We start from the raw sequence: 119,268 nt of genomic DNA on the forward strand, positions 1-119,268 counted from the left end.
TTGTTCCTAGGAGGCTGGGCTACACCAAAGATTAGAAACACATTTCTTACAAGTGGAGTAGAAGCTAGTTTTAATTTCTCCTTCCTTTCAGTTCACTTAAGATAATACTTGGGGCCCGTTTAGGTCCCGATATCTATCTCCAGCCCTCTAGGTAAAACAGGAGGGAAGCTGGACTACATTGTCAGGCACTTCAAATGCACCAAAGTTCTGAAAAGGGGAAGTCCTGACCCTAACTACCAGTTTCCCACTTTTCGATCAATGACATGTTGCTCTCTCACACATAATTCTGTGGGAGCCTTTAAACCATATCAGTAAATTGAAAAAGTACATAGCATCAATCCAACCAAAAGATATTTGTCTGGTAAATGTGATGCGCTGATATAGACTCTAAAATAACGCTAACATGTGGAGAAAAAAGGGCACAGAATAGTGTTGATAGTATTCCTTTTGTGTAATTTTAAAGGATATGTATGCTATTGTGCGCATAGAAACTCCTGAGAAGATACATAGGAAACTTAACAGTAATCACCCATTTTTTGCAGGTTAGTGTATAGCTTTTCTTTCTCATTATATAATTTCCTGACAATTTGTATTTTCTAACCCTTAGGTATATTGCATTCATTCATTTATTTTTATGTCAAGGATTATCAGGATGGTAAGATCCTGGACCATTTGTGTTTTCTTCTTTATACTTCTCAGGATAAAATAACCTAAATGTTACTTACCACTACCAGAAAGATTTATGTGACTACATTAAAACTTTATTCAACAAAATGCCATAAAGTAAAAAGAAGAGTCACAAGATAGACTAGAAGATATTTGCAACATATAAAACTGACAAATGATTGATGTCTAGAATAAAGAACTCCTAAAAATTATTCAAAGAAAGAGAAATAATTCAGTAGAAAGTTGGGCACAGGATATATAGGAACAGGTTCTTCACAGTAAAATAAAGTGTCCATTAGAATGAAGGATTTAACGAGTAATTGAGGAAAATGCAAACTAAAGTCATAATAAAACACCATTCCACACTCATGTAATTCACAACAATTCACATCTACTTTGAAGAGCAATTTGGCAATGTCTAGTAAGGCTGAATGTGTTTATTCTGTGATATACGTCTTAAGTAACTAATGCAGTGAGCCCAATACAGAAGAATGTTCCACTACAGTGTTGTAATACAGAAACCGGCAGCAACTTCATGCCTTCAATTGGAGAACAGATAAATTACGGTAGTTCCCATAATTGAATACTGCTACATAGTACTAAGATTAATGAATGAGAGCTTCACATATAATATAGATTGAGTGAAAAAAGAAAAGCTGTAGAATGAGCCAGTATAAGGCTTAAAAACATATAAAACAGTACTAAAGAGTAGATGGTTTAGGTTATATACAGTGAAAGTACAACAACATATACAGGAATGATAAGCATTAAGTTTTGGATAATTGTTACCTCTGGAGGGGAGGAACGGCAGTGTGATCTGGAAGTGGCAAAATGTTAAGATTTGACAAAAGTAGGTGTTGAGAACTTTGATATTCAGTATGTAATTCACTATACTAGAAATAGTACAGCCACAACCAACACACACATATACCTATTTAAGCCCAGAATGCTGTTTCAATAATACATTTTAGTGCCCTGTGAGGGGCAGATGCCATACTAGGAATTTGGGGTACAGGTATGAACAAGGCACAGTACCTGCCTTCAAGATAATATCACAGAAGCAGACTTGGGTCCTGATTAACTCTGTCACTGATGGCTAGGATCTGTTCTTTAATCAACAGGCCTGAGACCCTTCAAAGTTCAATGAATGTTTCTGAGGTTTCAGACACCCACCACTGCCCTGCTTCCTTTATCTTTCCTTTACAGAATGAAGATAATGGGCAAACCACGACAATGATTACAGCATAAAACAAAGACGACAACTTCCACACAAACGCAGAAATTACTTTTATTATGTTAAAATATTCCTTAATGAGCTAGCAATTATTTATGTGGAGGAGAGTCCGGAAAACAGGTTCATGACTGAATTATCCTTGTCCTTGATTATATTCATGAATTACAAATATCACACTATTCTCTGGAGTAGCTGTGAAGCTCTACGAGGCTGTGAGATTAGAGGCGCTTCTCCCTGCCTGTTAAGCTGCTCCCATCGCATCACAACAGGATGGACATTATTTCTCTCTTTTGAATTAAATCTTTACAACAGTTCGAATGCTGTAAAAGGAAGCAACATACTAAGTTTTAAATGATACCTTTAAGACCACTAAAATTGTTTTTCGACTCTCCATTGCCTCAAACTCTGTGTCATTATTACATTCTATGATATACAGTTAAAGAGAAAGCTTACCTCTTTCCAGAATGCATCAGTTCAAAGGCTTTGTTAATTTCATCAAAAGACAGATTGTGAGTCACAAATTCATCAACTTTTATCTTTTTGGACATATATTCAGACACCAACTTTGGGACACTTTCAACACTCTTCCATCCTAAAAGAAATCACACATTAATTTATTCAACAAATTCCTGCAATATGCTTGTTACTTAGTGGAGGACACAAACGCATTTAAAAGAATGAATTTTGCCGGGCGCGGCGGCTCAAGCCTGTAATCCCAGCACTTTGGGAGGCCGCGATGGGCGGATCACGAGGTCAGGAGATCGAGACCATCCTGGCTAACCCGGTGAAACCCCGTCTCTACTAAAAAATACAAAAAACTAGCCGGGCGAGGTGGCGGGCGCCTGTAGTCCCAGCTACTCGGGAGGCTGAGGCAGGAGAATGGCATAAACCCGGGAGGCGGAGCTTGCAGTGAGCTGAGATCCGGCCACTGCACTCCAGCCTGGGCGACAGAAGGAGACTCCGTCTCAAAAAAAAAAAAAATGAATTTTTTGATGAGCTAAAGGGTAATGAAAAATCCAAAATAGCATGGAAATGATTTGACAAACACCTTTCAGTTAAGAAGTAAATACTTGAAGATGGCCGAATAGGAAGAGCTCCAGTCTACAGCTCCCAGCGTGAGTGACGCAGAAGACGGGTGATTTCTGCATTTCCAACAGAGGTACCGGGTTCATCTCACTGGGGCTTGTTGGACAGTGGGTGCAGCCCACGGAGTGTAAGCCAAAGCAGGGCAGGGCATCATTTCACCCGGGAAGCACAAGTGTTGGGGAATTCCCTTTCCTAGCCAAAGGAAGCCGTGATAGACGGTACCTGGAAAATTGGGACACTCTCACCCTAATACTGCGCTTTACCAATGGTCTTAGCAAACAGCACACCAGGAGATTATATCCCGTGCCTGGCTTGGAGGTTCCCATACCCACGGAGCCTCGCTCACTGCTAGCATAACAGTCTGAGATTGAGCTGCAAGGTGGCAACAAGGCTGGGTGAGGGGCATCCACCATTGCTGAGGCTTGAGTAGGTAAACAAAGTGGCCCAGGAAGCTCAAACTGGATGGAGCCCACTGCAGCTCAAGGAGGCCTGCCTGCATCTGTAGACTCCACCTCTAGGGACAGGGCATAGCTGAACAAAAGGCAGTAGAAACTTCTGCAGACTTAAAAGTCCCTGTCTGACAGCTTTGAAGAGAGTAGTAGTACTCACAGCATGGAGTTTGAGATCTGAGAACGGACAGACTGCCTCCTCAAGTGGGTCCCTGACCCCCAAGTAGCCTAACTGGGAGGCACCTCCCAGTAGGGGCCTACTGGCACGTCATACGGCCAGATGCCCCTCTGAGATGAAGCTTCCAGAGGAAGGATCAGGCAGCAGCATTTCCCGTTCTGCATTATTTGCTGTTCTGCAGCCTCCACTGGTGATACCCAGGCAAACAGTGTCTGGAGTGGACCTCCAGCAAACTCCAACAGACCTGCAGCTGAGGGTCCTGACTCTTAGAAGGAAAACTAACAAAGGACATCCACACCAAAACCATATCTGTACGTCACCATCATCAAAGACCAAAGGTAGATAAAACCACAAAGATGGGGAGAAACCAGAGCAGAAAAGCTGAAAATTCTAAAAATCAGAGTGCCTCTTCTCCTCCAAAAGAACGCAGCTCTTCGCCAGCAACAGAACAAAGCTGGATGGAGAATGACTTTGATGAGCTGAGAGAAGGCGGCTTCAGACGATCAGTAATAACAAACTTCTCCAAGCTAAAGGAGGATGTTCGAACCCACTGCCAAGAAGCTAAAAACCTTGAAAAAAGATTAGACGAATGGCTAACTAGAATAAACAGCGTAGAGAAGACCTCACCTGATGTAGCTGAAAACCATGGCACGAGAACTACATGACACATGCCCAAGCTTCAGTAGCCTATTCGATCAACTGGAAGAAAGGGTATCAGTGATTGAATATCAAATGAATGAAATGAAGTGAGAAGAGAAGTTTAGAGGAAAAAAGAGTAAAAAGAAACGAACAAAGCCTCTAAGAAATATGGGACCATGTGAAAAGACCAAATCTACGTCTGATTGGTGTACCTGAAAGTGACGGGGAGAATGGAACCAAGCTGGAAAACACTCTGCAGGATATTATCCAGGAGAACTTCCCCAACCTAGCAAGGCAGGCCAACATTCAAATTCAGGAAATACGGAGAACGCCACAAAAATACTCCTTGAGAGGAGCAACTCCAAGACACATAATTGTCAGATTCACCAAAGTTGAAATGAAGGAAAAAATGCGAAGGGCAGCCAGAGAGAAAGGTTGGGTTACCCACAAAGGGAAGCCCATCAGACTAACAGTGGATCTCTCAGCAGAAACTCTAAAAGCCAGAAGAGAGTGGAGGCCAATATTCAACATTCTTAAAGAATTTTCAACCCAGAATTTCATATCCAGCCATAAGTGAAGGAGAAATAAAATCCTTTACAGACAAACAAATGCTGAGAGATTTTGTCACCACTAGGCCTGCCTTACAAGAGCTCCTGAAGGAAGCACTAAGCATGGAAAGGAACAACTGGTACCAGCCACTGCAAAAACACGCCAAATTGTAAAGACCATTGATGCTAGGAAGAAACTGCATCAATTAATAAGCAAAATAACCAGCTAACATCATAATGACAGGATCAAATTCACACATAACAATTTTAACCTTAAATGTAAATAGGCTAAATGTACCAATTAAAAGACACAGACTTGCAAATTGAATAAAGAGTCAAGACCCATCAGTGTGCTATATTCAGGAGAACCATCTCATGTGCAGAGACACAGAAAGGCTCAAAATAAAGGGATGGAGGAAGATCTGCCAAGCAAATGGAAAGCCAAAAAAAGCAGGGGTTGCAATCCTAGTCTCTGATAAAACAGACTTTAAACCAGCAAAGATCAAAAGAGACAAGGCCATTACATAATGGTAAAAGGATCAATTCAACAAGAAGAGCTAACTATCCTAAATATATATGCACCCAATAAGGAGCACCCAGATTCATAAAGCAAGTCCTTAGAGACCTACAAAGAGACTTAGACTCCCACACAATAATAATAGGAGTCTTTAACACCCTACTGCCAACATTAGACAGATCCACGAGACAGAAAGTTAACAAGGATATCCAGGAATTGAACTCAGCTCTGCACCCAAGTGGACCTAATAGTTATCTACAGAACTGTCCACCCAAAATCAACAGATTATACATTTTTCTCAGCACCACATCACACTTATTCCAAAATTGACCACATAGTTGGAAGTAGAGCACTCTTCAGCAAATGTAAAGGAACAGAAATTATAACAAACTCTCTCAGAACACAGTTCAATCAAACTAGAACTCAGGATTAAGAAACTCACTCAAAACCACCTAACTACATGGAAACTGAACAACCTGCTCCTGAATGACTACTGGGTACATAACGAAATGAAGGCAGAAATAAAGATGTTCTTTGAAACCAATGAGAACAAAGACACAACATACCAGAATCTCCGGGACACATTTAAAGCAGTGTGTAGAGGGAAATTTATAGCACTAAATGCCCACAAGAGAAAGCAGGAAAGATCTAAAATTGACACCCTAACATCACAATTAAAAGAACTAGAGAAGCAAGAGCAAACACATTCAAAAGCTAGCAGAAGGCAAGAAATAACTAAGATCAGAGCAGAACTGAAGGAGATAGAGAAGCAAAAATCCCTTCAAAAAAATCAATGAATCCAGAAGCTGGTTTTTTGAAAAGATCAACAAAATTGACAGACCACTAGGAAGACTAATAAAGAAGAAAAGAGAGAAGAATCAAATAGATGAATAAAAAATGATAAAGGGCATATCACCACTGACCCCACAGAAATACAAACTACCATGAGAGAATACTATAAACACCTCTACACAAATGAACTAGAAAATCTAGAAGAAATGGATAAATTCCTGGAATGCACCCTCTGAAGACTAAACCAGGAAGAAGGTGAATCCCTGAATACACCAATAACAGGTTCTGAAATTGAGGCAATAATTAATAGTCTACCAACCAAAAAAAGTCCAGGGCCAGACGGATTCACAGTCGAATTATACCAGAGGTACAAAGAGGAGCCAGTACTATTCCTTCTGAAACTATTCCAATCAATAGGAAAAGAGGAAATCCTCCCTAACTCATTTTATGAGGCCAGCGTCATCCTGATACCAAAGCCTGGCAGAGACACAACAAAAAAAGAATTTTAGACCAATATCACTGATGAACATCAGTGCAGAAATCCTCAATAAAATACTGGCAAACCGAATCCAGCAGCACATCAAAAAGCTTATCCACCATGATCAAGTTGGCTTCATCCCTGGGACACAAGGCTGGTTCAACATATGCAAATCAATAAACGTAATCCATCATATAAACAGAACCAAAGACAAAAACCACATGATTATCTCAATAGATGCAGAAAAGGCCTTTGACAAAATTCAACCGCGCTTCATGCTAAAAACTCTCAATAAACTAGGTATTGATGGGATGTATCTCAAAATAATAAGAGCTATTTATGACAAACCCATAGCCAATCTCATACTGAATGGGCAAAAACTGGAAGCATTCCCTTTGAAAACTGGCACAAGGCAGGGATGCCCTCTCTCACCACTCCTATTCAACATAGTGTTGGAAGTTCTGGCCAGGAAATCAGGCAGGAGAAAGAAAGAAAGGGTATCCAGTTAGGAAAACAGGAAGTCGAATTGTCCCTGTTTGCAGATGACATCACTGTATATTTAGAATACCCCATAGTTTCAGCCCTAAATCTCCTTAAGCTGATAAGCAACTTCAGCAAAGTCTCAGGATACAAAATCAATGTGCAAAAATCACAAGCATTCCTATACACCAGTAACAGACAAACAGAGCCAAATCATGAGTGAATTCCCATTCACAAGTGCTACAAAGAGAATAAAATGCGTAGGAATACAGCTTACAAGGGATGTGAAGGACCGCTTCAAGAACTGCAAATCACTGCTCAACAAAACAAAAGAGGACACAAACAAATGGAAGAACATTCTATGCTCATGGATTGGAAGACTCAATATGGTGAAAATGGCCATACTGCCCAAGGTAAGTTACAGATTCAATGCCATCCCCATCAAGCTACCAATGACTTTCTTCACAGAATTGGAAAAACACTAAAGTTCATATGAAACCAAAAAAGAGCCTGCACTGCCAAGGAAATCCTAAGCAAAAAGAACAAAGCTGGAGGCGTCACACTACCTGACTTACAAACTATACTACAAGGCGACAGTAACCAAAACAGCATGATACTGGTACCAAAACAGATATATAGACCAATGGAACAGAATAGAGCCCTCGGAAATAATACCACACATCTACAACAATCTGATCTTTGACAAATCTGACAAAAACAATAAATGGGGAAAGGATTCCCTATTTAATAAATGGTGCTGGGAAAACTGGCTAGCCGCAAGTAGAAAGCTCAAACTGGATCCCTTCCTTACATGTTATACAAAAATTAATTCAAGAGGGATTAAAGACTTAAATGTTAGACCTAAAACCATAAAAACCCTAGAAGAAAACCTAGGCAACACCATTCAGGACATAGGCATGGGCAAGGACTTCATGACTGAAACACCAAAAGCAATGGCAACAAAAGCCAAAATTGACAAATGGGATCTAATTAAACTAAAGAGCTTCTGCACAGCAATAGAAACTACCATCAGAGTGAACAGGCAACCTACAGAATGGGAGAAAATTTTTACAATCTACCCATCTGACAAAGGGCTAATATCCAGAATCTACAAAGAACTTAAACAAATTTACAGGAAAAAATCAAACAACCCCATCAAAAAGTGGGCAAAGGATATGAACAGACACTTGTCAAAAGAAGACATTTATGCAGCCAACAGATACACAAAAAAATGCTCATCATCACTGGTCATCAGATAAATGCAAATCCAAACCACAATGAGATACCATCTCACACCAGTTAGAATATCGATTATTAAAAATTCAGGAAACAACAGGTGCTGGAGAGGATGTGGAGAAATAGGAACACTTTTACACTGTTGGTGGGACTGTAAACTAGTTCAACCATTGTGGAAGACAGTGTGGCGATTCCTCAAGGATCTAGAACTAGAAATACCATTTGACCCAGCAATTCCATTACTGGGTATATACCCAAAGGATTATAAATCATGCTACTATGAAGACACATGCACATGTATGCTTATTGTGGCACTATTCACAATAGCAAAGACTTGGAACCAACCCAAATGTCCATTAATGATAGACTGGATTAAGAAAATGTGGCACATATACATCATGGAATACTATGCAGCCATACAAAAAGGTGAGCTCATGTCCTTTGTAGGGACATGGATGAAGCTGGAAACCATCATTCTGAGCAAACTATTGCCTACGACAGAAAACTAAACACCGCATGTTCTCACTCATAGGTGGGAATTGAACAATGAGAACACTTGGACACAGGGTGGGGAACATCACACAACGGGGCCTGTCATGGGGTGGGGGAGGTGGCAGGGATAATATTAGGGTATATACCTAATGTAAATGATGAGTTAATGGGTGCAGCACACCAACATGGCACATGTATACATATGTAACAAATGTGCACCTTGTGCACATGTACCCTGGAACTTAAAGTATAATTAAAAAAAAACCAATAAAACTATGGATATAAAAATAGCTATGGATATTAAAAAAAAAGAAGTAAATACTTTTGAGAATTTTCCTTTCTCTGTATTAAGATTTACTAAAACCTCATTAAAGTTTTGGCCTATTGAGACTTTTAAAACTGCCCACGACAGAACTCTGGAAGTCTCAACAACAAGCTTATTTAGGCCCACATCAGCAAAGATTTCTATAATCATGATATTCAAGGAAGGAAAAAAAACTCATATAGTACAGGATTTTATTTCCTTGGTTTTAAATTTAACAATGAAATAGGGATAGCATCTCAGAACAGAAAACTATGAAACTAAAAAATGAAATAGAACTCTTAGCTAAATGGTAAGATTTTAAAGAAAATCAGGTGCTTCAATTTCTCACTGTATCTAAAGAAGCAACACAATCAACAAGAAGCCTTCTACCTTCTAAGGATGCTTTCAACCATATTTCAAACCTCTTTTGAGCCTTTTCCAAACCTCCTCCCTTATATTCTCCACTAATTATTCTTTCCCCACAAATTGTGGGGATTTTTTCTTAAACCTGGTAACTGAGATGACCACAGCCACTCCTGTTCTCTAGACAAAAACTTCTATTATCTTTGGATCATATTTTAGCAATGCAAGGGGCCTCAATGATACAGTGAATTACCCAACCAGCATGTGCCAGAATGAGGCTTCAGTTAGAGGTTACTACCAAGACCCCCTGGATCAGCCAGGCTTGGAATGCCCTTTCAAATACAGCCATGGACAAAGTGATGCCCCCAAATAGCATACACAGCTTACAAAGTTTCTTCTATGATACTCTGCTGTGGCATATATCTAGAGCTTTGAAGAGGAGGGCAAGTCAGATTGACATTTTCTAAGGCAAATTCTGTAGTTATAAAGAAGGAAGACTTTGGCCAAACCCCCCATTTTAGCATACTTTCCAAATCTTTTCTTCTGGCCTTCAAAAAAGCTGGCATAATATGAGGTAGAGGACCTTAAAAGACAACTCGTTAAACACAGATCATTCAAAACACACGCAATGTGATTTTTTTTCTTTAGGAGGATGAAGAAATATAAATATATATATTTTAAAACCCTTTAAAAACTTTAGACTCAATGCAAATAACAAAAGAGAAAATGCAGTAATCTCATCCATTGAATTACCTCCAAAGGCAGTGCCTTTCCATGTGCGACCTGTTACCAGCTGGAATGGACGAGTGGCAATTTCTTCACCTGAAGCAGCTACTCCAACCACCACGCTGACGCCCCAGCCCTTGTGACACGCCTCAAGCGCTGCTCTCTGCAGGCACAGATATGACCAAATCACAGAAGTCAGTGCATTTTCCTGAGAATAACTGCTTCCCAGAAACTTCTAGAGATGCCATTGTTTTTAAAGAAAATGGCAACAAAAGGCCAAACTTAACATTTAGTGAGCTCAATTTCATTGAACAATTTATATTTTCATTTACTACTTTTGTTTTTTTTTGAGATAGTCTCCCTCTGGCACCCAGGCTGGAGTGCAGTGGCATGATCTCGGCTCATGGCAACCTCTGCCTCCCGGGTCCAAGCGATTCTCGTGCCTCAGCCTCCCTAGTAGCTGGGATTACAGGCATGCACCATTGACACCCAGCTAATTTTTGTATTTCTAGTAGAGATGGGGTTTCGTCATGTCCTGGCTGGTCTCGAACTCCTGGCCTCAAGTGATCCACCCACCTTGGCCTCTCAAAGTGTTGGGATTACAGGCGTGAGCCACCATGCCCGGCCTGAACAATTTATTTTAACAAATTAACCTGGTTAAATATTAACATAAATTAAAATAAAGTGTTCATTTGCTTTCTATTTTGAAAAGTAAACTGTAGTTAAACTCTAAAGGATTTAATTTTAAAAAGCAGGCAGCAGAATTAATAGTAATACTTTTACTGAGTGTCTATGTACGTTTCAGTAGATATTGTTACTACAGGTTGATTATCTTTTATCTGAGATACTTGGGACCAGAGCGTTTTGAATTTTGGATTTTTTCGGATTTGGAATATTTGCATCGTATTTATTGGCTGAGCATTCCTAATCTGAAAAGCTCCAATGAGCATTTCCTTTGAGCATCATGTTGGTGCTCAAAGTTTCAGATTTTGGAGCATTTTGGATTTTTGGATTAGGGATAGATGTTCAACCTGTACCTGCATTTTATAGATGAAGAAACTGAGGTTAGAGAAGCTGTTTGTTCAGGGTCACTGGGTTAGTAAGTGGATGTGTATTTGATTCCAAAGCCCATGCTCTGCACAACTGCTTTATTCTGTCTTTTCATTTCATGAGACATGCACTTAGCAGGCACTGAAAGGCAAAGAAACATCTCTTCTCATCCTTCCCTGAGCTGTTCTTGTATCATTTCCCACTGTAGTTCAAATAGATATTTTCCCCTTCTTTCACTAGAATAATTCTTATCAAGAAACTTTCCTTTGCCAAAACAATTTTTAATCTAAAACTGCATTTCAAAAAAAGCAGTTCCATAAATTAAAAAGGAATGAAGCTCATACTCACCATGACCTTCACATTACCAATACATTCAAAGGAATAGTCCACTCCTCCATCAGTCATCTCAATGAGCACTTCCTGGATGGGTTTACTAAAATCCTGAGGGTTAATACATTCAGTGGCTCCAAACTCTTTGGCCCTTGCAAATTTATCTTTATTGATGTCCACGCCAATGATCCGGGATGCACCAGCCACTTTACAGCCCATGATAACTGCCAATCCAACTCCTCCCAGGCCAAAGACCGCACAAACAGAGCCAGGCTCCACCTAGGAGTAAAGACAGTTTATAAAGTACGCATTCTACCAGCGTCAAGAGAATCGCTGGGTTTCATACAGATGGGCCAATTTCACTATTCTAGGACAGTTTCACTGAATTAAATTAGAAGGCAGAAGCAAAATCCCAAGTCAGTCTCTTACCTTGGCAGTGTTCACAGCAGCACCATAACCAGTTGAAATGCCACAACCTAGAAGGCAGACTTTATCCAAAGGTGCTAAAGGATCTATTTTAGCAACAGAGATATCAGCCACAACTGTGTATTCAGAAAATGTGCTGGTTCCCATGTAATGCAAAATTGTCTTTCCTTTGCAAGTAAATCTGCTGGTACCATCTGGCATTAATCCTTTCCCTTGAGTGACTCTAAAGAAAATAAAGAAAAAGGCAAGTTGGAATTAGGTTTCTAAAAACCCACAAGAAAAAGAAATCAGTTTTAAAAATAATGACAATATTCAGAAAGTGTTGTAAACTAAAATTTTGAATGTATTTATTAATTTAGCACCTTGCAGCAATGCCTGATAAACGAAATTTATAAGAGATTTATAATCTTATCCATCTTTTCCAATATTCACTAGCCTTCTAGATCATACTGTTAGAATATTGAACTCATTTTAAGAGGTACAACTTATGGATCAGTTGGAATTATTTTAAAATTCCATCATTAAAACGGTCGGCCGGGTGCAGTGGCTCACTCCTATAATCCCAGTACTTTGGGAAGTTCAGACAGGAGGACAACTTGAATCCAGGAGTTCGAGAGTAGCCTGGGCAACATAGCAACACCCTATCTCTACAAAAAATAAAATTAGCCAGGTGTAGTGGGGCATGCAGGAGTCTGCAGGAGGTTCTGCAGGAGGTTCACTTCAGTCCAGGAGTTTGAGGCTGCAGTGAGCCGTGACTGTGCCACTACATTCCAGCCTGGGTGACAGAATGAGACCCTGTCTCAAAAATAAAAAAAATGAAAAAACCTCTGTGAGCAAATATAAATTCTTAAAGGATAAAGCCAAAACCAGTACCTATGCAAGCAGAAATTACAAACCATTAACCAGATCAGCTGACAAAAACAGATGGCCAAACTGGCTAATTTATATCTTTCAGGAAGCATTTTTCTGAAATGTAACTAACAGTCCTCAATAATGCAAGTTAAATTACCTCTTCACTTTGTTTTGCCTGTGACTTGGTTACACCAATAGGAAAGAAAACCCAAAAAGCTTACAAAGGCCATTGATGCAATAAATGGTAACAAAAATTACTTTTGCTATTCTAAACAGAGGTGATATAACATCTTGCTTAGGAGTACCCACCCTAACGTCAGAGTACTTGGGTTCAAATCCTGTGTCATCTGAGCAAGTTAATTAATCTTTATGCCTTCATTTTCTCACTAGAAAATGCTGAGAAACATAGGTAACTTCCTTTACAGATTGCTATAAAAATCTAATGAGATGTTATATGAGGCTTCAGCATTGTGTCTGGCACAGAATTGATGTTTAGTAATTATGTTATTTTAAATAAAATAAATACTAAAATTGCTTTTTTTTTTTGAGACAGCACAGGCTGGAATGCATAGCTCACCACAGCCTTGAACACTGAGGCAGGAGGATCGCCTGAGCTCAAGTGATCCTCCTGCATCTGAGTACCAAGTAGCTGGTACTACAGGGGCATAGAGACGGGGTCTTGCTATGTTGCCCAGGCTGAACACCGTAATTTGATGTATACTCTTAGCTAAACTCTTTGGAACATACATATGAATAAATACACAGATGAGAAAACAGACTGCCTCTAGATTCAAGAGCAAATACATTTCCTTTGAGAAAAAAACAAATATGACCAGAAACAAAGAACAGGTGACAAAGCTCCATCAAAAAAAATTTTTTTTTTGAGAAAGGTTTTTACTCTGTCATCCAGGTTGGAATGCAGTGGCACATCACTGCTCACTGGAACCTCAACCTCCAGGGCTTGTGATCCTCCCACTACAGCCACTGAGCAGCTGGGACCACAGGCACGTGCTACCAAGTTCGGCTAATTTTTAGAATTTTTTATAGAGAGGGGATTTCACCAAGGTGTGCACGTTGTTCCCTAACCGCTGGACTCAAGTGAACCGCCTGCCTCAGCCTCCCAAAGGGTTGGGATTATAGGTGTGATCCACTGCACCCGACTAAAAGTAACTATTATATCTTAATGAGAACAATTTAAGTTTGGTTAGCCCTCCTTCATGTGAGAAGTCACTGTATTCTAGAGGAGTTTCTTGAACAAAAGGTGATGTGGAATACATTTTATGCTTTGAAAGAATTTCTCAAAATGGTAACAATCACAAAGAACCCATCACCATTACTGTATTTCATGTGTTGCAAAATTTTTCAGACTGTGTTTAAAATTCCCTTTCAAAGCGATTAGTTTTTTTTTTTTTTTTTTTTTGGTTCTGGTTTTACCAAAGTAACAGGATTTGCTTTATAAAATAAATGGAATTTTGTTTTCCAAAAATATAAACTAATTTTGTCAATAACAAACAAATGGATCTCCCATACAATGCTGGTGCAAGTGTAAACTGGTACAAGTATACCAGAGAGCTGTAGATGCATATCCTATGACTCAGCAATTATAATCTCAAGAAAATGCTCAAGAGAAAGCAATGCTTATATCCATCAAAAGACATGTATAAGGAAGAATGTTCCTAGCAGCATTAACTGTAACCACCCAAAACTGGAGTAACCTAAATGTCCATCAACAGGAGAACAGATCAATACTGGTATTTTGAATGCAATAAGACAGAGTAACAAAAAAGAACTACTGACGCATATGCAGCTTGATATATCTCACAGACATTATAAAAGAAAGAAACCTGACAAAACAGCATGCACTGCATGACTCTATTTATACAAAGGTCACAGTGAAAGGAATCAGGACCGTGGTAACCTAGGAGGGAGGTAGGTTCTGACTTGGAAGGGACATGAGGGGCCTTGTCAGGTGCTGGCAGGGTTCTCTATCTTGATCTGGGTGATGTTCAAACCAACAGGTGTTTACATACATAATTATTCATTGAGCTGTACACTTAAGATCTATACACCTTAAGTGCTTAATAATATGCATGCTCTATCTCAATTTAAAAGAAAATGGAACACACACAAGGGGATCTTAAATTTCCTCAAAGAGGTAGTTCTTTCAGTGTTGTTACCTACTACAATAAAAACAACTACCTTTTCTGTGTCAAGGAGTTAGGTTATCTCCTGCAGTCTTCCTAATAGCCTTAGTGGGTAAGTTTTATTACTCTCACTTACTGGACAGTAAAATGGTTCATAAAAATGATTTTGTTTAATCTCGCAAGCATGTTTTTCCTTACTACATAGTTTGGCAAATTTAGCCTACTGTTTTGTGAAGAGAATGGGTACCGAAAATTCTGTTTTATATCTTAATGGCTGGTGATACTGGACAAACCCCTTAGTTCCTCTTTTTTTTCTGTAAGAAAAGTCAGTATATTTATGGTTTGTTTTATAAAAGTTACTATAATACAATGGTACATAGTATTGAATTCACAAAAATATGAACAAATTTTTATAGCAAGACACACTCACAATGAAAACACTGCTTCAAAGCAAGTTACATCCAGATGACAGTGTCTATACACACAAACATCCTAAAATTTAATGGTTCTTTTCTTTGCAGCAGGAGGGAGGGAGAGAAAAGAAAAAAGATAGCAGATACCCTCAACTCTTCAAAAGCAGAGATTTGTTCAATGAAAAATAAAGGAGTTGAAAGAAAAATGAGCCAACAAATTTCCAGATTATGACAAACCATTCCAGGGCAGGGTTGGCGGTGGTGGTGGGGGGGGGCGGGGTGGCACGGTAGGGGATCCTGGGGAGAGGGAGGGCCCAGCTGCCTTTGTGAAGACCAGCCAAGGTTAACATGCAGCACCATAGCTGGCAAGGTGAGGCCAGGGTGAGGCATAAGGTGGAGTCACTCCCCTGGTCTCTTCACATCCCCACTACTTCTTTCTTTCATGGGGCAGAGAGGAAACAGAATGCAGACACCCCTTGGGGGCTGTACAAGTTACTTAAATCAGCCACCTCTATAAGCTACACATTTCCTCATGTGAAAAATAAATGTTTCTTCAGTTGCACAATTAGGCAGAAAACTACAAATGGTAGAGAAGGTTGCTGCTGTGCCCAGGTACCCTCTCTGTGTCAAAACTTCTTAATTTCTGAGTCTTCTCTCATCTGTGAAAACGGGGATAGTAGTGAGGTTGCTATAAAGATGGAATGAAACCACGGATACACAATGCACTATATAAACTGCCACATAATTATTTATTCTTATCATTGTTAATATGACCTTGTGGAACAGGAATTAAAAGAAATTAAAGAATGTGTAAGCAAAAACTCAGTTATATGTAAGAAAACCCAATTTCCCCTGAGGAAGAGAAAGAGCTGGAGTCCTTTAAAATTAACTGCCTGTTTTTCTATGGCTAGTGAGCCTTATCTCTCCCTTTCCCAGGCACTGTGAAGACTCTGTTTCTCTAGCTGTGCAGCTGCAAGGTCACAGACAAATAATCTCAAGTCGTAAAACATGTTGTTCCTTGAAAAGTAAGAAATGATGTAATGCATGTCTCAACTGAATAACTGTCTTTGTTTCTCGCTTCTGTAATATGCTCCCCCCTGCAGAGATCTCTCCCCGCCCCACGAAATGCTTAAAAGGTGTCTTGACTCTTTGTTTGGGGCTCAGTCCTTTGGATGTTAATCCAACTGGGTTGGCGCACCTAAATAATTAAATAATTCCTCCTCAACCCCTCAGTCTCTCTGATTCCTTAATTTTCCCGTAGCACTTGTGTTTTAAGAAGAATATAAAAAGATACTAACCTTATCTTCTGGCAAAGGTTAGTTTTAGGATTCAGACAAAATTTGCATTCTCCACACTGTGGGATGTAAAGTGGGATGACAGTGTCACCTGGAAACAAATGCAAAGACATCCTGAACAGGTAGTATCTATTTCTAAATGAAAACATCAGCCTTTGCAAATTCCTGTCAACTGATGTGGCTTTGCAAAGTTAACAACTTCAACTCTTAGAACTTTACCTAGGTAACATCATTCAGATACCGTCTGACCATGCAAAGAGTATGTTTCAATATTTTTATCTAAATGAAACTCTTTAAACAATAACTGAAAAACAATGAAGTTATACGCTTCAAAATCCTGCTTCATTGATGCATCTCTAAAAATTCTTCCAAAATTGGTTTTGGAAATGTACTTAAAAAGTTTCACACAAACGGTAGTCTGCAAAATCAGAGAGAAAAAAAAATCCAAATATTTGTGCTTCCCAGATGAGGAATAAACTCTCTTGACAATCTACTTAGATGATACCTATTAATATGTAGTGGGTAGTTTTATCAGAAAAACAATTTCCCCATAGGAATAAGCCAAAATCATCAAACAAGTGGTTCAAATCTCTCCTCACCCGCCTTCAGTTTAGTAACTCCCTCGCCAACACTTTCCACAATTCCAGCACCTTCATGTCCCAAGATCACTGGAAAACAACCCTCAGGATCAGCTCCACTCAGGGTATAGGCATCGGTGTGGCAAACTGCAGTGGCAATGATCTATTAGGACATTAAAACAATGAATGTTTAAGTGTGTGTGCATGCAATTCAGAGGTACGGATACAAGAAAAGTCATTTTATTATAATACTGTATTTCACTGACTCTAAGACACATTTCTTTCATATTTTAACCTCTCTGAATTCAGCATGTGCTTATAATCCATGGCATCTTAACAATTAGAATTGGCAGCAATTTTTTAGTGGTACTTAAAAGCAATGGTGCATTTGTATGCAATGAAATAGGGAACATCCAGTCCCCCTTTCAGTGCATGTTAGCAAGAGAAGGTGAACAAGGTCATTTTATGGGCACCATGCCTTCAAGCATGGAGAGAAACATCACCTGTGTGCAAAACAGGTGGACTCCATCTCACTGCTAGTTTTCTCATGACAGCTGGGAAATATGATTTTTAAAGAGGTAATGACTACTTCAGAAATATGCCAGTCTGTTTGAGTCTGGGCCAAAATTCAGAACTTTGAGAGGAACCAACTCCCTTTTTACAAACCAGACACAAGTTCTATTTAAATGAGCCTGTTATCTCTCTCTGGCTATATTATATAATAATAATAATAATATTATTATTATTTTTATTATTATTTGAGAAAGAGTCTCGCTCTGTCACCCAGGCTGGAGTGCAGTGGCATGATCTTGGCTCACCGCAACCTCCGCCTCCTGGGTTCAAGTGATTCTCCTGCTTCAGCCTCCTGAGTAGCTGGGATTGCAGGCGCGTACCACCAGGCCCGGCTAATTTTTTGTATTTTTAATAAACATGGGGTTTCACCATGCTGGCCAGGCTGGTCTTGAACTCCTGACCTTGTGATCTGCCCACCTTGGCCTCCCAAAGTGCTGGCATTATAGGCGTGAGCCACCATGCCCGGCTGTAACTTATCTTTTAAAGCCACCAAAAGCACAGAAAGGCAAAATCTTGGAGTAGTTCTATTTATGTGTCTCTGCTCCTGGCTTATATATCCATTTACAATGTAACAATCTTTGCTACCTGTCTGCAGTTTTGCAGGGAAGATGACTGTACTCATTGTGTCCATACTGCTCAATGAGTACAATGAATACCCACTGATTGTGAGCTGTATGGGCCCTTAATATATCCAGGACAAACATCTTCTTCAGTGGCAAAATCACAATCAGCTTAATTTCTGAATTTGAAGAAAAAAAAGCACTATTAATTAAAAGATTTCAAATTCCTGGGTATGGGTTGGAAAGGACCTTAAGATGTTATTTGGGCCAGTTGCGGTGGCTCATACCTGTAATCCCAGCTCCTTGGGGGGCCGAGGTGTATGGATCACTTGAGGTCAGGAGTTGGAGATCAGCCTGACCAACAGGGTGAAACTCCGTCTCTACTAACAATACAAAAATTAGCCAGGCATAGTGGCGCATGTCTGTAATCTGAGCTACTAGGGAGGCTGAGGCAGGAGAATTGCTTGAACCTGGGAGGCAGGGGTTGCAGTGAGCCGAGATCGCACCACTGCATTCCAGCCTGGGCAACAGAGTGAAACTCTGTCTCAAAAAAAAAAGAAAAAAGATGTTATTTGGTCCTGGTCTGCTCCACCTGGTATGTGGGATCTTTGGGGGCATGAGCCAGTATGTGTGGTGTGTTTTCAAAGTGAGATGGTGGGGGAAGTATATTCCAAGTCACAGGTCTTATTTGCTGTGACTCTTTTCCTAGAATGTTAATGATCACTACTCTAAAGCACTAATTTTATATCAAAACAAGTAGAGAGTAGTAGAATGCTAAACACATGAAGTTTTCTACATGCCAAAGTTTCAAAGATCTCTCCAACTGGCTGCCTTGTACAATATGCCTCTCTCCAGGGGTAACATCATTTCTCTGCCACCAGAGGTTGAGAAGCACTAGAATAATGAATTCCCTGAATCCTACCCTTGTCCGCCAGGGTGGGTGCATTTTAAAGCTCTCTAAGCAAGCTGACTTCACTTGCTTGTTGCTCTATTCAATCAGGAGCCTCTTCTCAAATCTTGTTTAGTTGCTGTAGCAAAAGTGAAGAGGCATTTTAACCAGAGCGACTCCATCTTGAATAGGCACTGGGTAAAATAAGGCTGAGACCTACCGGGCTGCATTCCCTGGATGCTAGGCATTCTTAATCACAGCATTCTTAATCACAGAATGAAGTAGGAGGTTGGCACAAGATACATGTCAGAAAGACCCTGCTGATAAGACAGGCTGGGATAGAGAAGCCGGCAAAAACCCATCAAAACCAAGACGGCAATGAAAGTGACCTCTGGTCATCCTCAAGGCTCATTATAGGCTAATTATAGTGCATCTGTATACCAAAACGGAGTCTCACCAGTGCCATGAGTTTACAAATGCCACGGCAATGTCATGAAGTTACCCTATATGGTCTAAAAGGGGGAGGAATCCTTAGTTCTGGGAATTGCCCACCCCTTTCTTGGAAAACTCATGAATAACCCTTTGTTTAGCATATAATCAAGAAATAACTATAGGTATACTCGGTTGAACAGCCCATATTGCTGCTCTGTCTATGGCGTAGCTATTCTTTTATTTCTTTGCTTCTCTAATAAACTTGCTTTTACTTTACTCTATGAACTCACTCCAAATTCTTCCTTGCGTGAGGTACAAGAACCCACTCTGGGTGTCAGAATAAGGAACCCTTTCTGGTAACATTTCTTCTTTTGTTTCTAATGTGTCAGCATATATTTAAAGTTATGTAATCAGCAGAAAAATGAGTATCCTACAGAGTTACCTTAAACCCAAACTGCAGAAGATAAATTGCAATAATCCAATGACCCATGGGGATAGCTGTTCAGCCCAAGATCAAAGCTAAAAAAGATGGAGAAGCATGCTGCAAAGGTGAGTGATAAGAGAAGGATGTTATGATTGTAAGGCTGGATGACTTTTCAATATCTTTCCTTTGACACTGTCCTTTGGGATTTATCCTCTGCAGATCTCAGATCTACTCATCTATCCAGAGACCTCCTTGTGTCTTTTCTTTTTTTTCCCAGTGCCTTAAATATATCATTACCTTGATTCGAACTTCATGAGCCTTTGGGGGTGCCACCTCTATCTCCTCTATGGAGAGAGGCTTTCCAGCCTCCCAAGCAACTGCAGCCTTGCACTTGATAACCTGAAGTGGGGAAAAAAGGGAGTAAGCTGTTTATCCTTCTAAACAAATAACTACTTAATAGCCAATTTAGATACAGATTAATGCTAACCTTAAAAAGTATATCACAGATTCACAAAGAAACATATGTTTCCAAGTGACATGTTTTTAGATTTCATACAAATAGTATACATCAAAAATGATTTAATTGAGATGATTACCTGGTCAGATAGAAAAGCATCTTTTGGTTAAAAAGTTGTACTCATCAAATATTTAATGGCCCTCTACAATGCATAAGCAAGAGCAGGTTAAGAACACAAGTTCCGAGAGAATCTGATTCAGCAGGTCTGGCATGGTGTCCGAGAAATCTGCATGCTTAACATGTGCCGCAAGAAATTCTTTTGATCAGGCTGTTCTGAATACCACTGGTTTGGTGCAAAATTGCAAGGTGGGAAGGAGGATTAGGAATGTAACAATGAGGAGCTATATCCCTTGTAACCGCACCGGCCAATACAGCAGCCACCTGCACTTAGAAAATGACCACAGGCCGGGCATGGTAGCTCACGCCTGTAATCTCAGCACTGTGGGAGGCTGAGGCAGGCAGATCATGAGGTCAGGAGTTCAAGACCAACCTGGCCAGCATGGTGAAACCTCGTCTCTACAAAAATACAAAAATTAGCTGGGCATGGTGGTGCACATCTGTGTGGTCCTAGCTACTCAGGAGGCTGAGGCAGGAGAACGGCTTGAACCTGGGAGGTGGAGACTGCAGTGAGCCAAGATTGTCCCACTGCACTCCAGCCTGGGCAACAGAGCGAGACATCATCTCAAACAAAACAAACAAAAAAACAAACAAAAAAAGAAAACAGAGATATGCTATAAATATAGCTGGACTTTGAACACTTAGTTCAAAGAAAAGTAAAAATACTCATTAACAGTATTTTAAAAAATACTGCTTACATGTTGAAATGGTATTTTGATTATGTTAAGTAACATTATTTATGTTATAAATAAACTATTAAAACTTCACTTTTTCCTTTTCAATGTGGCTACTGAAAAATTTTAAATTACACAAGTGACTAATGTATCTATAGCACACAGAGCTGCTTTAGAGATTATAGTCAGTATACCCTCCACAACCAGAGAACCATACGTAATGAGAAAGGTCCTGATTAGTTTACATTACACTTGAGAAATGCATTGACAGACTAAAGGTTGTAAACCACTGGGTTTACAGGAGACAGATTTTAAAGTTAATAATTACAAAGAGTGTGATTTAAAGAGACAGGCACAAAGTAATACAGAAAGCAAAAAAAGTAGATTAAGAGCGTAACTTTGCTTGGTTTGGGAGAGCTTCACTTCTAACCCGGATACTGAAGGATGAGGAAAAAGTAATTATAAATGGTGATAAAACACCTATATATAGGGTGATTGTGAGGACTGAGTAAGAATGAATACGAAGTCCCTGGCCGGGTGTGGTGGCTCAAGTCGCCTGTAATCCCAGTACTTTGGGAGGCTGAGGTGGGTGGATCATGAGGTCAGGAGATCGAGACCATCCTGGCTAGGTGAAACCCAGTCTCTACTAAAAATACAAAAAATTAGCCGGGCGAGGTGGCGGGTGCCTGTAGTCCCAGCTACTGGGGAGGCTGAGGCCTAGATCGCACCACTGCACTCCAGCCTGGGCGACAGAGCTAAAAAAAAAAAAAAAAAAAAAAGGAATGAATATGAATATGAAGTCCCTAACACAATTCTTGGAGCAGCATAGCTTTGCAAAGTAAGTTAGTAGTTATTGACAGCAATAGAACAAACGGTTGAGGAAAAGGAGAGGTGAACTAGATAGAGATAAAAAGAATGGCCTCTGTAGGCCGGGCGCGGTGGCTCACACCTGTAATCCCAACACTCTGGGAGGCCGAGATGGGTGGATCACCTGAGGTGAGGAGTTCGAGACCAGCCTGGCCAACACGGCGAAACTCCCGTCTCTACTAAAAATACAAAACTTAGCCGGGCATGGTGGCGGGCGCCTGTAATCCCAGCTACTCGGGAAGCTGAGACAGGAGAATTGCTTGAACCCGGGAGGCGGAGGTTGCAGTGAGCCAAGATCGAGCCACTGCACTCCAGCCTGGGCAACAAAGAGTGAAACTCCATCTGAACTGGAAAAAAAAAAAAAAAAAAAAAGGAAAAAAGAATGGCCTCTGTAAATTGGTGAGGCTGGAAATGATCGTTTTTTAAAAGTAAATTGCAGATATTAAATCTTATAGTACAAAGAATCAGACAATGCATTAGAATCTTTTTCACTTCAATGTGCCATAAATTTCAACTCCACAAGTCAGATTCAGAATACTAACAATTAAGTTATGCAACCTAAAAATCCAAAGAGACAAGAATACTAAATTTGATGGCCTGCTCCCCTTTAAAAAATGTCTTACAGGAGCCTAACCTTTCCTTTTTACTGACAATTCTAAGCAAAACAAAGTCCCACTCTAAATCCGCGGGAAATGGCACTACTTCAACATTTGAACTATAGTAACAATTACAATCTTTCACATTCTGTGAACAAAGACACTCAGCAATAAGGAAGAGCAACTACCAGTTTAAGTCTGAAAGACTGTTTAGAGTTTCTTTCAAACTCCAATATGTTAAGGCCATATGTCTTACTAGAAAATGTCCAAATTTGCAAAGCATTAAAATAATCAGCAATTTTAGACTATTTATTCGTAATTTCTGCCTTTCTTTACTGTCTAATGTGTATTTTATGAACTAGTCAGAGAGGAGCAGACCTGGGTCGGAATCCCAGTCCGCCATCACAACCGACCTCAAATCACAGTTTTTGATAAGATGTCCCCATCTCGCGGAGGTGTTTGTTATGTGAGGACTAGAGGGAAGATAAATCTCTTGGTGTTCAAGCGCTCGAAAACGTTTCTGAAAGGGACGTAGGGGTCTTTCCAAAATACACTCCTTGGAGGCACAATAATTAAGGCGTAGGCTCAATTATGAAACACAAGCAACCTAGGAGTTAGGAGCACGGGCTCTGGCTGCAGCTCTGCCAAGTATGCAAGCTGCAAGAATGACTCAGAGTGAGTTACTTAACTTCGTGTTAAGAAGCAATGCGTGGCCGCTCCTAAGCCATTTCCACTGGGATACCGTCCTGACCAGCCCCTGCCCCCCACTCTCCGGCTCTCCCACCCCCACCCCGTTCCGGTTGTCCCAGAAGCAGCAAAGAAAGCTGCTTCCCAACTGAAGAGCCGAGACAAAGCTTCCTTCTCTTTCTGCCCTGCTGAGCCGCTCGCCGGGGCCCAGTTTCAGAACCAGGAGCCAGATCCCGTCCTGGGCCGAGCCTCGCGCATCCCCGAGGACAGCAGCCTGGTCCCATGCCATGCAGTCCCTCCCTAGTACTCAGGGCCCTCCGCTCAGCGGGCGCTACCTGGTTCGCCATGTCCACGGGTTTTGGTCAGCATGGGGTGCGGATGTTCCGACTGGGCTGCGCGGCGACCGCGGCGTGGGCGTGGCGAGCGCCTAGCGAGGGGGCGGAGCGTGGGGGCGAGCTTGCAATGGCGTCGACCGGAAGGGCGGTGCTCGAGCTGTGGTGCGTGCCCCTAGTTTGTAGATTCCCGGGTGCACTCGCTGGCGAGGCTGTGCGGCGCCGGTTTCGTGGCTAAAATCCGACAGCCTTATTGCAGAACTTGTTTCTTTGTCCGGGAAGGGCTCCCCTGTGTAACTTTACACCAGTTATCGTAGATGAGGCTTGCAAATTACAGATGTGGACGGTGAGGGAACGGGAATTTCACTGATAGCGCCTGAGAACCAGTAAGAGACCTGCAACAGCTTTGTGCTCCACTGGCAAATGCTTCCTCCTCTAATACGCATTATGTGTGCTTGCAGACACAAGGAGTAAGATACAGCCCCTCAAGGGACTCGCCATAGGGAGAGGACACAGAGCTGTGGGAATAAAGGGGCCACAAAGAAAGACAGAGGCGTTTGCTGAAAACTTCCCAAGCTCCCATTCCAGCAGTTCCTGAAGGGTAGGTAGGATTTTGGGGAGACAGTAGAACGTGGGCAGAGTTGGAAGGAGGAGATGAGGGGAACAAAACGTCTCCTGATCCTGGACAGTTTGATGTGTTAAGAGTGGGCCAGAGTGTAGAGAGAGAGAATGGAGTATTTTTGCCGGTTTACACTTTGTTTGAGACAGAGTCTCGCTCTGTCGCCCAGGCCGGAGTGCAGTGGTGCGATCTCGGGTCACTGCAACCTCCGCCTCCTAGATTCAAGCGATTCTCGTGCCTCAGCGACCTGAGTAGCTGGGATTACAGGCAGACGCCACCACGCTGGCTCAATTTTGTATTTTTAGTAGAAATGGGGAGTGGGGTCCGGGGGGCGGGGGGTGGTCTCACCATGTTGGCCAGGCTGATCTCGAACTCCTAACCTCAAGTGATTCGCCCACCTCAGCCTCCCAAAGTGCTGGTATTACAGGCATGAGCCACTGCACCTGGCCTGCTGGTTTACTCTTAAACTCTGTTGTAAATGCTGGATTTTGTTAAAATAGCTCTATCAGACACACTGCTCTTCTCTGTTTTTCAGTCTTTTTCATGGCTTTTTTCCTGGGTACATATGGTAAGATTATGTCCAAAGTCTTTCCATTCCTTCACTCCACTCTCTCACTCACACTATGGCTTTTAACTTCTATTTATGGAAAGATGACTACCAGATTATTATCTCCAGCCAGGATGGCCCCCCTAAACTCCAGACGTGGACTGGATTTCTGTCTGCATTAGGATATCTCACAATCGAATGCAACTCCTAAAACTCATATTAATATTTTCTCCTTAAAGGGACTCTTCCCTCTGTGTGTTGACACTCTTCACGTACTTGCCCCAGCCAGAAACATGAGAGTCAACTTCTCCCTCTCCCTCAGTCCCTGCATTCAGTTTGTCACCAAACCCTAAATATCTATCTGGTCTTGTGCCCCTCTCTCCCCACTGCTGCTGCGTTAGTTCAGGCTTTCATAATTTCTTACAGGATTACTGAAAGATCCGCCCATCTGATTTCTTTGATGCCAGGCCCTTGAATCTGATACTTGAAAGCCCTGTTAGTGGCGTAACACTAATCAAAACGTAACATCAATCAATGCCATTTCCTAATTTCCTTCAATAATTTTTGAATGATGTAGGCTATAAACAAATACCATTCTTCTATTTAAAAATATTCAAGGGAGAACAAATGGATAAAATCCAAAGTCTTTAGGCCAGTCAGGCCCTGAATTACTTCATTCTGTATATGTCTCTATCCTTATTTCCTGCTCTTCTGCCAAATTTCACACCAACCTTTAAGGAACATTTGTAGTTCCTTAAAAGGACTATGCTTTTTCTTGATTCCAGGCCTTTGTGTATGCCAATACTTCTGCTTGGAATGCAGCAAGCAGTTTCTAGTGAGGAAAAAAAGAGTTTTGGCAGAGAGTTAGTTTTCTTTTCCCTATTGCAGATATACTGTCTATTTTCTGGAAAGAGACACTTGCATTTTTGTAGTACCTTGTTTAACAATAATAGACAAGACTTCAGGTTTCTGGTCTGACATGTAAATAATTTAGAAGTCATCACTCCATCCTAACAAGAACTAAAAAGCGAAACAAAATGAGAAATTAACAACTCTTCTTAGAACTGTAGGAGAAGTGGGGTCACAGGGAAAACAGCTTCCCCAAAATTAGAGACACAGATGGGTGGATTCAAAGAATCACAACTTACCATAGAAACGCACCTTCGCAGGAACCATTACTGGAGTAGGAAAGTCTGGCTGTAATTAATGAATTGCCGGAGGCTCGCTATGGATTAGTTTGAGAGTTAAAGATTCTGGGGGGCTTTCACACTTTGTGAGTTTTACCTCCATGAATTCTCAGAGAAGATCAGAGAAAAATCTCCAATTGCTTCCTGCATGAGGAGTGTAAAAGGAACTATTTTGAAAAATTCTAGAGCATTTTGTTCTTAACAAGACTTGCCATCAAAAGAAACTGTTTTACTAGAGCCTAGTGTACTGGGATTTTTACAAGTGGTTAACTGCCCTGGGGGAAAGGAAATACCCAACTCTAGCTCCCTCTAGACATTCTGTACCACCTAAAGGGGTGGGAAAACAAACTGAGAACTGAAGTTTACAGCCTAGGGACCCAGGCTTACTAAAAGAATGAGATAAAATGGTAGAACTGTAGGACACTTCCCCTTCCCGTATATCTTACCACTACATTACTAAAGGGCTGTTTACTGCAATTCCTTTGACCCAGTATGTTTTATCTGCCTTTCAATAAAAAATTGCAAGGCACGTTAAAAGGCAACATAGTTTGAATGGACAGAGGAAGCAGCGGAACCAAACCCAGAGCATGACAGGGATGTTGGTATTATCAGACCATGAATTTAAAACAACTATGATTAATATTGTTTGAAATGCTTGTTCCCTGGTACCGTAAAGAAATAGTACTTGAACATAAATTTAATTAACAAGGCCATTTTTACTTCTGCAGAAAGGGTACACTCGCCAGCAGTTTTGCCACGAGAATACACCAAACAAAGGAGACAGGGTCATTTATAACCTGATGCGTCCACCCTACTGCTGTGTCCGGTTTCCATTGGCTGGAATGGGACCTCACATTCTGTATTTGTCGTGACTGACTAGCAACTTAGAACTTTTTAAAAGAGGCAAAGGTAGAGGAGAACAAAGGAAGGAGGAGGTAACTTGTGGAATGATGAGAAAGGTAAAAACACTTTTAAGTAAGGAAGAGGAACAGGCTGTGACCAATCCTTGCTTGGACTAATATCAGCATGCCAGGGCAAATATTTAGGAGCACAGGTCTTTGAGTAAATTTTGCTTCTAAGAGAAGTTACTATTTATTCCTAATTAAATGGGGAGGAAAGTCTTTGAAGAGGAACCTCTACTTTATTTTTTACAGTATGCTAAGGGCTTTAATGGAAAAAATAGACAACATGCAAGAACAATGGATAATGTAAGCAGAGAGATGGAAATTCTAAGAAAGAACTGAAAATAAATGACAGAAAAAATACTGTAACAAATGAAAAATGCCTTTGATGGGCTCATTAGTAGACTGAATGTGACTAAGGAAAGAATCTTTGAGCTTGAGGGTATGTTAATAGAAACTGTCAAAACAAGAAAGCAAAGAGAAGAAACGAATAAATGGAACAGGATATCATATACCTGTATGGGAGTACCAGAAAGAGAAGAAAGCAAAAGGAGCAGAAGCAATATTCAAAGCAACTATGACTGAGAATTTCCCCAAATTAATGTCAGGAAACAAACCACAGATCCAGAAAACTTAAACACCAAACAAGCGTTCCTTCCAAAACAGAAAGCACAAAGCCCACATGGGTTCACTGATGAATTCTTCCAAACATTTAAGGAAGGAATTATACCAATTTTCTACAATCTTTTTCAGAAGATGGAAGCAGAGAGAATACTTCCTAACTCATTTTACGAGGCCAGCATTGCTGTAATACCAAAGCCACAGACATTACAAGAAAAGAAAACTACAGACCAATATCCCTTATGAACCTAGATACAAATATCCCCAACAAAATATTAGCAAATTGAATCCAACAATGTATAAGAATAATTACATGCTACAACCATGTGGAATTTATCCCAGGTATACAAGGCTGGTTTAACATTAGAAAAATAAATTAGTATAATCCATCACATCAATGGGCTAAAGAAGAAGAAAATCACATAGCAATAGGTGGAGTACAAAACATTTCACAGAATTCAACACCTATCCATGATGAAAACTTTCAGCAAATGAGTATTAGAAGGAAACTGTCTCAATGTGATAAAGAACATCTACAAGAAGCCTGCAGCTAACATCATACTTAACGGTGAGAAACTAGAAGATTTCATGCTAAGACTAGGAACAAGAAAAAGGTGTCCCGTCTCACCATTCCTTTTCAACATCTTGCTGAAAATCCTACCTAATAGAATAACACAAGGAGAGGAAATAAAATGTATATCGATTAGAAAGGAGGAAATAAAACAGTCTTTGCTTACAGATAACATGTATCTGTTTACAAAATCTGAAAAAATTGACAGAAGTCTCCTGGAACTAATAAGTGATTATAGCAGGGTTGCAGGATACAAGTTTAATACACACATTTCAGTCATTTTCCTATATGCCAGCAATGAACAAGTGGAATCTGGAATTAAAAACCCAATACCATTTACATTAGCATCCCTAGAAATGAAATGCTTAGGTAGAAATCTAACAAAATGTGTACAAGATCTATGAGGTAAATTATAAAACTCTGATAAAAAAAATTAAATAAATGGAGAAATGTCTCATGTACGTGGACATTCTGAATCAACATTGTCAAATTGTCATTTATTCCCACTTGCTCTATAGATTTAACTAAATTCCAATAAAAAAAATCCCAGCAAATTGTTTTGTGGATATTAAGAAACTGATTTCAAAGTTTATGTGGAGAAGCAAAAGACCCAGATTGGTCAACTGAATATTGAAAGAGGAGAACAAAGTTGGAGGACTGATACTACCTGACTTCAAGTCTTACTGTAAAGCTGCAGCGGTCAAGACAGTGTATTATTAATGAAAGACAAAGGAACAGAAGAGAGAACCCACAAATAGACCCACATAAATATAGTTGATTGATCTTGGACCAAGGGGCAGAGGTGATACAATGGAGAAAAGATAGTCTTTTCAATAAATGATGATGGAGCAATTGGACATTCACATGGAAAAAACAGAATCTGGACACAGACATTATACCTTTCACAAAAATTAAGTCAAGATGGATCACAGACCTACATGTAAATTATAAAACTATAAAATTCATAAAAGATAACATAGGAGAAAACCTAGATGATGACCTTGGGTATGGTGATGACTTTTAAATTACAACATGAAAGGCATGTATGAAAGAAATAATTGATAAGCTGGACTGTATTAAAATATTTTATGAAAGACAGTGTCATGAGAAAAGACAAGCCACAGACTGATAGAAAATATTCACAGAATATTTATTTGATGAAAGACTGTTGTCCAAAAACACAAAGAACTCTTAAAATTCAACAATAATAAAACTAACAACCTGATTTAAAAATGGGCAAAAGACATGAACAGACTTCGTACCAAAGAAAATTTACAGATGGTAAATAAACATATGAAAAGGTGTTCATCATCATATGTCATTAGTTAATTGTAAATTAAAACAATGATGAGATGTTACTACATTAGAATGGCCAAAATTCCAAACACCGACACTAGCAAGTACTGGTGAGGATGTGGAGCATGAGGAACTCTCATTCATTGCTGATAAGAATGCAGAAATGGTACAGCCACTTTTAAAGATAGTTTGGTACTTTCTTACAAAATTAACCATACTAATTATATGATTTAGCAGTTGTGCTCCCTAATATTTACCCAAATGAGCTGTGAACTTACTTCCACACAATAACGTGCACACTGATGTTTATAGCAGCTTTATTCTTAATTGCCAAAACTTGGATGTCCTTCAGTAGGTGAGTGGATAAACTGTGGTGCGTTCAGACAATGACATATTACTAAGCACTATAAAGAAATAAGCTATCATGCCATGAAAAGACATAGAGGAAGTTTACATGTGTATTGTTGAGTGAAAGAAGCCAATCTGAAAAGGCTATACATACTGTAAGATTCCAACTATATGACATTTTGGAAAAGGCAAAACTAGGAAGACAGTAAAAAGATCAGTGGTTTTCTTGGTTTTGAGGGGAGGAAGGGATGAATAGTTAGAGCACAGAAAATTTTTAGCACAGTGACACTATTTTGTATACTTATAATGGTGGATACATGTTACTATGTATTTGTCAAAACCCATAGAATGTACAACACCAAAAATGTTCAAAGAGCAGGAAGAGAATTACAGCTTGGTTTAGAAATGCTCTGCACAATATCCTGGTAGTTGGTAGTGGCAGACTTGGAAAAATCTTGCTGCGGTATAGAACTTCAAGTATTATATTTCTGTGAACCCTCTTGGACAGGAATGAAATCGCCTGAGGTAATGATCTACATTGGCTTATGGGTAGCAATTAATGATTTGGTCAGATGATCAGGGACTTTGAAAGAATATGATTGTAAGATTGGTAACGAGGAAATCTGGAGTAGAGGTGTGATGGACCTTTTGTAATGGTCACTGAGTGAGGAAAATTATTTTCCATGTGCTTCTCACCAAAAGGTCTGATTTTGAAGGACATTGTCAATAATTAGGTGAACAAGATGATCCACCTTGGGGATGTTGTTCAGAAGGGTATCCAAGTGCTTGCTCCATGGGCTTGTAAATGTAGTGGCCATGGATATAAGCGTGGGCCCAACGTCATAGATATTTTCTTATCAAGGTTGTTCTGACTCTGCCACTGCTGAATACCAGATTGAGAAGTAGCACCGCCAACCCTGAGTCCCCAATATGGTATAGTAACTCAAGGGGACTAGACAGTTTCTATGCGACAGGTTGGTTACATTTGATCTCTTTCATCATGGAGGAGGCAGAAATTTGTTCTCACTGGGACCAACACTTACTCTGGATATAGAATTGTTTTCTGGCTCTGTCATGCTTCTACTTCTACCATCATCTATGAATTTATTAATATAAATTAAACATAGACTGAGACTCTGAGATTTAAAAAATTAAGGCATAAGCTTTAAATTATTCTGTTATACATGTAGGCGGAAAGGAAAATGCTAATGGTTTTCTTTTAACTTAGCAGAAAAACTAAAATACTGCTTAGAAATACAGAGATGTATTCTTACAACATTTTTCCCAGGTCAAAACCTTGTCAGTAAGACAATCAGAATTACAGATTCCTTTTGGATGTTATTTTCACAGGACAAAGCAACACTTTGTAACACTTTGGAGTCTTATAAGACATTTTGGTTCAAATAACATATTACAGAGAATGGATTTCTTTTTAGCAAGGAACAGAAGAGGTTCTAGTAACAATTATGAATATTCACACAGCTCCATATTGCTGAGGATAACAAGTGGATATTTTTTGGAACATTCTTAATTTAATATCTTATCAAATCAGATTTTTTGAAATACTTCATGATGCAGAATTATGTTTCTCTTTTCATAGCTGCAAGGAGAAGGGATATCTTTTTCTCAGACTTCTTTGGTTAATTATAAAGACTTTCATTTTTAAGGTCAGCTTCTGAAATTTTATTGGCTATATTATAAGCAGGCCTATAGAGGATAATTTTATTGGCAGAAATGGAGAAAGTGATAAAAAGTTATTTAATACCAAATCATAGGATGGTATTGTTTTTCTTCTATATTATTAAGTACCCCTTGTTTACCTATAATTTCTTTCAAAAAGACCTTGAAACTTCAGGGAAGACAAATGGTCTATCATTGTGGTTTTTTTTTTTTTTTTTTTTTTTTGAGATGGAGTCTCGCTGTGTCGCCCACTCTGGAGTGCAAGGCCGCGATCTCGGTTCACTGCAAGCTCTGCCTCCCGGGTTCTCGCCATTCTTCTGCCTCTGCCTCCCCGGTTCTCGCCATTCGCCTGCCTCAGCCTCCCGAGCAGCTGGGACTACAGGCGCCTGCCACCATGCCTGGCTAATTTTTTTTGTATTTTTAGTAGAAATGGGGTTTCACTGTGTTAACCAGGATGGTCTCGATCTCCTGACCTCATGATCTGCCCCCCTCGGCCTCCCAAAGTCTAGGGATTACAGGTGTGAGCCACTGTGCCTGGCCTATTCTTGGGTTTAAAGTTATAGAATAATAATGCCTAAGAGATATGAAAGAAAAAAATTAAAAAATTAAGTTTCTGGAAAAGAGCAGTCTGGTTTAATAGCATTTTAGAGTGGATATATTTAGGAATTTTATAAAACTCAATATTTGTCAACAATAGGAGATGGCTGGTAAGAGAATACACAGAGACGGCATTTACTGGCCTATTTTTCCAAATAAGAATGTTATTCAGACTGTATACAGAACATTGAGTTTAAGTTATACTTAGAGCCATTTAATTAGGAATGAAGAGGACTTGGTGGTAGTGGGAAGAGTAGGGGAGAGGCATGCCAATAGTCTTTAGCTCTCCGGGGGACTGGACGTACGCTGTGATACTCCAGAGAGCAGAACGAGGAAGGCAGAGCTTAGCTTTAGCCATAAGGAAGAAATTGGTCTGTGTATATGTTAAGCCCAAGGTCGGCTGACCTACCAGACATGTTTTAAAAAGTGATTTCCTTTTTTTTTTTTTTTTTTTTTTTTTTGAGACGGAGTCTCGCTGTGTCCCCCAGGCTGGAGTGCAATGGCGCGATCTCGGCTCACTGCAAGCTCCGCCTCCCGGGACCCCGCCATTCTCCTGCCTCAGCCTCCTGAGTAGCTGGGACTACAGACGCCCGCCATCGCGCCCGGCTAATTTTTTTGTATTTTCAGTAGAGACGGGGTTTCACCGTGTTAGCCAGGATGGTCTCGGTCTCCTGACCTTGTGATCCGCGCGCCTCGGCCTCCCAAAGTGCTGGGATTACAGGCGTGAGCCACCGCGCCCGGCAAAAAAAAGTGATTTCTTTATTGAATTTGGAGTTGGAAACCATCTATGTTTCTTCACCCAACTTCTTACTTTGAAAAGTTTCAAGATTTCAAAATTTGAAAAACAGGACAATAAACATCTCTATGTCCTTCACCTAAGTGTACCAATATTTTTTGCCACACTTACTTTCTCTCTCTCTCCCTCCCTCTCTCTCTCTCTCTCTCTCTCTCTCACACACACACACACACACACACACACACACACACACACACACACATTTTTTGATAAAACATTTGAAAGGAAGTTTCAAAACTCATGAAATTCACCCTTATCTCCTTCAGCAAGTATCCCCTAAGAACAAAGACACTTTCCTACCGTTCCCATTCATCCTTAAGACAATGTTCAGCTTGCAGGTGCTATGATTCTCATAAACCAGTAAGAAAAATAGTGCCTGTTTTCCCTGTAATACAGGATTCATTCAGTAAAGTTCTTGCCTGCTTCACAAGGTGCATTGCTGGAGGCCTGCTCTCTGCAAGCCTCTTAAAGAATATGAAAATAGTCCTGCCCTCAAGAAGCTCATCAGATGAAATAATACATATGAAAATACTTAAAATGTTAACTATAAGTGAAAGATGCTATTATTATCTCTTTGCAAATTCTTTTTCTCAAAGAAAATAGGGTTTAGCAGATGGAAAAACAAAACAAAACAAAAAAGTACCACCAGAGGGCACTATAGTAGCATTTGTAGTAGCATTTGAAAAGCAGTGTTTGAAGGCGTTGTGAATATATCTTAAAACTTCATTATTTTTTCTTCTCAGAGTAATATACTGTGATTGTATTGCCTTCTAAATTCAACTCTTGTGCACCCTATTAACTGGTGTTCTTAAATATTTGTAATAATTTCAGACCAAAAAATAAGTTTTTTTACATAGACCCATGTATCTTATTATACTGAACAATATAATTTTTTCCTGAAAATTTAATAATCTTTGACATACTGAAGGTCCATGGCTTATGTGCCTTGGGCAGATTTCCAGTGTTTGGTCCAGAAGATAGGGTTAGGGGGAGCGGTAATTCTGATGAAATGTTTAGAACAAGGGAAGGTAGATCATTCATCAAACCTTTAAAATACCGCTTTTTGTTTTTTCCTTTGGAGGGGTCAAGTTCCATTCCAGTTTTGTTTCACTGGCTTGACTCCTTTGAAATATTTTAATTTGTGTTGCCCCTACTCTTTCAAAAAGCAATATTCTTTAAATGAAGAATGAATATGAGAATACTCAGGAGAAGTGGACAACTGTCAGTAGTTTACAGACTTTTAAAAATGCCTTTGAAGCGTAGTTCTTAATTGGAGGTTTTCTACATATTGCCAATGGCATCACTGATGTGTAATTTTTGTTTTATCTGGAGTATCATATAGAGATTCAGCATTCATTCTTCAGTTTGAAAGAGATATATTTGAGCAACTTAGGCATTTGGTGTGCATTTTGAAAAATTATACTATAGGCCAGGTGCAGTGGCTCATGCCTGTACTCCCAGCATTTTGGGAGGCTGAGGTGGGCAGATCACCTGAGATCAGGAGTTCGAGACCAACCTGGGCAACATGGCAAAAACCCATCTTTACTAAAAATACCAAAATTCGCTGGGGGTGGTGGCACATGGCCTGTAATTCCAGCTACTTGGGAACCTGAGGCAGGAGAATCACTTGAGCCTGGGAGGTGGAGATTGCAGTGAGCAGAGATCGTGCTACTGCCCTCTAGCCTGGGTGATAGAGACTCTGTCTTAAACAATAACAACAACAAACAAAACAAAACAAAACAAAAATTATACTGTAAATTACTAGGAATTTCAACTGGGTGCATGGAGGAGAAAAAAACCCTCTGTTGCTGAAAGAATGATGGAGGTGAAGCCTTAAACTCCATACATCTCACTCTGGGATTTCTCAGTTGTATTTTTGCTTCTAAGGCAGGGTCTTGCTCTGTCGCCCAGGCTGGAGTGCAGTGGTGCAATCACAGCTCACAGCAGCCTCAATCTGGGCTCAAGTGATCCTCTTTCCACCTCAGCCTCCCAAATGGGTAGGACTACAAGCACATGCTGACATGCTCAGCTATTTTTTATTTTTACTTTTAGTTTTAGTAGAGACAAAGTCTTGCTATGTTCCCCAGGCTGGTCTCAAACACCTGAGCTTATGCCATTGTCCTGCCTCAGCCTCCCAAAGTGCTGGGATTACAGATATAAGCCACCTTGCTCAGCCTCATTGATTTTATGAATAATTCTAACAGCTCTGCCAAGGATAATCAGAATTTTTTTTGAATTACAAAACTAGATATGAAAATTAGAAGACTCATAGAGACAGGGACATTTACTGCAGCAGTGATTGCTCAGAGAAAGAGAAAGGAAGAGAGGAGAGAGAGACTGAGACTACTGAATCACAATTTAGCATAAAAATTAGTGATCATAATATGGACAAGAGACAGGGAAATACTGGATAGAAGAGGGTGGTTCCCCAGCAAAAGCCCCACCCTCAAGCCTGGAGACCCTCGGCCCTGAGTGGGAATGGGCATTTCTGTTTTCGTGCCCTGAAACTTGCCTTTTGACCTGCTATGCCCCCTATTTGGTACCCATATAACCCTGAACTTTAGGTTCCAGAAGCAGATGAGCAGATGAGATGAGGAGACAAGCAGATGAATGGCAGAATGAAGTGGCAGAGAAAGAGAGAAGAGGAGGAACATCTGAATGCCAAGAGGAGTTAGGCTGGGGGTGGTGGGAGAGGAGTTTAGCCTCTGGATGGCCAAACTCCAGGGGAAGATAATCTTCCCACTGCATCCCCACTTTCAGCTCCCTATCCATCCTGCTGAGAGCCACCTTTACCACTCATTAAAACCCTGCATTCATCCTTCAAGTCTGTGTGCAACCTAATTCTTCCTGGATGCTGGGCAAGAGCTTGGGATACAGAAAGCTCTCACACTGGCCCTCCGCCCTTGCAAAAAGGCAGAGAGTCCATTGAGCTGGTTAACAGTTATGCTGTCTGTGGACAGCAATGCTAAAAGAGCCTTGTAACACTGGGGCTGCAGGCACCCTCCCCTAGACACCACTGCGGGGCTGGAGCCCAAAGCACTTGCCCTGACTGCTGCACCTTACAGTCTGCATGCTCCCCTTCTTGTCAGGGGTTTGAGCAACGGTGACTGAACAGGCAAGTCACACCCACGTTGCACATCCTTCGAGGGGGATCAGGAACTCTCCCATTTCAATAATTACTATTCTGTGTTGTTAAGATTATATTTGGGATTATCTATTTAGAAAAAAAGGAAATATAGAAAATGTTTTGGAAATATTCCATTCAAAAGGGTGAATATAAAGTATTCAGACATGAGGATAGACTTTTGTTATCAAGCAACATATATTTATCGAGCATCTCTGGTAGAGGGATGGATTCAAAGATTGTTCTGCCTTCAGGGAGTTTACAAACATGTACTTGAAAAACTAGCAATGGAAACGGTGTGTGATAGGATTTTGATGAATACACTAAGCATCAAAGGAGATCAGGGAATGAGAACAGCTTTGTGGCTGCAAAGATCTGAAAAAGAGCTGGGTCTGAAATGGAATCTAGGAAGGATTCACTGAGGCAAAGGAAAGGAGGAAAGGGGTGAGGAGAGAGAAAAGAATTAATATAGGGAATTGTATGAGAAAGGCCAACAACGTGTGGAGTGCATTTTAGTCCCACAATGCCAACAAAGAAAGCATTTATAGATAAAGTGTCTGGCTTCCATTTTTAACGAGAGAGAATTTTAAATAAGCAAGAATATAAGTTTCTACTTTGAGGTATTAATTACTATCATTTCAGCAAAATGTTTATCTTCTCTCAGAATTCAATACATGGTAAATCATTTTTAAAGAAAACTGAAGTTTCAGAAATTACTCCAAGGTGAAAGCTAGTCTTTATTACTCTGATCTAAATTATTATGTATCTTGTCTTTTTTTTTTTCTTCAACTTTTATTTTAAGTTCTGGTCCAAGGTGAAAGCTGGTCTTTATTACACTGATCTAAATTATTATCTATCTGATCCTTTTTTTTCCTTCAACTTTTAAGTTCTGGGGTACGTGCGCAGGATGTGCAGTTTTGTTACGTAGGTAAACGTGTGCCATGATGGTTTGCTGCATGGATCAACCCATCACTTAGGTATTAAGGCCAGCATCCATTAGCTATTCTTCCTGATGCTGTCCCTCCTGTCCCCTGGACAGGCCCCAGCGTGTGTTGTTCCCCACGATGTGTCCATGTATTCTCATAGTTCAGCTCCCACTTATAAGTGAGAACATGTGATGTTTGTTTTTCTGTTCCTGCGTTATTTGCTGAGGTTAATGGCTTCCAGCTCCATCCGTGTCCCTGCAAAGGACATGATCTCATTCCTTTTGATGGGTGCATAGTATCCCATAGTGTATATGTACCACATTTTCTTAATCCAGTCTATCACTGATGGGCATTTGAGTTCTGTCTTGTCCTTTTAAACTGTTCATTGTAACATCTTGAGTATAATAATTTGAAACCTTCCATTTTGCTATTTTTATATAAATCTTTTCATCTGTTAAATCTTATAACTATGAATGTTTACTTACATTATTTTATAAGTACATCAATTTTTGTAACTTTTAATTGACTATTGAAAATAGCATTAATTAGTACCAATTACAGATCATTAAGCTCAACATTATATGTTGTAAAAATTATCAAAGATCACTGATCATTAGAGAAATGGAAATCCAAACCACAATGAGATACCATCTTATGCCATTCAGAATGGTGATTATTAAAAAGTGAAGGAACAACAGATGCTGGTGAGGTTGCAGAGAAAAACGAATGCTTTTACACTGTTGGTGGGAACATAAATTAGTTCAACCATTGTGAAAGACAGGGTGGTGATTTCTCAAAGATCTAGAAGCAAAAATGCCATTTGACTCAGCAATCCCATTACCAAGTATATCTCCAAAGGAATATAAAATATTCTGTTATAAAGCTACATGCACTTGTATATTCATTGCAGCACTATTCACAATAGCAAATCAAACCAAATGCCCATCAATGATAGACTGGATAAAGAAAATGTGGTACATATACACTATGGGATACTATGCAGCCATGAAAAGGAATGAGGTCATGTCCTTTGCAGGGACATGGATGGAACTGTAAGCCCTTATCCTCAGCAAACTAATGCAGGAACAGAAAAACAAATACTGTGTGTTCTCATTTATAAGTGGGAGCTGAACAATGAGAATACATGGACACATCGTGGGAAACAACACACTGGGGCCTGTTGAGGGGGTTTGGGGGAGGGAGAGCATCAGGAAGAATAGCTAATGGATGCTGGGCTTCATACCTAAATGATGGGTTGATCTGTGCAGGAAACCACCATGGCACACATTTACCTATGTAACAAACCTGCACATCCTGCACACGTATCCCAGAACTTAAAAGTTGAAGAAAAAAAATTATCAAAGATGAAAGGGCAGTTATTTTATAGAGATAGAAACTTGAGAGAGTAGATATGCTTTTATTCTTTTTTAAACATTCACATAAATAGATTCTGATATTTCCTTACATGTGATTGCAGTTAATGATAGAGTGGGGCTAAGAGAAAAGAAATTAACAGATGTTAAAAAGAAAATTATTTAGCAACTTATTTTTAAAAAGTAGCTTGTGGCTTATTGGAACACAAATTATATAATAGTGTTTTATGTATGTATATGTGTGTATATATGAATATATATACACATGATCACAATTACTATATATTTCATATATATAATGTATATATATAGTGTATACATGTACACATATATGTGAAATATAGTGATTTTTTCCAGTAAAAATCTTTTTATTGTGGAAAATCTTTTTTTTATTTTTATTTTAAAATTTTTTATTTTAATTTTTGAGGGTATTAGATGTATATATTTATGGGGTACATGAGATATTTTGATACAGCTGCAATGTGTAATAATCACATCATGTAATATGGGGTGTCCATCCCCTCAAGCATTTATTTGTGTTACAAACAATCCATCATACTCTTTTAGTCATATTAAAATGTACAATTAAATTACTGTTGACTGTAGTCTCCCTGTTGTGCTATCAAATACCAGGTCTTATTCATTCTTTTAAAAAATTTCCAACTTTTATTAAGTTCCAGGGTACATGTGCAGGATGTGCAGGTTTGTTACACAGGTAAACATGTAGCATGGTGCTTTGCCACACAGATCATCTCATCACCCAGGTACGAAGCCCAGCATGCATTAGCTATTCTTCCTGATGCTGTCTCTCTGCTGACTCCCTGCCTTCAACAGGCCCCAGTGTGTGTTGTTCCCCTTCATGTGTCCATGTGTTCTCATCATTTAGCTCCCAGAAAATTTTCAACATAGACAAAAGTGGAGAGAAAAGTATAATGAAACTCCATGTATTCATTACCCAATCTAAAAAAGTTATAAACATAAAGCCAATCTAGTTTTATTTATTATCTCTTAATTCCCCACTTTCACCTTCCCAGAACTAATTTTAAACAATTTCTAAAGATCATATGATTCTGTTCATAAACACTAGTTGTTATTATTATTATTTAACATAGGGAATATTCATATATGTAACAGGTACAAAGGCTGTAATATTTAAAGCTCTTTTATGTTCCCGTATTAAATGTAAATATTTATTTAAACTCATGGCTTTCCTTGGTTCATCAAATCAGGTAATAAATTAACCAGACAGGTTCACATTCAATCAGATAGCATTCCAAATTGCTCCTGGCATCTTCAAAAGATCAGGATTGTTCGGATGCTGTTAATAACAATAAAACATTAATAAGTATAATTTTCATGATAAATTTAACCAAAGCTCACAAATAAGTTTTGCCTTTTCATTTCAGGATCTGGTCTTCCTTTTTAGACATCCACTTTATTAAGCCTAATTTCTTTTATCCCATCATCCTCTTCCGTTCATGGTGTTAATAATATTTTATACATGTGCTAGTAAACTGGGGGGGAATTCAGGACCCTCACTCACCTTAGGCAGCGTCCTTGTTACTCAGTGGTGCTGTTGAGGAGAATTAGAATGTACCAAGGAGGGAGTCAGGTTTTAGTCTTGGAATAGTCACTGTTCTCAGATCTCCTATAGCTGAGGGCAAAGTTGAGCATCGAAGGAGGGAGTGGGCATCAAAGTTGGTGTGTTGGGATTCTACTTTTTGAGAACCCAGATGTTCTTATTCCTGGATAACTCCAACATGTAGACACCAAGGGGGGATAAGCCTCAAGGACAGAGCAGTCCTTATCTCAGACATTACTGCTGGAGCTGTGGAACCCCTACCAACAGCAGCTTGCTATGCATAAATGTTTTCTTCACCCAGGACTGGAAGACACCCCTAACTGTGGAAGGAGAATCTCTGTGTCCTTTCCTCACTCTGGGGCAGGGTCACTGCACCTCAACAGGCTAATCAGTCATTGTATCCCATCCCCTTCCTCCCGCTTCCTTGCTTCTTTGCAGTTGGGTGGTAGGAGGGCCTGCCCTCTCTTGTGCTTCCTGTGCCCATATGGGGGACACACCTGATGAGGCCCAACTTCTGCCTTCCCCATTGCCACCTTTCCATCTGTGTGGGCAGTCTGACGGTATTCTCAGTGGGCTAGAGAAGGAGCAGGAAGCCTCACTCTGGTGTCTACCCCTAGGCTGATTACCAGGGAAGCCTCCTTGGAGAATGTGGGAGACTTGCCCATAAAGCAATGCAGCATTTTCCACCTGGCTGCCACTTAGCATTCCTTATGGGTGTGTTCCATAATTGAGAATTCTGGGAGAAAAAGTTTGTGTTAGAGGATATGAGTACAAGGGTGTGAGGCTCAAACCCCACTCCAACCTCTAACTCCTAACTTGAGGAGTATTCCTTATGGGGATATTGAGATTGTACAAAATATTGCAGGGCTTATATACTAAGTTTACATGGTGTAGCTTAAAAAATAATGCTTGTATTTTCTTTTTATTGAACTTCCTTTTGATATGTTGTCACTGACACGTTTGCAAATTGGGGAGTTCATGTCAGTGGGATATTTCCTCAGGTTTCTTCCCCAAGAAGTAGTCTGGGTCCTCACACCATGAAACTATCTTCTTCTTCTTTTTTTTTTTTTTGAGACGGAGTCTCGCTGTGTCTCCCAGGCTGGAGTGCAGTGGCGTGATCTCGGCTCACTGCAAGCTCCGCCTCCCGGGTTCACGCCATTCTCCCGCCTCAGCCTCCCAAGTAGCTGAGACTACAGGCGCCCGCCACCACGCCCGGCTAGTTTTTTGTATTTTTAGTAGAGACTGGGTTTCGCCATGTTAGCCAGGATAGTCTCGATCTCCTGACCTCGTGATCCACCCGTCTCGGCCTCCCAAAGTGCTGGGATTACAGGCTTGAGCCACCGCGCCCGGCCGAAACTATCTTCTTCTTCTGCAACATTTATTCCCTGCTTCAAATCCCAGTTATTTTAATTTTACTTTAGCCTTTTCCTCCTCTCTTTTGTTGTGTCTTCTCTTTTCATTTCTTCTTTGTCCTCCATCTCCTCTATGTAACATTGTTCCTAATGTTTTTGACCTTTGTTTCTATTGATCAAGGCTGTGCTTGAATATTTTACCTAGAATCATTTATCCTAGTCTTACTAATCCCCCAAACCCTAAGAATCTTCCAGGTGGAGCATTTCTATACATCAGTTCCTGGAATCCCTGACATGGGAGACTATATAACTATAATAGTGGATCAGAAGGTATCTTATAGGAACTCCATGGCAAAGCAAGAGAATGAGACAGTTGGGGCATCCTTTACATGTCTGATCCCTGCCACTCTCTGTTCACATAGCCATGGTTTTCACCCCATTCTGATTGTGAAGGGTCTGGGGTAGGCACTCTGTGTCAAACTGCAGAACACCATGGTGCCAAACTCGGGTACACTGTACTAGAGGGATCTAACATTATACTATGCAGAAACCTCTCTTTCTAGGGAGCAGCCCCAACTGAGTTAATGGTTTTTGAAATGGAAATTGTATGAATTTATACCACCATTCTATATTGTAACAGTGTACAGATGTGCATTATTGAAATGGAAGCCTTTTCCCTCTGAAATAGCCACTATTCAATCTTTTAAGCACATCTAATACCTGGGATGTGGAAAATGTCAGAAAAAACAAGTTGGTTAGTTCTTAACATAAAAAAAAATAGAATCATTGTAAATGTTTTTTAAATCATTCAGTCATCTATTAGTAATGTACCTTTTCCCTTGGTTCATTAGGTCGAATGCCTCACTGATTTTGTCAAAAGGCAGGGTATGGGTCACCAATGCATCCAGATTGAATTTCTTATTCTTATAGTCAGTGACCAGCTTTGGGATAGAATCTACACTTTTCCAACCTGTAATGTGGACAAAATGCAAAATAAAGACATGCACTTGACACAAAGTAGTTTAATCAGCATTTGCTGAACGAATGAAATTATTAGGTCAGATTTGGTTTGTTTCAAATAGATTAAACTCCTTCCATCTTTAATTTTCTGCACTTATATCTACTTTAAAAATTTTCTTTATAAGAAAAATTTAAGATTATTTTCCACTCTATATAACAAATTATCTCAATTAGGTCAATGTTTATTTTTTGTTCCTCCATGTTGGTTCATTCAAATGCAAATTAAATTTCAATTTGCAAATTATAATTACCTTTTTATATAAATTACTTATAAGTAATTAATAGTTTTTATGTAGTGTTTGGATATGCTCTAAGGATTCAATGTTTGGGTAAATTATTTTTATTTCCTTTCAATAATCTTCACTCTAAGAATTTCAGAACTACTAGGAAAAATATTTAAAGCTATGAAGAAAAAAAATCTGACCCCCAAAGAATGTTCCATTTATAGTACGGCCGATTATTAGCTCCTCTGGAAAAATAGTCAATCCTTTGCTACCAGCAGCTACTCCAATGAAAGTACATGTTCCCCAGCCTGCGGTTGTACAGTCCAGGGCTGCTTTCTGTAAGATCGAACACAAAAGAGTACTTGAGTCAGTGGAAAAGTAGAATATGAACTCCACTGTGGGAATGTACAATGCTTTAGAAAAAAATTAATGCAACTCTGCCTGTAAGATAATGGGATTCAAGCTAATGACATCATAGTATCATTGTAGATTGAGCCTTGAGGGCCAAGTGTTCCATTACAGATAGAATGTTCAGTACAGTCTGGGTGTAGGTGACTCATACCTGTAATCTTAGAACTTTGGGAGGCCAAGGTGGGTGGATCATTTGAGGCCAGGAACTCAAGACCAGCCTGGCCAACATGGCAAAACCCTGTCTCTACTAAAAATACAAAAATTAGCTGGGTGTGGTGTTGCCTGCCTGTAGTCCCGGCTACTTGGGAAGCTAAGGCTGGATAATTGCCTGAATCTGGGAGGAGGAGGTTGCAGTGAGCCGAGACTGCACCACTGCACTCCAGCCTGGGTGACAGAGTGAGACTCTGTCTCAAAAAAAAGAAAAAAAATTAGTAAAATAAAGATAAAGATGTCTAAAAAATCAGCATACATTTGTGTATAAGTAAATAAGTTTTATATTTGCCTCTGATAAATGTTTAAAGTGTCAGAGTTTGGCATAAAGGTTGTGAAACTATAAACCCAGCCGAATCTATCTTTGTGTGACTTTTTTTTGACAAATAAGACTAGTTTAAAATTGTTAGGTCAATAACAGCAACTGAACCACCTAATTTATCAGCAAAATCCCTATGTGTTTAACCTTAAGTTTCTTACTTAGGTTTTCACCTGATGTTCAGATTTTAAAAATAGTTAATAAGGGCCAGGCATGGTGGCTCACGCCTGTAATACCAGCACTTCGGGAGGCTGAGGCAGGTGGATCACTTCAGGTCAGGAGTTCAAGACCAGCCTGGCCAACATGGAGAAACCCTGTCTCTACTAAAAATACAAAAAAGTAGCCAGGCACGGTGGCGTGTGCCTGTAGTCCCAGCTACTCAGGAGTCTGAGAAAGGACAATTGCTTGAGCCCGGGAGGTGGAGGTTGCAGTGAGCCAAAATCGTGCCCCTGAACTCCACCGGGCGACAGAGTGAGACTCCATCTCAAAAAAAAAAAGTTAACAAGGAAATAACCTTAAATAATGACTAATTCTGCGTAATATCTCAGTTATCAAAAGTTATCTAGATACCTGTTAAAAATGAAAAAGTATATGTAAATGAAATAAATGCTTATAAGTGGACTTTGTGTAATATAAAATCTGAAAATTATTTTAAATTAAATAATAAATGCTGGATGTGTGAGTCATTTCCAGTTAAAAAATTGTGATATAGGAAAACATGTTTCTAAAATTGTGAGATGATTTCATCTATAAAATGCTTACATCTAACAGTTCAGGATTTCTTGCTTTCTAAGTTTTCATGAAAATTTAAGGTTATTAGGAATAAGAATTCTAATTCATATATAAATATATAATTGTATTCTCTTTTTTTTTGAGGCAGTCTCACTCTGTTGCCCAGGCTACAGTGCAGTGGCGTGATCATAGCTCACTGCAGCCTCAACTTCCTGCAGTTTCTCACCTCACCCTCTCAAGTAGCTGGTACTACAGGTGTGTGCCACTACACTTGATTAATTTTTGTATTTTTAGTAGAGATGGGTTTTTGCCATGTTGCCCAGACTGCTCTTGAACTCCTGGGCTCAAGCAATCTGCCCACCTCAGCCTCCCAAAGTGTTGGAATTATAGGCGTGAGCCACTGTGCCTGGCCTGTATTCTTATTAAAAAATAATTTTATATAATTTGGAGATTATTTTAAAGTTATTTACTTAAAAAGATGAAAAAAGTAAGTAGGGGAGAGAAATATACAGTTATAAATATAAAAATATATTTTAATAAAATAATTTAATATTTATTTTAATAAAATATGAATTATTCATATATTTCATATAAAATTTGATATAAAATTTCATATAAAAATTCATATAAATAATTTCATATAAAAAAGAATCTTATGGTAAAATCTTGTCCTAAAATAAAATGACTGATTATTTAAAAAGAAAAAAATTAGGATAAGTCAAAAGTCCAGGCATATCATAGACCATTTGTGTAAGTCATAATAAGGTTCATGAAGAGGAATTTATAAAAAAATTTTGTATGGGATTAAATTTGCTATAATTAAAAGAGGATTATTTAGAATAGTCTTTCTAAGACTATTCTAAGACTATTCCCCTATGTTAAAACAAAGTTTCTTTACAGTATTGATTTGCTCTTAATAAAATTAAAAGAAATTTAACTTTTAATTTTATAATTTGTTTCTTTTGAAAACTTCTCAAAATCATATGTCAGAAGTTCAACTTTTGCTATCTCTCTGCTTTCAGCTTTGTCTCCCCTTGGACTGATATAACTCTCTTCTTTAGCCTTTTCATCAGTTGTTATTAGTTTTTTCCTCCAGTTCTAACTATTCTTACGGCCTGATACTAAAATGTTTTATCTTAAAGGTCTAGGAGTGAATGTTTTCCTCCAGTACAACTTGATTCTGTACTCTTGGCTTTTCTTGATATGTTTAAATTTTTCAATGTAATGAGAAAATTTCTCATGCAGCTACTAAGAATTATGTATTTTCCTGCTGTACTCATAATCCTGAACACACTTTTCCCGTGTCTGATTAAATTCAAGCACTTTTCCCATCAGGTTTATTGAAATGGGCCTCTCATAAGGAGAAGCAGTCACACTACCAGTTTTTCTTTCCCTTTCTGGTAACTGACTTAAGAAACAACATTATACATTTTATCAAAATAATTCCCATGTTGTCTATATTAGGTTTTTAATTGCTTTAAAAAACAGGGTTAAGGTTTTTACATCCATATATCCTTATGTATTGCCTTTAAAGTCTTTTGATGATATATTTGGCTAAATAAGTAACTATTGCTTTACAGTGACCTATGGTTCTGTTTTAATCAAATATTTTGAGGCCTTTAACATTTTTGACAAACACTTTCAAAATTAAATTCTAAATTAAGTCTCTGACTTATTGCTGGGGCTTATCAAAGCTATAAAAAATTAATCACTGAAAAGTTATAAAATCTTTCTACAGCTTCCAGTCAGGTCTTAGACTCCAGTATCACTACCTTCAGCTCCTTAAAAGGGTCCTTAGCAGGTGTTAATAATAATCCTTGTGCTGGTAAGTTACAGGGTGTTGACCCTTGGTTTAGAGGGTTAGAGGTCATTGAAACCTAGAAACATAGCTTTTCCTAGTTATAGAAACTTTTGGTAGGAGGGTAGGTAACTCATCTTTTGGTGATTAAGTAAATCCTTCTCTTTCCAAGGATTTATTTGGATTCTCTAATGTAATTCTGTTCCATAACTGAAAATGACTTTCATGATATAATAAGTCAGTTTAATGATAGAAGATGCTAACTTTTAGGTCAGTGGTTCTCAGCTTGAGAAATTAATTTTTAAAATGTTGTCAGTGGGCCCCCAGCACACAAGAATATCCTGGGTATGGCGCATTCATTGGTATTAAAAAAGCAACAAAACAACAATGAAAAACCCCTCAGGAAATTCTAACATATAGCTAGTGTTGAGAATCTCTGTACAAGAAAAATAAGGTGAATAGGCTAAATTTTAGTGTTTGTAAATAAATGAGCCATGGGAAGCGGGGTGATGGATGTGGCATGCTGCACACTGCAGGTACTAACATCAATTCAAAAGCAGGGCCTGAAGCCTTGAACACAGGTGAGCAGTGCCAGATATGGAGCCCTTGATGCATGCATTTTCAATAATAGCTAATGTTTATTGTGTGCTTAGTACCTGCCAGATACTGTTTTCAGCAGTTTGCATATAGTATAATGAATCTGTTCAGAGAAGAATGACTGAGGAACAGCAGCCTGTGGCTGTCATCACAAGTCTTCCTGGATCTCATTCTTTTCTGGGGAATACACCAGTTGTGTAAGAACCAAGGGGGAAGAACCAGCACAAAATTTGCTTCTGGGAAGTATAGAATTTTATGCTTTATATCTTGCCTAGAGGATGGCTTGGGAGCTAGGCTGAATGAAGGTGTAAGTAAAAGGAATAACATCACAACTACTTCATGGCTCTCACTAATGAAATAAGAAGAATCCATAGGCAGATAATTCAGTTGATGAATTCTTTGGTCATTTCATTAAAAACAAAAACAAACAAACAAAAAACACAAAACAAAACTCCCTAAATCTGCTTAGTGTCTTTGAGTAAATACACATTAGGTGATTATTTGCTGACTCTCTGGAGAATTAGGCTGGGCACTCCAGCAAGGTAACTTTTCAGTATATTGCCTGTAGTTGTAGTTGGTTCTTCATTCCACTTTTTGGAGTAGAATAGACAGGCTGGCTTCGTAAGTGTGCAACCAGTGCAGTCACTGAGGGCACTGTAGCCTGTCCTGAGTCGGGAAGAAATCAGAATGATACAACATTGCAGTGTTCAGGAAAAAAAGGTGATTTAAATTTTGTGGTATGGTTTTTTTGAAATATAGAAAATTTCAAATGTGTAATTTGGACCTAATTTTGCAACCTATTTATTGAGATCTGATGGACAGAGCTGGGCTGTGTGCGGGTTGCTAGCCTCTCCCTGTTCTACTTTAATATGGGAGTGAATGTGTTGTAGCTATTAGGAAACACCAGTCACCCTCTCTTATTTCCTTCTCTAGATCTGCCTTCTGTATATTTTTTTGTGGGGGTAGGGCTCACTTCTCATAAAACACAATTCTTTTAAAATGTTCATTTCTAAGTTTTCTCTATTTTTTGCTGCATTTCATATAGAAGAATGAACAAATATTAATAACATTAATATTAAGGACTAATAGAAATAGTTATTTACATATTAATAAACATTACTTACAATAGATTATTATATAATGTATAATATCTAAGTGTTAACAAATAGTATTTATTATCTGTAAACATGTTAATATTAAATATATCAATACATGCACATATTGTTTATTAATTTTAAATATTATATACTGTTATAGAAAAGATATTCTACATTATTAACAAATATTAATATTAATAACATGTATATAATGTATAAGATAGCTAAGCCAAACAGGTGTTTTTCCTATTTATTCATTGCAGTTAGTTAATTCATCCCTTTATATCTTTTGCTAAAGAATGCTGTCCCTTAATGCACTTGTCATTTTATTTGATTTCATAGTCAAAAGGAACATTTCTCTAATTAATTAAAAATGAAGAAACCCCTAAAATTGTCTCCAAGGAATAGGAATTGGAATTATCATAGAAAACAAAATTAGAAAATATTATCTCCAGACAAATAATATTGAGCTTTTTAAAGGGATCTCAAATCAGCATCTACACATAATGCTGGCATGGCTTCTTATCACAAGAGAAGACTGAACTCACCAAGATAGTACTGGCATTTGGGGGGACACATTCATGGGCATTGAAGGAAATGGAGTATAGCTGAGGGAATGGGAAATGATTTGTGGCTTATACTTCTACTCCACTGTCATCCATTTGAAAGTACTAAGAAGGAATGGTTATAGTTACCATAATAAACATAACCCACTTTCCCCTATTATTTAACAGCCAAAGAATAAATTGAAAACATAAACCAAGAAAAAAATATACATACCATGGTTTCAGATCCACCTGCACAGTCAAGAGCAAAATCCACACCTCCCTTGGTCAATTCAATGATAACCTCCTGGATGGGTTTATGTAGGTTTCTAGGATTGAGGCAATCAGTGGCTCCCAGGGCTTTAGCCTTTGCAAACTTCTCACTGTTGATGTCAATACCTATGATTCTGGAAGCTCCTGCAGCTTTACAACCCATTACAGCAGAAAGACCCACACCTCCTAGGCCAAAGACAGCACAAGTCGAGCCAGGGGTGACCTGAAAGCAGGAAAATTATAAAATAACTTTTAAAGTAGCTAGTCCCACTTTTTTCGTTTTAAGAGGCAGGAGGAAGTGGGGGCATGAACATATGAATTAAGGACAGCCTGCTATTAAACTCTATGATATAGCCAATGGAGGAAATCTGCCAATGTGAAAATGGATGCATTACTACCTAAATTTGGAGAATTATTTAATGTTCATTAAGATTATAAGAAACAAACCCAAGTAAAAATAATTCCCTTGTTTTACTTTTTCCCTTCAGTGTTAGAACAAAATTTGAAAACCCACACATTCTGAAGGGCTTATTGCTTTCCTTTTAAAATTGGATCACTAGTAATTTGACATCTATATTTCTAATAGGCCTCATTTGGTTGTATTAATATTACAGTGATTTACTTGATCACTCCAAATCACCAGTTTGGAATGAAGTCCAATTTGTTTTACATGGCATGAAAGGATTTTTATTGTCTGACCTCTGTCTACCTTCCAACTTCATCGCCATGATATTCCCAGTACAAGAACTGCGAACAGATTGTTGCACTTCTCCTCATGCTGTAGTTGACGCTGTTCCCTCAGACTGATGTACTTTTCATCTTATTTTCTTTAATTAAAGTATAACCTATACTCCTACGCCTGACTTCAAGGACATTCTCTCTATGAAACTTTTATTGATTCTTTAATCAGAAATCAATGCCTATCGTTTTGTTTTTCTTGTATCATATAATTTATAACCTGCCTTGATTGTGTGTGTATGTGTGTTTCTTTAAAAGACTACATTTTATGAAGGCAGAAACTTTTTAAATTCCACATTATTATGAAAGGGTCTTTTGTATGTTGAATCTTTAATAAATTTTTGTTTCATTGCATTAAATGGAAGTAATAGATAAGATGGTAAGAAAAGATGCTGTAACTGGAATGTTATTCTACAGACTAGTATAGTGATAGAAAAATACTACATAGAGAGATACTTAATATTTCCTAATGAGGATGCAAAGCTGTTAGTATTAAAACATAAACAAAAGGAAAAGAGAAAATCTGCTCAAGGTAAGTATTAATACATTCTAAATTGGAAACAAAATTACTGAGCAACAGGTAAACTGCAATATTTTCATTATTTATCTATATTAGGTATGCACACCTCTGGCTTTTGCTACTCAGGGGAAATAATATATATGTATATATATTGCAAATAGTAAGAATATTGTTCTTATGATGGCTTCTTTACTATAATGTTGTGGCATGTGTTCAGTATGTTTCTTAATATATTTCTCCAGAGTCTCAGTTAAAAAGAGCCTGTGAGTCTCTTAGGAAATGGAAATGCATTTTTCCCATTGCAGCAGTGTAACTACTAGTTGGATTCTCAGGCTAACTCACGACAGTGTGTAAATAGAATATGCTGCATTACTTGTATCATACAACTAGGCCCCTGTGTATAAAAGTGCATTTGCTTGCAGAACTTTGGTGGGGTCACTATAAATTGCCCCCACAATTTGCAAGTAGGTCTACACACAGTGGATGATTGTCTGTCTGCAAGTACCACTGCTAGAGGATATTTCCACTCTTCCAAAGGTCTCTGTGTAATGTTGTTTAATTGGCAGATACAAGCACATCAAAAAGAAATAGGGGTTCTGGTGATGCTAGTATGTTCTCAATAATTATACAGAGAGGTTGCTTCACTTTTCTTCCCAGAAGTAAGTTAAATTTTATCAAAGCTCTTGCCTTTTGAATAGAATTACTGATACTTCACTTTCCTTAATTTCTTCCTATCAGATTCATTTCTCTCTGAGCATCCCATGAGGTGGCTTAGCAGCTAGAATCTCCTCCTTTACAGTGGGAAGAATAGCTCCTGGAAATTTAGGTCGACTTTGACTGGATTTAAAAGAAAGCTGTACAATTCCACTTCTGGATATATAACCAGAGGAAATGAGCTGTGCATACCCATGTTCAATGAAACATTATTCACAATAGCCAAAATGTGGAACCAATCCTTAAACAAAAGGAAGAGAGAAAATCTGCTCAAGGTAAGTATTAATACATTCTAAATTGGAAACAAAATTACTAAGCAACAGGTAAACTGCAATACTTTCCTTATTTATCTATAATATTAGGTATGCACACCCCTGGCTTTTGCTCCACAAATAGATGAATAGATAAGAAAAATGTGGTATGTGTATACACAATGGAGTACTACTTAGACTTTAAAAAAGGAGAAAATCCTGTCATAGTGAAAACATGGATGAACCTGGAGGATATTATGTTAGGTGAAATAAGCCAGGCACAGAAAGACAGATACTGCATGATCTCACTTGTATGTGGAATCTAAAAAAGACAAACTCATAGAAGGAGAGACTAGGCTGGTGCTTACCAGAGTCTAGGGGGATAAATGAGGAATGGGATGATGTTGGTCAAAGGATACAAAGTTTCGGTTAGAGAGGAGGAATAATTTCTGGAATTTCATTGTACCCTATGGTGACTATAATTAATAATAATGTATTGTTTATCTGAAAATTGCTACGATAGTAGATTTTTAATGTTCTCACCACAAAAATATTAGTATATGAAGTGATGGGTACATTATTAGCTTGATTTAATTATTCTACAATGTATACATATATCAAAACATTACATTATACTTCATAAATGTCTAAAAAATTTTTTCAATTAAAAATAAGTAATTAAGAAAGAAAGCTGTAGCTGAATCTCTAGTGCTAATGGCCCTTAAAAGGACTAGAGTAGTAGAAGAGGATGGACTGCATGGAGCCCAGCAGAGGAAGACTTGAAGAGTGATACTTCTTCCCTGAATCTCTAGCACCATACAGCAGAAAACAGGCTTTGACTGCCATGTGCACATCTGCTGTCAGCTCCACCCAGCTACTAGTACCCTTCTCTGATTGTAGTTTGGTTTCTAATACAATTTTTAAATTTGTGTATTAATGAGTAATTGTGCGGATGAATACATTTTTAAAGGGAGATAACATGCTGATAGCAAAGAGTAGCATTTTTGTCTATGTAGCAGATAAAATTCTCAATGAAGAGTCATACTTTGGTATCTTGGCTACTAGATCAACCTCTTATTGTGGTGAGGCTGACTTTGTTTCCTTGACACTGAACAACTCTAGGTAACCTGATAAAAAGGACTTTCTGGTTTACAAAGCCGAGGACCAGGCCTCACCAGGATGTTTTAAGGGTTTTACATGCACCTGGTTTTATTTGTTCATTCATTGAAAAATTATCAAGCTCCTATTATGTGCCAGGGACAATTCCAGCCTCCAGAGCTATCACAATGAATAACAGAGAGTTCTTGCCCTCAAGGAACAAATAGTACAATAGGACAGAAAAATACATGGGAGATTTCTCTATAGTGTGATAAGAATGAAGACAGAGGCTGGCGGTGGCTCACGTCTGTAATCCTAGCATTTTGGGAGGTAAAAGTGGGAGAACTGCTTGAGCCTAGGAGTTCAAGACCAGCGTGGGCAACATAGGGAGACCCTGTCTCTATAAAAAATTTAAAAAATAGCCAGGCATGGTAGTGCATGCCTGTAATCCCAGCTACTTGGAGGACTGAAGTGGGAAGTTCGCTTGAGCCCAGGAGGTCAAGGCTGCAGTGAATCATGATCATGCCACTGCATTCCAGCATGGGCAACAGAGTGAGACCCTGTCTCAAAAAAGAAAAAAAATTTGGGGTGAAAACTGGGAGGGACACCCAAAGCATACCTGAGAGCCTGAAGTAGATCTCTGAGAGGAAGTGATAAATGGAGTCAGCCTGAAGGAGGCAGGGTGGTCTTCTCTGCACTGTTGCTGGAAGCCAAGTGTGGAAAGCCCAGAGACCACAGTGACTGAAGCCTGGAGACTCAGTGGAGCCAAGGGAACAGTGCACAGCGGAAAGGGAGAAGTAGGAAGTCACTGTAGCCTACTGAGGAATTTGACCTCACCCTGAGGGAAAAATGAAATAATGCAGGAAAAATAAAATCTTCAGACTTGTTGTTTGAAAGACCACTCTGGCTGCATTTTGCAGTTTTGAGTCGGGAATAAAGGTTGATGTCAGGGAGGTTCAAATAAGGAGGTTATTTGAGATGTCCAACTGTGAGATCTGTCTTTGATATCTCTCTAGTTCTAGGTTAGATGCTTTGTAAGAGTCTCTAAATTCTAACTTGGGATTCTAGGGACACATCTGGTCAACATCAGGGCTGCTACCAGAGACCCTCCTTTGAAGCTACAAAGGAACAGGATGAGAAGCAGAAATGAACTGCTACTGATTGAAGGAGAGAAATCTGTAGCATCAGGGAGAAGACAGGGGTGGTTGTGTGAAGATGGAAGTGAGTTTCTGTCATTTTTATTGCCCTTTGATGGAGTCACCTGTCCTAGGATGAGCATTCATCCTTAGGAGACATATTTAAACAGGCTGTATTTGAATCAGGGATGATCTATAATCTAACATGTTAGTATAGTATAAGAACATATGCTGGGCGCCAATTATATGTGGGCTACTGGGCCAGATGTTTTACATATATGATGTGATTCAATTATCCCCATGAGTATTTTTAGTAGATATTATTCTAGAAGGGTTAAATAACTTGCCTAAAATCACAGAGGTAATAAATGACACAGCCAAAGTTTAGAGATAACAGGTTCATCTGTATCACACTGCCTCCCAGTAACTTCTGTTTTACACAAACTGGTGTTTAACCATTTACCTTGGCATTGTTGATTGCAGCCCCATAGCCAGTTGAAAACCCACATCCAAGCAGACAAACTCTCTCTAAATTTGCATCATCGTCTATTTTGGCAAGATTAGTATCTGACACTACAGTGTACTGAGAGAATGTACTGGTTCCCAAGAAATGGTAAACTGGTTTTCCTTTGCAGGTAAACCTGCTGGTTTTGTCTTCCATTAGTTGTTGATCACTAGCAGGATTTTTAAGATTACTAGAAAATTAAAAAAGAGAGAGAGAGAGATACAAATAAAGAGAAGTTACAATAAATGGAAGACTGATCATTTTCCTACAAAATACATTGAGCATTATACATCTTTCATGACAATTTACACGACAGAAAAATTAGGGAAACAACAAGACTTTTCACAAAATATAGTTTGTTGAAAGCATTTTAAAGATAACAACAACAATTTTTTTAAAGTGACAGGGTCTTGTTTTGTCACTCAGGCTGGAGTGCAGGGAATAGACGAAGTTTTGCTCTTGTTGCCCAGACTGGAGTGCAGTGGCACGATCTCAGCTCACTGCAACCTCCGCCTCCTGGGTTCAAGCAATTTTCCTGCCTCAGCCTCCCGAGTAGCTGGGATTATAGGTATGCATCACCATACCCGGCTAATTTTGTATTTTTAGTAGAGACAGGGTTTCTCCATGTTGGTCAGGCTGTTCTCAAACTCCCGACCTCAGGTGATCCTCCAGCTTCGGCCTCCCAATGTGCTGGGATTACAGGCATAAGCCACCGCACCGGCCAGGGAACAAACTTTTTTTGAATGCTTTTGTGTACCAGAAATGCTTTTAAGGGCTTTACATGTATTAACTCTTAAAAATTTTTATTATGGAAAATTTGAACATGTATAAAAGTAGAAGGAATAGCATAATGAACCCTTATGTGTCTGTGTCCCAGCTCCAGTAACCATCAACTCATGGCCAATCAAGTTTCACCTATTATTCCTTCACAATACCTGCTCCCTCCCCTACACTGGAATATTTTGCAGCAAATCCCAGATATCACTATTTCATCTGTAAATACATTAACGTGTGTCTCTACAGGATTCTTTTAGGTCCACATATTTGTTGTCTCTTAATTATCTTAAATTATAGATCCCTTCTCTCTCTCTCTCTCCTTGCAATTTGTTTGTTGAAGAAATTGAATCATTTGTCTTGTAGAGTTTTCCTCACTCTGGATTTTGCTCATAACATTCCTGTAATATGGTTAAACATATTTCTGTATCCCTGTATCCCCTCATAAATCAGTATTTTTGATGTAAACACTTGATCTGATTCAGATTTTATATTTTTGTGGTAATACTTTATAGGTGGTATTGTATATTTCATTTGGAATATATAATTATCTCTCTTTTTAAAACATTAGAAAGAATTTATTGGCATTGTCTAAATCCATTATTTCATTAAAACTTTGCAAAAAATATTAGTTCTTTGAATGTCTAGAACAAATCTATGAAGGAGGCATTATTTTGATCCTCATTTTTTAGATGAAAAAATTGAGGCACAGTAATAGATGTAAGAGTAGTACAGTTTTAGCTTCTTAAATAACTGCTTTCAACTAGTGTTAAGGAAGAAAGGATCCGTCTGTAGTCTCAGTAAAGCAAAAACAAGATGATTAAGATTGTGGACTCTGGAGCCATACTGCCTGGGCTAAAAACCTGGCTCTAAGACTTATAACTATGTTGCCCTGGGGTAAATCACTTTACTGTGCCTTATTGTTTCCCTCTCTCATCCCTGTAGAAGTATTTATTATTCTGAATTTGGCATTTATTATTTCAGTGATTTATTTATGCTTTTACTACATATACAAATAACCATTAGAAAGTATAGTATTGTTTTTGTATATGACACCTTACTAAATATTCCTTCAGCAATTTGCTTATTTCCCTTAACATTATGTGTGTGAGATTATTTTATGTTAATACATGCAGCTCAAGTTTAGCCATTTTCATTGTTGTGTAGTAGTCCATTGTGCTACTACGTAGCAATTTTAAAATTCATTCTCTTTCTGATGGACATTTGTGCTGTTTTAAATTGCTTACTATAATAAACAGTGTTGCAATGAACATTCCAGCACATGTTTCTTTGTGTGCACTTGCAATAGTATCTTGTACACACCTAGGATTAGAATTAGTATGTGGAAGGTTTGCACCTCTTCAAGGCCATTTAGGTAATGTCAATGTGCTTTCCAAAATATTCATTCAAATTTATACTAACAGTGTAGAGTGCTTACCTGATTTTTCCACAAAAATTTGTTAGTGGACTCAGACAAAACTTGCATTTTCTACATAGAGGTGCATAAAGTGGAATTACTTTGTCACCTAGAAAAAAAGGCCATATGTTGGATGGTGCCTAAGATGTTACTTATAGTTCCTACCAGATAAATCAGTGGAAAACACCTTTTCTTTATAGTATACATTTTATATTCAGTGGAAAGTATAGGTGGCTACAATATTTCATTACCTTACAAGACTGCAGATTCCCCCAAGTATTGCTTATATTGTATTTTTAAAAAAATTACTCTGCTAGGCAGTCAAGCAACAAATCTGTGTTGATATCACCAGACACAGAACTCTGGGACTTTGCTGTCATTATGACTCTCTGCATCATGACTATTGTTTATTACATTTCCAAACACCATGTATGAAACATAACATCCTTATATAATAGGAGAGGTAAACAATTATAGGCTAGGTATAAACTTTATATCATTGCCATGTTTCACCTTTAGATTCACTTTCAAATTCCACATTTTTCCACTTTTTAATAAATTCCAATTTAATCGTGACTTCTGTGCTTCAATGCCTGAGGTCTAATGATGATAATTCACATTTGTTCAACATTTAATACATGCCATGCATGCATTTAATACATGCCACGCATGCATTTAATACATAACTATTTACATGTATTATTTCAGAACTTAATTCTCAGAACAACTCTTTGAGATGAGCCCTATTTTTATTCACACTATATAAAACAGAAATCTGAGCTGAATCACAGAAAAGTGACATAACTGGTCAAGATTACATAGCCAGTAAGTGGCAGAGCTGGGGCTAAAGGGATGATATTGGCCAGACTCCTTCATTGACACAAAATGTTGGGAAGCAATTTGTTTGTACAGTCTTTTTTGGAATGGAAAGGTACTAATGTACCTCTAACTTTGGAGCATTCTCATTCAAAGAGAAAAGAGTGGCATGGTTCATCCAGCCTGCCAAATGAGGATTACATAGCCCATATTCCAGTATCTGGAGGATCTGTTGTAAAATGTGGAGTAAATAATTTCAGCTATTGGTGTGTGCTTCATTTAGGTATTATGTTTATCTTACAAACTTCCAAAAAGACACTTCGGCTAACACTGACATATGTATATTTCTCACTAAAGCTACCTCTAAGTCCTAATTCTTTACATAGTTTGCTGTTAATATTAAAATAGTTTGCATTTTTATATAGAAGTTGTTATAACATGTCATTAACAAAACCTTTTATTTTACACCAGATGCAGTGGCTCACATGTGTAATCTCAGTGCTTTGGGAGACTGAGGCAGGCAGATCGCATGAGGTTGGGAATTCAAGACCAGCCTTGCCAACATGGTGAAACCCTGTCTCTACTAAAAATACAAAAATTAGCCAGGTGTGGTGGATCATGTCTGTAATCCCAGCTACTCTGGAGGCTGAGGCACAAAAATTATGTGAACTCGGGAGGTGGAGGTTGCAGTAAGCCAAGATCGTGCCACAGTCCTCCAGCCTGGGCAACAGAGTAAGACTCTGTTAAAAAAAAAAAAATGTCTGGGCACAATGGCTCATGCCTGTAATCCCGGCACTTTGGGAGGCCAAGGTGGGTGGATCACCTGAGGTTAGGAGTTTGAGACCAGCCTGGCCAACATGGTGAAACCCTGTCTCTACTAAAAATAGAAAATTAGCCAGGTGTGGTGGCACATGCCTGTAATCCCAGCTGCTCGGGAGGCTGAGGCAGGAGAATCGCTTGAACCCAGGAGATGGAGGTTGCAGTGAGCTGAGATTGCACCACTGCACTCCAGCCTGGGTGACAGAGCAAGACTCTGTCGCAGAAAAGAAAAGGAAAAACAACACTTTTAATTTTAGATTTAGGGGTACATGTGCAGGTTTGCTATATAGGTAAACTCGTGTCATGGAAGTTTGGTGTACAGATAATTTTGTCACCCGGGTACTAAGCATAGTACCCAACAGTTATTTTTCTGAGCCTCTCCTGCCTCCATCCTTCATCCTTAAGTAGGTCCCAGTGTGCCTGTCATTGCCCCATTTGTGTCCATATGTTCTCATTATTTAGCTCCTACTTATAAGTGAGAACACTCAGTATTTGGTTCTCTGTTCCTGCAATAGTTTGCTAAGAATAATGACTGACAGCTTCCATATTCCTGCAAAGGACATGATCTTGTTCTTTTGTAAGGTGTCATTTGTTAAACATGGAAATTTCAGTTTAAGCTAACCTTGTAACTTTGCTTCATAGGACAATTTCTCAGTGCTTTATGTAAATAAAATGACCACATTTCCCAGATTTTATTAGACAGTTCTGATTTCAAATATTCTGTCCCATTGCTAGACTGTGATAGATTGTGTGACTCAGTTTTACTTTGGAAAAGATGGTCCCCCTTTGTAAATAGAGATCAATTATAGCATGCCAAGCCAGGACTCTCTCAAGAATTATCTCTGAAATATTGTGACATTTCCATTTTATCTGAATAAAATAAAATACCTGGTTTGAAGTTGGTCACTCCTGGCCCAATACTTTCCACAATCCCTGCAGCCTCATGGCCAACGATCACTGGGAAAGCTAAGCCCTCAAATTTAGAATCGGTAACAGTGGCATCAGTATGGCACAGGGAAGTAGCAATGATCTACAAGGCAATTACAGACTTGAATTGTGTTTCTGCAACTATATTATTGAACTGGACGTTACATATAATATTAGGCCTGATATCATTTTGAAACTTTATGAGACTTCTAGAACTCAATAAAAGAATCACCTTTTGAAAAAAAGAACCAATAAAAATGTACTAGGTTAAATTTGTTTTATAATGCATCTTTGTTTTCCACCTTTTGCTGTTGTCAGAAAATCAAAAAAGAGATAGGATTGGCAATTATTGCCTCCAGGAGAGGAAAAATGAAAGGTAATAGGGCTTATATTATAGGGTTATTATATTATAGGCTTATTATAGGGTAAATTTACTGAAATAAAGTTAAGGTAATATACCTTTTACAGTTACGAGAACGATATCAAATTAAGGATTGTCTACATTAATTACCAATGTATATCTATATTCTTCTTCAAGGTTCTGTCAATGAGGATGTCCCATTCACTCTCATGTACAGACTCTTAATGTGGGGGTCCTCAGGGAAAATATAAGTCTGGTCAGCTTGGGAAAAATGGGGAAAGTCCAAACTTGCCATCGGTGATCTCACTCCATTCCACGTACTCTCTTCTCCCTGTGACCTACTCCTGTCTCTTCCTCTGGATACCCAGGACCCTTCGGCTGCCCAGAGCAGCATATCAGGTTTTTCTTCTTTGTTGTTTTGGATCAAATTCTCTATCTTCCTTTTAATAACACTTTCAAATAATTAGCAATTGGAAAACAAAAAGAAAACCTAACTAATTCAAATTCAAAGTGAATTCCTTTGTCTGATTCTTAGGGTAAATGATTAATGTTAAGACCAATTAAATTTTAAACCCGTTATTCAAAAATTACTAAAATAATGGATAATTTATTCCTTTTTGGGATAATGCCTATTTTTGACTGAACCTAAAAATACAACTTCCCTGTACTAGAAACTCCAAGGCCTCTGAATCATAGCACATAGGATTGACTTGACAGAAGCCATGTCTCCACTTGGGGCCCTGTCTGCTCCCACCCAAGGAAAGTCTCCACTTACCTGAATGCGAACTTCATGAGCCTTGGGGGGAGCTACTTCAACCTCTTCAATGCAAAGGGGCTTGCCTGCTTCCCAGGCGATGGCTGCTTTGCATCTAATAACCTGAAAGAGAGAAAGAAAAGGAAGAAGGAGATAGAGATTTTGACAGGGTTGGGGGTGGGAGAGAGGATATCATGAGAAAAAATTAGAATATATTAATACTATAATTTCATGACAAAGACTTAAAGAGTTTGTGGCTGGATCTTACAGATATTATTTTAAAGACAAGGGATCTTAATGAAAAATAAGAAGTTAAATTCTACATTATAGTCATTACATTTTTTATTTCTTGAAAAATAGTAACAGGTGTATTGAAGTTTACCTTAATATAATGCCTCAAGTTTTTCCCTCTATAACAGAGAGGATAGATTTATAGAGTTGGAAAAGGTAGATGGCCTATAAAAATCTATTGAGTGAACTGTTTGAAATCAGCTCTGAATTACCTGAGTCAGATAATTGCTGGAGAATAGATGTGTTTTACATCTTTGCAACTCGAAGTGTGGTCCTCAGACAAGCATTTATTCACATGACTTGGGAATTTGTTAGAGATGAAAGCCCTGCCTCAAATCCACTAACTCAAAATCTGCATTTGAACAGTGTCCCCAGATAATTCATTAAAAGTCTGAGAAATGAGGCTTACATCATTATCAAATTTATCTGTAGGATATAAATTAAATAAAAATTTGGTCTAATTGTAAGAATTTGGGTAAAGATGAATGAACAGAATTTAAGTATTTGGGATTCTATAATCCCAATTCTTTTCTAGCCTCAAATTATATTTTTAATTTCAAATATAAGCAACATTGAAAGAAAGCAGAAAGAAACAAACCTATAATCTTCTGTTCTAACACTACTATGCTTACATTTGGTATACTTTTCCCAAAGTCTTTGACAACATGAATATCTATTTTTCAATAGTTAAGTAATTTTGAATTATGTTTTTGAATATTATTTATTTTGTTTCAAAGGAAATATATATTAATTATAGGAAGTTTCAAAGTGCCAAGGCATACCTGTTTTTAAAGACAAAAAATAAAATGAAATTCATCTGTAAGCTCATTACCCACTTTATGCTTTTGATGCAAATTCTTTGAATATCCCCAAATAAGATACATTGTCCATAGTATTTTGTAATCTGCTTTTTCTACTTATTAATATACTGTGAATGTTTTCCCATATTCTCCTGCAACGTTATTTGTAACTTATGCATATTCTATTTTAGGGTTACAGCCTAGTTACTTAAATCTCTCTTCTTTTGGCCATTTGAATAATATTAATATTAACTCAACACCCATGTAATAAACATTTTGGCAATCCACAGTTAATTTCCCTGGAATAAGTTCCTGGCATAGGGGCCACTCATATCCTTTTGATCAACTGTAAGTCACTGCTTCCTGAGTTCCTGAAGGAAGCTTCTTTTAGCCAAACATACAAAGACACAGAAAAGCACAAACTGAACAAAGATACAGCTTATTTGCTTACTTTGCCCTTGGTGCCCATTTTTCTTTGGGAAACTGTGTTGGGAGTTTCTTTCTGAGTTAAGAAGGCTTCCACTGCTCCCCAGAGAGTTCTGTGTCCTATAATGAGCCGTCTTTGCATAAATACCATTCATGTTGCATAATTCTCCAATCACTTTCTTTCCTTCTTTGTTGCTGTAATTCACAGCTCTGCCGGCCTCTTACCACGTCATTTGTACTATTGGACTTCAGCTGCAAAGCCCACTACTCTCAGTGAGCTCCAAGATTTTTAAAATTCTTTTTTCCTTAATTGAAAAATATAAAATAATAGAGAAAAGCCCATTAAACGTGTAAAGAGGAATTACCAAATAATTATGAAGTAAAGGAAATTTCTACTCCTCAGAATTGCCCATTTAACTTACTTACTCTCCTCCTTCACAACTCTCATAATCATTTCTGCATATTTAGTGGTTTACTACCTATTTATGCTTCTCTATCCAATAGTTTAATCTAGTAAAGCCTTTTTATGAATGGAATCATAGTGTATGTATTGTTTCATGTCTTTTTTCTCCCCTCTACTCTAGTGAGAATCATTCACATTGCCTGTGACTGTAGCTTATTTTCATTACTCTAGAATATTCCACTGTATGAATTGAACATAATTTATTCATCCATTTTCCTTTTTGCTGTTTTTTTCCTCTTTGCTTATGATGAATTAGTGGTTACATACACATTCTTTTCATGTACACGGTTGCACATATGCTTGAGTTGCCTTAAAGAAAATTCAGAACTGATATTCAGCCAGTACCCACTATGAAGTCCATGCCAATTATCAAAATTTGGAAATATTTTTATTCAGCTTGGTAAAAAGTCACTATCCCAAGTCCCCAAGTTCCCCTTCAACTCTGTTGCAACCCTGGGGGCCCCTATTTAGTCACTGCTAAGGAGCTACTCTTTTTGTACCGCCTGATGTGTGAGTCCATCAACCAGCCCTGATGGTTCTGGGTCTCTGGCTGTCCCCCCAAAACACAGTAGTCCCTGGAACCCCAGTAGAGAAATACCTAGTGTCCATCTGACCTCCTGGGGCTGTGGCCACCAGTGCTGTGGGTCAGAACTCCCCTGGAGTCACATGTGTATTTCCATTTGTGAGAAATGGAGTTTCCTATCTGTACTGGTTGTTAAATATTTTTTGACTAGGAGTGGAATTAAAGTCTTCAACTTTAATAGGAAGGCCAAGGAATTGTACAGAATGGCTTCACCTACCATCAGCAGTGCATGAGGGTCCTTGTTGCACCACATCCTCACGCATGCTTGGAATTGGCAGACTTTAAAAACTTTCTTAATCTAGTGGTGCATAAAGATATCTAATTGTGTTTTTTAAATTTGTATTGATCCGATTATTAATAAGGATAAGCACCAGTCCTGTACTGGAGTCAGCTCATACTGATTTTGTTGTGCTTATTCTGTTAACTAGTGAGAGATGTTTAGAAATCATTATGATTACTCTGATTTGATCATTACACATTGTACGTGTGTACTGAAGTATCATAGGTACTTCACACAATATGTACAATTCTTTCTGTACATATTAAAATTAAAAATAAAAATGAATAAATAATAAAATTATTTAAAATAATAACTAAAAATAAAAAGAAACAAAAAATACATCATTATTATGAATTTGGTAATTTTTGATAGTGCTTTTTTATTTTACATATCTTGAAGCTTGATATTACGTGCATGTAAGTATTCTGTGTTCCATGTGTTTTAGGAAATTTAACAACATATTTTTACTATCTTTCCCTGGCAGTGTGTTTTCATTATCTACATTATTTCTTTTAATAGTCCCCTAGTATTCCACCATCTCTTAAATATTTCAGTTCTATTAAACTTTTTGAAAGCATAATTTATACTCTTTGTTTCTACTTTTTCACTAACTACGTTTCACTCAGCTCATTTGATTTCCATCTCTTTGTTCTATTGAAACTGTTTTCCCCAATGCAATGCATGCCTTTTTTTCAGTTTACTCTGATTGGAGCATCTACTGTGGCCAACTAACCCCTTATATTTCCTTAAGGTACGTCTCCTGGTTACTATCTAGCATTCCCACTCTTTCTATTTGGATATGGTCTTTTTCCTTTTTGAATCTCTGTAGCACTCGTGTTTGCATAACTCTTCAGGCTTACACATAAATAGGCAAATGAAGCAAAGTAAGTTTTGCTTATTTTGTCTCATGTTCTGTTACTTGTGTCTTTTCTGACAACCTGTTTCCTACCTGTAGCCTCCTTAACTGTGGAGATTGTATTTTATTTACATTTCGTATCCTGAAGAGTATACTTCAGAGCCCCCCAAAAATACTAGGTGATTACTAAATCCTGGTCAAATTGAATAATGACCTTGGAAACACAATCGGTACTAACCCTCTTTTCTGAATGCTTGGTATCTGTCTTTTTTTGGTCTTTGCTTCTGTGCTGCACTTTGATAAACTTTTTGAAGTTAAGGATGGTCTTTTCCTTTCTATAAATATCAAAGGACCTGCTGAGAATTGTTTTGAGAGGAGAAGGGAGAAGAGGTATCAGAATAGTAAATCCTGGGCATTTGAATGTGAGGGCTTCTTCTAAAGGTTGAAAAAAAAAATCATGGATTCTTCTTATGAGAATGGTTTTACCTTTTGTGACTTTTCATTTGTGGGCTTCTAGATGTTTTCAAAATTCCCAGTGTTATATATACCTTTAGAAATATAATTTCTCTCCCATTATATTAGCATAAATAATATTTTATAATATTCCATCATTCTCAACTTGAATACCCAAATAGCACATTTGAAGCCCAAGATGTTTCAAATTGAACTCATTGGGTTTCTGCACCAACCATTCCCTTTTTTTTTTTTTGAGACAGAGTCTCGCTCTGTCACCCAGGCTGGAGTGCAGTGGCGTGATCTCAGCTCACTGCAAGCTCCACCTCCCAGGTTCACGCCATTCTCCTGCTTCAGCTTCCCGAGTAGCTGGGACTACAGGGGCCCGCCACCAAGCCTGGCTAATTTTTTTTTTTTTTTTGTATTTTTAGTAGAGACAGGGTTTCACCGTGTGTTAGCCAGGACGGTCTTGATCTCCTGACCTCGTGATCTGCCCGCCTTGGCCTCCCAAAGTGCTGGGATTACAGGCGTGAGTCACTGCACCCGGCCTCCTTTCTCCTTATTTTTAAAATAATTGTTTATTTTCTACATCTAAGGACATCTCTCCTAGATTCTGAAACACTTTCCTTTTCATGTTAAAATCTCTGTAATCAGTTGCTTCTTACTATCAATGGCATGTCATAGTTTAATTGGAAGCATTTTTCTTTCACAATGGTTCGTAAAATTATGGTGTACCTGACAATTGATGTCTTAGCCCTGATAAGGTAGAGTAGTTGTAAAAATGTATAGATTGCAATTCCTCAGCATTTCACCCATTTGTCTTTTTTTTGAGACAGAGTCTTGCTCTGTCTCTCAGGCTGGGGTGCAATGGTGCTATCTCGGCTTACTGCAACCTCCACTTCCAGGGTTCAAGCGATTCTCCTGCCTCAGCCTCCGAGTAGCTGGGATTACAGGTGTCCACCACCACGCCCAGCTAATTTTTGTATTTTTAATAGAGATGGGGTTTCACCATGTTGGCCAGACAGGTCTCGAACTCTTGACCTCAGGTAATCTGCCCACCTCGGCCTCCCAAAGTGCTGGGATTACAGGCGAGTCACCATGCCTGGCCTATTTGTCTTTTTCTGCCTACACTTCTACATTGTGGTTCATTTCCTCACTATTTCTTCCTGTTTTGAAACAATTGAGATAACATTTACTTAACATAAAATTTACCATTTTAACCATTTCAAGGTATACAGCTTAATGTTTTCAAAATATATTCACAATGTTATGCAACTATTACCACTACTAGTTCTAGAACATTTCTTTTTTTTTCTTTTTTTTTTTTGAGATGGAGTCTCGCTTTGTCACTGGGGCTGGAGTGCAGTGGTGTAATCTCGGCTCACTGCAGCCTCTGCCTCCTGCTTTCAAGTGATTCTCGTGCTTCAGTCTCCCGAGCAGCTGAGACTACAGGCACCCGCCACCACACCTGGGTAACTTCTGTATTTTTAGTAGAGATGGGGTTTCGTCATGTTGGCCAGGCTGGCCTTGATCTCCTGACCTCAGGTGATCTACTCGCCTCGGCCTCCCAAAGTGCTGGGATTACAGGCATGAGCTACCACGCCTGGCCAGAACATTTCAGTCACCCAAAAGAGGCCACATATGTGCTAATTTCTCCTTCCATTTAGCTTCTGGCAACCACTAATCTATTTTCTGTTTCTATTGATTTGCCTATTCTGGACATTCCTTGAAAGGGAGTAATAATGCTGGAGAGTGCTGAAAATGCTGAAATGCTAAAAAATGGTGGATATGTTAGGGCAGCAGGAGCCTAGGAGAGCCAGAGTAACAACATTTTCAAATAAGCTCTATCTTAAAACTAGCAAGGCATATTCCTTGCCAGTCATGACCTATGGTCCTAAGATGTTTACCACTAAGGAAGCGCTTGGTAATGCCTGCAAGGACAAACTCCTACAACAGAAAAGTCCAGATGTCACAGCACCCATAACAATATATGCTTTCAAGATAAAGTTACGCTTCAATGGACTTACACACTAAGATATCAAGGATAGTTTTCTTTAAATCAATAGAATAATACATTTAGTCATGCTGTCAGCCCACCTGCACATAGGCACGGCCAGTTTAATCTTTACGTAGGCAAGACCTTTTATAAGAAAAACTTAAAGACAGTACATTCCTCTGCTTGCATTTTGAGGATGCTCTACTGGGTCACAGAGTGGCTTTCAGTAAACTATCTCTTCTCACAGAACTCTGAGACTCACCTTGAATTCCTTCCTGTGTGAGATCCAAGAACCTTTTCTTGGGGTGTGGATCTTGAAAAGACCCCTTTCTAGCATCATATTCTGGGGACACCATAAAGGGACCTTAAGATCAGAGGAAATTCAGTCTGCACAGCACTCATTGTCCCCTCTGGTTAGTTGGGTCCATCTTGGTGTCCTCTATTAGGTTTAGGCAAAGCCGATATTCAGGTTAGAGTCTGAGCCCATGAGGTTAGAGTCCCTGGGGTATAATAAAAATGGAAGTAGCCTTGCAAGATCTTTGCCACTATGTGCTTTGTATTAATCCACCTGGTCCCCTTTGCCAGGTGTGGAAAAGCTATAGTTCTCATGATTTTCCAGCTTGATGCCTTTGCTTTACTGCAGCTCTATGCTGGCCTTGTATGGCTGGCCCAGAGGTTCACTACTTTCACTTTTCATGCTTGCCATCTGATTACCACATCTGAAGTTCTCTGTTTCTCTCTTTTCTTTCTTCCTGCTTTCAATCTGCTGTTATTAGGCTAGTGGTGCTGAGATAAAACTTATTGTTCAAAGTTACTTGGAGATTTTTTTTTCTTGTACAGTTCAACCAGTTCTGGCTAAAATGTAAACATTAGAAACTCATTTGAAACTGAAGAAAAAAAAAAAAGGTGAAAAAGCCCTTTTTAAAAAAACCAAACCCCCGCCAAAGACCTCTTTACCCAAAGTTTTGGTTTACATCTTTCCTTGGATTACTTGTTGAATGTCTGGGTGATTTCCAATTAAGAAAGTTTATGATATGGGAAAACAGGTTTCTAAAATTGTGGAATGATTTTATTTATAAAATGCTAACATCAGACAAATAGTTCAGGATTTCCTGCTTCCTAAGTTTCTGGATTCATGGATGAGTGGTGCCCTTTGTTGTCCCTTCTCTTCCCTTTCTTGTCCCTTTTCCTTTTTGCACTCTGCTTAGCCTTCTGAACCCAAGGAGACACAGAGATACCCATGTTCCTTTTATTCCCCAGGGATTGGGGGTTAGGGGTCCCTGGTTGTTGGATCCTTTGGGCCACGTCTGCTGAGGAGCCTGGAGTTATGGGATCCTCCAGGTCGGCTGCCACCCTGTTGGACAGGGTTTTTCAACCTTTAGGGTCTAGGGTTGCAATGTCTCCCTGACGGATAAAGTGTTTGAGGTACGAGAGATATTTGTCAGCACCTACTGCTTCTTGGTCCCCCTTGTCCCCTTTTTCTGTTGAATACTTGCTGTCTGTGCCTCACTAGTGATGGATGTCGACCTATGTTTGCATGCCTTGAAGTTAATAGCTATTGTTTTCTTTCTGGTCTTAATGATTTTTGTTCTTTGGGCTATTTAATTTGGCATCTCTCTGGATAGCATTGGAGAGGAGAGCCTCCTGGGATCTAGTCTTATTGAGAAAAATAATCATTTTGTCAAATTCAAAAGTTATCTAAAGGTCAACTCAAATTATGAACTTAAAAACGATTACTTGTGAAACAAAGTGAAAAAGAACCAGTAAGTAGGAGAGAGAGAGAAACATAAAGTTATGAAGATGTATTTTTTGGTAAGTCAGGTTATTAAAAAAAGAGAATATTTTGCATGAAAAAGGATCTTGTATAGTAAATTTCTGTCCTAAAATAAAATGACTGATTAAGAAAAAGGGAAGTTTAGGACAAGTCAGAAAGTCCAAGCTTGTTGTAGGTGGTCTGTATAAGTTGTGATAAGCTTTGTGAAGGGGAATTTTTGAAAGGAATTTTGTATGTGATTAAGTTGGTTATAATTAAAAGGAAATAATTTATAATAGTCTTTCTAGGATTAGACCCCTGTGTTAAAACAAGATTTTCTTAAGGTGTTGATTTGCTCTTAATGAAATTGCAAGAAATTTTTACTTTTAATTTTATAATTTATTTCTTTAAAAAATCTCTCAATCATATCTCAGTTCAACTTTTCTGTGTCCTGCTGCTTTCAGCTTTTTCTCCCCTTGAGAAAGCCTGAGATAATAACTCTCTCCTTCAGCGTTTTTGTTAGCTCCTGTAACTTTTTTCTTCCAGTTCCAACTGTTGTTGTGGCCTAATGCTAAAATGTTTTATGTTGTAAGTTTAGAGGAGCAATGCTTTCCTCCAGTATAATTTTATTTTGTACTGTTGGCTTTTCTTGATATGTCTAAATTTTCAATGTAATCAGAAAACTCATGCTCTTCCTAAGAGTCACATATTTCCCCACTCTACTGATAACCTTGAACACACCTGTGTCTTTCTTAAATTCAAGCAGTTTTTTTCCCATCAAGTTTGACTTCCAGACTATCTAAGTGGGCTTCTCACAAGGAGAAGCAGTCATATTGCAGAAGTTTTTTTCGATGTTTTGGTAACTGACTTAAGAAACAGGATTTTGCAATTCCTGTGTCTTTATTAGGTTTTCAACTGCTTTTTTAAAACTTGGATTTAAAAGGGCTAAAGTTTTTACATCCATATGGCTTTCTGTGTTCTCTTTAAAGTCTTTTAATTACTACTTTGGTTAAATGAGTAACTATTATTTTACAGTGACCTGTGCATCTGTTTTTATCAAATGTTTTAAGCCTTCATCATTTTTAACAAACATCTGTAAAATTAAACCCTAAATGAAGTCCGACTAATTGCTGGGGATTATTAAAGCTATAAAAATTAATCGCACAAAGTTATAAAATCTTTTTACAGCTTCCCGTCATGTCATGGACTTCATTATCACCATCTCTAGCTCCCTTGTAAAAGGTTCTTATCAGGTACTATTAATCAATCCTGTGCTACTAAGTTACAGGGCTTTGACTCCTGAGTACACATATGTTATCTAAAGAAGGCACTGACTCATGCAAGTATATGACATCAAACTCAAGTTAACCAAAGCCTTGTCTCTGGACCTGGCAAAGGCAACCATCAGAGTAAACAGCTTTCATGAAACACAGGGACAGGCCTGTGTTAACAACCATTAAGATTTAGTTAATAATTTTGTCTTTACCTGAAATCATCCTTATGTTTTGTTTTACCTCCAGAACTTAAAACTATTAAATCCCACCAGGCCCAGAGACTATCACATGAGATTGTAAAGGCTGGTTTTGAGGAGTAAAATTAATTCAGACCCTCCAAATCAAAGATGGTACACAGATTCCTAAATAGCTGAACAAAATGCTATGATTTGTATAGCTAATTGCTAAAAGCCAAGATTGCAGTAGGTTGATGCATAGAATTTATAGATAAGTCAATTTTTGTAACCTTACTTTTTGGCTTTTGGTTTTTGGGATTTATTTTGCTTAAAAGAGGTTTTAAGGTTAATGAGTGTCTACCCACTTCCATTCCCATCTGGCCTAGTGCATTTAGTTGGCTATCAGTCTTTTGACTCTAAATCCCCTAGCCACAGAGTTTCCACCAAGGGCCATGATGGATCTGGGACAGATCACACAACTTTGGGACATGATAACACACATGCAGCATCAATATGGGACAAAATAAAAGCTTGGGATACCTTGACAAAAAGGATGGAATATAAATGTAAAAAAATAAAATAAAATCCTAAGAACCCCAACAGAATGGACTCCTCTCTTGACAAAAAGAAATAATAATAATAATAATTTAAAAAACATTTAAAGTGTAGTTTAGGCCATGAAGGGAAGCTGGGGGTCACATATGTCTCACTATACATCTCCCTCAGCCCTCTCCCGGAATTCAGGCACAACCAACCAGCATTAACATTAAAATTGTGATCATAAGATTGACAGAACAGACTCTTCCTTTTAAAATAGTGATCATAAGATTGAACAGAGTCTTCCTTTTAAAATAGTGATCATAAGATTGACAGAACAGACTTTTTAAGGTTTTTTTTTATTTATTTATTTTTAAAATTTAGATAGTTTTTGGGGAAGAGGTGGTTTTTGGTTCCATGGATAAGTTCTTTAGTGACAATTTCTGAGTTTCGGTGTACCCATCACCCAAGCAGTATAGAGTGTACCCATATGTAGTCTTTGATCCCTCAACCCCCTTTCACCCTTCCTCCCAAATCCCCAAAGTCTTTCTAATGCCTTTGAGTCCTCATAGCTTAGCTCCCACTTATCAGTGAGGACACACAATATTTGGTTTTCCATTCCTGAGTTACTTCATTTAGAATAATGGCCTCCAACTCCATCCAAGTTGTTGCAAGGGTCATTATTTCATTTTGTTTTATGGCTGAGTAGTATTCCATGGTGTATATGTGCTACATTTTCTTTACCCACTTGTTGGCTGATGGGCACTTAGGTTGGTTCCATATCTTTGCAATTGTGAATTGTGCTGCTATAAACATGTGTGTGCATATGTCTTTCTCACTACTGACTTTTTTCCCTTTGGGTACTGGGATTGCTGGATTGAATGGTAGTTCTACTTTTAGTTCTTTAAGGAATCTGTACACTGTTTTATATAGTGGTGGTAGTAGTTTATATTCCCACCAACAGTGTAAAAGTGTTCCCTTTTCACCACATCCACACCAACATTTATTACTTTTTGATTTTTAAATTATGGCCATTCTTACAGGAGTAAGGTGGTATCTCATTGTGTTTTTAAAAATTTTTATTTATTATTATTATTGTTATTATTCTTATTCTTATTATTATTTTTGAGATGGAGTCTCACTCTGTCACCCAGGCTGGAGTGCTGTGATGTGATCTCAGCTTACTGCAACCTCCACCTCCTGCGTTCAAGCGATTCTCCTGCCTCAGCCTCTCGAGTAGCTGGGACTACAGGTGTGTGCCACCACACTCAGCTGATTTTTGTATTTTTAGTAGAGATGGGATTTCAGCATGTTGGCCAGGCTGGTCTTGAACTCCTGACCTCAGGTGATCCACCTGCCGCGGCCTCCCAAAGTGCTGGGATTACAGGTGTGAGCCACTGTGCCTGACCGGAAAACATTCTTTATGGCAATAAGATGTCAAATTATGAACAGGATCTAAGACCATGCCAGGTAAGGGTTAAGTCTCCATCCCAAGGTAAACAATGTTATACGTTACATGCACGTTTGTTCAATATACATGCATTAGGACCATGTCCATAGATATTCATAGCTCCCCTGTTCAATGAGGGGACTTAGTCTTATTAAAAACTTGGAAAGAGGAAATTCCTCAAAGATTAATTACAACCCAAATGGAAGGGCCCCTATCAGGTTATTTTTAAGCACCCCCACTGCTGTTAAACTTCAGCTGAATGACTAGCTGTCTACACATGTCCAAAATTAAACCTGTTTCTTATGAGTCCCTGCAGGCACCTGAGAAAATCACCACAACCCACACTTGTGAACCCCTAGAAGACCTAAAGCTGTGGTTTTACAAATAAACAGATAAGTAACATTCCTATTCTTTCCTATAGGTACTCAATCTTCTTAACAACTCCCATCCCACACAGGTTTGCATCCCCAGCAGATACCTATGGCTATGTGGTCACCCATTCGATCAACCTATAAAAGACTTGTCTCTCATTTGAGATTGTGAAACCCATGGTTATCAGTGTATATGAAAATGTTTGGTTCAGGGGTCAATGTACAATATGACAAGCAAAGTCCTCTAATATACAGTTACATAACATCACTCACCTGAGAGCTAAGTGGTCAATTGGCCTTATATTGGCTGGAGTTGAAGCCCCAGAGGGAAAATTTGCTTATTATTAGGCAACTCTTCAAAACTTTACTTCTTCATTTCTAAACACTGTCTCATAAAATGGGGGATGCTTTAGATGAATTAAGATTAGCACTAGATTACTTATTGGTTGAAAAGTAGCACTAGATTACTTATTGGTTGAACAAGGAGGAGTGTGCACCAAAATCAATATAACCTGCTACAGTTATGTAAACACCTCAGCTCACATGGAAGAAGATATACAGAAAATACATGAACAAGCTGTGTGGTTACATAAATATAACCAAGGCACCAATCCCAACTGTATCTGGTCAGCCATTAGAAGCACCCTCCTGAGTCTCACTTGGTTGTTGCCCTTCCTAGGGCCTTTGATAGTTATCTTATTATTAATCTTTGGCCCTTGCTTGTTTAAATTCTTGGTAAAGTTTGTGTGTTTTAGATTACAACAATTCCACATAAAGATGATACTGACACAAAGCTTCCAATCCATCCCATCTTCTGACCCAGGAAATAAAGACACCCCGCCTTTAGGCCTCAGAGATCAGGCATCTAGAGATTTTTACTCCTCCAATACTTGGCAGGGTCTATGTTCATAGACTCATCAGGATACCATGTAAATGAGGACCTCCCTTGGTACCCCAGAGACCAACTATAGACCCTTATGAGAAAATCCTGTCCCAAAAATGAACATCCACTGTCAGCAGGAAGAAGTTACAGAAGACCAGCCTTTGGCCTTCATCTCCCCTTACGATTAAGGGTCCTCTTGTAAGCAGAGTGGGGAATGTTAGGAAAGCAGGCGCCTAGGTGATCCAGAGTGTCACCATTTTAAAATAAACTCCCCCTGAAAACTAGCACGGCATCTGTACACATCCGTTTAGCAAGTATATCCTTATGTAACTGGAAGAAAGAGTGTTATTTTAGAATATGCCTATAATTTGTAATAATTGGCCAAGGGAAAAAAAGCTCACATTGGTATAGGGAAAGTGCCCTAATGGTCATGGCTAATAATGTGGGACGGTGGTTCTGGTCAGTGATTTGAGGGAAGGGATGTAGATAATATATTGTTGTAAGTAATAAAAACAAAAAAAAATGGTTGTAAGTAATACAAATAAAATAATATTGTTGTAAGTAATAAAGTAGGAGAAATATTTGGTCTTTTGCTTTTGGGTTGGTGCAACAGTAGTATCATTAATTGGAGGAGAACATAGAGAAGGGCAAGAATAGGCTTGAATAAGATGAGTGAGAAGAGAGAAATATTTCATAAGTGGAGATGGCCAGGGAACACCAGGGCAGCAGAATCTAACTCTGAATTTAATGCTGTTGTCTGTTCATATTGTACTACACTGTAATCTCCCTATCTTTCCTAAACCATTGGCAAAGTCTGCTATCCACGAGGGCCTTGGGTCGGTAGTGCTTTGGGAAATACCAGAAGAGGGAAAGTACGGCAAATGTGCAGTGTCACAGATGACAGGAGGAAAGCTGGCCAGTGGGATGGATGATTAAAAAAAAAATTCAGTGGGAGTCGGAATTCAGACCATGTAAATGGTCTGAATTAAGAAAATTTCAAGAGATAAAAAATGTTTCTAGTGAGCCAAAGTGAAAGCTCTTCATGAAGATTTCTTTATAGAGGCTCTCTAGTGCTTGTCCTCATTTCCTGAAATCTCATGTGTATCTGACTCTCCTGGTATCTGCCTCAAACATTCACTGTGGCAATTATATGAGCAGCCTGGAGAACCCTAGTCCCAGTGGTCTCACTCCCTGGATCTACTTTCTCTTAAAAATCATTCCCCTACGTTTCCGTCACTTGGTGGAAGCTTAGTAGATAGCTCCACATCTCCAGCCAGAACAGCACTAGAATTTCAGGACTAGGGCAATAGAGTCTGATATTAAATTCTTTCTATCTATCTATCTATCTATCTATCTATCTATCTATCTATCTATCTATCTATCATCTATCTATCTTCTACAGAACAATTTGTGGGATAGTAGCTTTGGGGTCCCAGATCTGGGATGGGCCTGGTCCTCCATACTAGTTCTCCTGGGTGATATTTCTGTTAGTTTGAATAGTAATCACACTTTTATTACTGTTTCATCTTTTTTTTCACTCTTAGACTGATTTTATCATGTGTATAAAACATACACACACCTACATTTCAAGGATAAACATTAATCCTCGAAAAATATGTGGTCTAAAACTATATTGAGGAGAGAAAGAGAAGACACTTTAATTGCCACATGATTAACACGAGGTCACCACACAGCTTTCAAAAATCTACAACTCATTCTATTTAGGCTGAGCCAAGTTCTCCTTTAGGTCAGCCAGAGCACAAATAATGGAGCAATTTGACTCTTCAATGACAGATCTCTGATTTCCAGAAAAGAGACTTTGAAGTACCCAATTCTAGTAAACATGCAATTAAATTTCCAGCTAAATGACCTTTGCTCCTGTAGTCTTCATCTTGGGGAAGGGAAAGAAGAAGGCTTATTCTGTTTAGTTTGATTTTTATAATAGGGTTTGTCTCTGTTATAATTCTTGTTCGATATTTAAAATGTTAGCTAAGAGAAAACTTCTGTTTGGTTTTATTTAGTGGGAAGAAACGAATCCTCACTGAGTGCTTATTTAGTTAACATCAGGCACTTTATACACATAGTCAATTTAATCCTGACCACAACCCTGTGAGGTGAGTATTATGTACCATATTAACAAACAAGACAACATGCTTACCCTGTTTGATCCTTTCAGTGTTTGTCAGGGAAGCAGAGGTTTGATTTGAAGTCTGTTTGATTACGAAGTCCATGTTTGCTGTCAAGTTGCTGATCTTGAAAGTTTTAGGCTGTTTGATGAAATTTGGGCTTTGTAGTCTCCGCTCTCTTGCTGTTATCTATAAATAGAACTTGGAGAAATTGTTCAGTTTTATGTTTGAGAGATTGTTTACATTTGAGATTTTGTACTTTTTATTGTTGTAAAGTTAATAGTTACTCTATGGGATTACTACTCTAGGTCATAGTTAGAATGCAGGAAAAATATTTTTTCATCGCTGGATGAGTATCTGTAAGTCAACAATTCACATTAATATAATTATTTTAGTATTGAGATACCAGACAAATATAACTTTTCTGTGTTACTCAGATTTTATCTTTAACATTACCTCTTCAAGGTCGGCCTCCCTAAATCTCTCAGACTAGGTCAGGGACCCTCTGTTACAAGCCACCTATACTCTTCATTCATAGTACTTTAAACTTTTATTAATACTTTCAAAATTTGGTGGGCTCTCTTTTATCTCAGTTTCATCTTGCGATTTCTCTAGGGTGAATATAGCATGCAAGACTGAAGTGCACTTGCAGAATAGCAGGGAAACATTCACAGAATGGACCTGAGCTGCCCTGAGGCAGGGTCAGCATAATGGGTTATTCCTCAAGAAAATGAAGGTCAGAGACTGGAAGATAATGCGGAAAGAGACACTGAGTTGTCAAACATCGCATATGTTTTATTGAATATTAATGAAATACAAAATGAGTGATTTATGTAAGCACCTTCACATTCTGCTAATGGTAGAAACAAAGCACAGTCATCAAATCAAATAATAAAAACCTAAAGCCAGAGAACACAGCTCTAAAGACAATGAATGCCATATTTTCTAAAAGGCTTAGTATAAATATAAAAATATGTAAGTATTTTATACACACACATTGCATTTTAGTATTTACAGTTTACCTTAGGACTATACTTTCAGAGTTCATTTCTACAGTTTGTTACAGCTTACCTCGATAACTAAAATCTGCTTTCCAATCTAAAATAAGTCTACCTTTTCATTCTGGCTTGGAACAGCCCATAATCTGTTTCTTAATCAATTTGTAATAATCTATTATTTGTGTGTTTATGTGTTTAATGTCGATTCCTCTTATGAGACTGTAAGCTCTGTGAAGGTAAGGACCATGTCTGTTCTGTTCAAATCATGTACACAGTGCCTGCCTACCAATAATGCCTGACCTACAGTCATTTTATAGACTACTTGTTTACTGAATGTTGAGTGACTAGGGCCAGGAACGTCTGCACACTGAGCCAGCTTGAAATAATGACAGGATAAATTTGGCCTCTGTAGCATGAATGTAAATGTTGCTTAAAAACCTTTCTTGTTGGCTGGGCGCAGTGGCTCATGCCTGTAATCCCAGCACTTTGGGAGGCCGAGACGGGCGGATCAGGAGATCAGGAGAATGAGACCATCCTGGCTAACACAGTGAAACCCCGTCTCTACTAAAAATACAAAACATTAGCCGGCCTGGTGGCGGGTGCCTGTAGTCCCAGCTAGTCGGGAGGCTGAGGCAGGAGAATGGCGTGAACCCGGGAGGCAGAGCTTACAGTGAGCCGAGATTGCACCACTGCACTCCAGCCTGGGCGACAGAGCGAGACTCTGTCTCCAACAACAACAATAACAACTACAACGACAAACAATAACCCCTTGTTAAAAATCCTTTCCTTTAATCTTAGATCTGCATCTAGTCATTGTACGTTTTACAGATCCATGGATGATTCTGGGTTTAGTTCTTTGTGAGACTGCCAGAAACTCCAGAGGCTGGGTCAGTGCATAAAGAGAGGGCATTGGAGAGAATGTCTGCTGGATTGCTGAAGACAATTGCTTCTGAGAATAGATCGTAACTTAGGAAGAAACAATTCAGTACCAAAATAATAATTGGAGCCCTTCTGGAAAAACCTAATAAGGTACCTCAAGACTTGTAGATGCTAGATAAAAATAGCATGAGCATGCTGTTGGAGAGTTTTAAAGGCCTAATTTTTTAGTTAATTGTTTTTTAATATTACATAAATAACATTTGTTATAGATGTAAGTTAGGGTGGTTTTAATCCGTCTTTCCCCAGGTAAATAACTGTGTATAATTATCTTTTGATAATGGCCAGCACGTCTTTCCATTCCTCAGGTTTTCTCTTCCAGATATATGTGCTATCTCTTGGTCTACAGATGGCATTCTAGCTATCAGGATACCATGAAAAAAAAATCTGGGATATTGGAAAGGGCACATTTTTTTTTGAGGTCATCAGGGTGCTCTATGCAAACCATGGTTGAACACTTGAAGATGTCGAGTAGCTGCTTGAAGATTTCCTGATAAAGAGCTACCCAGCACCATGTTCTGCCAGCAGTCATAGGTACTTGGATTTTCACTCTTCAGATTTAGCTCCTTCTTCTTTTGTCAAACTGCCTGGGCAGAGATGCAATTGCTTCCTGGTCCTAGAGTCTCCCCACTGGCCTCAACTTTCTAATTGTTATCTCCCCAGAGATAATATGAGTTATAATCTTCCCAAAGATGCTAGATGTCTAGAATCATTTCCAGAATGCTCCCCAGACCATCATAAAAATAAAGCACCTGCTGATTCCCCCCAGGACTCAAGTCATGCCTGTTCATGTATCTTCCATTCAATTTGCAGCATATGTGTGGTTTAGGACAGTCTTTCTTGAGTGATCCATAGTGAAGGATGACTTTTTGTTTGTTTTATTTTCAGTGTATTGTGGACTGGTACTTTGTGTAAAATATAATAAAGTTAGTTGTTAGAAATGTAAAATTGTAAATAAAAACAGACATACAAAATACAGACCACATTTTTTATTAGTAGATTCAAAAGACAAAATTACTCTGCCAATGTGCTAGTTTCTTTTTTGACATTTAAAATTCAGATTAGACTTTATTTAAGCCAGGCGCGGTGGCTCACACCTGTAATCTCAGCACTTTGGGAGGCCGAGACGGGCGGATCAGGAGGTCAGGAGAATGAGACCATCCTGGCTAACACAGTGAAACCCCGTCTCTACTAAAAATACAAAAAATTAACTGGGCGTGGTGGCGGGTGCCTGTAGTCCCAGCTACTTGGGAGGCTGAGGCAGGAGAATGGTGTGAACCCGGGAGGCGGAGCTTGCAGTGAGCCAGGATCACGCCACTGCACTCCAGCCTGGGTGACAGAGCGAGACTCTGTCTCAAAACAAAACAAAACAAAAAACAAACAAACAAAAAAACCCAAAACTTTATTTAAATCAGAAACACAATTCTTAAAATTGCATTTAGAGTCAAGATCCCTTTTATAACCCTCTTGTTATAAAAATCAGAAGGAATATTTGTAAGTAAAGCAGATATCTCTCTAGGTTAATGAGACCAGATTTGACTTTGGATTTTTTACTTTAAACAGATTCTAGAAGATAGAGGAAAAAATATGTTATATACAGAAAACAGTATCTACCTGTGTATTCAGAGGCATAAATTTATTGACAGAAATGACTTCAGTACACCCTGGAATCTCAGAAGCAATTTTCGGAGCTTAGTTTTATTTTCTTGGATTTTAAGAATTTCTAAAATCCTTTTTCATCTTCAATCTTGGGAGCCAAATAATACTTTAAATGTTCCATATCCAGCAGTTTTATACTCTACAGCAAGGGGTGCATCTGCAGACATACTGAGTGTTACTGCGAAGAGAGAGTGGAGTGCCTGTTATAAAGAAATTTAAGTACCTTAGTGTAAAAGTTAGCTGAACTGGCCCATTCATCATTATGGCAACAGCCTCCTCTTCTTTATTGTGATTACTTGTTTGTGACAATGTTTCCATTTCCAAGTCCTCCATTTGCAGAAAATTTCACTCCATCTTTTGCACAGGAAATTATAACAAACTCTCCAATATGACTGAGATCTTGGCATATATGCACAAATTCACTAGAATGCATCTTTACTACACAGCTGTACTCTTGTTCTGGAATTTCAAGTTGCTCAGTATCTAAAATCATTAACTTCAATTCATAGTCTAAAAGTTCTCTTGATTTAGTGCTTCGAATTCTAACACCAAGAGGTCCATGGTACCTTCAGTCCTCCATGTAATGACGTCTTCACTGCCATTGTCATATTTTAGCATTTTGGACGTGTTGGTGAGGCTCATGGTTATGACTAGGTTGTGGTCACAGTGGTATGTGTTGAAGCCCTGGGCATGCAGGGTGAACTGCACCAAGGAAATGTGTGATACTTTCAAGCTGTGTAGGTTCACCTGCTTGAACTATTGTCCCAGCAGGCCTATCTCTCACATTGAATAGGGCTGACTGTGCAACTAATAAGATGTTGTGGAGATGACAGTGTGTGACATCTGAGGCTAGGTCATAAAATACATTGTGACTTCTCACTGTTTCTGGAAGAAGTCAGCTTTCATATCACGAAGACACTCAAGCAGCACTTTGAAGAGGTCCAGGTGGTGAAACTGAAGACCTTCACAAACAGCCAGCACTAATTTGCCAACCAAATGACGGTCTTTGGAAAACAGATCCTCTGGCCTCAGGCAAGCCTTCAAAGACTACAGTCCCAGTCAGCCTTTTCACTGTAACCTCATGGTAAACCCTGCACTAGTACCATCAAGCTGCTCCTGAATTCCTGACTCACAGAAACTGCAAGAGAATAAATGTGGTTGTTCTGGGACACTAGGTTTTGAGGTAATCTGCTACACAGCAATAGATAACAAAGAGAAACCACTACATAAATCAATACATAACTTTCATCTGCGTGATAGGTGTTATGATAGCAGTAGAATACAAGGTGTGGTACAGGCAGAGCGGATCTGAAGTAGTAGCCTGTTGTCTTAGTCTGTTTTGTGCTGCTGTGATGGAATTTCACAGACTGGGTAATTTATAAAGAACAGAAATTTATTCTCTCACAGTTCTAGTGGCTGGCAGGTCTAAAATCAAGGAATGGTCAGGTTAGGGCTCAGTCTCTCTGCTTTCAAGATGATGCCTTGAACACTGCAGCCTCCAGCGAGGAGAAACATTGTGTCCCCACATGGCACAAGAGCCGGAGAGGAAAGGAGACAAATGAGAATTGGGCTCACCCTTTTATAATAGCATTAATTAATTCGTGAAAGTGGAGCCCTCATGAGCTAAACACCTTTTAGGTTCTGCCTTCCAACACTGTTGCTTTAGAGATTAGACTTTCAACAAGTTAGCTGAACTGGCTCATTCATCTGTATGGCAACAGCCCCTTCTTTATTGTCATTACTTGTTTGTAACAATGTTGCCACATCCAAGTTCTCCACTTGCAGAAAATTTTACTCCGTCTTTTGCACAGGAAATTATAATTTTGGGGACATATTCAAACTATAGCATCTATCAAATTAGTAACTCTACCAAGGCAATGCTACAATTCAAGTTTTCATATTTTCCCCAAGCCTGCTATAAATTATTACTTGTTGATTACAAAATAATCAGCAAAATACAAGTATTTATTCCTTTGTACATGGAAGCAACCAAACAGTTTATTTTTTTGGTATGAAAGTCTACAAGTGATAATCTGTATTTATCTTCCTAGTTAAGTACAACTATAATCAGGGGCTCGACTCTTGAATTCATGTTTCTCTTTATTTTTTCTTTATTTTTTTTTCAATGTATTCATTTATTCATGCATATCAGCATATCCATTTGCCTTTTTTATTTTCTTTGGGTAAATAAATCATTAGCATTCTGCAGCAGATACTGTCTGCATCTAACCCATAACTCTGATTTCTGTACTAGCCCAAGGCAATGCAACTATCTCCCTGGGGGTTCTTTCGGGCTGTAGGAGAATGCTCTAGCCTTGCTCAGAGCAAGTGGGAAGTCCTGAGGAGTTAAGGTCCCCAAGGGCAGTTCTCAACCAATGAAGGTTGAAAGCTCATAGATACCACCTCCCACCCCCGACCCAGCTTCCTTGCTCCTTGAGTTGAACAACTCTGAGCCTGTTCCTCACTGCTTCCCAGAATTCCTCAGAAGGACTGAGCCCCAGTGACCTGCATCAGTATCTTGCTGGATAACCTAATCTTTATTATTATTATTATTATTATTTTTAATTTATTTATTATTATTATACTTTAAGTTGTAGGGTACATGTGCATAACGTGCAAGTTTGTTACATATGTATACTTGTGCCATGTTGGTGTGCTGCACCCATCAACTCATCATTTACATCAGGTATAACTCCCAATGCAATCCCTCCCCCCTCCCCCCTCCCCATGATAGGCCCCGGTGTGTGATGTTCCCCTTCCTGAGTCCAAGTGTTCTCATTGTTCAGTTCCCACCTATGAGTGAGAACATGCGGTGTTTGGTTTTCTGTTCTTGTGATAGTTTGCTAAGAATGATGGTTTCCAGCTGCATCCATGTCCCTACAAAGGACCCGAACTCATCCTTTTTTATGGCTGCATAGTATTCCATGGTGTATATGTGCCACATTTTCTTTTTTTTTTTTTTTTTTTTTTTGAGAGGGAGTCTCGCTCTGTCGCCCAGGCTGGGATGCAGTGGCCGGATCTCAGCTCACTGCAAGCTCCGCCTCCCGGGTTTACGCCATTCTCCTGCCTCAGCCTCCCGAGTAGCTGGGACTACAGGCGCCCGCCACCTCTCCCGGCTAGTTATTTTTTGTATTTTTTAGTTGAGATGGGGTTTCACCTTGTTAGCCAGGATGGTCTCGATCTCCTGACCTCGTGATCCGCCCGTCTCGGCCTCCCAAAGTGCTGGGATTACAGGCTTGAGCCACCGCGCCCGGCCAAGTGCCACATTTTCTTAATCCAATCTGTCACTGATGGACATTTGGGTTGATTCCAAGTCTTTGCTATTGTGAATAGTGCTGCAATAAACATACGTGTGCATGTGTCTTTATAGCAGCATAATTTATAATCCTTTGGGTATATACCCAGTAATGGGATGGCTGGGTCATATGGTACATCTAGTTCTAGATCCTTGAGGAATCGCCATACTGTTTTCCACAATGGTTGAACTAGTTTACAATCCCACCAACAGTGTAAAAGTGTTCCTATTTCTCCACATCCTCTCCAGCACCTGTTGTTTCCTGACTTTTTAATGATCGCCATTCTAACTGGTGTGAGATGGTATCTCATTGTGGTTTTGATTTGCATTTCTCTGATGGCCAGTGATGATGAGCATTTTTTCATGTGTCTGTTGGCTGTATGAATGTCTTCTTTTGAGAAATGTCTGTTCATATCCTTTGCCCACTTTTTGATGGGGTTGTTTGTTTTTTTCTTGTAAATTTCTTTGAGTTCTTTGTAGGTTCTGGATATTAGCCCTTTGTCAGATGAGTAGATTGCAAAAATTTTCTCCCATTCTGTAGGTTGCCTGTTCACTCTGATGGTAGTTTCTTTTGCAGTGCAGAAGCTCTTTAGTTTAATGAGATCCCATTTGTCAATTTTGGCTTTTGCTGCCGTTGCTTTTGGTGTTTTAGACATGAAGTCTTTGCCCATGCCTATGTCCTGAATGGTACTACCTAGGTTTTCCTCTAGGATTTTTATGGTATTAGGTCTAACATTTAAGTCTCTAATCCATCTTGAATTAATTTTCGTATAAGGAGTAAGGAAAGGATCCAGTTTCAGCTTTCTACTTATGGCTAGCCAATTTTCCCAGCACCATTTATTAAATAGGGAATCCTTTCCCCATTTCTTGTTTCTCTCAGGTTTGTCAAAGATCAGATGGCTGTAGATGTGTGGTATTATTTCTGAGGACTCTGTTCTGTTCCATTGGTCTATATCTCTGTTTTGGTACCAGTACCATGCTGTTTTGGTTACTGTAGCCTTGTAGTATAGTTTGAAGTCAGGTAGCGTGATGCCTCCAGCTTTGTTCTTTTGACTTAGGATTGTCTTGGAGATGCGGGCTCTTTTTTGGTTCCATATGAACTTTAAAGCAGTTTTTTCCAATTCTGTGAAGAAACTCATTGGTAGCTTGATGGGGATGGCATTGAATCTATAAATTACCTTGGGCAGTATGGCCATTTTCACGATATTGATTCTTCCTATCCATGAGCATGGTATGTTCTTCCATTTGTTTGTGTCCTCTTTGATTTCACTGAGCAGTGGTTTGTAGTTCTCCTTGAAGAGGTCCTTTACATCCCTTGTCAGTTGGATTCCTAGGTATTTTATTCTCTTTGAAGCAATTGTGAATGGAAGTTCATTCCTGATTTGGCTCTCTGTTTGTCTGTTACTGGTGTATAAGAATGCTTGTGATTTTTGCACATTAATTTTGTATCCTGAGACTTTGCTGAAGTTGCTTATCAGCTTAAGGAGATTTTGGGCTGAGATAATGGGGTTTTCTAAATATACAATCATGTCATCTGCAAACAGGGACAATTTGACTTCTTCTTTTCCTAACTGAATACCCTTGATTTCTTTCTCTTGCCTAATTGCCCTAGCCAGAACTTCCAACACTATGTTGAATAGGAGTGGTGAGAGAGGGCATCCCTGTCTTGTGCCAGTTTTCAAAGGGAATTTTTCCAGTTTTTGCCCATTCAGTATGATATTGGCTGTGGGTTTGTCATAGATAGCTCTTATTATTTTGAGGTACGTTCCATCAATACCGAATTTATTGAGCGTTTTTAGCATGAAGGACTGTTGAATTTTGTCAAAAGCCTTTTCTGCATCTATTGAGATAATCCTGTGGTTCTTGTCTTTGGTTCTGTTTATATGTTGGATTACGTTTATTGATTTGCGAATGTTGAACCAGCCTTGCATCCCAGGGATGAAGCCCACTTGATCATGGTGGATAAGCTTTTTGATGTGTTGCTGAATCCGGTTTGCCAGTATTTTATTGAGGATTTTTGCATCGATGTTCATCAGGGATATTGGTCTAAAATTCTCTTTTTTTGTTGTGTCTCTGCCAGGCTTTGGTATCAGGATGATGTTGGCCTCATAAAATGAGTTAGGGAGGATTCCCTCTTTTTCTATTGATTGGAATAGTTTCAGAAGGAATAGTACCAACTCCTCCTTGTACCTCTGGTAGAATTCAGCTGTGAATCCATCTGGTCCTGGACTTTTTTTGGTTGGTAGGCTATTAATTATTGCCTCAATTTCAGAGCCTGCTATTGGTCTATTCAGGGATTCAACTTCTTCCTGGTTTAGTCTTGGAAGAGTGTAAGTGTCCAGGAAATTATCCATTTCTTCTAGATTTTCCAGTTTATTTGCGTAGAGGTGTTTATAGTATTCTCTGATGGTAGTTTGTATTTCTGTGGGGTCAGTGGTGATATCCCCTTTATCATTTTTAATTGCGTCGATTTGATTCTTCTCTCTTTTCTTCTTTATTAGTCTTGCTAGTGGTCTGTCAATTTTGTTGATCTTTTCAAAAAACCAACTCCTGGATTCATTGATTTTTTGGAGGGTTTTTTGTGTCTCTATCTCCTTCAGTTCTGCTCTGATCTTAGTTATTTCTTGCCTTCTGCTAGCTTTCGAATGAGTTTGCTCTTGCTTCTCTAGTTCTTTTAATTGCGATGTTAGAGTGTCAATTTTAGATCTTTCCTGCTTTCTCTTGTGGGCATTTAGTGCTACAAATTTCCCTCTACACACTGCTTTAAATGTGTCCCAGAGATTCTGGTATGTTGTATCTTTGTTCTCATTGGTTTCAAAGAACATCTTTATTTCTGCCTTCATTTTGTTATGTACCCAGTAGTCATTCAGGAGCAGGTTGTTCAGTTTCCATGTAGTTGAGCGGTTTTGATTGAGTTTCTTAGTCCTGAGTTCTAGTTTGATTGCACTGTGGTCTGAGAGACAGTTTGTTACAATTTCTGTTCTTGTACATTTGCTGAGGAGTGCTTTACTTCCAATTACATGGTCAATTTTGGAGTAAGTACGATGTGGTGCTGAGAAGAATGTATATTCTGTTGATTTGGGGTGGAGAGTTCTATAGATGTCTATTAGGTCTGCTTGCTGCAGAGATGAGTTCAATTCCTGGATATCCTTGTTAACTTTCTGTCTCGTTGATCTGTCTAATGTTGACAGTGGAGTGTTGAAGTCTCCCATTATTATTGTATGGGAGTCTAAGTCTCTTTGTAAGTCTCTAAGGACTTGCTTTATGAATCTGGGTGCTCCTGTATTGGGTGCATATATATTTAGGATAGTTAGCTCTTCCTGTTGAATTGATCCCTTTACCATTATGTAATGGCCTTCTTTGTCTCTTTTGATCTTTGATGGTTTAAAGTCTGTTTTATCAGAGACTAGTATTGCAACCCCAGCTTTTTTTTTTCTCCATTTGCTTGGTAAATCTTCCTCCATCCCTTTATTTTGAGCCTATGTATGTCTCTGCGTGTGAGATGGGTCTCCTGAATACAGCAGACTGATGGGTCTTGACTCTGTATCCAGTTTGCCAGTCTGTGTCTTTTAATTGGAGCATTTAGTCCATTTACATTTAAGGTTAAGATTGTTATGTGTGAACTTGATCCTGCCATGATGATATTAACTGGTTATTTTGCTTGTTAGTTGATGCAGTTTCTTCCTAGCCTCGATGGTCTTTACATTTTGGCATGTTTTTGCAATGGCTGGTACCAGTTGTTCCTTTCCATGTTTAGTGCTTCCTTCAGGGTCTCTTGTAAGGCAGGCCTAGTGGTGACAAAATCTCTAAGCACATGCTTATCTGTAAAGGATTTTATTTCTCCTTCACTGATGAAACTTAGTTTGGCTGGATATGAAATTCTGGGTTTAAAATTCTTTTCTTTAAGAATGTTGAATATTGGCCCCCACTCTCTTCTGGCTTGGAGAGTTTCTGCCGAGAGATCTGCTGTTAGTCTGATGGGCTTCCCTTTGTGGGTAACCCGACCTTTCTCTCTGGCTGCCCTTAAGATTTTTTCCTTCATTTCAACTTTGGTGAATCTGGCAATTATGTGTCTTGGAGTTGCTCTTCTCGAGGAGTATCTTTGTGGCGTTCTCTGTATTTCCTGGATTTGAATGTTGGCCTGCCCTACTAGGTTGGGGAAGTTCTCCTGGATGATATCCTGAAGAGTGTTTTCCAACTTGGTTCCATTTTCCCCCTCACTTTCAGGCACCCCAATCAGACGTAGATTTGGTCTTTTTACATAATCCCATACTTCTTGCAGGCTTTGTGCATTTCTTTTTCTTCTTTTTTCTTTTGGTTTCTCTTCTCGCTTCATTTCATTCATTTGATCCTCAATCGCTGATACTCTTTCTTCCAGTTGATCGAGTCGGTTACTGAAGCTTGTGCATTTGTCACGTATTTCTCGTGTCATGGTTTTCATCTCTTTCATTTCGTTTAGGACCTTCTCTGCATTAATTACTCTAGCCATCAATTCTTCCACTTTTTTTTCAAGATTTTTAGTTTCTTTGCGCTGGGTACGTAATTCCTCCTTTAGCTCTGAGAAATTTGATGGACTGAAGCCTTCTTCTCTCATCTCGTCAAAGTCATTCTCCGTCCAGCTTTGATCCGTTGCTGGCGATGAGCTGCGCTTCTTTGCCGGGGGAGATGCGCTCTTATTTTTTGAATATCCAGCTTTTCTGCCCTGCTTTTCCCCCATCTTTGTGGTTTTATCTGCCTCTGGTCTTTGATGATGGTGATGTACTGATGGGGTTTTGGTGTAGGTGTCCTTCCTGTTTGATAGTTTTCCTTCTAACAGTCAGGACCCTCAGCTGTAGGTCTGTTGGAGATTGCTTGAGGTCCACTCCAGACCCTGTTTGCCTGGGTATCAGCAGCAGAGGCTGCAGAAGATAGAATATTTCTGAACAGCGAGTGTACCTGTCTGATTCTTGCTTTGGAAGCTTCCTCTCAGGGGTGTACTCCTCCCTGTGAGGTGTGGGGTGTCAGACTGCCCCTAGTGGGGGATGTCTCCCAGTTAGGCTACTCAGGGGTCAGGGACCCACTTGAGCAGGGAGTCTGTCCCTTCTCAGATCTCAACCTCCGTGTTGGGAGATCCACTGCTCTCTTCAAAGCTGTCAGACAGAGTGGTTTGCGTCTGCAGAGGTTTCTGTTCCGTTTGTTATTGTTTACTGTGCCCTGTCCCCAGAGGTGGAGTCTACAGAGACAGGCAGGTTTCCTTGAGCTGCTGTGAGCTCCACCCAGTTCGAGCTTCCCAGCAGCTTTGTTTACCTACTTAAGCCTCAGCAATGGCAGGCACCCCTCCCCCAGCCTCGCTGCTGCCTTGCCGGTAGATCACAGACTGCTGCTCTAGCAATGAGGGAGGCTCCGTGGGTGTGGGACCCTCCCGGCCAGGTGTGGGATATGATCTCCTGGTGTGCCTGTTTGCTTAAAGCGCAGTATTGGGGTGGGAGTTACCCAATTTTCCAGGTGTTGTGTGTCTCAGTTCCCCTGGCTAGGAAAAGGGATTCCCTTCCCCCTTGCGCTTCCCAGGTGAGGCAATGCCTCGCCCTGGTTCAGCTCTCGCTGGTCGGGCTGCAGCAGCTGACCAGCACCGATCGTCCGGCACTCCCCAGTGAGATGAACCCAGTACCTCAGTTGAAAATGCAGAAATCACTGGTCTTCTGTGTCGCTCGCGCTGGGAGTTGGAGACTGGAGCTGTTCCTATTCGGCCATCTTGCTCCGCCCCCCCTCTCTTTATTTTTTCAATGTTGAGAAAGTAACCAACAATATATGTAGCCAAATAAAAAGCTTTCACATATAACATTTCAAAAATTTTTAATTCATTGATCCTCTCCTTCCCTCACCTCCAATAAATTTTTAGTAAACTGGGATGCCTCCTCATTCACAGAATGGAGGACCTATGCTAGCATTTGGGTTACTTTGGTGTCAATGTCAGCTCAGACTCTGCATCTGAGAGTTCTTTAAAGATATGGGTATTTCTGGCCAGGCGTGCTAGCACAGGCCTGTAATCCCAACACTTTGGGAGGCCAATTTGGGAGAATTGCTTAAGACTAGGGGTTCAAGACCAGCCTGGGCAAAATAGCAAGTTCCTGCCTCTACAGAAAAAAAAAATAGCTAGTCTTTGTAGCAAGTGCCTGTGGTCCCAGCTACTTGGGAAGCTGACATAGAAGGACTGCTTGAGCCTGGGAGTTTGAGGTTGCAGTGAACTATGAATGTGCCACTGCACTCTAGCCTGGGTGACAGAGTGAGACCCTATCTCAAAAATAAATAAATAAATAAATAAATAAATAAATAAAAGTATTTCCCCTTTCCCCATATATAGTAATACTGCTTTATCAGTCTAGGGAAGGTCTGAGGGAATTGATAGTGTGTATAATTACTGTGTGTTGGGTTCTTTCTGCAGAGGACCTAGCTTTGCTTCCATTGATGGCTCTGGATTTGAGAACTGGCTTAGGTTTGGAAACTGGATAGAGAGATTATAATTTTCTATTGTGGCAGCTGACATCAACCTTTGACTCACCCATTATTGATCTTCTTTTGGGTGTGGGTGAGGCAGTACCCTTATCCATCTTAGCTCTAGGCACACCATGATTTATTAACCATCACTACAGATCTCTGTATGTCACAGCCCGCTGGTTTCCATTCAACCTTTGTTATCTATTTGGATAATTACATCGATCTTGCTCTTGATGGCTAAGTGGTGCCTTCTGGCCTCTGCTGTTTCATAATCCTATCATCCCTGAATCCTAGGGGCTTCCCTACCATTACCCCTGGTGTACAAAGCATAGACACTGCCAAGCCTCTCAATGAGGCCAGTGCCCTTCATCCCCAGCCCTTGCACCACTTTGCGTTTCTTATTGCTTTAGTAAAAGGAGTGTCCCCTTTTGATTCTCTTGAGAAACAGAGTCATCTTCTGGATTTTCAGGTCTTATATGACAAGTCCAGTTGAACATTCCCACCTCTCTGAGCCTCTTGACTCCTTCCTTAGCACTCTTCCAAAGCAGTTCTGGAATCTTCACCTGATTTGTTGTAGGCCATAATTTCCCGCCCCCCCCCCCCCCCAATTTTAAAGGAGCTATCCCAGTAGCACTGAACTGATTCCAGATGTCTTTCTTGGGGTACTACTTCTTCAGTTGCAGGAGATTGCCCCGATTTCAACAACCTCTCCTTTATATTCTGCTCCCCTGGCCGAGCATGCTCATGATTGATATCTAATAAGCTTTTTCTGTTCCCACAGGTACATATGAGTTGGGTCCTATAGTGATTTTTTGGTGAACTGTTTCCCTAGTCAAGCTGAGATTTGATTGTTGACCGTATTTATTGGCCTAGAAACCATTTGGGGACACGAGGACATACCTTGAGGGGGATAACATCATCTTTTATTTTAAAAAACATTTTTTTATTTTTAATTTTTTATGAGTGCATATTAGGTATACATATTTACGGGGTACCTGAGATATTTTGATACAGTCATACAATGTGTAATAGTCACCTCAAGGTAAATAGGGTATCTATCACCTCAGGCGTTTGTCATTTCTTTGTGTTAGGAACATTCAAATTCCACTCTTTTGGTTATTTAAAAATATACAATAAGTTATTGTTGACTCTCCTGTTGTAGTTTCAAATATTAGATCTTATTCATTTTATCTAATTATATTTTTGAGCCTATTAACCATCTTGGCATCCTCTGCTACCCTTTCCCACTACCCTTTCTAGCCACTGGCAACCATCATTCTACCCTCTATTTCCATGAGTTCAACTGATTTGGTTTTTACCTGCCATGAATCAGTGAGAACATGTGAAATTTGTTTGTTTTGGTCCTGGCTTATTTCACTGAACATAATGTCTTCCAGTTTCATCTATGTTGTGGCAAATGACAAGACTTAATTCTTTTTTATGGCTGAATAGTACTCCATTGTATATATAATCTCCATTTTCTTTATCCATTCATCTGTTGATAGACACTTAGGTTGATTCCAAACCTTGGCTATATTAAATAGTGCCATAGTAAAAATGACAGTGCAGATATCTCTGGAATATATTGACTTCTTCGCATTTGTGTATATACCTAGCAGTCGGATTGTTGGATCACATGGTAGTTCTGTTTTGAGTATTTTAAGGAAACTCCATACTGTTCTCTATAGTGACTGTACTAATTTACATTGCTACCAACAGTGAACAAGAGTTCACCTTTCTCTGTATCCTCAATAGAATTTGCTATTGTCTGTCCTTTGGATAAAAGCCAGGTCACTGAGGTGAGATGATATCTCATTGTACCTTTCATTTGCATTTTTCTGGTGATCAATATTGAGCACCTTTTTATATACCTGTTGGCAATCTTTATGTCTTATTTTAAGAAATGTCTATTCAGACCTTTTGTTCATTTTATTATTTAATTTCTATTTTTTAAAAATATTTTTTTATTTCAAGAGATTTTGGGGAACAAGTTGTTTTTGGTTACATGGATGAATTATATCATAGTGAATTCATTTTTTTTAAATGACAGCAAATTTCTTAAGGGAGTACAGGAATAAAAGAATGGAAACATGGGCTGTTCAACTGAACATACTTTTAGTTATTTCTTGATTATATGCTAAACAAGGGGTGGATTATTCATGGACTTCCCAAAAAAAAAGTGGGAAATTCCTGAAACTTAGGGTTTCTCCCTTTTTTGAACATTTAGGGTAACTTCCTGATGTTGCCATGGCATTTCTAAACTGTCATGGCACTGGTGGGAGTGTCTTTTTAGCATAGTAATGTATTATAATTAGTGTATAATGTGCAGTGAGGACAACCAGAAATCACTTTCAACACCATCTTGGTTTTGGTGGGTTTTGGCCAGCTTCTCAAAACAGCCTGTTTTATCATCAAGGTCTTTGTGACCTGCATATTGTGTCAACCCTCCGTCTTATCCTGTGACTAAAAACACCTAACCTCCTGGGAATGCAGCCCTGTAGATCTTGGCCTTATTTTACCCAGTGCCTATTCAGGATGGAATCTCTCTGGGTTGAGAATGGCAATCATCTGACATATTTCACCCCTCCCTTTTACAAGGGAATCCTTAATCCTAAGGGTTATTGAGGGACAAAGATCCATCTTCTGTAACTTCTTCTTTAGGCTGAATAGGGGCAATGATATTCTTGCCTAACTATTATGATCTCTTGTATTTGAGGTAGAGAGGAGCTCAGTCACAAGGCATCCATATGCTGAGGATCATTCATTACTCTGAATTCTGACAAAAGATGATATCTGGAAGATTAATAAGTGTTCAATTTAAGAAAACATTGAGTAAGCTTATCCTGCATTCCTACACAAAGAGTACAACAGCAATACATTCCACAACAGTACAGCAAAATAAGCAAAACTATCCCAAATAAACTAAACAAGAAGGCTTTCCATGAACTGAGCAACTGTTGAAACCAAGCTGACATGGGATTGCCAACTAAATCCAATATGTGCCCAGAACTAGAATATTGATCCAGGTTTTTACATTACCCATCCCTCTTGTTTATTTTGAGCAGCAGCCAGAGATCACTGTTGGTTTATAGGAATAAGCAGAATCAGTCTAAAGTGCAGAGAAGAAACCTAAAAAACAACCAACGAGACTAGAATATATTATAATAACAGGTGTACCATAGTTTTTGAAACATAACTTTTCCATTTTTACTAAAGACAAATCATAATAGGACCAATTTGTTTGCAAAAATAAGGTTTAGTCTTATACTTGGCCCAATTATTTGTATAAAGTGCAGCAAGAAGAATTGTTTGCCACATAGGGTTTTAAAATTAGCTTTGATGGAGCTTTGTTCCATAAAAGGAATATCAGGTAAGACTTTTTTATTTAAAGCAGAACCCAGCCATGGGTTTGTACTATCAAATTCCTATAATTCAAAGGTAAATTTTTCTCCCCTTCAGATCCCAAGATAACTTGGGGCTCCTGGCCCTGTCAGAAAGTGACATTCTCTACTTACCACAGGTCAGGAACACTGTACAGGGATTGTGTAGACAAGGTATGAGGCTAATTTTTCCAAGCGGCTTTTATTGGCTCTATAAGTCAAGTTTGATTCCTTATGAGTCTCCAAGTTCGTTATAGCACTCTCTATGCTTTTGTGTATTCATAGCTTAGCTTCCACTTATAAGTGAGAACATATGCTATTTGGTTTTTCATTCCCGAGTTGCTTCACTTAGAATAATGAATGGCCTCCAGCTCCATCCAAGTTGCTGCAAAAATAAATTATTTTGTTCCTTTTTATGTCTGAGTAGTATTCCACAATGTGTATATACCACACTTTCTTTATTCACTCATTGGTTGATGGGAACTTAGGTTGGTTCTATATTGTTGCAATTGTGAACTGTGCTGCAATAAACATACACATGCAGGTGTCTTATTCATATAATGACTTCTTTTCCTTTGGGTAGATACCCAGTAGTGAAATTGCTGAATTGAATGGTAGATTGACTTTTTTTTTTTTTGAAGACTCTCCATACTGTTTTCCATAGTGGTTATATCAATTTACATTTCCACTAGCAGCGTATAAGTGTTCCCTGTTCACCACATCCATGCCAACATCTGTTTTTTTTAAACTTTTTACTAATGGCCATTCTTGCAGGAGTAAGGTGGTATCTCATTGTGGTCTTAATTTGCATTTCTTTGATGATTAATGATGTTGAGTATTTTTTATATGTTTATTGACCATTTGCATATCTTAATTCAAGAAATGTCTATGTCACTTGCACACATTTTGTTGGAATTGTTTGTTTTTCCTTATTGATTTATTTGAGTTCCTTGCAGATTCTCGATATTAGTCCTTTGTGGATGGACGGTTTGCAAATATTTTCTCCCATTGTGGGCTGCCTGTTTGCTCTGAAGATTATGTCTTTTGCTGTGCAGAAACTGTTTAATTAGGTCCCATTTGTTTATTTTTGTTTTTGTTGCATTTGCTTTTGGGGTTTTAGTCGGGAATTCTTTGCCAAGACCAATATCCAGAAGAGTTTTTCCAAAGTTGTTGTCGAGTAGTTTGTAAGGTTTTGGGTCTTAGATTTAAGTCATCGATCTATCTCGAATTGACTCTTGTACAAGGTGAGAGATAGGGATCCAGTTTCATTCTTCTACATGTGGTTAGCTAGTTTTCCCAGCACAATTTACTAAGTAATGTGTCCCTTCCCCAATTTATGTTTTTGTTTGCTTGAAGATCAGTTGGTTGTAAGTATTTGGCTTGATTTCTGGGTTTTCTATTTGTTCCATTGATCTATGTGCCTACTTTTATACCAGTACCATGATGTTTGTTAACCTTGTAGGATACTTGAAGTCTGGTAATGTGATGCTTCTAGATTTGTTTTTTTTGCTTACTATTGTTTTGGTTATTCAGGCTCCTTTTTGGTTCCATATGAATTTTAGAATTGTTTTTTCTAAGTCTGTGAAAAATAATGTTAGTATTTTGATGGGAATTGAATTGAATCTGTAGTTTGCTTTGGGCCATAAGGTTATTTTCACAATATTGATTCTTCCCATTCATGAACATGGGGTATGTTTCCATTCGTTTATATCATCTATGATTTCTTTCACCAGTGGTTTTTTGTTCTCCTTACAGACATCTTTCACCTCCTTGGTTAAGCATATTCCTAAGTATTTTATTTTATTTTGGCAGCTATTGTAAAAGGGATTGAGTTCTTTATTTGATTATCAGCTTAATTATTGGTGTATAGCAGTGATAGTGATTTGTGTACATTGATTTTGTAGCCTGAGAGTTTACTGAATGTGTTTGTCAAATCTAGGAGTCTTTTGTAGGAGTCTTTAGGGTTTTCTAAGCATATGATCATATCATTGGTGAACAGTGATAGTTTGACTTCTTTTCTGATTTGGATGCCTTTATTTCTTTCTCTTGCCTGATTGCTCTGAGTAGGACTTCCAGAACGATGTTGAAGACAAGTGGTGAAAGTGGGCATCCTTGTCTTTTTCCACTTCTCAGGGAAAATGCTTTCAGCTTTTCCCCATTCAGTATAATGTTGACTATGGGCTTGTCTTTTATTGGCTTTTATTACATTAAGGTATGTCCCTTTTATGCCAATTTTGCTGAGGGTTTTAATCATAAAGGGATGTTGGATTTTGTCAGCTTTTCCCCATTCAGTATAATGTTGACTATGGGCTTGTCTTTTATTGGCTTTTATTACATTAAGGTATGTCCCTTTTATGCCAATTTTGCTGAGGGTTTTAATCATAAAGGGATGTTGGATTTTGTCAAATGCTTTTTTCTGCACGTATTGAGATAATCATGTGATTTTTGTTTTTAATTCTGTTTATGTGATGTATCACACTTATTGACTTCCTTATGTTCAACCATCCCTGCATCACTGAGATGAAACACACTTGATTATGGTACATTATCTTTTTGATGTGCTGTTGTATTTGTTTAGCTAGCATTTTGTTGAGGACATCTGCATCTATGTTCATCAGTAATATTGATCCACAGTTTTCTTTTTCTCATTGTGTCCTTTCATGATTTTGGTATCAGGGTGATACTGGCTTCACGGAGTCATTCAACGAGGATTCTCTTTTTCCAAATCTTTTAAATAACTTTAATAACGTTGGCACCAATTCATTCAATGTCTGGTAGAATTCGGCCATGAATCCATCTGGTCATGGGCTTTTTCTTGGTTGGTAGTTTTTTTTGTTTTGTTTTGTTTTGTTTTTAAATTACTGATTCAATCTTGCTGTTTGTTGTTGGTCTGTTCAGGGTTTCAGTTTCTTCCTGATTTAATCTAGGAGAATTATATGCTTCCAATAATTTATCCATTTCCTCTAGATTTTCTAGTTTGTGTGCATAGAGGTGTTCATAGTAATCTTGAATGATCTTTTATATTTCTGTGGTGTTGATTGTCATGTTTCCAGTTTCATTTCTAATTGAAATTATTTGAATCTTCTCTCTCTTTTTCTTCATTAATCTAGATGGTCAGTAAATTTCATTTCTGTTTTCTCTTTTCTTTTTCTTTTTATTATTATTATTTCTATTTATTATTATTATTATTATTTTTTAAAGGCAGAGTTTCATTCTGTCTCCCAGACTGGAGTGCAGTGGCATGATCTTGACTCACTGCAACCTCTACCTCCAGGGTTCAAGCAATTCTCCTGCCTCAGCCTCCTGAGTAGCTGGGATTACAGGCACCGACCACCACACCTGGCTAATTTTTGTATTTTTAGTAGAGACAGAGTTTTGCCATGTTGGCCAGGCTGGTCTCAAACTCCTGACCTCAAGTGATCTGCCCATCTTGGCCTTTCAGAGTGCTGGGATTACAGGTGTGAGCCACCATGCCCAGCCAATTATGTTTATCTTTTCAAAGAACTAGTTTTTTGTTTCGTTTATCTTTTGTATTTTTTGTTTGCTTGTTTCAGTTTCATTCAGTTCTGCGCTGATCTTTGTTATTTCTTTTCTTCTGCTAGCTGTAGGTTTAGTTTGTTTACGTTTCTCTAGTTCCTTGAGGTGTGATGACAGGTTGTCAATTTGTGATCTTTTTGATGTAAGCATTTAGGGTGCTATAAATTTTCCTCTTAGCACTGCTTTTGCTGTATTTTAGAGGTTTTGAGAACTTGTGTCATTATTATCATTCATTTCAAAGAAGTTTTAAATTTCTATCCTAATTTCATTGTTAACTGAATATCATTCAGGGGTAGATTTTTAAATTTCTATGTATTTGTAAATTTTTGTGTGTTCTTTTTGTAGTTTCTTTCATTTTTAAAATTTTATTATTGTACTTTAAGTTCTAGGGTACATGTGCACAAGGTGCACGTTTGTTACATATGTATACATGTGCCACATTGGTGTGCTGCACCCGTTAACTCATCATTTACATTAGGTATATCTCCTAATGCTATCCCCCCTCCCCATCTCACAACTGGCCCTGGTGTGCGATGTACCCCTTCCTGTGTCCGAGTGTTCTCATTGTTCAATTCCCACCTATGAGTGAGAACATGCGGTGTTTGGTTTTCTGTCCTTGCAATAGTTTGCTGAGAATGACGGTTTCCAGCTGCATCCATGTCCCTACAAGGGACATGAACTCATTCTTTTTATGACTGCATAGTATTCCATGGTGTTTATGTGCCACATTTTCTTAATCCAGTCTATCATTGATGGACATTTGGGTTAGTTCCAAGTCTTTGCTGTTGTGAATAGTGCCACAATAAACATAAGTGTGCATGTGTCTTTATAGCAGCATGATTTACAATCCTTTGGGTATATACCCAGTAATGGGATGGCTGGGTCAAATGGTATCTCTAGTTCTAGAGCCTTGAGGAATCGCCACACTGTCTTCCACAATGGTCGAACTAGTTTACAGTCCCACCAACAGTGTAAAAGTGTTCCTATTTCTCCACATCCTCTCCAGCACCTGTTGTTTCCTGACTTTTTAATGATTGCCATTCTAACTGGTGTGAGATGGTATTTCATTGTGGTTTTGATTTGCATTTCTCTGATGGCCAGTGATGATGAGCATTTTTTCATGTGTCTGTTGGCTGCATAAATGTCTTCTTTTGAGAAGTATCTGTTCATATCCTTCACCCACTTTATGATGTAGTTGTTTGTTTTTTTCTTGTAAATTTGTTTAAGTTCTTTGTAGATTCTGGATATTAGCCCTTCGTCAGATGAGTAGATTGCAAAAATTTTCTCCCATTCTGTAGGTTGCCTGTTCACTCTGATGGTAGTTTCTTTTGCTGTGCAGAAGCTCTTTAGTTTAATGAAATCCCATTTGTCAATTTTGGCTTTTGTTGCCATTACTTTTGGTGTTTTAGTCATGAAGTCTTTGCCCATGCCTATGTCCTGAATAGTATTGCCTAGGTTTTCTTCTAGGGTTTTTATGGTTTTAGGTCTAACATTTAAGTCTTTAATCCCTATTGAATTAATTTTTGTATAAGGTGTAAGGAAGGGATCCAGTTTCAGGTTTCTACATATGACTAGCCAGTTTTCCCAGCACCATTTATTAAATAGGGAATCCTTTCCCCGTTTCTTATTTTTGTCAGATTTGTCAAAGATCAGATTGTTGTGTGGTATTATTTCTGAGGGCTCTGTTCTGTTCCATTGGTCTATATATCTGTTTTGGTACCAGTACCATGCTGTTTTGGTTACTGTAGCCTTGTAGTATAGTTTGAAGTCAGGTAGCATGATGCCTCCAGCTTTTTTCTTTTGGCTTAGGATTATCATGGCAATGCAGGCTCTTTTTTGGTTCCATATGAACTTTAAAGTAGTTTTTTGCAGAAAGTCATTGGTAGCTTGATGGGGATGGCATTGAATCTATAAATTACCTTGGGCAGTATGGTCATTTTCATGATATTGAGTCTTCCTATCCATGAGCATAGAATGTTCTTCCATTTGTTTGTGTCCCCTTTTATTTCATTGAGCAGTAGTTTGTAGTTCTCCTTGAAGAGGTCCTTCATATCCCTTGGAGCCGGATTCCTAGGTATTTTACCCTCTTTGAAGCAATTGTGAATGGCAATTCACTCATAATTTGGCTCTCTGTCTGCTATTAGTGTATAGGAATGCGTGTGATTTTTGCACATTGATTTTGTATCCTGAGACTTTGCTGAAGTTGCTTATCAGCTTAAGGAGATTTTGGGCTGAGATGATGGAGTTTTCTAAATATACAATGATGTCATCTGCAGACAGGGACAAGTTAACTTCCTCTTTTCCTAATTGAATATGTTTTATTTCTTTCTCCTGCCTGATTGCCCAGGCCAGAACTTCCAACACTATGTTGTATAGGAATGGTGAGAGAGGGCATCCCTGTCTTGTGCCAGTTTTCAAAGGGAATGCTTCCAGTTTTTGCGCATTCAGTATGATATTGGCTGTGGGTTTGCTATAAATAGCTCTTATTATTTCTAGGTATGTCCCATCAATACCTAATTTATTGAGAGTTTTTATAATGAAGGGCTGTTGAATTTTGTTGAAGGCCTTTTCTGCATCTATTGAGATAATCATGTGGTTTTTGTCTTTGGTTCTGTTTATATGATGGATTGTGTTTATTGATTTGCATATGTTGAACCAGTCTTGCATTCCAGGGATGAAGCCCACTTGATCATGGTGGATAAGCTTTTTGATGTGCTGCTGGATTCAGTTTGCCAGTATTTTATTGAGGATTTTTGCATCAATGTTCATCAGGGATATTGGTCTAAAATTCTCTTTTTTGTTGTGTCTCTGTCAGGCTTTGGTATCAGGATGATACTGGTTTCATAAAATGGGTTAGGGAGGATTCCCTCTTTTTCTATTGATTGGAATAGTTTCAGATGGAATGGCACCAGCTCCACCTTGTACCTCTGCTAAAATTCGGCTGTGAATCCGTCTGGTCCTGGGCTTTTTCTGGTTGGTAGGCCATTAATTATTGCCTCAATTTCATAGCCTGTTATTGGTCTATTCAGAGATTCAACTTCTTCCTGGTTTAGTCTTGGAAGGGTGTATATGTCCAAGAATTTATCAATTTCTTCTAGATTTTCTAGTTTATTTGTGTAGAGGTGTTTATAGTATTCTCTGATGGTAGTTTGTATTTCTGTAGGATTGGTGATGATATCCCCTTTGTCATTTTTTATTGAGTCTATTTGATTCTTCTCTCTTTTCTTCTTTATTAGTCTTCCTAGTGGTCTATCAATTTTGTTGATCATTTCAAAAAACCAGCTCCTGGATTCATTGATTTTTTGAAGGGGTTTTGGTGTCTCTATGTCCTTCATTTCTGCTCCGATCTTAGTTATTTCTTGTCTTCTGCTAGAGTGTGAATTTGTTTGCTTTTGCTTCTCTAGTTCTTTTAATTGTGATGTTCGGGTGTCAATTTTGGATCTTTCCTGCTTTCTCTTGTGGGCATTTAGTGCTATAAATTTTCCTCTACACACTTTAAATATGTCCCAGATATTCTGGTATGTTGTGTCTTTATTCTCATTGGTTTCAAAGAACATCTTTATTTCTGCCTTCATTTTGTTATGTACCCAGTAGTCATTCAGGAGCAGGTTATTCAGTTTCCATGTAGTTGAGTGGTTTTGAGTGAGTTTCTTAATCCTGAGTTCTAGTTTGATTGCACTGTGGTCTGAGAGACAGTTTGTTATAATTCCTGTTCTTCTACATTTGCTGAGGAGTGCTTTACTTTCAACTCTTTTGGAATAAGTGTGATGTGGTGCTCAGAAGAATGTATATTCTGTTGATTTGGGGTGGAGAGTTCTGTAGATGTCTATTAGGTCTGGTTGGTGCAGAATTGAGTTCAATTCCTGGATATCCTTGTTAACTTTCTGTCTCGTTGATCTGTCTAATGTTGACAGTGGGGTGTTAAAGTCTCACATTATTATTGTGTGCGAGTCTGAGTCTCTTTGTAGTTCTCTAAGGGCTTGCTTTATGAATCTGGGTGGTCCTGTATTGGGTGCATATAGATTTAGGATAGTTAGCTGTTCTTGTTGTATTGATCCCTTTACCATTATGTAATGGCCTCCTTTGTCTCTTTTGATCTTTGTTGGTTAAAAGTCTGTTTTATCAGAGACTAGGATTGTAACCCCTGCTTTTTTTTTTTGTTTTCCATTTGCTTGGTAGATCTTCCTCCATCCCTTTATTTTGAGCCTACGTGTGTCTCTGCACATGAGATGGGTCTCCTGAATACAGCACAGTGATGAGTCTTGATTCTTTATCCAGTTTGCAAGTCTGTGTCTTTTAATTGGAGCATTTAGCCCATTTACATTTAAGGTTAATATTATTATGTGCGAATTTGATCCTGTCATTATGGTGTTAGCTGGTTATTTTGCTCGTTAGTTGATGTAGTTTCTTCCTAGCATCTATGGTCTTTACAATTTGGCATGTTTTTACAGTGGCTGGTACCAGTTGTTCCTTTCCATGTTTAGTGCTTCCTTCAGGAGCTCTTGTAAGGCAGGCCTGGTGCTGACAAAATCTCTCAGCGTGTGTTTGTCTGTAAAGGATTTTATTTCTCCTTCACTTAGGAAGCTTAGTTTGGCTGGATATGAAATTGGGTTGACAATTCTTTTCTTTAAGAATGTTGAATATTGGCCCCCACTCTCTTCTGGCTTGTAGAGCTTCTGCCGAGAGATTCGCTGTTAGTCTGATGGGCTTCCCTTTGTGGGTAACCCAACCTTTCTCTCTGGCTGCCCTTAATATTTTTTCCTTCAACTTTGGTGAATCTGACAATTATGTGTCTTGGAATTGTTCCTCTCAAGGAGTATCTTTGTGGTGTTCTCTGTATTTCCTGAATTTGAATGCTGGCCTGCCTTGCTAGGTTGGGAAAGTTCTCTGGGATAATATCCTGCAGAGTGTTTTCCAACTTGGTTCCATTCTCCCCGTCACTTTTGGGTACACCAGTCAGACATAGATTTGGACTTTTCACATATTCACATATTTCTTGGAGGCTTTGTTCATTTGCTTTTACTCTTTTTTCTCTAAACTTCTCTTCTCGTTTCATTTCATTCATTTGATCTTTAATTACTGATACGCTTTCATCCAGTTGATCAATTCGGCTACTAAAGCTTGTGCATGCGTCACATAGTTTTCATGCCATGGTTTTCAGTTCCATCAGGTCAGTTAAGGACTTCTCTACACTGATTTTTCTAGTTAACCATTCATCTAATCTTTTTTCAAGGTTTTTAGCTTCTTTGCAATGGCATTGAAGATCCTCCTTTAGCTCGGAGAAGTTTGATCGTCTGGAGCCTTCTTCTCCCAACTCGTCAAAGTCATTCTCTGTCCAGCTTTGTTCCGTTGCCGGCGAGGAGCTGCTTTCCTTTGAAGGAGAAGAGGTGCTCTGATTTTTAGAATTTTCAGATTTTCTGCTCTGGTTTCTCCTCATCTTTGTCCTTTTGTCTACCTTTGGTCTTTCATTATGGTGACATACAGATGAGGTTTTGGTGTGGATGTCCTTTCTGTTTGTTAGTTTTCCTTCCAACAGTCAGGACCCTCAGTTGCAGGTCTGTTGGACTTTGCTGGAGGTCCACTCCAGACCCTGTTTGCCTGGGTATCACCAGTGGAGGCTTTAGAATAGCAAATATTGCAGAAAAGCAAATGTTGCTGCCTGATCATTCCTCTGAAAACTTCATCTCAGAGGGGCACCTGGCTGAGTGAGGTGTCAGTCAGCCCCTACTGGGAGGTATCTCCCAGTTAGGCTACTCAGGGGCCAGGGACCTACTTGAGGAGGCAGTCTGTCCATTCTCAGATCTCAAACTCCGTGCTGGGAGAACCACTACTTTTTTCAAAGCTGTGAGACAGGGACATTTAAGTCTGCAGAAGTTTCTGCTGCCGTTTGTTCAGCCCTGCCCTGCCCCCAGAGGTGTAGTCTACAGAGGCAGTCAGGCAGGCCTCCTTGAGCTCCAGTGGACTCCACCCAGTTGGAGCTTCCTGGCCGCTTTATTTACCTACTCAAGCCTTAGCAATGGCAGGCGCCCCTGTAGTTTATTTCAAGTTTTCTTCCACCATGCCTGGCTTCATTCTGCCAATCTGAGAAGGTACTTGATATAATTTGCATATTTTAATATTTGTTGAGACTTGTTTTGTGGCCTATCATATGACCTATGTTGAAGAACATTCCATATGTTGATGAGAAGAGTGTATATTCTGCAGTTCTTGGGTAGAATGCTCTGTAAATATCTGTTAGGTTCACTTCTTCTAGAATGTACTTTAAGTCTATTGTTTCTTTGTGGACTTTCTGTCTCAATGATCTATCTAGTGCTGTCAGTGGGATATTGAAGTCCCCCATTATTATTGTGTTGATGTCTATGTCATTTCTTCTGTAATTAGTAATTGTTTTTTTTTTTTGATTATGGGAACTCCAGTGTTGGTGCATACAAATTTCGGATTGTAACATCTTCTTGTTGGAATGATCTTTTTATCATTATATAATAATCCTTTTTGTCTTTTTTTAATTGTTGCTTTAAAGTCTGTTTCATCTGATATAAGAATAGTTACTACTCCTCACTTTTGGTTTTCATTTGTGTGGAATATCTTTTACCATCACTTTACTTTTAGTTTGTATGAATCCTTATGTGTTAGGTGAGTTTCTTGAAGACAGCAGTTATTTAGTTCTTGATTTTTAAAATAAATTCTGCCAACTTACATTATTATTATTGTTATTTTTTGGAGACAGAGTCTAGCTCTGTCACCCAGGCTGGAGTGCAATGGCAAGTTCATGGCTCACTGCAACCTCCACCTTCTGAGGTCAAGCCATCCTCTCACCTCAGCCTTCTGAGTAACTGGGACTACAGGTATGTGTCACCATGCCAATCTAATTTTTGTATTTTTGGTAGAGATGGTGCTTCACCATGTTTCGTAGGCTGGTCTTGAACTCCTGGGCTCAAGTGGCCCACCTGCCTTGGCTTCCTAAAGTGCTAGGATTACAGGTGTGAGTCACCATGCCTGGCCTCATTCTGCCAATCTGTTTCTTTTAAGTGAAGCATTTAGGCCGTTTACATTCAATGTTAATATTGAGATGTGAGGTACTGTTCCATTCACCAGGTTAATTTTTACCTAGATACTTTGTTTTTTCATTGTGTTGTCTTATAGACCTTGCGAATTTTCAGGAGGTTTTATTTTGGTGCATATTGAGCTTTTGTTTCAAGACTTAGAACTTCTTTTAGCATTTTTTGTGGGGCTGGTCTGATAGTAACAAATTCCCTCAGCATTTGTCTGTCTAAAAATGACTTTATTTTGTCTTGATTTATGAAATAGTTTTGCTACATACATAATTCTTAGCTGACAGTTACTCTGTTTAAGGAGGCTAACGCTAAGTCCCCAATCCCTCTGGCTTGTAAGGTTTTTGCTGAGAAGTCTGCTGCTAGTCTGATAGGTTTTTCTTTATAGGTTACCTAATGCTTTTGTCTCACTGCTCATAGAATTCTTTCCTTCATATTGACTCTAGATAGCCTGATGACTATAGGCCTTGGTGATAGTGTTTTTGCAATGAATCTCCCATGAGTACTTTATAATTCTTGTATTTGGATATCTAATTCTCTAGCAAGGCCAGGGAGGTTTTCCTCAATTATTCCCTCAAATAAATTTTCCAAACTTTTTGCTTTCTCTTCTCTCTCAGGAACACAAATTATTTTTAGATTTGACCATTTTGTACAATCTTATGTTTCTTCATGAATTTGCTCCTTTGTTTTTATTCTTTTTTCTCTATTTTTATGTGACCGTGTTAATTCAAATGCCTTGTCATTGAGCTCTGAAGTTCTTTCCTGTCCTTGTTCTAGTCTACTGTTGAAACTTTCCACTGCATTTGGTAATTATTTAAGTGTCTTTCATTTCCAGAAGTTCTAATTGACTTTTCTTTAATACATCTATCTCTTTAGAAAATTTTTTATTTATATCCTGAATTTTAAAAAAAGTTTCTTTATGTTCGTTTTCACCTTTCTCTGGTATCTCCTTGAATAGCTTAATAATCAGCCTTTTAAATTCTTTATCTTGAACTTCAAAGATTTAATCTTGGTTTGGATTTACTGATGAAGGACTAGTGTAATGTTTTGGGGGTGTTATAGAACCCCGTTTTGCCATATTACCAGAATTACTTTTGTAGTTCCTTCTCATGTTGGTAGACTATTTTTCATGATTATTCTTGAAGTTACTTTTACTTTGACTATTTTTTTAAAATTTCTTTTTCTCCCCTTAAGGTTGTGACTTTAATGTTTACAGTTTACTGTAGCATAACGTGGCTCTTGGTGTTCTCAGGGGTGAAGACTCTCTATGAGTTACTTAGTTACAGAGAGTCTTTGTATGATGAATTTTTCAGATGCTGGTTGTAGCAGCAACGTGCTCAGTGTGTGAGCAAGTTCACTGTCTCCTATAGTGTTGAAATGGCAGAGGTCTCTTGAAGCTTATCTAATTCCCCCATGTTGTACACTTCTTTATTTATTATTATTTTTTCCCACAGTATTGTATTTACTGGGTTGAATTGTTCAGGTTTTAGCCCAGTAGGGGAACTTTCCACAGGTGAAAACCAGCTGTGGCTAAAGCAGGTGAGTAAATGCAATACCTAATGGTGGGCAGAGGTCCCAGACTTGACAGATGTGACTGGGGGAGCACTCAGTGAAATACACTGAGGTCTTCTCAGAGAGAAGGACCAGAGCCATTTCACCTCCCCTGCCAGGCCCACAGGAAAGCTGTTCATCTCCCAGACACACTCCTGACCCAGTGTTCTGGCTATTCAAATCAGAGAGGTACCTCCTTTCATCTTGCTGGAATATTGATGTTCCAAGTGGAGAGAAATTGTGACTCTCCTCCTGTGTAGCCTGCATTTGGAGGGTGCTCCTCGTGTGGGAATGCAGTCACCTTGAAGTGTTCCAGAGAAGTCTGTAGGTGCATCCATATCGAGCTCTTGTGGGAAAGCCCCAGCTGTATCTACACTGGCAGATAAGGGGAAACAGAAATCTTCTCCAAGACTCTTCATGAGCACCAGGGCTGCCTGATTGTTGAGATGGAGCTGCAGACTTTCCCTGCTGAGCCCAGTATCGCCAACTGTGCCTCTGCTGAAAGAGACTTCCCACCAGCAGAAAGATTTGGGACGCAAATCTTGCTGTCTGGATTCTTTTGTCTCATGCGATGTTCCTTGATGCGGTAAACTTTTCCTTCCTCAAGGAGTAGAAGTCCCTGACAGTCAGACTACTGTGAGTGCTGTTGTTCCAATGGGTCTAGCTGCCCATTCCAGGCTGGTGCTGGGGAATGTCTGCAAGAGGTCTAGAAATATGACCTGTCATCAAGTCTCCCAGCAGTGGGTACCAGTACTAGCTCTGATGGGGGTGCCAGGCGAGTGACATAGACTCTGTGAGATTCCTTGGTTATAGATAGCCTTAGTGTGTTGACTTTCTCAAATGCTGGTTGTAGTGGTAATGAAGAGTTCATGTGGACAGACTCAGGGCCTCCTGGTTAGCCAGAGTGCTGCAGGCAATTGTGATAGCTGAGGTCATGCACAAGTTTTATTCTTCCTGGGTGCAATGTTATTCTACCTTGAAATGCTGTAATGAACTGTGTTGGTTGGCCTCCAGCCAGGAGGTGGCACTTGCAAAAGAGCACCAGTTGCTGTAGTAGCAGTGGGATTTTTGCTTGCCTTATGTTACCAGGAGCAGTAGTCTGGTTTTTCATGTGATAGGTAGGGCCATAAAACTTCCAAAAGTTTCTATCCTTTGTTTTAAGCTACCAGAGCTAGTGAAGGGGGAAAGTCAGGTTGGGGCTGTGTCAGGCAGGCTTGTGCTTTTACTCTCCGTGTATGGAGTGGCCCCTCTGTGAGTTGTGGGGTGGTTCTCTGGCTACTGGGATAATGTTCCAGAGAGAAGTGTTACTGCTTCTGCTGCACAGAAGTGTTTGTGCAGGGAGTGGGGAATAACAGGTGCCAGTAAACCTTGCCTAGCTCCCGAGCACTTGGTAAGCCACATCTCAGACCCGCAGTTTTCTACTAGCAGCAGCAAGCTAAGTTCCAGGCATCTATGCTCAGAACCCAAGACTTCCCCAGCCGCACACCTTCCCAATGGAGAGGGCAACCATGGCTTTGAGGCCTTGCCCCTCCCAGTCTTCCCACAGAGCCAGCGTGTCTAGCTCCTGCGCTCATGGCTGCAGCACACTTCCCACTTTCCCTTTGGTTCTGTCCAAGGGAGTTCTTCCCCACTTGAGGTTATATTGTGAAATTCAGTTGAGAGCTTCTTTCAACCAGTGAGTACTGCCTGAGTAACTTGGCAGACTTCCATGAGGTCCCCTCTGAGGCAAAATAATGAATAGCTTCCCCCAGTTTGTCCTGGACACTGGGAATAAATGGAAGGATCTTTCTGCTGCCATTTCTACTTTTATATTTCTCACTGCCCCCTAAATGAGTTCCAGTGCTGAGTAGCATTAATGCCTTCCCTCTTGGCCTGGATTTCCAGTTTCCCCAGTGGGCGTGTATATCCTGGAGGCAGTCTCTCACTCTCTCACACTCTGGAGACTTACAGTTTTTCACCTGGTTCATGATGTGGGCTACAGCCTGCCACTTCTTTCAAATAATCTACAAATTTCAGTTTCCCTGTTAAGTTCCTGCATTGCTTCTTGGAAAACAGTTCGCAGCATGAACATCTGCACACTATCATGTCTTTCCAAGTGGGAGAGGCATGCTAACACTGCCTCCAATCTGCTATCTCAGAAAACAAAAATCTTTTGCCTATTTTAAAATTAGATTATTAGATTTTTTTTCTATTGAGATGTTTGAGCTTCTTATATATTCTTGTTATTAATCCCTTGTCAGATGGAGAGTTTGCGAATATTTTCTCCCATTCTGTGGGCTGTCCTTCACTTTGTCGATTGTTTCCTTTGCTGTGCTGAAGTGTTTTAACTTGATGTGATCATTTCTGTCCATTTTGCTTTGGTTGCCTGTGCTTTTGAGGTACTACTTAAGAAATTTTCGCTTAGACCAATGTCCTGGAGAGTTTCCCCAAAGTTTTCTTTTGGTAGTTTTGTAGTTTGAAGTCTTAGATTTAAGTCTTTAGTTGATTTTGATAGATTTTGATAGACACATGGTGAAGATAGAGATCTCAATTTATTCTGCTACATATGCCTATTGAGTATTTTTGTTGTTTTTTGAGACAGGCTATCACTCTGTCACCAAGGTTGGAGTGTGGTGGTAGGAACATGACTCACTGCAACTTTGACCTTCTGGGTGCGAGTGATCTTTCCATCTCAGCTTCCTGAGTAGCTGGGACTATAGGCATGCACTACCATGCCCAGCTAATTAAAAAAAATTTGTAGAGACAGGGTTCCACACTGTTTCCCAGACTGATCTCTAACTCCTGGGCTCAAGTGGTCCTCCCACCTCAGGCTTCCAAACATTTTTTTTTCTTTCCAACTTTAATTTTGGGTTCAAGGGGGTACATGTGCAAGGTTTGTTACATGGGTAAATTGCATGTTGTGGGAGTTTGTTATACAGATATTATATTATATTATATATATTATATAGATAATTATGTCACCCAGGTAAGCAGCATAGTACTGATAGGTAGTTTTATTATTATTATTATACTTTAAGTTCTGGGATACATGTGCAGAATGTGCAGGTTTGTTACATAGGTATACATGTGCCATGGTGGTTTACTGCACCTATCAACCAATCATCTAGGTTTTAAGCCCAGCATCCATTAGGTATTTGTCCTAATGCTCTCCCTCCCCTTGCCCCCAACCCTCCAACAGGCCCTAGTGTGTTATGTTTTCCTCCCTGTGTCCATGTGTTCTCATTGTTCAACTCCCACTTATGAGTGAGAACATGCAGTGTTTGATTTTCTGTTCCTGTGTTAGTTTGCTGAGAATGCTGGTTTTCAGCGTCATCCATGTTCCTGCAAAGGACATGAACTTATCCTTTTTTATGGCTGCATAGTATTCCATGGTGTATATGTGCCAAATTTTCTTTATCCGGCCTATCATTGATGGGTGTTCGGGTTGGTTCCAAGTCTTTGCTATTGTAAACAGTGCCGTAATAAACTTACAGGTGCATGTGTCTTTATAGTAGAATGATTTATAATCCCGGGGGGTATATACTCAGTAATGGGATTGCAGGGTCAAGTGGTATTTCTCGTTCTAGATCCTTGAGGAATTTCTGCACTGTCTTCCACAATTGTTTAGCTAATTTACAGTCCCACCAACAGTGTAAAAGCGTTCCCATTTTTCCTCATCCTCTGCAGCATCTGTTGTTTCCTGACTTTTTAATGATTGCTGTTCTAACTGGCATGAGATGGTATCTCATTGTGGTTTTGATTTGCATTTCTCTAGTGGCCAGTGATGATGAGTATTTTTTCATGTGTCTGTTGGCTGCATAAATGTCTTCTTTTGAGAAGTGTCTGTTCATATCCTTTGCACACTTTTTGAAAAGATTGTTTGTTTGTTTGTTTGTTTTGTAAATTTGTTTAAGTTCTTTGTAGATTCTGAATATTAGACCTTTGTCAGATGGATATATTGCAAAATTTTTCTCCCATTCTGTAGGTTGCCTATTCACTCTGATGATAGTTTCTTTTGTTGTGCAGAAGCTCTTTAGTTTAATTAGATCCCATTTGTCAAATTTGGCTTTTGTTGCCATTGCTTTGGTGTTTTAGTCATGAAGTCTTTGCCCATGCCTATGTCCTGAATGGTATTGCCTAGATTTTCTTCTAGGGTTTTTATGATTTTAGGTTTTACATTTGAGTCATTAATCCATCTTGAATTAATTTTTGTATAAGGTGTAATGGGAGGGGTCCAATTTCAGTTTTCTACATATGGCTAGGCAGTTTTCCAAGCACCATTTATTAAATAGGGAATCCTTTCCCTATTTCTTGTTTTGGTCAGGTTTGTCAAAGATCAAATGGTTGTAGATGTGTGGTATTATTTTTGAGGCTCTATTCGGTTCCATTGGTCTATATATCCGTTTTGGTACCAGTACCATGATGTTTTGGTTACTGTAGCCTTGTAGTGTAGTTTGAAGTCAGGTAGTGTGATGACTCCAGGTTTGTTCTTTTTGGTTAGCATTGTCTTGGCTATATGGGCTCTTTTTTGGTTCCTTATGAAATTCAAAGTAGTTTTCTCTAGTTCTGTGGAAAAAGTAAATGGTAGCTTGATAGGAATAGCATTGAATCTATATATTCTATATGTTACCTTGGGCAATATGGTCAATTTCACAATATTGATTCTTCCTATTCATAGGCATGGAATTTTATTATTATTATTATACTTTAAGTTCTATGGTACATGTGCACAATGTGCAGGTTTATAGGTATACATGTGTCATGTTGGTTTGCTGCATGCATCAACTCGTCATTTATATTAGGTATTTCTTCTAATGCTATGCCTCCCCCAGCCCCCCACCCCCCGACAGGCCCCGGTGTGTGATATTCCCTGCCCTGTGTCCAAGTGTTCTCATTGTTCAGTTCCCACCTATGAGTGAGAACAGAGCATGGAATGATTTTCCAATTGTTTGTATCCTCTCTTATTTCCTTGAGCAGTGGTTTGTAGTTCTCCTTGAAGAGGTCCTTCGCATCCCTTGCAAGTTGTATTCCTAAGTATTTTATTTTCTTTGTAGCAATTGTGAATGGGAGTTCACTCATGATTTGGCTCTCTGTTTGTCTATTATTGGTGTATAGGAATGCTTGTGATTTTTGCACATCAATTTTGTATCTTGAGACTTTGCTGAAGTTGCTTATCAGCTGAAGGAGTTTTTGGGCTGAGATGATGGGGTTTTCTAAATATACAATTATGTCATCTGCAAACAGAGACAATTTGACTTCCTTTCTTCCTATTTTAATATCTTTGTTTTTTTTCTCTTGCCTGATTGCCCTGGCCAGAACTTCCAATACTATGTTGAATAGGAGTGGTAAGAGAGGGCATCCTTGTCTTGTGCCAATAGGTGGCTTTTAAAACCTCTCCCTTCTCCCTGTCTATACCCTCAAGCAGGTCCTGAGTCTATTGTTTTCTTCTTTGTGTCCATGTAGTCAATATTTAACTCCCACTTATAAATGAGAACATACAGTATTTGGTTTCTGTTTGATGAGCATCTAGATTGATTCCATGTCTTTACTATTGTGAATAGTGCTGTGATGATCATACAACTGCATATGACATTATGGTAGAATTTCTTTGGGTATATACCCGATAATGAGATTGCTGGGTCAAATAGTAGTTCTAAGTTCTTTGAGAAATCTCCAGACTGCTTTCCACAGTGGCTGAACTAATTTACATTGCCACCAGCAGTGTATAAGCATTCCCTTTTGTCTGCAAATCTCTCTAGCATATGTTATTTTTTGAATTTTTAATCATAGCCATTCTGACTGGTGTGAGTGGTATCTCATTGTAGTTTTGATTTACATTTCCCTAATGGTTAGTGCTACTGAGCATTTCTTCATATGCTTGTTGGCTGCATATATGTCTTATTTTAAAATGTCCGTTCATGTCTTTTGTCCACTTTTCCATAGGGTGGTTTGTTTTTGCTTGTTGGTTTACATTCCTTATAAGATTACTATTTGGATCTGGATATTAGAGCTTTGTCAGGATGAGCTTCGTCAGATGCATAGTTTGCAAATATTTTCCCTCATTATGTGGGTTGTGTGTTTACTCTGTTGATAGTTTGTTTTGCTGTGTAGAAGCTCTTTAGTTTACATAGGTCCCATATGTCAATTTTTGTTTTTGTCGTAATTTTTGTTTCTAGCCTCTTTGTCAAGAAGTCTTTACCAGGGCCTTTGTCCAGAATGGCATTTCCTAGGTTTTCCTCAAGGACTTTTATAGTTTTAGGTTTTACAGTTGAGCCTTTAATTAATCTTGAGTTGTTTTTTGTATGTGATTTGAAGAAAGGATCCAGTTTAATATTTTGCTTTGCTAGTCAATTATCCTGGTACCATTAATTGAATAGGGAGTTCTTTCTCCATTGCTTATTTTTGTCAACTTTGTCAAACATCAAATGGCTGTAGGTGTGTAGATTTACCTCTGAGCTCTCTATTCTGTCTCATTGGTCTATGTGTCTGTTTTTGTATAAATGCCATACTGTTTTAGTTACTCTAGCTCTATAGTATAGTTTGGAGTTGGGTAGGGTGATGATTGCAGCTTTGTTCTTTTTGCTTGAGATTGCTGTGTTGGTTAATATTGGGGGTCAACTTGATTGACTTGAAGGATACCTAGATAGCCAGTAAAGTGTTTCTGAGTGTGTCTGTGAGGGTGTTTCCAACATTTGAGTCAGTGGACTGAGAGAGAAAGACCTACCCTCAATGTGGGTGGTCACCACCCAATTGGCTGCCACAGCAGCTAGAACAAAGCAGGTGGAAGAAGGTGGGATAAGCCTGCTTGTGGAGTCTTTTATCTTTCTCTGTGCTAGATGCTTCCTTCCATTCTTCCTGCCCTTGGACATCAGACTCCAGGTTCTACAGCCTTTGGACTCTTGGACTTACACCATTGGTTTTCCGGGGGCTCTCAGGCCTTCTGCCACAGACTGAAGGCTGCACTGTTGGCTTCCCTACTTTCGAAGCTTTTGGACTTGGGCTGAGATACTACTGGCTTCTTTCTTCCTCAGCTTGAAGATGGTCTATTGGGGGACTTCATCTTGTGATCGTGTGAGCCAATTATTCTTAATAAACTCTCTTTCATATATACATATATCCTATTAGTTTTGTCCCACTGGAATACCCTACTACAATTGCTTTGGCTATTCAGGCAACCCCCCCCCCATTGTTTTTGGTTTCCAAATGGATTATAGAATGGTTTTTCTAATTCTGTGAAGAATGTCATTGGTGGTTTGATAGGCATAGCATTAAATCTGTAAATTACTTTGGGCAGTTTGGCCATTTTAACAATATTGATTCTTCCTATCCACGAGCATGGGATGTTTTTCCATTTGTTTGTCATCACTGATTTCTTTCAGCACTGTTTTGTAATTCTCATTGTAGAGATCTTTCACCTCCATGGTTAGCTGTATTCCTAGGTGTTTTATTTTTCTTGTGTGACTCTTGTGGATGGGATTGCATTCTTGTTTTGACACTCAACTTGCATAGTGTTGGTGTACAGAAATGCTATATGGTTTTGTACGTTGATTTTATATTCAGAAACTTGACTGAAGTTGTTTGTCAGATCTACAAATTTTTGGACAGAGACTATGTGGTGTTCTAGGTATAGTATATCATCTGCAAACAGAGATTGTTTGACTTCTTCTCTTCTTGTTTGGATACCTTTTATTTCTTTCTCTTGCTGATTGCTATGGCTAGCATGTCCAGTACTATGTTGAATAGCAGTGTTGAGTGTGGGCATTTTTGTCTGTTCTGGTTCTCAATAGAAGAGCTTCAGGCTTTTGCACACTCAGTGTGATGTTGGCTGTGGACTTTTTTTTTTTTTTGAGATAGAGTTTCACTCTTGTTGCCGAGGCTGGAGTGCAATGGTGTGATCTCAGTTCACCGCAACCTCCACCTCCTGGGTTCAAGTGATTCTCCTGCCTCAGCCTCCTGAGTAGCTGGGATTACAGGCATGTGCCACCATGCCTGGCTAATTTTGTATTTTTAGTAGACACAGGGTTTCTCCATGTTGGTCAGGCAGGTCCCAAACTCCCAACCTGAAGTGATCTGCCCACCTCAGCTTCCCAAAGTGTTGGGATTACAGGAGGGAGCCATTACACCTGGACTGGCTGTGGATTTGTCATAGACAGTTTTTATAATTTTAAGGTATGTACCTTTAATGCCTACTTTGTTGAGGGTCTTTCACACAACAGGATTTTGACTTTGATCAAAAGCCTTTTCTGTATCTTTTGATGCCAAGACCAGCTCAATCAGGGAGACCCTAACCCGGCGGCCCTAGAGGAATTAAAGACACACATAAAGAAATACAGAGGTGTGGAGCGGGAAATCAGGGGTCTCAGCCTTCAGAGCTAAGAACCTCGAACAGAGATTTACCCGAGTATTTATTGACAACAAGCCACTGATAAGCATTGTTTCTGTAGATTATAGATTAACTAAAAGTATTCCTTACAGGAAACAAAGGGATGGGCTGAAATAAAGAAATGGACTCTGGTTAGTTATCTGCAGCAGGAGTATGTCCTTAAGGCACAGATCACTCGTGCTATTGTTTGTGGTTTAAGAATGCCTTTAAGTGGTTTTCTGACTTGGGTGAGCCAGGTGTTCCTTTCCCTCATTCTGGTAAACCCACAACCTTCCAGCATAGGCATCATAGCCATCACGAAGATGTCATAGTGCTGTAGAGATTTTGTTCATGGACAATTTTGGGGCCAGTTTATGGCCAGATTTTGGGGGGCCTGTTTCCAACATGTCCCCCTTATTTGATTTGCAAAGCAATAAAAGCAAAGGCAGCTTTGTCACAGCGAGCTACTGCTTGCAGGAGTCAGGATCCACATATGCGGACAATACAAAGACAAACAAGTCAGATTAAAAACACAATCATCATTGAAATCACAGAGCTTCCAAGTGTTTTTACCCATTTTAATGGGTTAGTAGCTGCTAATCTCTCTGTAGCTCACTCAAGCACTCCAGTTCCTGGCATTAAGGAAAGACATGCCTGGGATGCTTTAAATATTTGTTCTTTTAATTTTGCAATATATAAAGACAAGTTTGTAGTGTTTCCTTCTAGTTTTTTTATTCTTTCCCAAATTTTGATCTTATTAAGAGCTATTAATAGTTTCCACAAATCTTTATGTTCAGTTCCTACAATGGGCCATATCATTTGAAGTTGAGGTGCCACTATACCACCACGGTTCCAGATAATAGGAACTCTTGCCATACCTCTTACCATTTCTACCATCTGACCGTTTTGTTCAGACTAGCTGAACATAGTGTGGCCGTGGCATGCAGACTGAGAGGTGCAATTCAAGCTAAACATCCCCTTAGGGGACCAATCATTAATAATTCCTAGGAATCACTGTGCGGCACCTCTGCCTGTTTTGCAATGCAGTCTTCCTAAGCAAGTACATTCACTTTTTCTGGCCATGTTCAATTTTGTTTATGAATAAGTTTTTGAGAGTGGTATGCCTTAATTATAGGAGCAGATTTATTATGGTAAATACTGAGATCAGAAAGCATGTGTGACTGTGTCATAAAGTGATTACATCCAGGCATTATTGCCAGTCAAGATAGATAAATATGACCAATAAGTGTAACTGTTCTCTGTGTCAGCCCTTGTTGAAAGAATACGCATGGCAATGGTGATCACCACTATCAGCTACGATTAAATTACTCACTGTGACTGGTTGTCCCACTGTGACTCACTGTGTCAGGTTTTCTTCCGTCATCTGTGACAGCTTCTTGATCTGTCCCCAGGTGGGTGATGGGTGTTGCTTGTGACAGTTGGGGTCCTCCTCAGCATCAGTCTTGACATGGCTGCAATGGGGGGTCCTTGGGATCCTCCTGGAATCTCTTCCTTGGCATCTGGCTCATGATAAGGTTTCAGGTGTCTTGGTGGTATCCAAATTGGCTATTGATTTTGGCCTGGAGAAACACAAGCATAACCTCTACCCTAGGTTATCATTTTACCTGTTTCCCAACTTTTTGTTATCGGGTGTCTCCACAAAACCAGTTGTTCTGCTTCTGTCTTTGCAGATGGTTTCTGTAGATGGTGTTCAGCTGCTAATATCTGGTCTTTAGGCAGGCTCAAAAAATTTAAAGTTAATAATGCTAGATTCAATTGTATATGGGCTGTCCCAAAATCCCTGTTTTTCCCCCTTTTTTGTTTTTGTCATCAGTTGTTCATCTGTATGAAATTGTAACTGAGCATTTTCAATTAATTGTGTGGAATGAACCGCGTATGAGGAATCAGAAATCACATTAATAGGCATATTAAAAGCAGTCAATACCTCAATTACAGCTACAGGCTCCACTTTTTGAGCTGAAGTATAGGGCATCTGGAAAACTTTACTTGTTGAGCCAGAATAAGAAGCTTTACCATTACTAGACCCATCTGTAAAAACATTCTCAGCACCTTCAATTGGTTTAAATTTAATTATTTTAAGGACAATCCAATTAGTTAATTTCAAAAATTGAAATGGTTTCATTTTTGGAAAATGATAATCGAGAATTGTTCAGTAACCAAGTCCTTTAAAGCCTCCAGTTTCTCTTTACTCAGTGGCCATTGTTCTATCCAAATTGGCTTATCTATTAACCATTTTAAAGGTATAGGTTCTGGAGGCTTAACAATGGCTGTCATCAAAAATGATATCCTAAACCTTGGCAAGAACTTTGTCTTTCTGCTTGAAGCGGTTCTTTCAAACCTTGCACATTTTTTCCTGGTCCCGTACCAAGGACATACCCCATTTCATGCGTCATATGTTGACTTTGAGCACTATATAATTGTTCAGGAATTAGAACTTGTGCTCCCCATTGTTGTAATAAATCTCTCCCCATAAATTCATAGGTACAGAAGTTATAATTGGTTGAATAGTCCCAGGTTGTCCAACAGGCCCTTCACAATGCAAAATATAACTACTTTTATATACTTCAGGGGCTTTACCAACTCCACCTATGTTAAATTGAAGGGCGAAATTGGCCACTTGGATGGCCAGGGCTGTAGAGAAATGATTGAAATGTGTGTTCCTTTATCTACCAAAACTTTAAATTTCTTCCCCTGAATAGTTATTTCACAGGTAGGATGTTCATTAGTAATTTGATTTACCTGATAAGCTGCTTTGCTTTGTTAATTTGTGCTTCCAAATCTTCCTGTTCACTTAATTTCACTTTTCCCCATTCCCACATACAGCACAATCAGAAGCTGTGCTATACGCTTTCTTGGCTCTGCTTTCCAGGGAACAGAAGTAGATATAACAATTTGAATTTCCCCATTGTAATCTGAATCAATGACTCCTGTTTGTACTTGTACCCCTTTTAAAATTAAACTAGACCTTCCTAAAAGTAATCCTATCGTCCCCACTGGCATGGGTCCACAGACTCCTGTTCAGACCTTTTGTGGGGGTTCCCCAGGCAGAAGGCTCACAGCTTTTGTGCAGCATAAATCTACTGTGGAATTACCAGCTGTGGCGGGGGACAGACATTGTATATGGGTGAGGGAATGGCCTGAGCTGGAAATGCACCAGTTTGGAACAGGGCCCAGGATGGGCCCCTCATGGCATTTCCTGAATTTAAAAGGAAAAGACTCAAATGTAGCTATAATATTTCCTGTTGATCAGGTGGGTGTATTCTAACAGTGAACTGCCAAGCCTCTAAATCACCCTCTCATCTAGCTTGCTGAATTCCTGCCTGAACAGAACTGAGAGCAGTCGCTCGAGGTGCTGCTCGAACAGTCACTGGGGCAACTACTTTTCACCCTTGTCCTCTGGAAAAGAAATATCTGGTGGGTCAGACCACTGTTTTTCTTCAAAATAATAATAAGGGGTGCAGAAAGTTAGGGATAAACCTCTCCCTCCTTTGCCACTTTAGCTTTAGCTGGCAAACAAACCTGCTCTGTCACTTCTTCTGTTACTTCGTTATACTCTCCTTCCCCCTTATTATTAGTGTGAAAAGGTTCCAAAGTGGAATGAACCAGAGCCCACACTTGTCCCTTTGTTACCCTGATGCTTCTGAGCTCCCCTTCTTACTCACCACGGGGATTGCTTTAAGAGTACTCTGGTGTCCTCCAGCTTAGTTCCATGTTCTCCAGCGGTCACTCTGGCGACCCTTTGACCTGGATTTGAGCCCCCACATATAGGCGCCGCTTGCCGAGATCAGCTCAGTTGGGGAGACTGTAACCCAGCAGTGCTAGAGGAATTAAAGACACACACACAGAAATATAGAGGTTTGGAGTGGGAAATCAGGGATCTCACAACCTTCAGAGCTGACAGCCTTGAACAGATTTACCTACATATTTATTGACAGCAAGCCAATCATAAGCATTGTTTCTATAGATTATAGATTAACTGAAAGTATTCCTTATGGGAAACAAAGGGATGGGCTGAAATAAAGGGATGGGCTCTGGCTGGTTATCTACAGCAGGAGCATGTCCTTAAGGCACAGATTGCTCATGCTATTGTTTGTGGTTTAAGAACACCTTTAAGTGATTTTCTGCCCTGTGTGGGCCAGGTGTTCCTTGCCCTCATTCCGGTAAACCCACAACCTTCAGCGTGGGTGTCATGGTCATCACGAACATGTCACAGTGCTGCAGAGATGTTGTTCATGGCCAGTTTATGGCCAGATTTTGGGGGGGCCTGTTCCCAACCCATTGATATCATCATATGGCTTTTGTTTTTAGTTCTGTTTATGTGATGAATCATATTTATTGATTTGAATATGTTGAACCAGACTTCATTTTTTTGGATAAAGCCTACATGATTGTGGTGGATTACATTTTTGATGTTCTGCTGGGTTTGGTTTGCCAGTATTTTGTTGATGACTTTTACATCTATGTTAATCAGTTGTTGGCCTGAACTTTTCTTTTATTGTTGTGCCTTTGCCAGGTTTTGGTATCAGAGTGATCCCAGCCTCATAGAATGAGTTAGGGAGGAATTCCTCCTCCTTAATTTTTTGGAATAGTTTCAGCAGGAAGGGTACCAGCTCTTCCTTATACATTTGGTAGCATTTGGCTGTGTATTTGTCTGGTCCAGGGCCTTTTCTAATTCTTTTAAATTACTGACTCAATATCAGAACTCATTATTGGTCTGTTCGGGGTTTAAATTTCTTCCTGATTCAATCTTTGGAGGTTGTATCTTTCCAGGAATTCATCCATTTCTTGTAAGTTTTCTAGTGTGTGTGCATAGATGTGTTCATAATAGTCTCTGAGGGCTTTTTTGTGTTTCTATGGGGCCAGTGGTAATGTCCTCTTTGCTCTTTCTGATTATGTTTACTTATATCTTCTCTCTCTTTTTTCTTTATTAGTCTAGCTAGTGGTCTGTCAATATTTTTATGCTTTTGCTGCCACCCTAGAAAGGGGTTATAGTGCTGCAGCTGTCCACTTTCAGGTGACGCCTGCATATCCTGCAGAATCATCTGTGAACCAGGCCCTGGTCTTCTCTTTCTCTGTCAACTGATCATAGGGAACTCCCCTTGAAGCCTTCGGTGCAGGCTGGGGGAGAGAAGACAGTGTGGCAGGAGTGGAGACTATGGGCATTTGAGCCACTTCCTCATGTAACTTACTTGTGCCTTCAGGACCTGCTCAAGCCTGATCACGTATATACCACTTCCATTTGATGATGGAATGCTGCTGTGCATGACCCACTTTATGGCTACATGGGTCAGAAAGCACCTAGTTCATGATAGGCAGTTCAGGTCGCATGGTGACTTGATGACCCATATTTAAACATTCAGTTTCCACCAAAGCCCAGCAACAGGCCAAGAACTATCTCTCAAACTAATTCCTAATTCTCCCCTCCCTGTAGCCCTGGCGACCACCCTTCTACTTTTGGTCTCTATGAATTTGACTACTCTAGGTACCTCATGTAAGTGGAATCATATAGTATTTGTACTTTTGTGACTGGCTTATTTCACTTAGCTTAATGATATTAACATGTCACTTAGACATTATGCTAATGATATTAACATGTCACTTAGCTTAATGATATTAACATGTCACTTAGACATTATGCTAAGTGAAATAAGCCATCCATGCCATAGCATATGTCAGAATTTCACCCTATTTAAGGCTAAAAAATATTTTACCAGATGTACACACCACATTTTGTTTATCCGTCTGATATGGTTTGGGTCTGTGTCCCCACCCACATCTCATGTCGAATTGTAATCCCCAGTGTTGGAGAAGGGGCCTGGTGGGTGGTGATTGGATCATGGTGGTGGTCCTTTATGAATGATTTAACACCATATTCTTGGCGCTTCTCTCATGATAGTGAGTGAGTTATTGCAAGATCTCATTGTTTAAAAGTGTGCAGCACCTCCCCACCCCCTGCTCCTGCTCCCACCATGTGAGATGGCTTGCTCTCCCTTTGCCTTCTGCCGTGATTTTAAGTTTCCTGAACCTCCTTGGAAGCTCAACAGATGCCAGCATTGTGCTTCCTGTATAACCTGTATAGCCTGTGGAACTGTGAGCCAATTAAACCTCTTTTCTTTATAAATTACTGAGATGTTTCTTTATAGCAACTCAAGAATGGACGAATACACCATCTATCCATCAGTTAATATTTGGGCTGCTTCTACCTTTTGGCTATTGTGAACAATGTTGTTATAAACATGGGTGTAAGAGTGCATTTTAAAACTGGCTACCAAAGTGGACAACTAGAGTTTTATCCCATGGAAAACTCTCTGGCCTTGTTTATTTTGTAGAGACTTCTACTAGTCACTTGTGGAGGGCTGCTTGGTGGGGCATAAATTCCCCAGGGCTTCCGGACTGCTTTAACAGAAGTAGGCACATCAATCTTCTATAGTTCTGGCAAAAGCCCTCAGACATGAGAGTGCCAACACCAGCAGCTGAAAGCCACTAGGGCACAGGGAAGTGGTAAGGTCCTAGGAATATGGATGAGGCACTGATGGCAGCAGCTACAAAAACCCATTGTGTAACTTGTACTCACAGCTGTTGGCTTTAGATGCAAAATTTTTCTCCTTATTTGCACCTTAATAAACAGCTTCTCAATTGTGCCTTAATGCACAGCTTGTCAATTATTTTTCCTACTTCCAGTCTCTGTCATCTTCCTACTGTCCTCCACAGTGCTGCCAAAGGATTTTTTTTTCTTTTTATGAGACAGGGTCTCACTTTTTTTGCCCAGGATGGAGAGCGTAGCATAATCCTGACACACTGCAGCCTCCAACTCCTTGGCTCAAGATTCTCCTATCTCAGCCTCCCAAGTAGTTGGGACTAGAGACATATACCACCATGTCCGACTAATTTATTTTTATTTTTTTTTATATTTTTAAAAACTTTTTGTAGAGAATAGGTCTTGCTATGTTGCCCAGGCTGAAAAGTCATGTTTTTTTTCTGAAACACAGATTTGGGCATGCCAATCCTTTCCTTGAAAACCTTCTGTAACTATCCCTAGTCTATAGAATGAAATCCTTCCCCCTCTTCATTGTTTGGTCCAGCCACACCTCTCTCCCACCTTTCTCATATACATCATCACAGACCATACTCTTTCACCAACTTGAACTTTTCTCATATTATTACATAGGTTTGCAATATTCTTTCTCTACTTGGTAAAACCTGATGCACCCTTCGAGGCTCAACTCAAGGTTTCCTTCTCTGTGAATTTTTCTCTAATCTCTTCTAGGTAGGACTAATTATTTTCCCTCTGTTTATTGGTTGATTGTTCCTCTGACATAATAGTTATTATATTGCATTTTGATTACTTTCATATATGTGTCCCTAGATGTCAAGCTGTATGAATCATTTTTGTGTCTTCAATACTGTGTACATTACTAAATAAATGTTGGTTGAGTGAGTGATTAGTTAAGAGACTATTAAAGCTCATCAAAAAGGCAAAAAAAAAAAAAAAACAAACAAAAAACAGAGAATGAAGTTCATTTTCTTGTCAGTCCTCCAATGATTGGTCATCTGGCTTATGAATGATGCTAGAGATAAATAAGTGGGAGATATCAGATTCTTTTGAAATTATTGTGTAAGCAAATGTCAAATTTCACCACTAGAGAGAGAGAACCCTAGTGTAAACTTACAACATTTAATAGGAAACTGAGGGTGTGTATAGGATTTAAAACATTTTCAGAAGCTTGTGCCAACACCAATATAAAGGCTTCCTTGCGAATATGTAGGAGCTGATGGTTCTCATTG

General features: G+C 39.1%; 2 protein-coding genes, 2 long non-coding RNA genes and 1 pseudogene across 8 annotated transcripts; 2 read left to right on the forward strand and 3 right to left on the reverse strand.

Moving 5' to 3' along the window:
* Nucleotides 1-1,929: 1,929 nt before the first annotated feature.
* Nucleotides 1,930-24,012, reverse strand: ADH5 (alcohol dehydrogenase 5 (class III), chi polypeptide). Its single transcript, XM_005555515.5, has 9 exons — nucleotides 23,948-24,012; nucleotides 20,452-20,553; nucleotides 17,298-17,439; nucleotides 16,702-16,789; nucleotides 11,998-12,217; nucleotides 11,587-11,847; nucleotides 10,216-10,351; nucleotides 2,354-2,492; nucleotides 1,930-2,220 (listed from the first exon to the last, which is right to left on the reverse strand). The coding sequence occupies exons 1-9, from the start codon at nucleotides 23,957-23,959 to the stop codon at nucleotides 2,196-2,198; spliced, it is 1,125 nt and encodes a 374-aa protein (XP_005555572.2). The 5' UTR covers nucleotides 23,960-24,012; the 3' UTR covers nucleotides 1,930-2,195.
* A 114-nt stretch (nucleotides 24,013-24,126) lies between these two features.
* Nucleotides 24,127-54,002, forward strand: LOC107129794 (uncharacterized). 2 transcript variants are annotated; one of them, XR_012434971.1, is made up of 3 exons: nucleotides 24,127-24,330; nucleotides 24,406-24,545; nucleotides 27,026-28,043. It is a non-coding gene; the product is annotated as an uncharacterized lncRNA (long non-coding RNA). The 2 variants fall into 2 exon arrangements; XR_010586920.2 differs by lacking the exons at nucleotides 24,127-24,330; nucleotides 27,026-28,043 and adding exons at nucleotides 50,688-50,938; nucleotides 53,081-54,002 and having other exon boundaries at nucleotides 24,382-24,545.
* ADH4 (alcohol dehydrogenase 4 (class II), pi polypeptide) lies at nucleotides 39,178-61,155 on the reverse strand. Of its 4 annotated transcripts, none has more exons than XM_005555514.5 (9): nucleotides 61,064-61,155; nucleotides 59,543-59,644; nucleotides 58,368-58,509; nucleotides 55,866-55,953; nucleotides 53,612-53,843; nucleotides 48,654-48,914; nucleotides 42,910-43,045; nucleotides 42,297-42,435; nucleotides 39,178-39,849 (listed from the first exon to the last, which is right to left on the reverse strand). In XM_005555514.5, exons 1-9 carry the CDS (start codon nucleotides 61,079-61,081, stop codon nucleotides 39,825-39,827), a joined length of 1,143 nt encoding a protein of 380 aa, XP_005555571.3. In that variant the 5' UTR covers nucleotides 61,082-61,155; the 3' UTR covers nucleotides 39,178-39,824. The 4 variants fall into 4 exon arrangements, with proteins under 4 accessions (XP_005555571.3, XP_073896302.1, XP_045248615.1 ...); XM_045392680.3 differs by lacking the exon at nucleotides 39,178-39,849 and adding an exon at nucleotides 39,983-40,104; XM_074040201.1 differs by lacking the exon at nucleotides 58,368-58,509.
* Nucleotides 61,156-71,196: 10,041 nt separating this feature from the next.
* Nucleotides 71,197-76,237, forward strand: LOC135970965 (uncharacterized). Its single transcript, XR_010586921.1, has 2 exons — nucleotides 71,197-74,227; nucleotides 76,066-76,237. It is a non-coding gene; the product is annotated as an uncharacterized lncRNA (long non-coding RNA).
* Nucleotides 76,238-77,896: 1,659 nt separating this feature from the next.
* LOC107129753 (proliferating cell nuclear antigen pseudogene) lies at nucleotides 77,897-103,540 on the reverse strand (annotated as a pseudogene).
* Nucleotides 103,541-119,268: the final 15,728 nt, after the last annotated feature.

Source organism: Macaca fascicularis, chromosome 5 (assembly GCF_037993035.2).
Source record: "Macaca fascicularis isolate 582-1 chromosome 5, T2T-MFA8v1.1".
NCBI classification, from domain to species: domain Eukaryota; kingdom Metazoa; phylum Chordata; class Mammalia; order Primates; family Cercopithecidae; genus Macaca; species Macaca fascicularis.

Coding starts and splice junctions, on each gene's coding strand:
- ADH5 (XM_005555515.5), bottom strand. Junction 16,790..17,297: donor AGTTACTAAACTGAAGGCGG/GTGAGGAGAGAT, acceptor ATTTGTTTCCAG/GTGACACTGTCATCCCACTT. Junction 11,848..11,997: donor CTGCTGTGAACACTGCCAAG/GTAAGAGACTGA, acceptor CTTTACTCCTAG/GTGGAGCCTGGCTCTGTTTG.
- ADH4 (XM_005555514.5), bottom strand. Junction 53,844..55,865: donor AATTTTTGTGGAAAAATCAG/GTAAGCACTCTA, acceptor TTAATTTTCTAG/TAATCTTAAAAATCCTGCTA. Junction 48,915..53,611: donor CTGCAATCAACAATGCCAAG/GTAAATGGTTAA, acceptor TCCTGCTTTCAG/GTCACCCCTGGCTCGACTTG.